Source organism: Carassius carassius, chromosome 27, assembly GCF_963082965.1.
Source record: "Carassius carassius chromosome 27, fCarCar2.1, whole genome shotgun sequence".
NCBI lineage: Eukaryota > Metazoa > Chordata > Actinopteri > Cypriniformes > Cyprinidae > Carassius > Carassius carassius.
Window position 1 is genome coordinate 17933888 of NC_081781.1, and position 144179 is coordinate 18078066.

At 39.2% G+C, this 144179-nt stretch overlaps 6 protein-coding genes across 8 annotated transcripts in view; 3 read left to right on the forward strand and 3 right to left on the reverse strand.

Annotated features, from left to right (window-relative positions):
* Positions 1-3480: 3480 nt before the first annotated feature.
* Positions 3481-58995, forward strand: LOC132106929 (XK-related protein 6). Its single transcript, XM_059513026.1, has 3 exons — positions 3481-4330; positions 55659-55855; positions 57101-58995. The coding sequence occupies exons 1-3, from the start codon at positions 3756-3758 to the stop codon at positions 58072-58074; spliced, it is 1746 nt and encodes a 581-aa protein (XP_059369009.1). The 5' UTR covers positions 3481-3755; the 3' UTR covers positions 58075-58995.
* A 4925-nt stretch (positions 58996-63920) lies between these two features.
* On the forward strand, positions 63921-75255 carry ccm2 (CCM2 scaffold protein). 2 transcript variants are annotated; one of them, XM_059513028.1, is made up of 10 exons: positions 63921-64227; positions 70726-70902; positions 71550-71633; positions 71709-71892; positions 72024-72154; positions 72315-72450; positions 72656-72710; positions 72797-72932; positions 73084-73222; positions 74583-75255. In XM_059513028.1, the coding sequence occupies exons 1-10, from the start codon at positions 64198-64200 to the stop codon at positions 74867-74869; spliced, it is 1359 nt and encodes a 452-aa protein (XP_059369011.1). In that variant the 5' UTR covers positions 63921-64197; the 3' UTR covers positions 74870-75255. The 2 variants fall into 2 exon arrangements, with proteins under 2 accessions (XP_059369011.1, XP_059369012.1); XM_059513029.1 differs by lacking the exon at positions 63921-64227 and adding an exon at positions 69915-70047.
* Positions 75256-79480: 4225 nt separating this feature from the next.
* On the reverse strand, positions 79481-86905 carry fam167ab (family with sequence similarity 167 member Ab). Of its 2 annotated transcripts, XM_059513032.1 has the most exons (3): positions 86596-86905; positions 83394-83881; positions 79481-81430 (listed from the first exon to the last, which is right to left on the reverse strand). In XM_059513032.1, exons 2-3 carry the CDS (start codon positions 83730-83732, stop codon positions 81167-81169), a joined length of 603 nt encoding a protein of 200 aa, XP_059369015.1. In that variant the 5' UTR covers positions 83733-83881; positions 86596-86905; the 3' UTR covers positions 79481-81166. The 2 variants fall into 2 exon arrangements, with proteins under 2 accessions (XP_059369015.1, XP_059369014.1); XM_059513031.1 differs by lacking the exon at positions 86596-86905 and having other exon boundaries at positions 83394-84205.
* A 750-nt stretch (positions 86906-87655) lies between these two features.
* Positions 87656-91521, forward strand: enpp5 (ectonucleotide pyrophosphatase/phosphodiesterase 5). The gene is made up of 4 exons (XM_059513030.1): positions 87656-87746; positions 89031-89878; positions 90455-90631; positions 90893-91521. Exons 2-4 carry the CDS (start codon positions 89044-89046, stop codon positions 91273-91275), a joined length of 1395 nt encoding a protein of 464 aa, XP_059369013.1. The 5' UTR covers positions 87656-87746; positions 89031-89043; the 3' UTR covers positions 91276-91521.
* A 2064-nt stretch (positions 91522-93585) lies between these two features.
* On the reverse strand, positions 93586-99838 carry eif5 (eukaryotic translation initiation factor 5). The gene is made up of 12 exons (XM_059513034.1): positions 99690-99838; positions 99232-99442; positions 98468-98747; positions 98134-98215; positions 97874-98046; positions 96003-96114; positions 95576-95697; positions 95331-95486; positions 95084-95245; positions 94559-94723; positions 94097-94237; positions 93586-93950 (listed from the first exon to the last, which is right to left on the reverse strand). The coding sequence occupies exons 3-12, from the start codon at positions 98537-98539 to the stop codon at positions 93852-93854; spliced, it is 1284 nt and encodes a 427-aa protein (XP_059369017.1). The 5' UTR covers positions 98540-98747; positions 99232-99442; positions 99690-99838; the 3' UTR covers positions 93586-93851.
* Positions 99839-133616: 33778 nt separating this feature from the next.
* The window catches only part of LOC132106935 (tumor necrosis factor alpha-induced protein 2-like), a 15271-nt gene continuing 4708 nt past the window's right edge, over positions 133617-144179 (reverse strand). The window contains exons 6-13 of the mRNA XM_059513035.1: positions 143963-144085; positions 143781-143875; positions 143607-143699; positions 143215-143341; positions 142562-142687; positions 142050-142205; positions 134138-134259; positions 133617-133926 (exon numbers count right to left, since the gene is read on the reverse strand). Of these exons, the coding sequence (XP_059369018.1) occupies positions 133767-133926; positions 134138-134259; positions 142050-142205; positions 142562-142687; positions 143215-143341; positions 143607-143699; positions 143781-143875; positions 143963-144085 (1002 nt within the window). The 3' untranslated portion in view covers positions 133617-133766. The remainder of the gene's footprint in view (positions 133927-134137; positions 134260-142049; positions 142206-142561; positions 142688-143214; positions 143342-143606; positions 143700-143780; positions 143876-143962; positions 144086-144179) is intronic.

The following is a 144179-nucleotide window of genomic DNA, read 5'->3' on the forward strand; positions in this document are numbered from 1 at the left end:
AACATGTCAAGGTTGATAATAGGATTTAGAAAGTATGGAGAGAGTTATTTGTACAGTAATCTAATTACACTGTTGAAGATATAATTAGTAACTAGTAATTAACTGCTTTTTTTAGAGTAACTTACCCAACACTGGTGCTGACTTATGTAAAGATGATTTTTCAGTGAAGTTTGTGTGTGTGTGTGTGTGTGTTTGCACACACGTGCATATGTGTACACCTGTATGAATTCACAACACGGCTCCTGCTGTAGTCTTAGCAGAATCCTGCTGGGAGCAGAGTGGCCTCCAGTTAAGGAGGAAGATAAGTGTCTGGCATCTCTTGAGCGCCGTGAGCGATTACAGTCACTGCATTATTTAGCTTGAGTTACATGTGTGCCATGAACCCCACACTTCCCCCCAAAAATATGCGGCTCCATTTGCTCTCATTAAAAATGTATGCCGTTTGTGGGGAAAAACACACTCCCCTGACTGAGAGCTGATATTTTTGCATATGTAACTTGAGCTGCGTGTATGAAGCCAGGCACTCGTAAGCATACATTTTCATCTCATGTTATAGCATATCAGTCTTCAACATAGCTACACGGCAGAGAAAAGATTTTTAAAATATCTTTGAGGATCTGCTTTCGTATGGCATATGAACTGTCTGTTTGTTAATATCACAGTGTGACACCAATTGAGATGACAAAGGACTTAATAGAAAATGCAAATTTGCTGAATTTGTGTGGACCCTCAGGCCATCCAAGATAGATGAGTTTGTTTCTTCATCAGAACAGATCTGGAGAAATTTAGCATTACATTCCTCACCCATGGATCCTCTGCAGTGAATGGGTGCCATTAGAATTAGTCCAAACAGCTGATGAAAACACATAAGTAATCCACACCACGTCCAGTCCATCAATTAATGTCTTGTGAAGTGAAACACTGTAAGAAAGCAATTCGTCATAAAGGCATGACACTGTTGCTTTCGGCTTAAATACAAGTCCTCTATCCACAATATTGCTTTTTCCAGTGGAAAAAGTCGTCTTGTCTCAATCAGGAGAGGAATGTGCACAGACCAAGCCCTGTTTACAGTTCCAAAACGGTTCTAAACAAATATGTCTGTGGACTTTGATGTAAGAGAGCCATAGGGGATGGACAAGGAAGCAGTCTCATGTTTCGTACAAACAAGCATCTTTTCATTTTCCAAGACATTAACTGATACACTGGAGTGATGAGGATAACTCATGGATTAATGCAATGTTTTCCTCCGCGGTTTGAGCACTCATTAGGATGGCACCCATTCATTGCAGAGGATTCATTGGTGAGCAAGTGATGCAATGCTAAATTTCTCCAAATCTGTTCCTTTGAAAGAACAAATTTATCTACATCTAGGATGACCTGAGGGCTAATACAAATTCAGCAAATTTGAATTTTTCTTTTACATGAAATAAAATAAAATGCCATTTTATTTAAAAAGTCTCTCATAATCCTGATGATATGGGTTGTTTTTCTTTCTGTGATGCACGCATAGAATATCAATCCTTAACATGTCCAATCCAATAATTGTCTGTTTGTTTTCATTGTGCCTGACACCAATTACATATGCACGACACTGAATCTCAGACTGTTTCCCTTTGCTTCAGGCCACATTGATAGTAGGTGTTTTTTTTTTTTTACATTATTAGCTGAGAAGCGCTATTCCATCTTATGCTGCTCATCAAACATTTCTGTGAAGTTTCCTCGGGCTCTGAACCCCAGAAGAGACTCTGACAGTGTGTGTTCATTTGAAGAACTTCATACAAGAGCAGCAGCACTGTGCAAATTCAAAGTCACTGCATTTATGAATGATTTCCAAACATTTCCTTAGGTACGGGAACCATTTATGAATGGTTATGAATGGGAATATTTTACTTTCATGTAAGTCACATCAAATGACCATTGCAATTGAAACTAAATGGGAAGTGTTGGCAGAGAAATGTCATTATCTCATACAGCTTTTCATTAATTAACAAGGATTGTAATAAAAATTATGATGTAATTATGTAATGCTGCCATGCATGTGCCATATGTTACGATCTAAGCCTATTGGCAACCAATGGGACTGTAGTGTGAGATCATCTAATTAATGTAACAGTGGCACTGTCCTAATCTTGGTTAATGCTTCCCTGGCGCTTCCACAGGTGTTGAGGATTTACGATGGCTTGTGGGAGGGTGAGACAGAGTCCAACAGAGGTGGCATTGGACGCCAAGACTGCATTGTTCACTGCTTTTCTGGCAGACAAAGCACACTTCGTTTTGTAATCAGAGCTCAAGTGCTATGTGTTAAGTTTTTTCTTAGGATAGCAGCAATGCTTTTGGCAAGGATCGAAGATTTCTTTCTCTATCGCTTGCACTTTTTTTTTTTTTTGATTGATACCTGGAGGAAACCCGAGTCAAGGCACTAAGAAATAGATCAGAGTGCAGATCTGAAGCTGATGCCATGGGTTTTCAAAGAATAAAGGCTGAATTTAGGAGTCTAATAAATGGTATGTTTCCAATGTGAATGTGGGCTGTTGGGGAAAACAGTTTGAGCCAGTAGGGAGATAGATGCAGAGAAGAAAAAAAGTGGCAACTGAGAGAGAATTGTAAATAATGAAATTGTATCCTCAAAAAAAAAATAAAAAAAAAATAAATCCCCAAATCCCTGCTGAAAAAAAGAAAAACAGCTTAAACTGGTTTGCTGGTCTTATAATGTGGTCAGGCTGGTCTGTATTGTGGAGAGGTTTTGGGGACCAAAACTGGGGAGCAGACTTGACCTAATTTCATTTAAATTATTTAAATAATTTAAAACACTAAAATGTTCTTAGCAGGTATTTGCAAAATCGATTTCATTATTAACATTAAAATGCAAGAATAATATTCAGTAAACTGCATAGACAGAACATGGAAGAGTTAGCTGGGTACAAATAGTGCGTTTTCTTTAGGACAGTTTTGTCTTGTCGCAACAATATTTTCCGCGCCTCATTTTACAGATGTAGCCTAGTCTAGCTTTATTGCTACTTCCATCCAGGGAGAGGCTGTTAAGTTTAAGTTTTCACAGAAGAGAGTTGTTTGTCACAAGCAGGACGTCAGCACAGATGCGCACCTGACCTCAAACACCTGTCGCTTGACGCTTACATTTATTTGCTCTCTCATTTCATGAGTGGATCTTGTTGAAATCTCATTTAAATGTGATTACTGCATTATAATCGTCATCTTGACGTCATGATGACACAGTGGAGAGGAGGAGAAGAGAGGAGAAGCATTCTGCATGTTAGGCTATGTACGCGAAAGTGTTGGTCCACTAGCAGATTTCTACGTGAGCAGCATCTTCTGATGTCCGAGAGGGTTAAGAGCGCGAGCGGCGTGCTCACTCCTACAGCATTACATCACTCAGCGGTCCCGAGGTGCGAACCGAGCACTAGGTGGCATCCTAGATGAGTAGCCTACGGATCTGCGTCTCTCTTCAGTCGAGACATCCAGTCAGCGGTGGCGGGTGTCTCAGGGAACAGTCCCGCGCTCGCTCCCAAACACAATGCGCAGGTGACAAGAAGCGGCTTCCAGGAGTTCGTCTCTGACCCGTGCCGGCTCGAGGACTAGATCAGCGCTGACTTCGCTGTCCGCAGCGTCGCAGGAAGATGCTCGGCCTCACCCCACAAGTCCATGGCTAAATCATTAGGGGTACTCTGGAGAAACAGGTGTCGGGGAAGTGACGTCACGAGCCTCGGAAACCGGAGGTGTGCGCTTCGGAGAGCAAGATGGCAGCGAAATCCGACGGTCGGGGGGTCGTCACCGGTTTCGCCCAGCTGCACAACCTGGACGAGACGGTGGGGGGCTGCGAGGACGACCCGCGGCAGGGCAGCTCCTTCCACATCTGCCACTGCTGCAACACCTCGTCGTGCTACTGGGGCTGCCGGAGCGCCTGTCTGCGTTACCTCCTGGGCAAGGGGAGAGACGCCAGGCGGCCACTTCACGTCAGGCGGCCACCTTACGAGAAGCGCCTGTGGTTGGACTGCCTGTGGATCGTCCTCGCGCTCCTCGTCTTCTTCTGGGACGTGGGGACTGACTTGTGGCTCGCGCTCGACTACTACGTCAAGCAGGACTACCTCTGGTTCGGACTCACACTGTTCTTCGTGCTGGTGCCGTCGGTGCTGGTCCAGATCCTGAGCTTCAGGTGGTTCGTGCAGGATTACACGGGTGGCGGCTTGGGCTCCGTGGAGGGTCTCAGCTGCAGCCTTGGCCCAGGGGTGCACGGCAGGGCCAGATGCTGTCGCTTGTCCGTGTGGATCTGGCAGACGCTCATACACATCCTTCAGATGGGACAAGTGTGGAGGTAAGCGTCCCGTAGCCCGGTGTAACCCGTGCAGAGCAGAGCGGATGCGAGTCTCGCTCAAAGCGCGCGCGTTCCGTGGCATCAGTGCGCGCTGAAAGTACAGTGCGTTACTGAGGTGAGTCTCACAGTGCATCTGAGGATTCATTCTGAGAGCGCTGGCGAGACGGGCATCGGGTTTCTCAGGCTCCCCGTGCCTCCCTCAGGAACGACATCCCTCCTTCCTGCGCTCGATATCATCGACACAATTCTTTGATCTTTCGCTCTTTATCATCACAGGTGCAGTGCGTTTTAACGCAGTCAGTACAGTGTGTGCTCTCTCAAGTGAGGAATATTTGTGACGCGTGCGGGGAATATCGTCCGTGACATATAGTACTTAATGTCTGATCCACTAGAAATGATGCGACAGTTTTTTTTTCTTTCTGCAGCAGACAGACGCAGTGGCCGCATTCACGTCTGTGTGGAGGCGTTCAGTTTAGCCGGACGATTTAGATTCCAATAATTATTCATGTCTGCTCGTGTTTTCTTTTCTTTACACGATGTGATTATTGCTTAAAGATCAGGGTCTCTGTCATCAGCGGCTCACAGTTGGCATGATGTCATCGCTTTAAAGGTGCTACAGCATCTCACGCGAGCGCGCGCACTCTCTCTACGCGTGTGTATAAAATAAATTCCTTCTCATCTTTCATATAGTAACAATGCGGCCGTCTGGATGCATTTACCAAAATAAATGTAGTTAAGTCTTTCTTAAAAGCCAAATTAAACGCCAGTTTTGTATATTACGATACGTTAAACAATACTCTGCATTGACTAAGGTTTTAAGTTGATTTATAGTTGATAAATATGTATTGTAATATTTATTATACAGTAGGCTACGAAGGTCTAGGGATAACTGAGATCTAGAACTGACCCCGTCGAATCCTGACGTTGATTTTCTGCCGTTGCTATGCAACCAGATACGAGTTAAAAGCTTTTCTTCTCACGCGTCCGTTTAGAAAATCAAGAATATTTGAATATTCAGGCGAACAACACCCGAGTGACTGGCACTGCTGAGATTGTGAAGTGTGCAACCGGTGGACCCTGAACTGTCCCATAATGCCACAGGAGCAAGTGTCAGATTCATAAAGGAAAAAAAAGGCAGAGAACTGTGAAATGTGCAGCTATTTTTTATTTATGTATTTATTTATTTATTATAGTGCTAACGGTACCAAGACATCTATTCATTGCGATTAACGTGTACTTTTTTTTATCATATAGGTCAAAGTATTACACAATTCCAATGTCAAGAATTAAGATCTTAAGTAAATTCAATACCAATATTTGTATAAGCTACAGCTAAAGTGAAAAAGGCCATGTTTAGCTATCTGGATGAAAGTTTTTTGCTGTATTTATTTATTTATTTTAATATCATTTGGGTCTTTAAAGATGTGACTGAGCAATCCTAGTAACACAAAACAGTTTCTGCTTCATTGTGCAATGAGTGCAAGACCTTAATATAATGGAAAGGCAGTTTAATGTTGAATGCTCAGCGTTGTATCATCTTAAAAAAGAGCAGCCTAGCTTTAAAGTGCTGGTGGAAATGGGTTAGAAGTCAACATCAAAGAAGTCTCTTTTGGCTCCTTTTATGACTGTGTGAATAAGGTACTCGTATTTAGATTTATACTTAGACATACATTGAACTACTGTGTACCTGTGTGCATATTCATATTTTAATGCTCATTTTATTGCATCCGTCAATTCTTATTGATTTGTACCCAGAAACTTCTGAGGCCACACTGACTTCACCTTTCAAACTGAACCAATGATGTTCACACCAAGTCACACAAAACACAATTTCTATGTGAAAACACACAAAAAATCTGTCTTTACAGAAGCTCCTGACTGTTGGGCAGATCCTTTTGCCAAAAACTTTAGAAATTGTGCATTTTAAGAAAGTGCATGAGACATTTCTCACTTGGTTGTTTATTTATTCATGCTTGGCACGAGAGCCTGATGATGTCTTTGTTGGCTTGGGTAAATAGTCTGACGCGGCAGCTCCACTGCCAAGACCTCGAGCCTTTCTCAATCGTCTTGACTTGAGAGTTAGTCAGTGCAAGCGTCTTGAAAGATAAATGAAAAATGATGGTCAATTAAGCAGCCTAGGGCACTGGTTGTGTACTTTGTTTAGCTCTTGGCATTAATATGGCTGTTTAGTTAGGGGAATTTTGTGAAAACGAGTACAGCTCAGAATTTTTACTCCCAGCACGATGCCATGTATCTCTACTGTTTAATTTGTAAAATTCAAAATCACTATATATTTTTTTAAATAAATATATCACAAATTACCATGTCCATAAAAGCACAACTGTTTCCATCGCTGATAATAATAAGAAATGTTTCCTAAGCAGCAGATCTGCATATTAGAATGATTTCTAAAGGAATCAATTGACACTGGAGACTGGAGTATGCTGAAAATCCAACTTTGCCTTTCCAGAATTACATTACATTATACATTTGAAAGTATATAAAAAAATAAAAAATAAAAGTTCTTTAAAATGTGATAATATTTCACAATATTACTGCTTTTTTTATCAAATAAGTGCAGCCTTGGTGAGACTTAGAGACTTATTTTAAAAATATACAAAAAAATGTTACTGACCCCAAATTTTTAAACAGTAGTTTTTTTTTTCCGTTTTTTTTGTTTTTTTTTGTAGCATGTTTATAGTCTTTAATGATAGATTCAATTAATTTAATAAATGAAGAATGATTTTAGAGCATGAGATAAAAAATAACATATTTATAGTTTGGTGTTGATGAAGATCTACTTGAGCTTTACAAAAATGCCTGGGCAATACTTTAATCCACTCCTTCCCTTCTGTTTTAAGGCACTTCCTATGTCTCATTAATTTTATGGTGCTGTCTGTGTAAAATCATTGCTTTGCTGCTCTGTCCTCCCCATCCACTAGTTAAAGTCATAATATGCACTTTCCTTTTCTCTCCCTCGCTGCCTGTTTTCCCTTTTACATAAATCTCGACTTGACCTCCATTTCTGTCAAGGAAACTGGAGCATCTGTCGGCCTTCCCATTATTGGAGATTTTCCCCCCTATGTGTGACGTTTAGAGCAGCAGCCCTCCCTCCATACTCCATCACCTCTAGGATGCTCACCGTCCCCATTCTCTCCTGTTTGCCCTCTCAGTGTCACACCTCTCACAGGGATCAGGTATATAGTCAGCTACTATACAGTATATATTAGATGTTTGAGACTGAGTGCTTGGAATGGCAGTTTAAATTGGGTTTAAAGTGCACCGACAACTTGTCTTGAGGAAATATCACACAGTAAATGACAAGAAAGCTATTCATTAAAACACAAGGGTCAAAGGCATGACACTCATTTTTGTCTCTGCTCTTTAAATGAATAATACATGGATACAATAATCCATGTATTATTCACAACACTAATCCAAAGAGTAGATTTCTAATATTTGCATTAAACTGAATTTCAAAGCGTTTTTTCCTCTTCTTTATCATGGACAAGCATTCTGTCATTGACCCACAAACACTCAAACAGATACAAATAACCTGGTTTTTAGTGCTGGGTAGTAAAAAGGGGTGCCTATTATTTTTAAGCACCTCTTAAGATGCCACTTTATTGTCCAACTTCCTCCTCAAGAGCTTTGTATGAGTAAACAGCCTCACAGTTTAGCGAGTACTGAAGACCCAGCAGCGAGTATGGGCTAATGAATGCGTTACACTGCTGATGTCTTCAGATGTGCTTACAGTAAACACTACTCGGCTGTTATTCACAGCGACCTTGCAAGCATTGTAGAACACTCTCAGTGAGAGTCTGGGCATCCTCTAAGACCAGCCACACTCCATGAATTCATTTACACACTTAAACACAGGCTAGCTAGAATATGCAATCGTTTCATATAGATCTGTTGTGGAGTTTGCATGCATGTAGGTTGTGTGTAATATAGGTAAGCAAGTGTGTTTGATAAATTGTCACAGCTTGTGTGTTAAGGACAGTTGGGTGGAGAGACTGACATGATGCAGTCATGCTGGAATCAGTCCAGCTGACAAAAGCCAAATGCACAATGTAATGTTATGACTAATTGGTGAGTGTTTTGGCTTGTTAGCGTGTTGGTGTGAAGACCACTGGGTAATTTATGTGTGTTTCTGTCATCTTGGCAGTAAATTGTAATGACTAATTTGTGAGTGTGTTAACAGATTGGACCACAGAGTGCTATGAATAATCTGAATGTGTTTGATCACACCAGCTGGGTTTACGATTATGATCTTGACCTACAGTATGTAGAATAGAGTATTTATTTGTGTGTGTTTTTAAATGTATACTACTGTTCCTCAACCAGAGCTTTCTGTCTTCTTGTGTTTAGCTTGTAGGGCTGTGCTCAATGTATTGATACGACAATGTATCGTCATAAAGCCTACTACTTCTTGATACATGTTGATTCTGCAGCATGTGCACAGTAAATGCATTAGTAGTTAAAGAAGAAGATTTCTATTTCAAATAAGTGCTGATATTTTGCTTTCTATTTATCAAAGAATCCTGAAAAAAAATCAGTTTCCATAAAAATATTACAACATTGAGAATAAGAAGAAATCTTTCTTGAGCAGAAAAATCAGCATATTATAATGATTTTTGAAGGACCATGTGACACTGAAAAATGGAGTAATGCTGCTAAAAAAATTCAGCTTTGAATCAAAAGAAAAATTCAAAATTTTAAATATATTAAAAAAGAAAACAGTTCTTTTAAATGTATTTTGATACAATACACTAAAACAATATTATTGTGAAATATAACTGTTTTTGCTGTAATTTTGATCAAATACATGCAGACTTGGTGAGCACGAGAGCACACACTTCTTAAAAAAAAGGATTTTTTTATATTTATATAAATTAACTTTATTTCAAATAGTTTGCTAGTGAAAGCTTAAATGTTGTTTTTCTCTCTGTGTGTACCTGGCAGTCAGTGGTAGCATCTATCTCTTATCTTATCACTCAATGTGTATGTGATGACAGACGGATGAGTCCCCTGAGGCCTGAGAAAGAGAGAGACAACCATCAGCTTGTGCGCCTACCAGTCAGCCATTAACCATTATCCATCACACGCTGACCCACAGCTGCCCCTCCACACACAAACACACAAACACACAAACACACACTCACTCACTCACTCACTCACTCACTCACACACATAGGCGTACACGTATAGGTATATGTAGACAATTTTCTTCAATGTACCAAATGTTTGGGAATCCACGATCCAGAAATAAAACCTTGAGGTTCCAGTAGCAAAAAGATCATCAGAAATTGTGTTTCTTCAACACAGCTTTCATCCGCTTATGTAACTATTCATACCATGCTTATAAGAGTCAGTGGAACAGAGGACGGTTTAGGACTGTCCTCACAGTCACCAGCTTATAAACATAAATCTACTCATTCGCTGTGAGATTGTTAAAATTAGAACATGCAAAGCAAGATTGAACTGTGAGCGGCTTACAACAGTATTAAATCGTATGATATGCTGAGAGCGAGCAGTTTTACATGTTCTATAAGCATTTGCCATTAAATCAGAAAAGAAAAAAATATTGAATATTTTCATAGCAATCCTGTTATTCAGATAATCATATCTATGACTGCTGGTATTTCTTCATTATGCAAAAAAAACAAAACAAAGACCTCACTCTCTTTGTGACCTGTCTGAGACGAGTGTCTGTAAAATGCACTCGATGGAGTGTGTTAAATGCTGATTTATTTAGCCACGATGAAAGAGTGCTATTTATACAGCCAGGAAGAAAGAAGCTCTGATTATAATTCAGATGAGAAGGAGTCTGCTGCAGGCTGTCAGCATAAAACGAGCAGTTGTGTTATTGCAGGATTTGTAACAGTTTTCTGTCTACATCTGAGCTTGAAACCTGCTGTGGAGAAGTCTTGATCCAGAGCAGTCACCTTTGACCTCAGGGCTGTGTCGATATGGGCTGGTTGTGGTTGCATGCATCATGCAAAAAATTATTGCTTTTTTATGTTTATCAAATCACTGTAGAATGAGTTTTTATTACAGGAGTTCAAACCATAAGCACTTAATATTGAGTAACTTTTTTTCATTTTAAGCTCATTACTGATGGTTTTGTCTTTTTTTTGCTCTACCAATGAAAATAGTGGAAGCCTCAAGAGAAGTAATCATTGCAGTAGTGGTGTTTCATTCCTAAATGAGTCATTGTTTTAAACAAATCGTTTAAGTGAACAATTCAATGACTGTCACCACTAGCGGCATAAAGTCACCAATGAAGTCCCTACCAGTAATGCACAGACAATAGTGATCACTGTTTCTTTTCTCGCTATGCACTTTTTGTTCCACAATAGAATGAAAAGTGATAGCAATATAATGTAATTGTTATTCTATTTACTGACATTTATACATATGCAAATGCAGGAGACTGGAAACCCAAGCTCATGTGAACTTTGTTCACTTTAGTTTAACTTTAATTTGTGTCACGTGAAAACCATATTGTAACTCTTCGGAATCTGGATTAGATTGCATAATTTTACATTTTAGATGTATCATACGATTCATTACTTTTCTAAAGAAGACGCTGCAGAGTGTGACATCATGTTACGCCATTGCAGTGTCTATTTCACTTAGTCAAAGTCTGCCCGTGTCTGTGGTTTCAACAGTTTCTACAGTAAGACACTTTTGAAAATACTTGACTAACATTATGACTGCAAAAAAGGTGCCATCTTCCATTGGGTTCTTCCAGTGAATGTATCATGTATCAACAACTCATGGACAGAACTTAGTCCAACCATACATTTGTATTTTTTTGATAATATATATATATATATATATATATATATATTGTGACGGGGTAAAGAAGCACACGACACGAGAGTCAAGGTAAGTTCGCCGAAGGGTGGATTTTATTAAGGTGGTGTAGGGAAAAATAGCCAACGTGAGGGGTTTCCGGTGCTCAGTGCTCAGCCTTCTCTTCCTCCTTTGGTGCGCAGTGCTGTGTGGGTCCGTGAGGTCCGTGTCCTTAGCGGGCTGGCGGTCACACGCTGCTGTCTGGAGGGGAAACACAGAGAATTGTTAGCTGAGTCATCTGGAGACATCTCTCACCCCTGTGTTCGATGACGCTGCTTATAAAGCCCGGTTCTGATGGGCTGCAGGTGTGACCGCTCAGCCTGTAATGAGCAGGTACAGGTGTGTCTGCTCTGTTTCCACGGCAACGCTGATGAGAGCTCGGGCCACGCGTCACAATATATATATATATATATATATATATATATATAAAGATCTGTCAATGCTTCTGTTACATTGTGACTTTAAGAGCTTTGACTTCTGAGTGGCCTCATATCACTGAAAGCTACTGAATCAAGAGACCTGTTTGAAATGCTCTCCTTCCCCCAGCAATGGAGTGGACTAACCCTTTTTGATAGTGCATTACATCTGGACAGTTCCCCTCAGAAGCAATGTCCTCCTGCTAAAACTGACCTAGTTTTAATGGAGAGCATTGCAGTGACCATTCAAGCTGATAGTGTTTAAATGCAATGCCCTCCAACCATACTCACTGCTCTCCACTCATGTGTATTAACTCATGCCAGAAGCGTCCACTTCCTCTCTTTCTTTTCTTGCCCAGATCTCACTGGATCACACAATTTTTTTTCTAGTGCATCTCTTTTGCGCTGTGTTTTTCTTACACTCTGTGCATGTGTTGGGGGAGATGTTTTTGGATGTAATCTCACACATTCCCAGATGTTGACATAATGCAGCAGCCAAGGCTGTCAGAGGAAGTCCTCATGCACCAGTGTGACAAGTTTTCATTCAGTCCTTATATGAATAGTAATACTTTATAAGGATAGTTCACCCAAAAAAGAGAGGTTTGTCATCATTTACTCAATGTTGTATGACCTTTTTCTTCTGTGGAACAGAAAATGAGAATGTCTGAGCTTCTTTTTTTCCTTAAAATGGAAATGAGTGTGGCTGTGTCAAGCTTAAAAAATGGACAAATAAGTAAATCAATCAAATAAAAGCATATTCTTGTCTCATTAAGCCTTATGATGTATTTGTAGGGGGAACAGACTTAAAAATTAAGGAGTTGTTCATTTTATTGATAGATGACAGTCACTATTAACATGCAGCTTTAAATATTTTCTTTTTGTTCCAGTGAAGAAAGAAAATTTCATACAGGTTCAGTGTTGTTAGCGTTAATTAAAACTTATTTTTTTTAAAAATCACTTCATTGATTTAAAGCTGAAATAAAATAAAAAGAAAATTAGAAAAGTTTAAGTAAATGTAAAAATAAAAATAAATTAAATCTAAATAGAAATCATTTAAAAATAAGCACTAATAAAACTGAAATAATACTAAAATAACACTGTCCAGGTTTAAGAAGTCATGTGAGTGAGTAGCATAATTATCATTTTTGGGTGAATTATGTAATAATCTTCATAAAATCTCAGTTTTACTCCACTTCTCACACAATACCGACTGAAAATCACTCATGAGAGTGAAGATTACCATCAGGAGACTATTTACTTAACCTTAATACTTGCTGCTATGACACCTCCTCCGCTTCCTCCACCTCCTCTTTCTTTCTCCCGTTTTGTTTTCCTGTCAAACGAGCATGCAGACGCGTACACCTACAAACTCTCATCCCGTGTTTTCTTCCTCACTGCCTTCACTCTCCCCCTCCCTGTGCTTGTTTCTAGCGGGTGCTGTGAGGCGATGACAGTTGTATTAGCAGTCGATTGTGAGGTCACTCTCACTCAGCTCCACCGAGACACAGCGGTACAGCAGAGAAGCAAAGCAGAAACAAGAGAGAAAGATATCCAACAACAGACAGCGTTTCCTCATTGCTTGCATTGTTTTTCATGACTTCTTGTTGACCAGTTTTAGCACACAGATCATTTCATTTGATAATTGGGACAGTGACAACAATATCATTGTTTTTTTTCCTGCTGATGAATTTATTCAAAAAGTCTATAACAAGCAGGTTTTAAATTTCGGAATAAAAAGAGGTAAAAAAAATGTCAGGATCCCGATATCTTTAGAAAAATCTTCATTAAAAGCATGAAATTTGTAAAATTCTTGAAACAAACTTTTCTACTGGGAATAATTATAAAAAAACAGGAAATGATGTCATTGAGAGGGCCCCGCAGCAGTCCACCTTGACTGTGTATGTTCATTAATCAGTCTCTTATTCTGTTCTCAGTTTAATGTTCAGTTTTAGCTAAAGTTTTAGTAATTTTGTTGTATGTTTTTGTATGTTTATGTAAGGAAAATATCTGACCTGGGAGTTTGTTGGTCAGTGAATATAATATATTCATGGAGAAATACTATATAATAATTGTCCATCCAGCATCGAGATTTTCAATTCAAATATGAAAGGGATCCAGCTTCCGGCTCTAATTCAACATTTATTTAAATGAACTGAAAGTGCAGATGGAGATACACAGTATTAGACCATTCCCTTGCTGCAAGCTATTTCATAAAACAATGAGGACAAAATCAGCTGTGACGAAGTCCCCACCGTGAATGACAGTTATGGTAGATGAACATCTGGGAGGTCTCCTGGCATATCTTTTGGGAATCCTGTAACTGCACACAAATACAACAGTTTTGGCTGAAGAAACAGCATGAAAATGAGATTCCAATCCAAGAAGACTGACCTGTCTGTGCTGCCCCATGTAAGGAAAGCTGTGTTAGGGATTCCCCTCATCACTAACACAGGCCTCTACTCAACGTGACTCACATCGAGGTGCCAATCATGGCATCAAAGACAGCGAGGCACCCAGAGCTCCCGACAGAGGAGGACACAGTCTGTTAATCCTACACTATGAATAGACTGATGAGAAGCCTCCTTTGGGAATGCTGGATCCTTTGGGGGAAAACTCTGGGCCTGAGTTTATGGGCTGTTGAATGTTTGCAATACATATTGAACAGATGGTGCAGTTTGGTTGACAGTGGGGCACTTCGTCCTAGTTGAGAATTTAAATTCCCACATATCGGTAAAAACTGCTGTTCCCAATTCACAATGCCTCTTTTATGGGTGCATTCACATCCTTATGACCTTTATACGTATAGCTAACGTGATGTTTTCCTCCTTGACAGGTTGGACATCATTGTGCACACATGTGTTATACCAGAGGCATCATGCACCAGTTTTACTGAGGCAGTTCTGGATCAATTGGTGCTGAAGTTCAGATAAAACATGAACACTAAAATAATAATATGCATTTTTGTTTAAAAAAAATCATTCAACATAATATTGTATAATGAATATTACAATATTTTGAATTAGATATTTTTTGTATTTTAACTTTATTTTGTTGTTATTTATACACACACACACAAATGAAAAATGTCTGTATAGTTTTTTTTAAATTAACTTTAGTTTGTTTGGTTTTAGTTCAATTCATTAGTAACCTATCATGCAAAATTCACTTTTAAATGTTGTTTGAACATAATTGTGTGTTGTTTGTACACAACCACCCTATAATGATAAAAATCCACAAATTATTGCTTTTTAATCCCCATGAATCTCAAGCAGTGTCTCAGAACAAGCCGTTCGCAGAATCTGTTAAGTGTGATGTCACATTTTACAGGCCCCACCCACAACTGTTGACGAACAGTACCTTATTAGCAGAGACCCCGCCCTGAGTAAGCCGCAAACAATCCGTCATGTCTATCTTCACACTAGAGTATTTAAAAGCAGCATTCAAGCAAGAATAATAGGTGCCCTTTAACATTATCATTAGTAACATATTTCCTATCAGACACTTACACATACACTTAATATTCACATAAAGGTTGGACCTGATTAGACATGCAAATGGATGGATTCTACTATACTTAATAAAGTCTTTTTAACCTCAAATAATTGTAATATGTAACTTAAACTCTCAGGAGACACGTGCCCCCTCAGTCTGAATGGGTATGAGGTGTGTACTGTACGTGCTTCACCTCTGCACTAAGAAGAGAGAGAAAAAGGCATGAAATCACCTTCTCCCACCGGGAATATTCTGGAACTGTCCTCATCACGGTTACTATACTTTGACACAAGGCCCCTGTGAGGCTGTGGAAGGCTGTTTGTATGGCCCCAGGCTGTGCGGGGAGCTGCTGTATCTCTTGAAACATCACACTCTGCACTCTAATGGAGACATACAGCGAGATTGAGAAGGAGAGGGAGGGAAAAATGGGGAGAGGAGAGAAACGGGGAGTTGACTCTAATGGAACTGAATTAAATTGAGGGCAATACAAAATGAAACTGAGTTACAGTAAACTGAATCAAGGCATAAACATGCACAAGCAACGAAGAGAAAATGAAGAAACTGTTTATTTTCTTCTCTTAATCATCTTTTGTTGGATGCTTTCTCCACTGTTTCTCTGTCATCAAATGTTTCTTCAAGAGCTACTCACTACTCAGTGGATTACAAAGCAACATCAGGATGTCTAGTAAAACATGGTGACTCTGTGGTAAAGCTCAATGAAATCAGCACGGCATCTTCCAAAACAAACTGGTCATTTGTCTAAACTGTCGTGTCGCATTTTTTGTCAATTGTTTTTACCAATTTCAATTCAGTTCAATTCAAAAACACCAGTTAATCATTAAAACTCCACATGATCCATCCAGTCTGAAAGGAGTGAAATTATTTCCTTATGAAATGAATACCTTGTGAAGTCAATAAAATCAGGAACTCACACAAAACAGATGCAATGCCGCATGCAAAACCATAAAACTGATCTGGAGAAGAAATCTTCAAAGAGAACAAACAACACCGATCTCCTTGATCATTTGCGACCCCCTCCCCTCCCCTCCCTGCCTCTGACTCTCACTCTTCTCCCCTAAAAGCAAGAATATCCATAAGCCATGCTATATCTTGTGAATATGTTGTTTTTTCCACTTCATGTTTGGTATCATTTTAAAGGTCTCTGTGTGATTGGTAAAATGGTCTCAATTTCACAGTAGTCACTTGAATTATGAAAACTTTTGTAGAATTGTGTTCTGCTGAGGAAGGGTTGTGTCCCACTCTAGGGTCTGTGAGAATGTTTTCCTTTCCTGGCCAGGTGCAATCCTAGGGTCACGAGAACCTACAACTGATCTGAAGATACATGTGCACATAGGTTAGTTAAGTTTATTCTTTAAAAACACATGATTACTTTGCTGTTAGTGTTTTGTGAACACGATTAGGTGCTTCAGATTTCTGAATGTCGCTGGCTTAACATGGTGTAGCTCTCCTGGTTATAGGAACAAATAAATTTTTGTTATGAGCATGCAGGGTGTAGCTAAGGTATTATAACCACTCTGCATCCTCGGAGTAAATTCGAAACTGACAAGTTTGTGTCCGTGGGTTCACTATCAGCTGAGAGCAATTCCTGTGCGATACCTGGTCTCTAATGAACGAATAATTGAAAGTATGGGATTTCCAGATTACTCAAATATCTAAATTAATAAAAAAAAATCTATATGTGTGATCAGCTTTTGATTAGAAATATTGTTATTTCTTTTGCATTGCATTATACCTTTGACCAGGCCACTGGATTCCACTTTGGATTCTTACAGGTTTATTAATTAACATCAATGTGAAGAGAAAAGCTGTTTTTTTTAAAGAAACAAATCCATAAAGGCGTTTTTACTTAAAACTGTCTCTTCTGAGCAAAAATACCAGTCCATAATCCATAATAACACTTCCTCTAATGATCCCCTGTTGTCCTCTCGCTTCAAAATCCATCAACATATGTGTTATACATTTGTAAACGGTGCTTGATCTGTTTATATTTCTCTCCTGATTCAGATCAGACAACTTTTTTTCACTGAAGAAAGCAATAATTTGGATAGAAGACTGGTTTGAAGTTGAAAACATCTTTATGATGGATCGTTTTCTTAAAAACACAGCTTTTTGCTGATATTAATTGATGTACTTTAGTTGTGTGGATTACTTGTGGATTATTGTAGATGTTTTTATGATGGCACCCATTCACTACAGAGTTCACTACAACATTACAACATTCACCATTGTTGAGTAAGTGACGTAATGCTAAATTTCTCCAGATCTGTGCTTGTGAAGAAACAAACACATCTTGGATGGCCTGAGGTCTGATTAATTTCTGGGTGAACTATTTCTTTAAATGTAATCTTTAGCAAATCTTATAATGAATATCCATCCAATATCATTCTGTTCCATTTTCTAATCTAGCCATGCTTTTGTACTTAATACTTGAGCAAACATTCTTGTGTCCAACTGTTAACAGCTAACAATGTAACACTGAGCCTTGTCAGTTTATGCAAGCATCTGTGATGAGGATCTCTCTCTCCCTGTCTCTCTTGTCTGTTTCTCTCCTTTTGTTGCTGCTTTAAACCCCCTCACACAAATGCACATCATATGGGAATGGGTGCAAACACACGTGCATGCAAATATACTGATATACACACCAAATACAGACCACGGACCAAAAAACAGACTACTGAGACTATGGCTACGTCTGCATTAAAGGGATAGTGCACCAAAAAATGAAAATTCTGTTATTAATTATTAAACCCTCACGTCATTCCAAACCAGTAAGACCTTCTTTCATCTTCAGACCACAAATGTTCGATTAATCATCCAGCCCTACTTCTGGGTTAGTCTCTGCCACCATTCATGAGAGAACTTACAGAACAAAATTATTAATGGCTGCACACGGTTTACATGCATCGTGGTACTCTCGTGAATGGCAGCGGAGACTGACCCAAATGAAATTTGTTGAACAAAGCCATTATTTTTGTTTTCTTTGCGTACAAAATGTATTCATGCAGCTTCATAAAATTAAGGTTGAACCAATGACGTCACATTAACTGTTTTAACAATGCCCTTATTACCTTTCTGGGCCTTGTGCATGGTAATTGAGTTGCTGTCTATGGAAGGTTTAGAAAGCTCTGGGATTTCATCAAAAATATCGTACTCGGTTACTAACGTAACCTCGGTTCCCTGAGATGAGGGAACGAGTACTGCGTAAGCTAGCTTACGCTATGGGAAAAGGTCCCCTTTTCTCGAGAATATGAAGCCAAAAATTATCCTTAATTTTTAAATAATGTAAAACGCAGTGCTGCAGCACAGCAGACCCAAGCGAAGCGGCTCGCGCGCTTATTGGCTGTGCTGCGGCAACTGCAGCAACCTATGGTGAGGCGGCGGAGAGTAACGAACCAATGGGGGCGCTTCGCGCCCATTGGACGTCAGAGCGCGCCAAAATAGGCGTGGCTGGAACTATATAAGCCACCGCTTCACCATAGGGATCAGGTTTTAAATCGACTGAAGCGATCACCCGGTCCGAGCACATAGCACGGCAGGTTACGCAGTACTCGTTCCCTCATCTCAGGGAACCGAGGTTACGTTAGTAACCGAGTACGTTCCCTTTCGAGAGTACTCTCGTACTGCGTAAGCTAGCTTACGCTATGGGAACACAATGTAAAACGCCGTGCGTGCTCGGGAACTTCGACCTGCCACAGCCCAAGGCGAGAGCTCGGGGCTTTATAGCAGGAGAAATCCCAGTCCCAACAGCCAACCTTAGTGAGCTTTATATAGGGAACGAAAAAAGGGGGACGTGATAAGGCTTAGCACGTCTATATAGAAAGTACCCTGGCCTGCAGGGCAGGGACTTGCAGATTATAGAATCTAATAAATGTGGACGGAGAGGCCCAGCCTGCCGCCGCACAGATATCATCCAGTGGTATCCCGCAGGACCACGCCCATGACGAGGCCATACCTCGGGTGGAATGGGCTCTGATGCCGAACGGGCAGTGAAGGCCCTTAGATTTGTAAGCCAGCGAGATAGTGTCTACTATCCATCGCGATAGGCTTTGCTTCGTGGTGGCGAGACCTCGGGTGCGCCCACCAAAGCATATGAAGAGCTGGTCCGACCTCCTGAATAAGGCGGAGCGCGCAATATAGGTTTTAAGAGCCCTGACGGGGCAGATGAAGCTCGCGTTGCTTTCGTCGCTTTGCGAGGAAAGGGCTGACAGCGAGATGACCTGCGCTCTGAACGGTGTTGAGAGCACCTTGGGGACATAACCGTGTCTTGGTCTGAGAATGACTCTGGAGTCATTAGGCCCAAACTCGAGACAGTCAGCGCTTACAGATAGCGCATGTAAATCCCCCACTCGCTTGACTGAGGCCAGAGCCAGTAGAAAAGCGGTTTTGAACGAAAGAAGCTTCATATCGACAGACTGAAGCGGTTCAAAAGGGGGGCCCTTTAAGGGCTCTAGGACCGTGGACAGGTCCCAGGAAGGGATTGAAGGGGGTCGGGGAGGGTTCATCCGACGAGCTCCCTTAAGGAAACGAATGACCAGTTCGTTTTTTCCCAGTGATAGGCCGGCCACCGGAGCATGAGAAGCTGCAATGGCTGCCACATACACTTTGAGCGTAGACGGGGATCTGCCCGCATCTAAACGCTCCTGTAGGAAGGAGAGTATCTCCGACACGTCACATAAGTGAGGGTCTAGGTTCCGTGTCCCGCACCAGGTGGAGAACACTGACCATTTCTGCGCGTATAGGCGCCTGGTTGAGGGCGCTCTGGCTTCCGTAATGGTCTTTAACACTCCCTCAGGGAGGTTCCCGGGTACCCGTTGAGGGGCCATACATGAAGGGCCCAAAGTTCGGGGTGGGGATGCCAGAGCGCGCCCTTCAGCTGCGTGAGGAGATCTTTCCGCAGCGGTATTGGCCATGGGGCTGTACTGGACAGCTGCATCAGCTCGGAGAACCAAGGTTGGGTCGTCCAGAGTGGGGCTACTAGCAGCATAGCACATCTGCTCTTCCTGACCGATCGATGACCTGCGGCAGCATCGCGACCGGTGGGAAGGCATAAAGCGGGCGTCTGGGCCAATCGAGGGCCAGCGCGTCCCTGCTCTTTGAAAAATATATTGGGCAATGAGCGTTGTCTTCTGAGGCGAAGAGGTCGACCTCTGCCCTGCCGAAGATGCTCCACATCAACTGAACCGTCTGTGGGTGAAGAGACCACTCCCCAGGGGGAACATTCGCCCTGGAAAGCATGTCCGGGCCCCGGTTCAGGATGCCAGGTACATGTGCTGCCTTTAGCGAGCGCAGATTGCAATGTGCCCATGTCAGAAGACGCTCGGTCAGGGTGTGCAAGGTTTCTGACCTGACACCACCCTGGCGATTTATGTAGGCCACCACTGACATGCTGTCTGATCTGACCAGAACGTGATGGCCCTTTAAAAATGGGAGGAAAGCTTTCAGGGATAGTTCGACCGCTATCATCTCCAGACAGTTTATGTGTAACAGTCGCTCCGGGCTCGACCAGAGGCCGGAGGCAGACCTGCCCTCGTACAGGGCGCCCCAACCGAGGTTGGATGCATCTGTCGAGACTACTTTCCATTTCGAGACAGCGCCCGTGCTTACGCCTAACTGATACCAGTTGGCTATTTTCCAAGGGGCCAGAGCTGCGATGCAGCCGTGGGTCACCCTGATGCGCGCGCGGCCGGAAATCCAGGCGCGCGCTGGAACACGGTCTCTCAGCCAGCGCTGTAGTGGGCGCATGCGCAGCAGGCCCAGTTTGAGAACCGCAGAGGCTGATGCCATCAGACCTAGCATTTCCTGAAATCGTTTGAGCGGGTAAAGAGACCCGGCTTTGAACGACACGGCTAAATGCTGAATAGTGAGAGCGCGCTGTGACGTCAGACGCGCTGTACATGTCACAGAGTCTATGTCTATCCCCAAAAAGGAAATCCTCTGGCTGGGAGACAGAGCGCTCTTGACAGTGTTGATCGTGAGACCCAGGCATTCTAAATGGCTGAGGATCCAGGATCTGTGTGTCGTCAGTAGTTCCTCGGAATGGGCTAAAACTAGCCAGTCGTCGAGGTAGTTCAATACTCGCACTCCCCGCATTCTCAGGGGTGCGAGAGCGGCATCCATGCACCGCGTAAACGTACGGGGCGCTACGGAGAGGCCGAATGGAAGAACCATGTACTGATAAGTCTGCCCCTCGAAGGCGAATCTCAAGAATGGCCTGTGATGGGGTGCTATTTGAATGTGAAAGTAAGCGTCTTTCAGATCCACTGAGAAAAACCAATCCCTCGGGCGAATTTGCGCGAGTATTTGTTTGGTAGTTAACATTTTGAACGATCGTGTCATAAGCGCTTTGTTCAAACGTCTGAGATCTAGGATGGGTCTGAGACCGCCATCCTTTTTTGGTACGAGGAAGTAGCGGCTGTAAAAGCCTGACTCGCGCTGCGCAGGGGGGACAGTTTCTATCGCACCTTTTGCAAGAAGGTTTATCAGTTCGGCGCGAAGGACGTGTGTCATTTCGCTTTTCACTTTCGTTTCGACCACGGCGCGAAAGCGCGGCGGTCTGCGAGCGAACTGGAGCGAGTAACCTCGTTTTATTATATTCAAAACCCAATCTGATATGCCGGGGATGGCCTGCCATGCAGCGGCTCGTGCGGCTATGGGTTGAATGTGCTTCGGGCACTGGCCGCCTGTTATGAGGGGACCAGTAGCTCGAGTATGCTGTGCTTGTGACACTGTGGTGACAGCGCTTATTTGTAGGGTTGCGCACTGAGAAGTGGGCACGCGCGCTACATTTAGAGCACCTCCGGCGCGAGCGGGAAGGTGGGCATGAAAGGAGACCCGAGTGAGTCTTTGTGACACTTGGGGGAGTGTGTATACATGTAGGGGTGCGTACTGTGTAGTGGGCACACTGCCTACATAGAAAAAGCTCTTTTTGTGCTTTATTGAGGTCGCCGTGAAAACGGCGTTTGTGTGCAGGCGTGCGTGCATTGTAACAGGCTCGTTTACTGCAGTATAGACATCTCCAACCGCCTTTAGTGAGGGGATTGGAGGAAGCATGTGAGGTTTCTTGTGTGGTGGTCCGGCCGCAGCGGGACTTAACCACGGTCTTTTCAGCCCGAAGGTCAGGAGGGCTTCGGAGGCTCGGGGTTCAGCACAATCCTGGGCCGAGGTCCCCGTCTCTCTGGCGGTTTGCGGCTCGTAGAGCGAGAGCGGTGCTGGGTTTTGGTCGCTGGGCGAGACTGTAAGTCTGGCTGCGATGGCTTCGAGGTCTGAGGGGGCGGCGCATTTCTACGGCGTCCCGCAGCAGAGCTAGAGCGTTTCGGCAGGAAGTGTCTCATTGCCTGCGACGTTTTCTGAGCCTCAGTGAAGCGTTCAGCGAAACCCTTAACCGACTGGCCGAAGAGGCCGGAAGGTGAGATAGGAGAGTCGAGAAAGGCGGATTTGTCGGCGTCTTTCATCTCCGTGAGCGTGAGCCAGAGGTGTCGCTCTAAAACAGCGAGGCTTGCCATGCTTCGGCCGATCGCTTGTGCTGTGGTCTTTGTCGCACGCAGGGCTAGATCAGTAGCGCTGCGGAGATCTTTAAAGTCATAGGTATCTGGGGCAGACTCGTCCAGGTTACGGAGAAGTCTGGCCTGAAAAACCTGCAGCACAGCCATGGTGTGTAGAGCCGAAGCGGCTTGACCAGCGGAGGTGTAAGCTCGGCCAGCGAGAGCTGAGGTGGTGCGGCACGGCTTGGATGGATGCACAGGCTTCGACCGCCATCCAGCGGCTGAGGGCGGGCAGAGGTGTGCAGCAATAGCCTCCTCGAGAGGGGGGAGGCTCTCGTAACCGTGGTCTCGGGCGCCGTCGACAGAGGAGAGCGCTGACGAGACAGAAGTCTTCAAGCGTGCGGAGAATGGGGCTTTCCACGACTTCGTGAGTTCATTGTGAACTTCCGGGAAGAAGGGGGCGTTTCTTTGCGGAGGGGCCGAAGGGCGCCCCTGCAGGAACCATTCATCCAGCCTGCTTTTAGCGGGCTCGTCTGGAGGAGACCAGTCGAGCTGAAGGTCGCTGACAGCCCTTGTAAGCACGCGAGTAAGCTCCGCGTCGATATCGGCGCGTTGTCCGGTGCAGCTGGGTGCTGTAGAGGGGGGGGGGTCCGCAATGGAGCCCGACCATTCCTCACTACTGGACGCGGCGAGAGAAAGGCTGTCGTGTCTGTCCTCTTCCGCCTCAGGCGCTCCGAAGGAGAAGGGGGCGCTGGTGAGCAGGGACTGGCGCTGCTCGTCCACGAAGAGGACAGGCGAAGGAGCGAGAGCGGGCGAGGCACGCGGGGAGTGTTCCGGCGTGAGCTCGCGTGTAACAGTATGCTCAGGCATTCTCTGATCGCGGCGTTTGAGAGAGAAGAGGCGGAGCGGGTGGAGCATCGTGGCTGGTTTAAGCTAATCGAGCCCGCAGGGTCGATATAGCCATGTCGTCGCACTCAGGGCAGCCGCCCTTGAAGAGTGCGCTCTCAGCATGCTCGCGGCCCAGGCAGGAGACACAGATGATGTGGCGGTCCTCGCTGGGCAGAGGGCCTCGGCAGGAAGCGCAGGCCCGAGGCATTTGAAACAACGCCTCGAATTCTGGAGGAAAAAAGTGTGATGCAGCGGCAAACACACTAGCTTTGAAAAGGATATAGTCACGCCGGATGGCGCAGCAGGAAGCGAGTGCTGAAGGCGGCGTCGAGATGAAGCACGAGCCGGCGTCCTCAGATCTGCGTTGCAGTGCTATCCCGCTGAGAGGCTTTTCGACGGCGTGTAGAGGCTTCTCCGGAGAAGACAGCGAAGTGCAGGTGAGATCGCTGAAGGAGATGAAATATTTCATCAAAAATATCTTAATTTGTATTGCAAAGATGAACAAAGGTTTTATGGATTTGAAAGGACATGAGGTTGAGTAATTAATGACAAAAACTTTGGGTGAACAATTCCTTTACCTGTAATCTGAATACATTTGAGTCTTTTTTTCTGTGTTTTTACCTTCGGTTAACACCGAGCAGTGGAGGTGACACAGGGACATCAGGGGAAAAAAAAATTACGTTTCTTATATATATGGCTTTCTCTGTAGCTCTGAGTTTTCCCCCCTCTCCCCTGCTCCAGAAAGGTCCCCATCCAGGTGTCCAGCAGAGATACCCCTCAGAAAGTGTTTGAGGGTGATTTTTTTTAGGGATGAGCGCTTAAGACTGTGTGGAGGAGGAGTACGTGGACTGTATTTTCTGCCCACTGTTGGCGTCAGCGACTTTTTCCTGCTCAAAGCTGAGGCGCTTGTTTTCCTGGACTTGTCTTCTTCAATTTGTTCTCAATGTGTCACTCTGAAGGTTTTTTTTTTTTTTTTTTCAGGGACTCTTCTGTTCACCAGAATGTGCAGAGCTTGAAGCAAGTTAGGAAGGATAGCAGTCTAACGTTTCCATCGAGGATCTCTTTATTTGAGAAAAGTGAGGAAAACCTCCCAGTCAAGGCTGTGACTCACTCAGCGTCTCTGGTGTGATAACACATCCGGATTTAATAAATTTAAAAAAAAAAAAAAACTAGGATAATTACATTTTCTGATCAAAGAAAAGGGTGTGTGTGTGTGTGTGTTTGTGTGTATGAGGGGCAATTTGGCTGCATAAGAAGCCTGATTTGATTGACATTTGAAGTTTTAGTAGTTTGTTAATAATATTCTTTCCCTCACATATCTGCCCTAGTTTCTCTCTTTGTTCATGCTTTAAAAGTCCTTCCTCCATTCTCTTCTACACTCCACTGTTGTCTCTATAATAAATGAGGCTGTGAATCGATTGAAGATTGTAATCAAATTAATTGTGATATTTCAGTTAATTATTAAAATTAACAATACATAGGAATATTTGCTGAGAAAAGACCTCACACAAAGAAAAAAACATTCTATTATTCCGGCAGATCAGTAATAGACAAAAAGTTGTTTTGTTTTATTTCCGTTTCATTGTACATAAGTTTTTCACTTGTGTACAGCATACAGTATATAAATCCATTCGTTGTGTTTGAGGTTGACTGAGAGGCTGCTCACATGCATGGACATTTAGGGTTAGGGGTTAGGGTTAATATTCTAATCCACAATTCTACATTTTTATCAGTTTAATGTTTTTCAGTGTCTCACGGCATGAGCACTGTGTTTTTATGAATGCTGCGTGTCAAGTTTAATACTGGCAAGTCAGTCCACTTCTGTTGCACTCTGTCTGTATAGCTGTTTTTCAACATAAGAATACATCACATGTCCTGTTTATTGGCCTGGTGCATTTATCCTTTTTTCTGTTCCTTGGGAAAAGTGGATTTCTTTTTGCTGTCGCATAACTCTTTAAGTAATAATGCAGAAACTTCTTAGGCTTCATGCAAAAGCAACACATTTTGGTGTATTTATTACTTCTATTTGTGTACAGTCAGTAAATATAACTATTTTAAGTTCAAAGCTACAGTTTAGTTTTGCTTGTAGATTTATTTTAATGTAAATGTGATTCACCTCGTAAATTAGATTTTATAATGAGTAACTTTGAAATAATTCACAGCCAGTGATCACTTTTATAATTTATGGCTATGATTAAAAGAAATTCTCAGTGTATTAACCTAGAAAAGAAAAAAAAACTTTTTCACTAGAGCCACAGCCGTTATGCAGCAGAAACTCTGTCAGTGTCAAAGCACAAAGGGAGCCTGCTACACTGCTCTTTTGCTGCCATGTGTGCAACGTGGGCTTATTGTGCATTTAGTGCATTGCATAACAAAAGGAATGAAATCAATAATGTGTTTTTAGCGTGGGACATGTACCTATATAAATACAATATATATTAAATTAAACTAAATTTATGCATTTAGCAGACGCTTTTATCCAAAGCGACTTACAGTGCATTCAGGCTATCAATTTTTACCTATTATATATACACTCACCTAAAGGATTATTATGAACACCTGTTCAATTTCTCATTAATGCAATTATCTAATCAACCAATCACATGGCAGTTGCTTCAATGCATTTAGGGGTGTGGTCCTGGTCAAGACGATCTCCTGAACTCCAAACTGAATGTCAGAATGGGAAAGAAAGGTGATTTAAGCAATTTTGAGCGTGGCATGGTTGTTGGTGCCGGACGGGCCGGTTTGAGTATTTCACAATCTGCTCAGTTACTGGGATTTTCACGCACAACCATTTCTAGGGTTAACAAACAATGGTGTGAAAAGGGAAAAACATCGAGTATGCGGCAGTCCTGTGGGCGAAAATGGCTTGTTGATGCTAGAGGTCAGAGGAGAATGGGCCGACTGATTCAAGCTGATAGAAGAGCAACTTTGACTGAAATAACCACTCGTTACAACCGAGGTATGCAGCAAAGCATTTGTGAAGCCACAACACGAACAACCATGAGGCGGATGGGCTACAACAGCAGAAGACCCCACCGGGTACCACTCATCTCCACTACAAATAGGAAAAAGAGGCTACAATTTGCACAAGCTCACCAAAATTGGACAGTTGAAGACTGGAAAAATGTTGCCTGGTCTGATGAGTCTCGATTTATGTTGAGACATTCAGATGGTAGAGTCAGAATTTGGCGTAAACAGAATGAGAACATGGATCCATCATGCCTTGTTACCACTGTGCAGGCTGCTGGTGGTGGTGTAATGGTGTGGGGGATGTTTTCTTGCCACACTTTAGGCCCATTAGTACCAATTGGGCATCGTTTAAATGCCACGGGCTACCTGAGCATTGTTTCTGACCATGTCCATCCCTTTATGACCACCATGTACCCATCCTCTGATGGCTACTTCCAGCAGGATAATGCACCATGTCACAAAGCTCGAATCATTTCAAATTGGTTTCTTGAACATGACAATGAGTTCACTGTACTAAAATGGCCCCCACATTCACCAGATCTCAACCATATAGAGCATTTTTTGGATGTGGTGGAACGGGAGCTTCGTGCCCTGGATGTGCATACCACAAATCTCCATCAACTGCAAGATGCTATCCTATCAATATGGGCCAACATTTCTAAAGAATGCTTTCAGCACCTTGTTGAATCAATGCCACGTAGAATTAAGGCAGTTCTGAAGGCGAAAGGGGGTCAAACACAGTATTAGTATGGTGTTCCTAATAATCCTTTAGGTGAGTGTATATATATATCAATAGCCACCCACTTTAGTCGGTCTGACCCCAGCATGACCCAACTTGTTTCCAAGTCATACACACAATGGCGTAAACACCAGACTGTGTTAAATAGACCCAGACAGATATGTATTTGTTTGTGTAGTGAAGTGAAATTGGCTGTCAATGCACGTTTGGATAGGCACACATACATAAAAGCTGCCGTTGTGACTCACTGTGAATCATAGGCCATCATGTAGGTGGACAAGCCAGCAGGAAATTATAATGTAATCCACCTTAAAATAGTGGGAGGCGGCCTACTACCTGCAGTATATATATACACAATATGATGATGTGTTAAAAACCTTTTCCTGCTGCCTCTCGGATCCTTTTTCTGGGGAGCAAGCAAAAATCCTCTGTGTATATTTGTATGAACACCTGACCCGTAACGTCTGTGTTCCAGCATTAGTAAGTGTTTCTGATATAATACATCTGTCTGTGTGACTCACACAGGGAACACTGAGATGGCCAGTCTGTGTGAGTGGAATCATAATGTTTTGACAGGGAGCATGTTTGGCGCACGCTCACTTCTTTTATGCTGGAACAGAACGTGGTTGACTAATGGAATTGGACGTGGGTGATTGATGATCCAGAAGGCTTTGTCAATGCTGTTTACTTGACCTTTTCCTCCTTCTCTCTTCTGTTTCTGTTTCTCTCTTTCCTCTTATCTGTATTGATGTTCATTAAACTGTGTTTTCTAGTCACTATAGCCCTTCAGCCTATAACCCCTATTTCTTCTTATTTTATGTCTTTTCCTTTCTCTCATTATTTGTTTCTTTCTAACTGTCTCATTTGCTTTGTCTTTGTAACTCCAGGATTTTTTTTTTTACACCTGTATTAAAGACCCAATTAAATAAATTTTTATGCCTTTCAAGTGTTTTAGCTTTATGCTGATCTGTATGCTAATGTACCTAATGATATTTAATAAATATACTAATTAAAAATGTTCTTATCCTACACTACACAAATTACCAGTACCTGCACTACTGACTAGCAGCTAGCAGGTAACAAATCATGTTCATGACTGTGCTAAAGGCACCCGAACGTCCTTTTTCAGTAGGGAAAAAGTCACCACAGGAAAGAAAATTGCACTTATGGGTGATGAAATATTTGTTTTTGTTCGCTTTTTGGTCATGCAATCACAGGTGGTCAAAACCTGATGATAGTTGGGAAACGTGAGATAAAATCATATTTGCTAAAGCAACCATGCCATTTTAGCTGAATTCTGAAGTCTTTGTGCTCTTCTTTTGTGATGTGTGTTTCACAGGACTCATACACATGAGCTCTACATCACAAGTGCAGTGCTGTACCGGGTTTACCTCATCAGAAAAGCCATAGATATGGAGCTGGTTAAATGATGCAAATGCCAAAATGTGTCAGTTTGCAAAACATGCACTATGGTAAAAGTCTCTCGAGGTCAAAACATATATTGTACAAGGAACCATCCAAAAAGTCCTAAAAACAACAAAGGATCCTGCTAGTACTCATAGATATAGAGTAAAAGGGAATCCACTGTGTTCATGTCTATTTCTGGAGGTATCCATCTCTGTCTCTGTGAGTGTCTATAAATATCTATCGTAAATATCTCTGTCTGTATGAGTGTTGAACACTAAAGGATCTTTTTATGAATTAAATGAAAACTCCACAAGTCCTTGGAACTCAGTCATTCAGGGGATGTGTTTGTGTATGTGTGTGTGTGAGAGAGAGAGAGAGAGAGAGTTAGAGCGCTTGTATGTCTGAATGTGTCACATTAGCTGTGAGATACTGTCAGATTATTAGTGATCCACGGGATACAACAATGCAAATGGTTCCAAATGACTCAACACTAGGTTGCCCCGCCCACTGTGAAATGTTCAGTTATGTAAAACTTGAGTTTAGCTAGAGAATGATTTTAGCTAGATGTTCACCCTTACATGTAAACACAAACATAAGCAAAATACAAGTGGCTTTTACCATTACCATACCATTACTATTGTGAAAATTTTTAGCACAAACACACATTTATACCAATATGGAGTGCCACAGGAATAATGTATTTTTGTAGGCCAACTCAGAAGTTAACATCACCTTGGCCATAGCAATAAGATATTTACATTGATTTTTGGATAATTGTGACCAACAAAAGTTTATTATTCTTATTCTAAGCTAAAAATGGTCTCTTTATTTAAAATCTACAGAATACCCTGTTTTAAAAAAAAGCATAGAGGTATGTTTCTAAGCATGGCAGCTGGTTTGAGCTGGTCTAAGCTAGTCTTTAGCTGGTCCGGGGCTGGTTATTAGCTGGAGCAGTTGATCAACCTGCTTAGGACCAGCACATGACCAGCGTAAACCAGCTCATCACCTGCTAAGGACCAACTAAGGACCAGCTTAAACCAGCTCAAACCAGCTTCCATGCTTCAAAACTACCTAACCAGCATGTGCTGTTTTTTTCAAAAGGGTAGTTTGCAAGAGCATGATTATAAACCCACCCGGGCTGTAAAAAGGGGACTAGTGAGTAGATAAGTTTTCCTGTTTGGTGTGATGAGGTTTAATGTTCCTGACAACCTCCGCCTTTTTCAAGATATGTAAAAGCTAAAAAAAGAAAATCACAAATGAGGTATTACTAATGTATATCATATCGTATAATTCAACTTGAAAACATCTTGAGCATGTGTTATAGACTTTAAGTTATTTGACCAAAAATTCATAAAACCAACTGACTTCAAGACGGTGGAACCCAAAGTATAAAAATGCTCATTTCTTGGGTTTAGGGCTCTCTTATTTTCACACACCTTTAAAAATACTACATGACTTGGGATCCTAGTCTTTGATATTTGGGTGATATATAAATTGGGAAGCAACCTTTAAGCGCAGCTCTGAAAATGGCGTGACACAGGGTCCACTGCAAGCTGATGACTTGTCTGTCACCGTCTGTCGTCATGGTCAGACTGACTCATAGGACATACGCTCTGTGTCAGGAGACGCTCTGCGGTCAGCGTTTCTCTCCTCAGCCACCTCTGAGCTCACGGTGTGACAGTACAAGTCCAGCAAAGTTTGAGCATCTGCCCAGCCCCAACGACAGGGAATAGATGATTTGAGACATGGCGATGGCTTGAACGCCCTCTCAAAGGCATAAGAAATCAAACATCCACATGAAGAACTGCAGCGTCTTCATTTGTGAGCAATATTTTCGAGAGGCATAAGTGATTCATTCTTTCCCAGGCTTGCTTCCCATGGGAAGCAATTCAAAATGGCATGTTTGTTCACCTTATTATCTCTCAGCTAAGCATGTCAGAAATGGGAAACGAGGCATTTCCATCCTGATTTGTGTGTTTTTGACAGAATAAACCTTTGAACGTTTGCATGAAAGCACCGTGCAGATGTTCTTGACGCAATCATCTATCATCATCATAAAGGCAGCGCTAAGCTGCGAGGTGTTGAGGGAGAGGGGGACACGATCAACGTGCCCTCAAACGTTACAGATGCACTATCAAACACTCTTTACATGCTCGCTCCTAAGAGACCTGCGTAGAGCAAATCAGCTGCCATTCTTTTGCACGATGGCTTTTTTGCTGCTTAAATACAGTCTACTATTATCCCGAGAGTGCACAAATCTCCCGCATTCCTCCCAGCATCCTGTTCCCCTTCTGATTTACCTCCACTCCCAAACTCCCCTACATGTGAAGGCAGGGTGGATGTGTCCGGTAGGGTTTGTCTGGGGGAGGGGGTGCTTGTGAAATGGTATAGTCTGATAGATGGAGTGGGCATGAGAACGTGTGTGTGAGCGGAATAGTAAAGGAGCCCTGGAGACGGAGAGGATGGAGGCACAGAGCCAGAAAATTGCATTGCATATTTGGTGATTAGTTTACCTCATGGGTCTCTTTCTTCCCATCGCTCTTTTAGTCTTCCTTGTCATCCTGGTCATTCCTCTATGGTGCATGTCATCCTTGTTTCTCACATTGCCTGTATCACAAGTTATTTCTGTATTGCCCATATCACCTTTTTCTATTTCCTTTACTGAACCCTGAGATTCCTTTTACAATACGTTTTCAGGGCTTTCTGTTTATTTGACATTTAAGAAATGATTCACGAGTTTAATTGAACTGAAATTGAGGCAGATTCCATAATGATTCTTCTGGACACATTTGTGAACTGGTTTAATCAATTCATTAAAACCGATTTGTCATTTGCTCTCTAGTATGACATCCTTGCAAGTTTTACTACAGACAAAATCAATATTTATCAGATTAGAACATAATTAGAAAATGTTTGTAATTTAATATTCACTATAGAAATTACCATGACTTTATAATAAATCATTTTTAATTAAATGTATTTTTTTAATAATTGTTCCAACCCTGGAGCACGTCATTTTATTATTTATTCATGTATTTATATATGAAAGAAAAACAATTAAGAGATTATTTAATACAAAACTAATATGATTACATATTACAAATTGTTGCCATCAGTGCTCGATATATAATTTCTTAAAGGGAGAGTTCACCCAAAAATGTAATTCTATCATCATTTACTCACTCATTCTCATGTTGTTCCAAACCTGTATGAGTTCCTTTTTCTGTTGAACACAAAAGAAGATAATTTGATGTAGGGCTGGGCGATATGGCTGAAGACTGTATCACGATATAAGTGTTTCATATTGGTCGATATAGATAATTATTGATATTTTTATGACCTATTTAAAATAAGGACCATGAGAAAAATATATTACATTTAAATATTTTTATTTTAAACTTAAAGGATTAGTTCACCTCAAAATTTAAATTTCCTAATAATTTACTCACCCCCAATGCCATCCAAGATATCCATGTCTTTCTTTCTTCAGTGGAAAAGAAATTAATTTTTTTTTGAGGAAACATAGCAACCAACTGCTTAAAGTCCATTATATGAAGAAAAAATCCTGAAATGTTTTCTCAAAAAACTTAATTTCTTTTCCACTGAAGAAAGAAAGACATGGATACCTTGGATGGCATTGGGGGTGAGTAAATGTTTAGGACTTCCTCTGATTCATAGGTGTGATTGGCAAAGGACAAAAAAAGCAGGAAGATATAAGGCGCACCTATCATAACGTGGCGACAAGATTTGTGTCAACACAGAAAACATTTCATCACTGGAAAGGTTTTGTTTGTTTATTTAAACTGTGGTTTATGTCAGCTGAATGTGCGGAACGCTTTTCAGAGAAGATAAGGCAACATTATTTTAGTACAATTCACACCCAACGGTAATTCAGGGAAAATTTCTGAATTGCTTCACGTGAAGCTTCAGTCTTCTGACCTATCATTGTGTCAGTTCTCAATTGATTTTGATGGTAATATCAATTTTGAGAGCAAGACTGAAGTTTGAAGACCGGAGGAGGGGCTCTCTCTCTCTCTCTCTGCTCATTCTCGTTCTTTCTCTCTCTCGTCTCAGGAGACAGAAATATTTGGTTACCAACATTCTTAAATATATTTTTTGTGCATTCCACAGAAGAAAGCCAGTCATACAGGTTTGAAACAACATGACAAAAACAAGTTTCTTAAAGGGGTCATATGATGCGATTTCAAATTGTCCTTTTGAGTGTTACAAGCTCTTGGTGCATGAAGAAGATCTGTAAAGTTGCAAAGACTAAAGTCTCAAATCCAAAGAGATATTATTGATCTAAGTAAAGACTCTGCCACGCCCCCTTAACCTTTTCGCACGTAAGTTCTAAAATAGTCAGACCAGCAGTCTGGCGTGAGTTTTTTTCTGCGACCGTTATTTTGCAATCAGTCGCGTTCTAATTTCCATGGAGACGCATGAACCTTGTCATGTGACATTTCAGTCAAAATGGCGCGCACACAATGGATAACCGTCTGCAGGTGAGTAACGTTAGCTTGGATATTTCGCTTTATTTAATTTTTTTATTCAAAACCTCTCAAATAATTTGTTAGCGTGTACCGACTATGGTTGAAATGGTTCTGTTTGCTGCCCCCCCCCCTCCCTCCACTGCTGTGAACTTCGCTTGCACATGGTACTTTGCATCTCCCCCAGAAACGCCGCGTGACAATTGTTGCATCTCCCCCAGAAACGCCGCGTGACAATCGGTGCATCTCCCCCAGAAACGCCGCGTGACAATCGGTGCATCTCCCCCAGAAACGCCGCGTGACAATCGGTGCATCTCCCCCAGAACAGCCGCGTGACAATCGGTGCATCTCCCCCAGAAATGCCGCGTGACAATCGGTGAGTATTAGTATTTAGTTGTTAATTTTATTCTGAAGCATCTAGAATTATTTACAAGCATGCAATAAATATGAATAAAGATTTTATGTCATAAAAATTATCTTGTAAAACGGACTGCTCAAAAATGTGGTCGTTCACGTCATTACGATTTGTTTGTCTATTTTGCATAAGTTATTGCAAAAATGTTCCATAATCCGTGCATTCAGGGGGTAAAGTCAGGGTTCAGTTGAATTGATACGTTATACATAACGTGAATATAACAAAGCACATATTTGACGTTAAATCAATTTTCTTGTTTGTTTTAGTATATTGCTCACCGAGTTTTATATCTCTCAATTGCAAAGCAAATCAAAAGATGCCATGTTAAAGCAGAGTAAAGCTACATGGCATGACATTGTTAAATGATATTTTCCTAGCCTACAAAACATTTGAGTAAGCTAATAAGTGAAGTGTGACCATATAGTCTATACAATTATTATATTAATATATGTTCACACACATTTTTTTTTTTGTTGTTGTTTAAAGCGCTATATAAATAAAGGTGACACCTCACTTATCAGCTTGCTCAAATGTTTGTATAGGGAAATATAATTTGATGATGTCATACCATGTAGATTTCATACCATGTAGTGAGAGATATGTATAGCATATGCACAGCTGCACTACTTCCTGAACTTCAGCTAGCTCCTTTGTTTTCTGTCTGCCATTATTGGACAAACTGATTAATCCAGGTGTGCCTGACCTAAGGAATCACAGCAACAATAATCCGACAAACCTGGATTAATCAGTTTGTCCAATAATGACAGACCGGAAACAAAGGAGCTGGCTGAAGTTCAGGAAGTAGTGCAGCTGTGCATATAGCCCAAAAAGAATGTATGTTTTGGGCTTCATGTATGTTTTATTAAAATGTAAGGTAAATGTTTAATACAAACTATTATACAAAAACGTTTATTATTACTATTACAAAACAGAAAACAAATATATTTACAATGACTAACAATTAAAATAGTATCATAAACAAACACAAAATCTGTAAATATACTCTGACTTTTGGTAAATGTTTTTGTTTAAAACAAACTATATTATACATACTGGTACCTTTTATATTTAATAATATAATTACAATAAATTATAAAGTATCATCATAAATTCATTAATATAGGCTACTCTGACTTTTTACAGGCTTAATAATGCTTCATGAAAACCAGTCATCATATCAGCTTTGTAAACAAATATAAAAACAAATATATGTACAATAAATATTAAACAAAAAACTATAAATATACTGACTTTTAATAAATGGTTTTGTTTAAAGCAAACTATTATACACAATAATATGATTACAATAAATAATAATTAACAATGTATCATCATGAATTAATATACTCGGACTTTTTACAGGCTTAATAATGCTTCAGTGTGTGGTACTCCTCAAAACACGGGACAGCACACAAGGGAGTGTTGCATGGCACACACATGTGCTTGGTGAGGCGCCTCTGCTTGCCCTTGCGTGTGCTGGAGAGGCAGACCTTGCAGTGCCGCCTGGTCTTGCTGCCCTGGGAAGTGGTCTGAGGGACTTCAGATGGGAAATGCCTGGCTGTAAGGCGCAGAGGAGTGTCCAAGGCAGGACGCCCGCCTTTGGTTGGACCTCGCAATGTGCTGTACTCCTCCAGCAGCCCTCTCATCAGGTTGGTCCTGAATTGTAAGGAGGTGATTTCCTTTCCTACTCATAGTAGAGCACATCAATAGGAAGTGAGGAGAAAATAATAGTATGTGACCGTGTGGTCTGTTTATTATTGTGAATTTGTTAACACTTTAAATTACATTAATTAAAAATGTTAGCACTTTTTATCTTGTTTATATTTATTTGTATCCATTTCTCACCAGTAATTTGCCGGTAGACGATGTGGCTGTTGAGTAAAACCGTGTCGAGTACATGAAAAAATACTTTCTTGTACCACTTGGTAGACTTTCTGGTGCATTCATGAAAACCAGTCATCATATCAGCTTTGTCCACTGCACCCATCTTTTTGTTGTACTCCAGCACACAGACTGGCTTCATCATTGGTTGCCCAGTGAGGTGATCCAGCTTGCCTGTGGCTGCCATACCAGTTGGATGGACTGTGGTAAGGACATGAACATCCCTCTTGTCATGCCATTTTACTGCCAACTGTGACCCATTCTCTTCGAATTCCACCTCACCTTTTTTCATCTTGCAGGTGAACTTTGGCATCCCTTTTCTGTTTCCGCGCACAGTCCCACAAGCTCCAGTGCCAAGTGACAAGAGGTGCTGGAAAAGTGTGGGACTACTGTACCAGTTGTCAACATATAGAACATGACATTTGCTTACGTAAGGTGCTAAGAGTGTCATCACAACGGACCCAGAAATCCCAAGTCCTGGGTAATGTTGGATGTCAGTGGAGGATCCGGTGTAAATGATCATGTCCTCCACATAACCAGTTAGCACATCACACAAAACAAAAAACTTGATCCCAAATCTGTGCCGTTTGGATGGAATGAACTGACGAAATGCCAGCCTGCCTTTCCACTTCATCAGAGACTCATCCACACACAGATCCCTGTATGGCACAAAAATGCGACGAAAAGAGGAGGTGAGCGCAGTGAATATGTGTCTAATTTTTTTCAGCGGGTCATTGGAAACTGCTGTCGCATTGTTTGCAAAGTGAAGACAGCGGAGGAGCAGAAGGAAGCGATCCTGTGAGAACAAAGACCCAAAAAATGGGGTCAAGAGCATGGGGTCTGTGCTCCAGTAATCACGAAGTGATGGTTTTTTGATCACACCCATTAAGAGAACTGACACTAAAAATGTGTACATTTCAGGGATATTTGTTGGAACCCATTTAACCAGCTTCCCTTTCATTTCCTTCTCTTGCAAGTCAGAGGCATAGCGGTTTGTTTCCTCCACAATTTCTCCCATGACATCTTCCATTAGAAACAATTTAAAACAATTTACCTCACTGGGTGATTCTGGTGGATTTTGCACACCACAGTGCTGGTTGTTAAAATTGCCTGGGCCAGGAGGATAAAAAAGGTTGGTTGCCTTCCACAACGAGTTTAACGTTATCTCTTCTGCCTCATTAGGAACTGGTGTCATCTCTTCATCTTCAAAGTTGTCCAGAGCTTCAAGATTTGGGGGAAGATCCTCATCACTGTCACTCTCTGCCTCGCTGTCAAAAATCTCCTCATCAGAATTAAAAAAAATGTCCTCAATTTCCTCATTTGTCAGTTTTCTTCTTTTAAATGTATTATCTGTCATTTTCTCTTATGTTGGTGAGCTGGATTAAAGTTGTGTCTTTAAATTACAACAAAGGCGATTGTGAGGTAACGGTGACGTCAGCTTTACTTCAGTTATCAGTGGGAAAAAAAGACTGCAATCCATGACAGTTAAAATATTTTTATTTTTTATACAAAATATTTACAAACTTGTAGTTATTAACATCGTTAAATATATTTAAGTTAACTCCTAATGTGGTATTAATACTTGGTGAAAAAAAACATCATGTTTGTTGATCGGTAAGTTATCACGTGACGGGCTATTGGCGCCGCCATTATTTGTTTACAACGCTGATGGAGAGTTGGACTTAGAGCCTGCTGGATTTACAACATGCAAGATCATCCATGTTTCCCGGAATAAATGACTGTAACCCCCGCTTCACTGCATCTCACGCGACGCTCCTGCTTGACGCTCACACGCTGCTCCTGGAGTGAATGCACTCATTGATTAACATGCACGCACGTCTGAAAAAATACCCGCTGTTCACGCGTTGCTGACACTTGCGGTGTGAAACAGCTGTTATCTACAAGGTATGTGTTTGACTTGAATAAATATTAATATTACATGTTTAAAATGTTCTTTTACTGTTATAAATATGAGTGTGCAATAACAACCTGTATTTCTGTTATTGTGTAGTGTAATTTAAAGTGAATGAAACATAAAATAAACATTAAAATACACTGAACAGTTGTGATAATAATTGTAGCTGAGCACGTCTGTCTCTGGCTCAGTGCCAGTCAAAGCGGGAAAGCAGTGAAAGCTAAAGTTTGAAATTTTGAATTTAGCAGTTGATCACGTGATTTACTGAACGTTCTAATCACACCGGTGTGATCGTACGCTCCAGGGACCAGCCAAGACTGATCACACCGGTGTGATCGTACGTGTCAAAGGGTTAAAAAGGTTCATTCAAACACGCCCCCACATGTCTATGTCACTATGTGGGAAGATTTGTGTAATGCCGCCCCAAATGTTCACGCAAATAAAGAAGGTGTGGTTTCAGTAACCGCAGTTAGTGTTCAAGCTGCCATGTCAGGGAGATGCTGTGTGTATGAAAGCAAAAACACTTTATTTGGTCTTCAGAAAGTAGCTGCATTTAGGAATCTTTAAGATTACTTACAACAGAACAGCAACACATCTTATGGAAGGCCGCTTCGTGAACCTAGGAGAGAAGGTAATTCTGACTTTGACAATCTGGCGCTTCTGAATCAGCTACTGTAAGTATGTTTTGTTATTATTATTTGCGCGTAGTGTGTGTGTATGTGAGAGAGAGAGATGGTCACTCATTGGAGTCAGCTGTCTTAACTGTCCATGGCTTGTGCACTGCAAACACATACAAGCTTCATCACTGTGTCTTGTCATGTGACTATGTTCCCATTTCGGGCTTGAACTCATGGTAAAAACTATGGACATTATTAACTGTCTTTACTTTTATTTTGAAAGATGATGCTCACGGTTATGGAAATTAGAGAGTTATATTTCCAACGAGTGCTCGTGGTGATCAGCCAATCACAATGCACTGGGTCAGTTGCAGACAGAGTCAGTTGCAATCAGAGCAGACTGCACTTGTCAGAAGTAGGGACTTTGTAGAAAAAGTCCCTCCTTCTGACAATACAAAAATAAAGTGTTTTTTGAACATTGAAGCATGTCAACATATTCTGTTACACCAAATACACAAAATAATGATCTTTAAAAAAGCATCATATGACCCGTTTAGTTTTTGAAGGCATCAGTAATTTCCTCATAAGGGGTCCTCATAATGTCATGGACGACATACATGTCTATTATGTGAAATGGCTTACTCAGGGTAGCACTAAAAAAAAAAACATAAAATTTTTATGATCCCTCTTTTTTTCCTACTAACTTTTTGTAGATTCTGCAAAATCTATGAAAACTTATAACCACAAGTATATATATTTATTTAGGAAACACCTTGCTCAGTATTCTTTTCACAAACACATGATTTCTTTCAGCCGTCTTCAAAGCTCTTCTCAAGATAAGTATAGGCAAATTTCAGTATCCTCAGCGATTCTGTGAGAGAAAATGTCCTTTTTGAGACCTTTTCGCTCAGCCTTTGTGCAAAGCAACACAATGAAACCGTACTGTTTAGAATGGCAAATTGCCTGCTCATAAATGCAGACACTAGCGTGTAAGTTAGCGTGCTCAGCTAGTGGGTGCTGCCACTGACTAAACTAGCAAGCAGAAATCTAAGACCTTCGGGAGATAGTATTGATAATTGATTCCAATTGATTCTGTGCTGTCGTGACTGTTCTCTGAAACTGTAAGCCACCTGCCGTAATTACAGTCCCAAATAGAATAAACCTGCACAACGTGTTTTTTTAATGAGTGAAAGGGAAAGACAGGCAGCCGCAGCGTTCTCCTGAAAAGCAAGTAGGTCAAGCGCTTTCTTTTAATCCTGGCTTAGTGTGGGCCCATGTCTAGTTGATGGGAGTTCTCAAAGCTCCAAAGGCGGCAGAGAAAATCCCGCTGTCTTCCATACCGCCAAAAATGTTCCATATTCTCTTTGTTTGCAATCAAAGGACACTCGGCTGTCATTACATCACTCAACTCCTGCATTCTATTTGGACTCAGGTCTCTCTGAAACTCAGGGATTGTTTTTGTTGTATTTGCACAAGCCCGGTGTTTGTTTAGTTATGAAACTCCACGGAAAGCATCGGAGATGAAACGATGAAAGTCTCAGCATGAAATAATTTACTGATTACATAAAGACATAAAGCCTAATGATCATCCAAAAAGCCAGCCAACAAAAATTAACTAAAACCCGCTTTGATTAGCTCACTGTTATTGCTTTTTCGCAGCATCGGAGGTGCATCACCGTGGGCATGAATATACATTTATATACGAGTGAAGAATCAGAACATCCCAGGCAAAGTCACGGTGGACTCTGATTGGCTGGTGCGCTGATTCAAAAGGCCACACTTTCTACACAATTAGCTGCTCTCATGGGTCCCCAGGGCAGAAACAAGAAATGCTTTCTGACCGAGAGGATGGACTTGTATCTAAGGCACTTTTTGTAACTGTGGATTTTGGCTGTGGAAGTGGGACAACAGGTATGAGATGTCAAACAGCAGTGGTGGATAAACGTTTGGAGTGAACATTAGCTAATACATTATCTTTTGGGAATATAATCTAATGATCTAAAACTTTGTGCTCTCATACTGTCAGAACACATCTTTTGTAGGGAATCAGGTATTATTGCTGGAAGGATAGTCAATAAATAGACATAAGTTTACTTGAGAACATAGGCGGAAAACGCGGGGGGGTCGGGCGGGTCCGGACCCCCCCTATCTGAGGGTTGTCCCCCTCTAAAATATAATTTAAATATGTGTATTGTAAATAATATAATGATATATAGTTAAACTAATTGTGTAAGTAGTAAAACAATACCAATGCAAACGGAGCAACAACAACAAAAAAAGTTTTAAACATCTCGAGTTCTCCCTGCTTTGCCTCACATTGCTTTGGTCCACTGCCTGCTCCCATTTTCATCTCACCTCACCACCGACATACACACAGTCTTGTACGTTAGATTAGATTAGCGCGGGTGCGCATTTAGATTTTCCCGCGTTCACTATGATTTAGTCGGTTTACTTCATTTAATATAGTCAATCTAATATAACATAACAATAAGAGTGCAGTTGTTCTCCAGATATTAGCATAACAAATGTGATTTAGATTTTTATAAAAATTGAATAAACAATAAGTTAATATTAAGTGCATTTTAGGCACCATATTGCCTGTTTTAGCTCTATTTCACCAACGAAAAAAGTTGAAAACTAATCTACAGCAGTAACAGCACTAATTTTGAGAAACACAATGAGGAGGTGTTTCCTTACTGAATGAATCCACTTTTTGAACAAATCAGTCATTGACGTAATAAATAATTATTTTTTGTTTTTTCCCCTCTTTCACGTCTATACCGATCTCATTATACAGTTGTTTGCGGATGTATGTCTAAGAGTGTGTATGCCTTCATTTTGCTAGGCATGGCAAATGTTTTTATATATGCATGTTTTAATTATAACTGTGAAGCAACAACATTGCTATTAAATGTGCTATACAAATAAATAAAAGTTGAAGTTAAGTTCAAATTCCATTGTATTTTGGTGGCTTAATTTTGTAAACAACTTCAAAAACATTGCAAAAAAAAAATATGTTTTGCAGAATGTTTTGGTCAATTTAGTCAGCTTTTTCATTGAACCAGAAAGAAACTTTGAGAAGAAGGATAATGGAACGTTCTCCATGCAATAGTAAGGCTTTCCTCTCTGTACACAAGTACAATCTTGCCTGTTTTATTGGTGTCCCCTTCAAAACTTGCTCGTGAGAAATGTTATGTTTATTGTCCCCCCCAACATTTAGATGAGATTTTCACCCCTGCTTGAGAAGCAAAATAACTATGCCTTGTTGTCAGAGATAAGAAATTAATACTTTCATTCAGCAATGAAACAATAATTTTTTTAAGTGACAGTGAAGACATTTGTTACAGAAGAGTTAAATCTCAATTTTTTTTTACTCTCTATACAACAAAGAATGCTGAAAAACGTTTTCACAAAACAGTCTCCACAAACATATTAAGCAGCACAACTTTTTTCAGCATTGGATTATAATAAGAAATGTTTTTTTTAAGTGTTGTTTTAATGTCGTTTTCAACAACGCTGAATCATCTTACCGACTCTTACTGAAACCTTTGAACGATTTTGTGTATATATATAGATTTTAATAAATCTGTAAATCTTTTGCATCAAGAGTAATATTGGTTGCCAAAGAAACATTGTGTGATGTCAGTGCACATAAAGAAACATAAAGTCGTATTGTGAGATATTAGCCCACAGTTATGAGAAATAGTCACAAGTGTGAGATATTGTGAGTTATTAAGTCATAATCATGAGGGAGTTACAATTCTGAGATATAAAGCCATGTTGGCAGATATTAACTCAAAATTATGAGAGTTACAATTCTGAGATATAAAGCCATATTGGGAAATATTAGCTATGCGAAGTAGTTGCATTTGGGAAGATATTAACTCATAACTATGAGGAATAGTTGCAATTTTATGATGTAGCTGCACATTGGCTTCCACACATTTTAAAACGAAATTATTTTTGTGTATATTTCTCATTAGTGCATAATTAGCTGATATTAACATTTTGTTGTAAATGTAAGCACACTCATTGACTTCTGCACGCTTCAGATTTCATCAGACTCCCAGACACTGTAAGTAAATCTGACAAATTGACTGTTTTTACCACAGAGAGAAGATGATGATTTCATCAGCCCCTCGTTTTGACAGACTGAGGTTCGAAGATCCTTTTGCATCGACCACATCCTTTTTTTTTCTCCCTCTCCTCAACATGAACTCATATGATTCAGACTCTAGCTTTGATATGAGCGGCGGTTGCTAATAGTGACAAAAGACCATGAAGAGAATCAGAGCGTGAGGGACTCACAGCTCCATTGACTATGAGCTGTGAGGCAGTGGAAGACATGCACACACATACACACACACACACACACTAAAACAAATAGACGAATGCTCTTTTTTTGCTCTCTCTGGAGGTAATTTCTATTCATGGATGATACTTAAGTTTTAATTTAGTGCCAGATGATTAGCATTGACTGCCAAATAAGCATATTAGAATGATTTCTGACGGATCATGTGACACTGAAGACTGGAGTAATAATGCTGAAAATTCAGCTGTGCCATCACAGGAATTAATTACATTTCAAAATATAGTAAAAGACAAAACAGTTATTTGAAATTGTAATAATATTTCACAATATTTATATTTTTACTGTATTTTTTATCAAATAAATGGAGCATTGGAGAGCATAAAAGACTTCTCTCAAAAACAAAACAAAATCTTACTGACCTGAAATTTTAGATGTGGGTATATATATATATATATATATATATATATATATATTATGATGTAGTATAGTTGTGCATGTCTTTTTGACTATTAAAGGTACAATTAATATGTTTTTGTTTATGTTGCATTGACTTTCTAAAATACAAAGCACATTTTTTAAAGGGGTCATGCATGGCAAAACATTTTTTGCACACACACAAAACAAATAAATATGTGGAAAAATGATTCTTTATAACCCTAATTCTGAACTTTTCTCTAAAATGAGCTGTTTTAAGGGGCTTGTCCTTTAAGGCTTCTCAGTAACCGGCCACTGTTATGATTGATATGAACGTCATTGTATGTTGGAAACAGTATCAACCCAACCTTGCTTCTGTATGTGAGTGTTTTAACAAAACTGTAATCAAAAAATAAAACACCTTTTCTACATTTCCAGACAAAGCATTATGAAATCATTTACTTACGGTTTTTGATGCAGCTGCAGTCAGACCTAGTACCGCTCATCTTTCAACAAATGAACTCTCCATAAAACTGTGCCTCATTTACAAAACAAAATGCTCCAATCAGTCCTTTAACATGATCCAGAATGCCATTAAAAATAAACTATCCATTGTTCCCTTTGCTGGGATCCCCTAACGTTAGCTTTTGGTTCCCGTTTGGTTATTTTTTTGTGATCCAAATACTAACGTTAGGGAAAGATTCTTTTTAGGTTATATTTTTTGTAACCATAAAATAATGTTCACATAACGTTGCATGGTGGTTATTTTTAAATAACCTTAAAATAACTTATAGCGAATGTTCCCTAATGGTTATTTTTTGCAACCATAATATAACGTTCCCAGACGTTGCTGGATGGTTGTTTTTAAAGGGGTGCCATTATGCTTTTTCACTATTTCAACTTTAGTTAGTCTGTAATGTTGCTGTTTGAGCATAAAAAGATCTGCAAAGTTACAAAGCTCAAAGTCCAATTAAAAAGGAGATATTTTATTTAACAGAAATTACTTTTCAAAAACTACAACGAAACGACTCGTTTGGACTACAGTGCATATTTTCTGGGATTTGTGATGTCACAAATATCGACGAATGGGATGAGACTTAGTTGAGCTGCACTAGAGAAGGCAACGAGTGTTATCACTATTTAGGAGACAGGCTAGCTTTCCCAAGACAGACGAGTTTAGAGTGGTTACAATCATTGGGTTTAAATCGTGCTCAAATTGATTTGATTTTGACACAATATTTATACTGAAGCTCGCAGCGGGGGACTAGGATAGGGGCATGACATATCCCAACCAGGCGCCGAGTGCTGTCAATCACAACACACACTGGCCCAGCTAACCAATCACAACACACACTGGCCCAGCTAACCAATCACAACACACATTGGCCCAGCTAACCAATCACAACACACACTGGCCCAGCTAACCAATCACAACACACACTGGCCCAGCTAACCAATCACAACACACACTGGCCCAGCTAACCAATCACAACACACATTGGCCCAGCTAACCAATCACAACACACACTGGCCCAGCTAACCAATCACAACACATTTTGTATTTCAGAAGGTGGTACTTCATTTGATACAGGTACGCATGTCCTGATTTTGCTGAGTTAGACGTGTTCCTAGGTCAACATATTTTGTTGATCCTGGAACAACATTTTACTCCAAAAATTTATTCTTGACCATATCCCTACACCTAAACCTAACCTTAACCATGAGTAATCCCTTAAATTTAGAGGAAATGATAGATGAATGACACTGATGTACAAGCACCAAACAGTGATTTTAAGCGTAAACTTCACAAAATCTATAAACTGGTTCTTCAAATCTGATTGGTTAATCACAATGTTGTTTCAGGGACAACAAAGATGTTGTCCCAGGAACATGTCTCACTTGGTAAAATCAGGTTCTGCGTTCGAGCCGTTCATGCCAGACTGGGGAGAGAGGTGTTGTAATAATGTCAAATATGTGAAAAATAATGTGTTTTTTCAAACAACCTAGTATGAGAGCCTGTTCAAGTACACCCCCAAAACAAAACAAGACCTTGTAAAAGAGCATAATATGGCCCCTTTAAAATAACCTAAAAATAACTGATACAGAACGTTCTGTTATTGTTATTCTCAGGTTATTTTTATAACCCTACAAAACTAGCTTTCCAACGTGTTCCAAGCCGATGTTAATGTGTAATGAACTATACAGAGCCCTGAAATTTGTTTAATGCAGCATTTATTAAAATACAGAAAATAGATCAATCAAAATGCTATTTAAATTATAATATTAAGTCAGGGTTAAGCGTAGACTGATAACAGAAATCATAAATTTGTGGGTTTGTTTAATCTCATTTACTGTACGCCTCTGATCTGCACACGCTTCTGGCTGACTGACTCGCTTGTTTATCAATCTACTTATTGAATGATTACATAATATTAATATATTTATGAGAGTAAATATGATTTCAGAGGGATTTAAAATGCCAAAAAACTGAAGAGAACATGATGTTAAGTGAAGGTTTTTGTGAATAAATGTCATATTTTATGAACCATACATATGCATACTGTATTCAGTGACAAGATAGCGGCAGTGATTGTAATTTCTGTTTGCTTTTGATGTGATGCGACACTTGCATTCTACGTAATCAAGTGTCAGCCGTTAGCATATAAAATGTTGATGTCTTGCTCTGGAGGCTTAGGGATGCACGATAAATATCGCCCGATATTTAATGCACATCTTGTCAGTAATGGCGGTTCTGCAATCAGCGGTAAATCTCTACACGTGCATCATTTCACTTGGAACAGCACTTACTACACAGAGCGGTTGTTCACTGACAGGCTGCGCAAAATATAAAATCGTGGTTTTGGCGCAGCTTGTCAGTGAACAATGGATCTGTGTAATAAGTGCTGCTCAACGTGAAAAGACGCACGTGTAGAGATTTACCGCTGATTGCAGAACCGACATTACTGACAAGATGCGCATCGGCAGATATTTATCGTGCATCCCTAGTGTTTATGCAAATGACTGGGGCTAGCTGACATCACCTTGTCCCTCGGATCCAAAACGAGCCGTTTTCTGAAGGTTATTACATAAATGCTTTTTTATTGATGATGAGGACATTTTCTCAGGCCTACTCAAGTTTTGTGATTCATTGTATCATCCATCATGAAAGACTTGTGTACTGTTTGATACATGGAAAGCTTTCTGTACCCCACTGGGAAGCATTTACACCCTCACTGTTGCCATCCCAGTGATGTAATGGGAGACACTTTCTGTCTTTCTCCAGAGACGGCCGGTCGGCTGTAAATCTGGCCCTGTCGCACTTTCATAAAAGCTCAAATTTAATTTGCAGTCATTTGTGTGTTTCTCCCTCACAGTGAATAGGACTGTGGCTATAAATACCTGAAATGCACAGGGACAGAGACACTGCGCATAATCAAAGAGAACCTCAGCAGAGACAAATAATCAGGAGAGAGGGAGAGGGAAAGAGCCAACGGAGAGCGGTAAATAATGATTAGAACCAGGAATAGAAGAAAAATGGAATCATAAATCAATAGGGAACAGATAGTAAAGGAAAGAAAGGGATGCTGGGTGACTGGAGGAGCGTTCAGCAGGTGGTGTGGAGGACCTGAAGAAAGTGTCCCCCTCACCTCAGCTCAATGACTCATTTAGTGACTCATCCATGTCCTGTCACACACACACACACACACACACAACCCACACATCTCTCCAACCAATTAGCTGTAGGTACTTCAAAAATATGCAAAACACCCAACATGGAGGCCATTTTAGCATACAGTAATATTCAAAAGTGCCGACAGTGCTTTTGTTAATACATGAAAGGCATGAAATGTGTCATTTCCAAGAGGCCTATAATACCTTTACTAGTGAGTGTCTTGAGAATGTCTTGAGAAGGGAAAAATGTAAGCCTATTTTATGCTTTTAATTAAGAGCCCTCCAAAAATTGGTCACTGGAAAAACATCTACTACAATGAAATATTTACTACTATTATAAAATTTCAGGCACTTGTAATTATTTTATTATTTTAGGGCAGTGGATTTTAGTCTTTTTGACCCCAAGACAATAATCAAAGGCCCTCCTATCAAAGTACCTTAGCTTATGCTGTAATAAAAATAAACAAAAAATATGATGTCAGTTTAATCTGGTACATTTTTATTTGAGAGTTTTTATTAGGATGAGCTATGTTAACAACTAAATTTAAATAATTTTAAGACTTCCTCCTAGAAGTGTGGTTAAGCACTATTGTTTTAAAGATACATTTTTATTGAAACTATTGAAACATATTTTCTTTTTGTAGAATGAAGGACACTTTAAAATATGGTTATGTGTGGGAAGCTTTTTGCCATGCCTTTTATATATAGATTTTATAGTTATATATAGTTGGATATTGTTATTATACTAAGTGTAGTTGTCTCTACACTTCAAACTGGGACATCTGAACTAGATGGGTAGAGTATAGCTGAAGGAAAGCTCATCAAAATTGCTGGTTGGAACAAGCTTGCATCTCTTGAAAACGCTTTCTTTCTATCAAAACAATGTTTGTTCTTAGTTAATTAGGCATGACCTGATGCACCACATGCCCCACTGAACCATTAGTCATTAGCACTGGCGCATGCGCATCAGGAAATGGTCTGTATCTGCGGTGCAGATGGGCAGACCCACAGAGCACTCGGACGTGACCTGGAACGGTTCAGGCCATGTAGGATAGCTAACGAGGCCTGAGCGAATGCAATGATCTCAGGCCCGATAACTCAAGGGGAGCCAGGTTTCAGACACAAGGTCTAAAATATCTCAACATGAGGCTCTTCAAGTGTAGCACATGCTGAGATTGTGTAAACTGTCAGGAAACGACTGTAATCGGATAAGGTTTTCTGTGTGAGTGAAAGTTAAGGTTTAGGTGCTCAAATATGCCACTTGACAAGTTCATCTTTCTTTCCTGAGTTTAAGTATTTCTTATTTAAATAGAAAGTTGGGGTGGGACATCAAAGGGCCCTTTTTATAAAAAACAAAACACATTTTGTTCACTTCACAGTCGTGAATGATATCCTGCTTGCTATTGCTAGTCAGAAGTAGATGATATTTGAAAGAGGGGATTTTCTTATTCCAGAGAGCATTTTATTGCACAAGAGTGCAAGAAATATTAAGACATATATATATATATTTGGTTCATTCTCCTAGAAGAGAGGCATATTTGTTTCTCTGGAAAACAATGCTACAGTCAGTTATCAACTTTGAAATGTGTGTTCCATGTCAGAATGTCTGTTTTTGTTTTGGTCTGTTAGATTCCTCCTACTGTCAATTTACCTAATAGTATTCAACACCTCTGGTTGCCAGTTGATGGAAAACACAGTATACTGCAGCCATGGAATCGAGCAAATGAACTGGGTCAGAGATCACAGATTGATTATCGACCCGACCTAAAGAGCCTCGGAATCCATCTAAAAGCTCAGTGACCAGAGGCATATTAAAGCATGGATATATTTAGATGCATACAGTACAGTTATGCATCTAAAATGTATTTTTTTCCTCTCACAATAAGTCATGGTAGTGGATATTGGTAGGTTTACGTATATCACAGCCACTGCAATAGCCACTATTTTATACTGAAGGAGACAAAAGCGTGTATCTTTAGTGAAGCAGTGTGGAGAGCGGCTTCTGGAACGCTTCTGAAACATGTCGCAGCCACTGAACTAAATGTATGAACACAAGCATTGCATAGTCAAGAGTGGTCGTGATCAGCTCCAGTGGCGCTTTCGTATGTGACCTGTAAATACAAAAAAAAAAACACAAAAAAAAACACCTGCTTCCTTTCATTTTTGCTAAATATTCTTTTTTTTTTATTGCCTGAAAAACCACCTCATGTGAGCGTAAAAGAAATTGTGATATGTTAGGAATTTAATTCAATTCAATTCAGTTTGCAATTTCAATTTGCACAATTTGAAGGGTAATGGAAACGCAGCTATTATTACATACAGCACCTTTAAATGTGTGTATTTTCTAAAGGATACATTTGTCAAATTTGGGAATTATTTGCTAAAACTCCCCAAAACTTTAAAGAGGTATAACTTTTCATAAGCCTGTTGGAACTCGCTCAGTAATAAAACTGTGTTTATTTATATCCTAGTTTAATTTTGTGTTATCTCTGAACTCTGAACTGTATCGACCTTATTTTAAGTGAATGGGTGGAGCTATTTGTCACTTGAATCTGTGAAGCTTACAGTGTCATAGTTTAGATGGACAAAAAATAACATAAAGTGTTATGCTACTTGATATCACAAACCTTTACTTTTTATCATATTATTTTAATTAATTATCATAATCACAAACAGTGAATTGTATTTACTGCACTTTATTCTTATACTGTAGTCTTGGAGGTCTTGCACATTCAAAGAAAATAGCTTACTTCCGCGTTGGAAAATATTAGCATGTAAATGAGCTCAAAGCTAACACACTTGAACTAAAAGCCCCAAAACTCTCATGCTGTCATCAGAAGCACTAAATTGCAGGAAAGGATGCTTACATGGCTGCCAGTGAACTCTTCATTTGCTCCTCCCATTCAAGTCAGGAATCAGGATACAGAGCGCAGGCCAACAGCACACAAGTGGGGTTTCATGGGTTCACATTGCTGCAACATTTGAGGGGCATGTGAGTGTGGGGGGCAAGGAGCATACTGGTGGGTTTGTTTGTTAGCACCCCTGACATTTACCAGGCTAACAGAAAATGTCAGTGAATGCCAGATGTTAGCTCTGGTTATGATGCAGCTCTTGAAAAGCTTGAGCTATTGATCCATAGCCTCCCTCCCCTCACCCAATTCACATCTCCTCTCACCCTGCCCCCTCACTTGCCTTTTTTCTCTCTCCTCCTCCTCTCTCTCTCTTCTCCTGCCCTGTGCGGAGCAACCGACACCTGTCAAAGGTCAGAAGTCATAGGTCTGAATAATGGATCTTATGCACATACTGGCTGAAACAGTCAACATTTGCTCACATTCATGGCTTCTGCTGGTATCGCTCAAGCTGTGTTCAGGCATGAGAAGTGCAGCCCTGTCTTTCATGAGTGGGCTACATTTCATACAATAATGCAAGATAAATTATGTATGTTAAGGGCTGGCACTTTGAGCCCCACCTGAATCAGACAAGCCTCTAATGGAAAATCGGAGTTGACCTTCCCAGCTTTGACACACCATCTCACATTTTTTCACCCCCAGAGGGACGTTTTATTGCTCAGAGGTTGCTCTTTTATAAATTTAATTATTTTTTCATCGGAACAGATTCAGATCAATTTAACATTACATCACTCGCTCACCAATGTATCCTCTGCAGTGAATGGGTGCCATCAGAATGAGAGTTCAAACATCTGATAAAAACATCACAATAATCCACATAATCCACACCACTCCAGTCCATCAGTTAATTTCCTGTTCATCACCTGTTGTCCTTTCACATCAACTGTTTTGTTCAGAACTGTTTCGGGCTGTTTTCATTTGTAAATGCTTGACCTGTGCATACTTCGCTCCTGATTCAGACGAGACAACATTTTCACTGGAGAAAGCAATATTATGGATAGACTCATTTTTATAAATCATTAATCATTAATGGGTGAAATGGGGTCGATTTCTTGTGGATTATTGTGGATTATTATTATTTCTTGTGTATATTTTTATCAGCTGTTTCATTCTGAAGGCACCCATTCACTGCAGAGGATTCATTAATGAGCAAGTGAAGTGCTAAATTTCTCCAAATCTGTTTGTAAGAAGAAACAAACTCAGCATCTTGGATGGTCTGAGTCGGAGTACAATTCAGCAAAATTTCATCTTTCAGGTGAACTGTTCCTTTAAGTAAATTTAAAATTGCTGTTCATACCTGCACTGGCTTGAATCTACCTCTTTACACCTTATATTTAAGAATTAATAAGCATGATATTTGTTAAGAGCTATTAAATAATGATGTTCATTAATATGTAGGAAAATTTTAAATGTATATATATATATATATATATATATATATAGTTTTATTATTACACCACATGACAATATCAGAGTTAAATTTAAATGTAAAATTTCAAACAAACAAAACAAACATAAAAAACTCCTTCTAAGGACTTCCCAAGATTTATGGTAGATGGTGTAACACTTTACAATAAGGTACTGTTTGTTGCATTAACTAACATAAACTAAGAATAAGCAATACATGTTACATTATTAATAAGCTTTGTTAATGTTAGTTAATAAAAATACAACTGTGTATTGTTAGTTCGTGTTAGCTCAGCTCCATTAAATAAAATTAACGTTTTATTAGCGTAAATGGGCTCTGTGCATGATGCATTCAGACATACAATGACAGCAGAGTGAAGCTCTTTTCAATAAATTGACAGCTTTTCACAAATACACATCATCTGTCTTCAGAGAAGTGCAAGCAAGCTCTCTCATGTGTATAAAACCTTTATATGTAGATCATTTTGCAAGTAGTTAAGATTAATTTCTGAACATAAAGTTATGTACTTAATCTTTATTCTTATTTTGCTGTTTCTTTGTGTCTTGTAAGATCTTGTTTTTATTGAATGCTCATCTTAAGACACCCATAGCTGGTTGCTCTTGGTCAGTTTACTTTAGTTTTTTGGATGTTTAGGCATTAGATATTGTTGGTTAGTCGTTGATTAGTTGTTTAGTTCTAAATTGTTGATCAGTTTTGTGTAATCAATGGCTAGTCTTGTTTACTCATTGGTTGTTGTTGATGAGTCTTGTTTAATCATAGTTTTTTGTTGGTTAGTCTTGTTTACTGAGTGGTTGTTGTTGTTATCAGTCATCCTTTTTTTATTTATGGATTGTTGTTTATTTTTGTTTAGTCATTGGTTGTTGTTTATCAGTCTTGTTTAGTCATAGATTGCTGTTTGTTATTCTTGTCTAGTCATTTATTGTTGTTGGTCAGTCTTGTTTAGTCAGATAGTCACATAAATTGTCTTTTACATTTATGTTTGGAGTCTTGTCGAGTTCTGCTTTTTTATGGTTTTTATTTACTACTTTCACATTCTCAGTAACACTGTATGTTGGTCTTCAGTTTCATCTTAACATCAGTTTGTTATACAAACACTGACTGTGTGGACACAGCTTGAGGGGATTTATAGGCATAAAATCCTCAGATAATGTTAAATAAAAAAGAGAAAAACACTTGCAACTTTTTGTGCTTAGATGTGTTGTAGCACAGGATGCTGTTTTGAAGAATTAACTTTCACAAAGAAACATAATGTGCTTTGCCGGTGCGCACAAGAATGTCTTTTTGTTGCTGTTGTTAGTGATGTTTGCCACCAAACGTTACTCCTACTTTTACATAATTACCGGCTCCTGTTGAAGCCATTAAGCTTTGCAACAAATGCAAAGATGATTATAGTTGTAATTAGCTTCATGAGAGCAGCGAGCAGCAGAGAGAGATTACGCTCCATTCAAAACACATTCCGGTGAACGATTCTAAATCTAAAGGCACACTTTAGCATGTGATTCCCAAAAGTCATTGAGACAAGCTGGCATTTTCTGAAGAACCTGCAAATGTGCAAGATATAGTTACAGTATTCAGTCCTCATAAGACAACTAGGCCATTAGAGAAAAAACTGATGGACAGTCTCGACAGGACGTTAAAATTTGTATTTTTCTTTTTAGTTTCTCAATATGTATTCCTGTTTTTCTTCAGAATCATTTTATTTTTGATTAGATGTATACAATATAACTTAAAGAACGTCACCAAAAATTAATTTGAAAAAAAAGAAAAAAAAAGGAAATGAACTTATAGCTTTAGGTTACTACGTAGCGACTGTGGCTAGTTTATAATGTTCACCAATACTCCAACAGATATACAGGCTAATTTATATTGCTCACTAGCTTTAGGGTAAATAGCTATTGTTGCTAGTTCAAGTTGACTTTCAATACATGAAATACCTGGTCACTACTTTTGTAAGGGGATGAACATGAAAATGAGTTTCACACCAATCTAGGTTTTAAGGAGCAGACAGCATCTGTGAAACTATTGTGTGTCTGTTGACTGTAGAGCAGCTGTAGCCATGTTCTGTGCTTAAAGTGATGTAGTTCAGTAGCTGGTATGTAAACAGAGCAGATGAGCTGCTCTCAGTGTACTGTATAAGTAGCTCCAAGCAGATGGCACCGTTATGGCAGCCAGAGAAGTGAAGTCACAGTAACTTCAAGCAGAAGCTGCCCCTTTCATGCTGATATAGGACCTACTGCTGAGTTTTTACATTCAAAATCCATACCTGAAACAGTAAAAAGGAGACTTTGTAGATTTCAGTGTAATGTACGCAGCTTTCACAGCTCGGTGGTCCAGAGCGAGGTAGAGAGGAGGGAGACGGGGTGCACTTTTACAGATGGTGTGGATGAGTAAACCATGAAGAACATATTGGGTGAACAGAATGGCAAAAGCAGACATGAAAGAAACATAGAGCTGAGATGGCAGGAGATTATGCTCGTCAACATTGTGATGGACTGGAGCCAAGGAGGTGGGACGGCATCTGTGACTAACTTTGAAGTTTGTGCATAAATGTGTGTGTTTCCCAATAGTCATTTCTGTGTACTGTGTGTAACACTGCTTTCTCTGTAACAAAGATTTGACGTGCACAAAAATGCATGTCATTTGGACCCATGATTGATTCCTTAAAGCTTATATTTTCAAACAAGATTGATTAGATGATGTGTTTTGTAAAGAAGCCGTTGCATCCTCAGAATGAAAAAATCAAAGGTTGGCTTTAACTTTTTTCAATTTTGAATTTAATTCTTGCAGCTTTATGCAGCTTTATTTCCAACTTGATCTTATGGGAAAATGAAACAATTTTATTAGTTTTATTAATTTTGTATGAATTTGTTTGAATATGCACTTTTTTATTTTTTGAGAAAATGCATGAACGGTTACCCTTAAATCTAACCCTCACTGGGGCGAAAGCAGATCATATTTAACACAAATTATGTTGTATTAATTCATAAGTCCCCACCTAATGTAAAATAGTTATGAGTTGACATAAGAGTGTGTTATTTCTTATAACTGCAGCTTTATATTTCTCAGTTGCAGCTTTATTTATTTATTTGTATATTTGTTCTTTATTCAGATGCCCATTATCTTCCACAGAGTGATTGCAAGTTGTTTTGCTTTCTACACAACAATTTAGAATACAAAAAAATAGAAATATATAATTTAAAAACAAGGATAAAACTACTATAATCAGATCAACAAACAATAGTATGACATTATTATATCTGAATAATTAACTATATATACAAATATATAGCATATAAATGTATTTATTTGGTATGTGTAGACTATCACAAAGACAAGTGTGTTTTCTCAGGACAGCTATTTAATGATATCTGGAAGGTAGTAGGGACATTTTATGTGTAGTATTGAGAAAAAACAGCTTGAAGCACCTTTATGTAACTGAATGTCTGCAGATTTTACAGATTGTGTTTTACAGCCTGTTTTACATAACAGTGAAGTGAACCCTCTAGTGGTGTAGTCATATCATTACACTTTTTTTTAGGAGGCAGTTTAATTTTCTCAGATACTGGGCCTGTGAGTCCCATTTACCTCCTGTTGGCCTCAAAGTCTCAGTCCTGACATTATGGCTGAATGTAATCAGCTCATATGTTCTTAAAGTATCTCAGCTTCTCTCATAAAAGCTTCATAAATGAGCTTTAGGTAAGAAATGAGAGAGAAATGTGTGCCTTCCAATAAATATAGTGTGAATCCATGGTGTTGAGCTCTAGAAGATCATCCAAGTTCAAGATCACAGATAATCAATCCCTGACTGTCTCCATCCCTGCCTAGACAGGCGCCCGTCGGCCACTGTCCCCAATGGTATATAGTGGTGTCTTTAACACAGGATGAGAAGAGATAGGACAAGATTAGCAGTCTGTATGTTTGCTGGAATAACCATCCACTTCCAGTTATCACACTCTACTGATTGCAAAACAAAACCACATAGAATATATCCTAATGAACATGTTAAGTGAATGTTTGGGAGCAAAAAGAATATTTATGTAGAATATTTGTTATTATTTTATTTATTTATTGCTCCACCAATGGAAATAGTTTCAAAAGAAGACAAAGCATAATCAACTGTCGTGTCTCTGAGCAACACACAGTAGTGGTATTTTGTTCCAGAATGAAGCCGTGTTGTTAAATGAATCAGTTGAGTGACTGATTCAAATGACTCAATAACAAAGACAGTGACTGTGCCTGAAAGCTTTAGGCTGCTGACTTGTTACCTCATTGCCCTATCAGGCAATGACTTTGCAGGCAGACATTGCGCATGACTGATTTCAGACAGACTTCTGATCATAATGGTTTAATGATCTCCAACAAAATAGAAAGAGCTTTGGTTATAAATGTGAATAAGTGTATATGCAATTATACTAATTTCTCCCTTAAATTACGGAAAAGGAAAAAGTTGGCTAAAAACATACATTTACACTAGTGCTGTCAAACGATTAATTGCGATTAATCATTTGACGGCTCTAATTAACACACAAGCTTTTATGAGCACTTCTTTTGTTTTGCTAGCCTTAGCTATCTCAGTCACAAAACTTTGTGCAACAATGTGAGAAAACAGCAAAGTGCATTTTCACACTACACCATTAGTGTAGTAGATTGTTACAAGAAAAGCTACACTACTAGGAGAACAGCTGAGATGCTGTCACACTTTAAAAAAAAATGTAAAAGTAGCACCATCACTACTTTTAATTCCTCCCCAACGCAACACTGGTTTGAAGAATACAAATATCCCACAAGGTCATAAACTCACAGAGGATGTATATCCATAATGGATTTGTGATATCAGTCTGATTATCTGATCCCTCCCCTTGTTTTGTGTTTGTCTGTTTCCCTTTTTCTTTACTGTCATTTTCTATATCTGAAATGTAATCTGTAAAATTCCTTCTCTGTATATTCCAGCTTTATACTATATCTTCTTTCCTTCTCTTCTGCATCTGCACCTCTGCAGGTACATCAGAACAATGTATCTTGGAATCCAGAGCCGCAGACAAAAGGAGAACCAGCGACGCTTCTACTGGGCCATGATGTACGAGTATGCCGATGTCAACATGCTCCGTCTATTGGAGACATTTCTGGAAAGTGCTCCACAGCTGGTTCTCCAGCTCTGCATCATGATCCAGAAAAACAGGGCAGAAACGCTGCAGTGTAAGGAGTGCCTCTAGGCTCTGTACTGAGACCACTGAAATTTCAAACAGAACTGCTTATGTGTGTCAATGATGAATGTTTTTGGATGTATCATTTTCACTGGGATTACTCTGAAACCTTGGCAAGAAGAATGTGACACAATTTATACCTTTCAGAAGATATATTTACTCATGATTTCATATTTTGTGATTTTGGTGTAGCACAATGCAATTATAGGTTAATAATTTCAGTAGTGAGAGTTGTTCCAAATTGATTGTTGGTGATTTGTCACATGCATTGCATGCTCTAGCAACATCCCCTGATTAGAAATGCTACTGGAAATGTACCTTTAATTTTTTATGAGTGCAACTCAAGGCTCTATAACAACATGATGCATTGCCAAAATTTGCAGTTAGGTTAGCTTTTTAAGTGACAATAGTATATGGCCAACTGGATCTCTCAGCTTTGTGTTGTATTAATTTATCAACACATCCAACAACCATCTTAATCTTTCAGAAAACCAGACACATCATGGAAAATTTATACTGTGCATCTGGAAAAAAAAAATGCTGAGTTGTGGATGAATCTGAGAATAAGGCCCTCCCTGACTGAGATTTTTGAAATGATCAACTGTGTTTGTGGGGAGCCTGTTTTTTCTGCTGTGCAGCAGATAATCTGAGTCGTAAGACCATTTCTTACGTTTGAGGTGACAGCACTGCCAGCCGTGCAGATGCCTTTATGAACATGAAGTCTGAGCTCAGCAGAATGAATGGTAAACGTCTTATATAGAACAAGAAAGAGGTGTGTTTTGGAAAATGGCTGAAACAAATGGTAGGCAGGTGTTGTAGAAATGATAAGACAATGATTGATACTGTTTGTATGTGTTAGCGTGCTTTTCATTAGCATTATTGGATGCAGACAGTTAATGTTATTCATCACAGTACATATATAATGCATTATGATTTTGTTCTTTTTTGACACACAGAAAATTTTCAAAGATTGCAGTGTGTTAGAATAACAGACAGATTAGAACCTGGAATTTGAAATACACTTTAATGTGTTCACTGTAGTCCTGATACTTGTCCATTTATCATGTAAAAAGACTTAAAGGGATATTTCACCCTAAAAATGAAAATTACACAATGATTTACTCACAATACAGTTACATTACAATTATTTTTTAAAGATATTCATATAAATTGCAACTATAAACAAGCAATGGTTGCATACTGAATAAGAATAATTGTATGTCTCTCTGTTGTCCAGGTGTGTCAGCGGTCGCTTCTCTCCTCTCTCTTTCCTGGGTTCTGGCCTCGTACCACAAGCTTCTGCGTGATTCCCGTGACGACCAAAAGAGCATGAGCTACCGGGGAGCGCTGGTGCATCTTCTGTGGCGTTTCTTCACCATTTCTTCTCGGGCGCTATCTTTCGCCCTCTTTGCCTCAGTTTTCCACATCTACTTTGGCATTTTTGTGGTGCTGCACTGGTGTGCCATGGCCTTCTGGGTAATCCACGGAGGCACCGACTTCTGTATGTCCAAGTGGGAAGAGGTGCTATTCAACATGGTGGTAGGCGTGGTCTATGTCTTCTGCTGGTTTAACGTCAAGGAGGGAAGGACCCGATTCCGCATGGTGGTTTATTATTCGCTGGTGCTGGTGGAAAATACCATCCTTACTGCTCTGTGGTACACCTACAGAGACCCGGTCACTACCGACTCCTACGCTGCATCCGCCCTCTGCGGCGTCTTCCTGTGCTTTGCCTCCGGAGTGGCCTGCATGGTCCTCTACTATGGTGTCCTGCATCCTATGGGGCCCCGGCTGAGGGTGCTGGCAAGTTCCTGCTGTGCTGAGCTGCTCTGGGGCCTCCCCTTACCACCCGAGGCTGAGCCCATGGCTCCCACTCCGGGGCCTCGGGGCTCCCAAGCCACCCCGACCAGGGGGATGGCTTCAGGGGACTACAGCGAGCAGGAGGAGGCCGCCACAGACACTTGTCTGCCGGTGTTCCAGGTGAGATCCACAGAGCCCACCGATGCGGCGGGTCGGCCCATCCCCCCCGAGGGGCCCCTCATCAAGATCGACATGCCCAGGAAGCGCTACCCAGCCTGGGATGCTCACTTTGTGGACCGACGTTTGCGGCGGACCATAAACATCCTCCAGTACATCAGCCCCAATGCGGTGGGCATCAGGTACAGGGATGGACCCCTCCTCTACGAGCTGCTCCAGTACGAGTCCTCCCTGTGAAGGTGTGCGATGCCGCTCTTTCTTTTCTATCATGCCCTCTCTGGTTCTCCACTTCCCTTGGTGCTTTTTCTTCAGAGTTTTTATTTAGCTGTGCTCTGAAGCTATAAGAGTGCATCTAAAAGAGTCTAAATGGAGAATATTCAACATATATTTTGACTAACACAGTATAGAGTTGGAGAACAAATAGTCCGAAATACAACATTCCCTAGTTTGGGTTACTATGGCATGAATGTTCGACTAATGTGTATGTTTGATGGTGTTTGTGGCCCTGTAGCCTCTGATGTGTATGATGGGAATGATGGAGGAACATAGTCTTTAACATCCTCATTCTGATTTTGCTTTTACCATTTTGTGCCTACGTTTTTCCCAGGCAGTTGTGGTGACAACTGATCTTAAAGATGGCAAATGAGTTAATATTAGCTAGACACTAAAAAGCACATTTGATTGTCAAAAATAGCACACGATGCCCCACTCCTTTTCTCCCTTGGTAAAGGGGGAGGAGGCTTGAAATTGTTGGGAAAGTGCACCAAAAAGGTACAATCACTTTTCAAATAAAATGCGATGATATCATGTAAAAATTGGTGTTAAATTTTGGTGACGGCCTACCATATTACACTGCCACCACTATTTTGATCATCAAGGGCCTTAATATTTTTCTTAACATGTCTTTTCATACTGAATCTCACTAGTGATGTGATAATCTTCAGCTCTGTAATCTGAGGGAGTTGAATATTAGAATTTTTAAAATATGGCCCACTATTTTTTTTAACCCATCTGTAGTATGTGAGAATGCACTTTATGAATGCTATGTCTAAATAAATGGGACATATTTTCTTATATACACTACCGTTCAAAAGTTTGGGCTTGGTAAGGATGCATTAAATTGATCAAAAGTGACAGTAAACAGTACAACTTTTCTATTCTGTTGAAAGAATAATGTAATTACTTTCTTTCTCAAATAAATGCTGTTCTTTGAACCTTTTATTTAATCAAAGAATCCTAAAAATGTATCATGGTTCCCACAAAAATATTAAGCAGCATGAATGTTTTCGATATTAATGACCAAGAAATGTTTCTTGAGCACCAAATTCATCATATTATTGATGATTTCTGAATATACAGTATACTCAAAACTTTTAAACGGTAGTGCGTATGATTATTATTTATATATATATATATATATATATATATATATATATATATATGGCACACTGATATATTTAACCCATTTATATTACATGTGAGCAACTGATGAACGCTAGAAAGAATAAATAGGAATTATTTCCTTAAATAAGTCCTTCCATAAATAAACAAAAAACACATAAAAAAAATAAACAACTATTTTGTCATATAATTTACAAAATATGTTTTATGTGAATTAACATGCAAATTCATTGGTTTTATTCAAGGAAAAATATTAAGTTATATGACTAAACAAACCATAATTAAAATAGACTAGATCGAAGTTATTTTTGAGGGTTAGAGAACTGATCTTAAAAGTAACAATTGCTTGTTACCATTTTTGCATTGTAATATTGAACAGAAATATTTGCAATGTGTGGTGCTCAACTCTAACCTTTAGCACTCCTCCATCATTCCCTGCACAAAACTGCATTTTTCTTTTCTTCAGAAAAAGGCTAATGGTTTCTTAAAAGGTGAAGAACCTTGACACATTTACATGTGTAAATGGTATACCATTCGCATTCAAAATGTACTATACTCATTTTTGATAAAAGAAAAAGGTTCTTTATTTGAATTGTGCAATATTTTTTTGAAAATGTACTTTGAAATGTTTGGAGAAAAAGGTGTTGCTTTTGCCTGGAATTAGCTAAGTTTATACACCACCATCGAATGCATGCCAAGGTTGCACATATTGAAGATCAACTAGGTTGCCAGGTGCCAACCAACGAATGAGGGGTTTCTAATGTGCAAGATTGAATTAAACTTCCCATTTTATGTTTTTCTTTTTTTCTGTATCCTATATACGGTGCACTTAGAACGAACCTGAGGGTTACCTCTGAAAAAGCCACTTGTTTACCTCCAATCCTGAGGTAATATTCCCCTGATTTCATCAATTCAGCTGAGAATGAATTGCTCTGTGAAGGCTGAGGTAATTTTTTTTTTCTATGCTTTGTTTAGCATCCAGGCGAGATAAATGCAGAAATTAACATGGGATGCCAAGTTTCACCGCATTGAATTTGGGCTGCTACAAACCCCATTTGTGCCTGCTGAAATATTCCAAGCAGACTTCAGATCGGTTGTAGTTGACGATGTGGAGGGTGTGTTTTGCCAGGGATGGAAAAGAACATGAGGATAGGAAATAGCTATCAGTGAGTGTGTGTATTCATGTGTGTGTGTGCATGTGACTTTGGTTTGTAGGTCTTACCTCATCAGCTCCATCCTTGGTTGCTGCTCTGACCCCTCCACCGCTCTCATGCGAGTGTTATCTAGGTTATTTGACTATGTTTCAAGATAACAACTTGGATTTACAGCCTGGCCAAAGGGAATAGGGGACGGGCAGGTGATTTCATGCAATTCTTATTCCAAACCATCAATATACCGTAACCCTCACAATATCAGGTTTTCAGTTTAAGCAAAAGAACGCAACAGCTCCATTTCCTGTTCCCTGTTCCCTTCCAGTGCCTAAAAAGCCACCAATATTCCACTCCTGTAGGTGCTTGGCACATTAATGCACTGTTGTTTGCTGGGATATCACCAACCCTGTTAACACTATGACGTGTGCAACGACTACTCATTTTTGCGGTTGCGTGACTCGGCTGCCTGGCATCCCATGATACGTTCATAGTCCAATTACAGAATTGGTAACCGCTAACGAATTTGAGGAAGGACAGTTCAGGTGATATTTTCAACTACACTGTGATATTTTCTTCTATTATTCCACTAGCATGATGTGTAGTGACCAACATTGCCACGTTTGATCAGTTATAGGGGCGGGATTTGCAACAAATCCAAACCTGTACAGCATGCATATAATTCCGAATTGGTTCGTTTTAGATTACTGCCTTACTAGTCAAACGAGTTACACATCAGATTAGTTGATATTAAAGTCATCCCGCCATTTGTAGACGTAGAGGGTGGGATGGGTAAGTGGGACCAGTCTCTAATATCTGATTCTTTGTGGTGCCTTGTCTTTTTGGGTGCTTCTGTGTAGCCATGGCAGCCAGTGCAGCAAACAACAATGCCAGTGTCTCTATCTCCATTAATATTTCACACTCAGTACTGTAACAAGCCAGTCAATTTTGTCCCATACCCACTCAGAAAGTGCTCCCTGGGTAAATCTTTGCAAAACGAAATGATCTGCTTATTAAATTAACTTAAAGGCAATACTTAACATCTACTTGATTGTTGGGTTCCACACTTTTCCTGAAGATGAAATACACAGACCGGTTCCATTCGACTATTCTCAAAGGTTTTGTTTCTGATCGGATGTGAAAAAGGAATGAGATTTGGCTTGTTTTGGTACTAAATGACAGTTATGATGAAGTTAGCAATTTATTTAATGATTGTTAATGTACCTCTGTCTATGCCTTCCTCTGTCTTGCGAAACAAATGAGCTGTAGTGCCAACAAGTTAATCTTTCTCTCTGTCGTTTGTCTTGTGAACAAAAATGTCTAGCCAAATGGATTTATGCCTGCAAAAAAAAAGAAGAAAAAAAAAAGAAAAAATGTGTGTAGACCAATAAGAATAGAAAAAATGGGGGTACGTAAATATGGTGCTGACTGGATTGAATATTTTAACTAAAACCTGGGATGGCATTAGACACATTTTTAAAGGCCTCTAGTGCTGAACCATCTTCAGACTGCTTCTACATCCTTTGGATTCTTAGCATGCCTCCAAAATGCATCCTATGGTGACCCCTCCAACACATGTGCATGTTTACTTCAATGAAACGCCCCACCCATCGCTCCTGGGTCCTCTACACGCTCATCCAGTCCAGTTCTGTACAGTGGTTCCGCAATGATCAGTATTGATATAGAGCCAAAAGTTCTGATGACGAAACAACCACAAAACGGTGCATTTTTGTTTCTTGACCTGGTGCTTATCAACAAATTCTAAAGGTGCTACCACAAATGTGGACCGCAGGACCCCTGTTGTGGCTCACTAAGCAAGGCCACCGTCCGATAGACCTGCCTCTTTAAGCTCACGGACTCTTTCCTCTCTGGAAGAACAAGCACCTCAACACAGTTTACAGCCAAACATCTCTCTTTGAAATATGGTGCCATTTATTATGTTTTAAGCTGTACAAAGAAGCATCGGTGCAGCAAATATGTTTCTTTTTTACTTCTTCCCCGAATTTTTGGTTTATTTTTATGTATAAAATGTTTTTAAAAAATATGTTTAGGCGTTTAGAATCTGCACTAGGATTTCTCGTAAGAGAAAAAAAGATGAAAATGCATCATTTTGACATTCATCTATACAGGCCTAAAAGTACTACTGGTAAAAAAGGGATCGCTAAACATATAGAAGGTGATTGCTGTGTTGTATATTCCTGTCATCTCTATGTCTTAAACTTATGTGTATTTCTTCTGTTATTGTAGATCTGGCTGTATATTTTGTTGGAAATGATCTTATTAATGATTATGGTTGTCAGATGAATTGCTGCTGATTTTAGAGTTGTTATCCATACTGTTGGACACGGGTAAATTACCTGTAAAACAGATTGTGTTAGATCGTCATTGTATTTCTCACATGGGCTGTTAAAGAAAGAGGGCACAAAGTTAAGCAAATTATTTGCTACTATCTGTAAAACATTTCTTTTTTTCATAACTGACTGTACTTATTATGTTGAGAAAAAAAGAGATTTATTTGATGTTGTCAAATACAAATGAAAGTGAATAGTTTTGTTTGGTTGCCATTATTTGAGAACAAAACTGATGTCTGGTAATGCATTAGACCTTATTTTTTTTGGGGGGGGGGGGGATATTACTAATACTGACAACATATGGTGCTATGGTTGATTTTGTAAACTTTGTTTTTTTAGGTGAAAAAGGGAATATCATACTAACAAAAAAGAATATTTTGAGCCTTACTGTAGATCTATATATAGACTGTTCATCACTAAAGAATGGAAAAATAAGTATAGTATTTGAAAGTGAGTACATATATACAAAACTGTATGCTTTATGTTTATGCAGAATTTGCCCAATGACAGATCAAAGTGGTTATATACTAATGTATATGTTCAGATGTGTATGTGAATGTATACTGATATGATAGAGATAGATTTCCCAGAGTAACAAATTGTTGTTTAATAAAGATATTACATTATTATAATTCATTTTTATCCTCAATCGAATTTATGAAACACTAATGTATTCACAGTTTATAACTTGTTCATATATCCAAGCATGTAACCACATTCAGGGCTGGGGGGATCTGATTAACAATAGTACCTATGTTACTTTGGTGGTGGTTACAACAGATGAAGTATCAATAGTCTAAAATAGCTAATTGAGTAAATCCATAAACAAAGACAAATGAAAACGAAGGAACAGATTTAAATTAGAAGTAGGCTATGTTAGCTACATTATATGTTCAAAATAAGCATTTTGAGATGTTTACGGTACTTAAATTCAGGTAAAGTGCTGTATGATTTAAGTCTTCTTGTAGTCTTTTTCGGAGTTTGCTGAGGCCCTCTAGTGGGCCCCAGTCTCCTATTTAAAGAGCCACTGTACTAGAACTTATAACTATTACTTACGATTAAATGCTAAATCTAAAACATTCTAAACTGACCTAAATCTTTCATTTTCAGGGGTTATGCATAAGACCATTTAGTTTGTAGTTTAATATGCACTTATGAGGTTTCTATTTGTCCCGCAAAGCACTGTGGGTAGACGTCCTACGCCCAAAATGGCGGCAGGATTGAAAAGTTTGTTGCTGTTTTTGTTTTATTTTATGACATCTTATCGGTCTCTGTCCCCCTCTGAATATATCCCTATTTTTTAATCACGGTTGAGAGGGTTAGTGGTTTGTCTGGAGCGGTGTTTTGTTTAGTTCGGATCGGTAACGCGCCTCCGTGGAAGTGTTTGAGGCAGATGGCACTGAACTCGTGCACATCACTGCGTCTAATACAATTAAAATGAAGAGCATTTCTACATAGAGATGGAGGATGACGTAAAGAAAGTCAAAAAGGTAAGTCAACATCGTAATATTTTGAAGGTTCACTCGCATGATCCACAAACTGGTTAGTACGTAAGATTTAATGTGGTGGCCTAACCACAGATAAACAGCTGTTATAGCTCTTTTCAGACTCATAAAACACCCTCATTTTAGTCTTAACACTATTTAGAGGAGTCTCTGTGTGTTTTGTCGTTACTTTAGTAACGTTAGGGGAATTGCTGGTGGTTTACGTAAGGCGCATCACCCAAAATAACCTGAGAATCTCAGCGTGTGACTCTTGTAATTGTTACATTTTTGTCTCTTGTCATTTTCTTCTGGACTTCTTTATGGCATTTAGTGTTTCAGAGATTTACAGAGTCCCCTATGGTCCCGTAGAAAAATAATTGAGATGCGATCATCTGTACCTGTGTTTTCTAATCTGTACTGTCCGTTTATAAAAAAAAATTTGTACAGTTTATACAATTAGTTGCAGAAGAACAATCAAAGATTCATAAACTACAGCCATAGTGTCGCAGCATGGTCCTCCAATTAATAAATGTATGTCTACACTGATGTTCTTCTAATAGATATGATCCTAAAATATTGGAATTTTACATTGTACTAAACAGAGGTGGAAAGAGTACAAAAATATTCTACTCAAGTAAAAGTACCATTACATTAATGAAATTTTACTTAAGTACAAGTAAAAGTACCAGTCTAAAAATCAACTCAAGTAAAAGTAAAAAGTAGCTCATTTAAAATTTACTCAGAGTAAAAATTACTTAGTTACATTTTAACAGTGGGAGGGAGTCAAAAATGGGACAGGCCAAGGGTGTCAAACTCAGTTCCTGGTGGGCCACAGTCCTGCACAGTTTAGATATAACCCTAATTAAACACACCTGATCCAGCTAATCTAATCATTTAGGTTTATTTGAAAACTACATGATATGTGTGCTGGAGCAGGGTTAGAACTAAACTTTGACACCCCTGGGATAGGCCTATTAATCTCAAACTAGTTGTTTTTAATTAAAGGAATCAGTTATTTAGAATAATAAAACATTTGGGCTGTTACCAGGCAAATCAGTATCAACAAACTCATCTTTTAATGCAGAGGAAATGCAGAAGATTCATTGGAAGTGGCATTTAGATGTATTACACTAGTGCAGGACAAGAATGCATTTAACCTGCAGTTACAAATGCATGAATAATGTTTTGATATACAAAACATAAAATGTTGAATACTCATTTGAAATTATAAGAAATTAATTATTTAAAAAAATCAAAATATACTTTAAATGTGATATTAAAATGGCCAGTATGTGTCAGCAAGTCACTGTTAATAAGTGAGTCATTGCGATTGAACCGAATCATTTAAACGGTTGATTCATTCAGGAACGAAACACTGTCACGTTGCTCAGAGACGCAAAACTGTGCTTTGGTGGCTGTGTTTGGAATTATTTTCTGTTTTAGAAATAGAGCTAAAAAAGGCAATATGGTGTCTAAAACGCAAGTCTCTTAATTAACTTGTTTACTGAACTGTTATATATATATGTATGTATGTATATATTCATGATGATTTTTGGAGGAAAAGACGGCATTCTTTGTGTGATTTTGATTTAATGTATGAAATTATATAAATATGTGAATTTTCTGCCCCTATATCTTCAATTTTGTGATCATTCTAAACATAGGCGCCGATTTATGTTTTTCTCCGTGGGTGCTCAAGGGCGCAAGCCATTTAAAAAATTAAAAAATAGACTAGGCTATTAAAAAAATATTGCATTTCAGAACCTTAGGCTAATGGACAGCGGCCGATACAAACACACACAACAGCGTCACTTCTCAAAAATACAAACAGGATTGGAGATGAAAAGTTTAACTGACACGTAACCGCTAATGCGTTCAGCTTCTTGGGAAATTAATGTTTTGTAAATATTGATTAAAAGACTATTGCGAAAGGACAGCGTTTCCATTAACCGATTGTTGCGACTAAAATAATGAGTTTCTGGGAATGTCTACCTCATTTATGTTTCGAGGTTTCTTTTGATAGTGGCATGGCTTTTCTTTGAGGTTTCGAATCCATTATTCATATAGGCTAAAAAAATATTTTTTTTATTTTATGTATTTAACAAAGAACTTGTATTCTGTCCAAAAGTAGGCTACTTTTGTGTCCATTAGTTTTTCCTCTTTTAAACCGTATATAGTCCTATACTTGAGCAGAAAAATGTTCCCATTTAAACCCTGTTACGAACTTTAAGGAGTCTAGGGAATGTACCGTAACATTTACATATTAACGTACTGCTGGGTATGAAATGAGGTGGAAGAACATGACAGACAAAACTTTGAAAGAGAAAAAATACTGGACGTTTATTCACAAAAAGCCAAAGCCACTAGATCCAGTAAAATAATGTCGATATATCAATATTAATAGGTTTGGCTTTTTTTATAACAAATCTGTCCATTTTAGTCTGATTAATGATTAGTGATTACGGAAAGCATTAAATGATTACATACTCGCACGGCACTGTATAGTGGGGGATGGGACGTTTTCAGAAACGCTGTGATTGGTGGATAGGATATGGAACATGCATGCGACTGGTTATGTCACTGTCACTGACAACAACATAACCAATCACAGTGTGGCAGACGCTTCATAGCGCCAACTGCAATGTTTAATTTTAAATAAATGTAGCCTACTGGCAGTCTGGCACTGGCACACGTGGGTGCTCATTTTCCGTGGGTGTTCGGTATTTTCCGTGGGTGCTCCACGGTATCGGCGCCTATGATTCTAAATGCATTTTAGGAGACTGAATCACACAGTGAAAGAACGCACTATAAGCGCGCACATCATTAAAACAAAAAATATGATATTATCGCAGATGATATATATAGCACACTCCTCACCACTGTCTTTTTGGCTAATTTGTGCAAAACCTCTTGCTAAAATGTCAAAGCTTCATTTTAACCACCAATGCAACGATGCAATTATTTAGCTTACCTCTACATTCTTGCGAAGGGTTGATGTCTTGTCGAGATTTTATAAGCTGCTAGTTTGGTCTTCCTAAGCAAGTACAGCTTACACTGCATAATAGAGCATACATATGGCCAGGGGTTCACTTCATTTCCTTCGAGTTCAACTTCAGAATATGACGGGGTTTCGTTTTCAGCGGTGTCTGCACCACTAACGCCTGTTTTGACCGTCTGAATCTCTCTTGTGATTTTAGCGCCAGTTTGCCCTCCTGCCCATTATTTACTGACGTAGTTTCCAGGGAGCGATTTTTTTTTTGTTTTTTTTTTTTTACTCAGTAATTAATGTGTTTTAAAATGTAGCGAAGTACAATACTTTAAACAAAATATACTTAAGTAAAAGTAAAATTACAGATTTAAAAAAATACTTTAAAAAGTATTAGTACACAAAAAAGCTACTCAATTACAGTAACGCGAGTAAATGTAATTCGTTACTTTCCACCTCTGGTACTAAATAATTAATAATAAATATCATATATATAAATATATATATATATATATATATATATAAGACCAATGTTGTGATCCTAAAATTTGAATGTAAAATATATCCAGGCTTGTCTTAAAAACTTTCTAGATACATTTAATAACTTTTGCTATATATATATATATATATATATATATATATATATATATATAAATATATATATATATATATAAATATATTATATAACAAAATTGTATACATGCATATATGTGTATCTACATAGTATGCATGTATACAATATTTTATATATAATATTAACAAAATAAATTTGCTAATAGAATGCTAATAATTTACAAAATTTGTTTGTATATATGTTTAAAATATAAAAATGTAAATTATTATTATTACTATTAATGATAACATCTACATTTTAGCTGTGAGCACGTTTCTAAATTGTGGGAATGGCTCTACAAATCTGTGTTTGTGATTTATTTATTAATTTATTTTTAAGTACAGCTTCAAAATTAAGCCAGGGTACACTTTGCACATTTTTGAGCATTAATTGCTCAAATCAAATGATCAGACCTTAAAAGTCTCCTCTTTGACCCTATATTGAGTCTATGTACTCCTCTGTCCGATGATGAAGTTAACAGGCCTGCAGGAACACATTATCTGATGTGAGGATTGGCAGGATCACAGACAGGGTTCTTCTGACGTGAGGTTTCCTGTCAGATCAGTGTTTTTGTAGGGGAGGTGTTTCTGTGCCAAGCTCAGACTTTCGAGGGCTGGGTTCTCCAAAGATTGAGACAGGAAGTGACGCCCCCTGTGTCTGCGTCTTAACCACCGCTGTGCTGCAGATGCTTTCTTTCCCTCAGTCAAAGCAAATGATGAGTAATAGACGAAGTAGAATGATGTGTAATCTTTTAACGGTCAGGCTTTCAGTCGTTATTAATGCAGCAATGTGTTAATGCATGTTTTGGTTGTTTGATTTAGCAGAGAGAATCAGTTTCCCCAAGTGACCACAGGTTGGAGGCATCGAGTCGTTTACTGTCAAAATCAGTGTGCAATTTGTTTTATATTAGTAATATTTTTATTGTGATTGCTTGTTAATGTAAACAGAGGCATTTGTAAAACCTGAAATAAATAACCTTGAACTTAAAGCAATAAAATCTTTTTATATAATCTACCATTCAAAAAGTTTAGTGTTGGTGAGATAGATAAGCCTTAAAAATGAAGATGCCAAAAGCAATGTTTTTAAGACCCAATATGTGAAAAGTCATTAAGATATATTTAATAATTATTGAGTTACAGGCATGTGAACTTTGCAGCAAAAACACCATTTTTGAAGGATCACCATTGGCACATAATGCAACAAATATTGCTGAAGTCAACAGATTTTACTAATAAACCAGACAATCTCTAAAAAATTATCATTCTACTCTGTAAATATACATTGACAACATTTAATAATTTATCTTTCATCATTGTACATGTTTATCTTCAGAAAAAACAATTGACGGATCAAAAATTTGAGTTTCTGAAATTTAAATTTTACATTTTAAGTGCCATGACTCAAATGTCTTTACTGTCACCTTTGATCAATTTAATATATCATTGCTGAATTGAATACAGTAATCATTTCTTTTAAATAATCTTACTGGCACCAAACCTTTAAAGGCTATTTCTGTTAAATCCAGGTGAGGATCACCTGTACACCTTGTTTTCTATAAGGCCAGGCCTATAATAAAATGTTATAGTACAATATTAATGAATAATTAATATTGTTAAAAAATATATATTTATTTATTATCTATAGATAATAACACATATATATGTGCATTATAATTTTACTAAATTCAATATAATGTGTGATTGGACTGATCTTGAACAACTTGAATAGACCTCTAGACTGTTTGTGTTGTTGTACTCTTAAGTGGTATAATTATTTTTGTTAAGCCAAGTTCATCTTTTAATTACATCCTACCTAGCCTTGTATTTAGCACCTACTAGTGTGACACACCGGAAGTCCTGTTAACTCAAAGCAGTTATTTAAACAGAATGAAATTATTGGAGATCATTTTATAGAAGGACTGCAGTTTCTACAACTTTTTTTATACTTTGTTTGGGTGTTTCATCACAGGAAATGGTGGTTTCTGTTCTTCCTGATTGCATGAACTATAGCTTAAGGCAGAACGTGAGTGTTTGTGTTTGAGGACGCGTGTGTGTCATGGGGTGTGGTTTCTCTTGCTGCTTTGAGGGAGTTAGCCCTCATTTGTCACAAGCCACATGCAACCTGTTTTGAGAGCAGCGCGCAACAGTAGTCAACGGTTGCATAGGACAACTGTTGTGCGCCACCAGTTTCCATTGTGCTGTCGAAGTGACTGATCATGGAGACAGAGGTAGGGCTCGCAGAACTCTTGCTTCTTTTCTTAAATGTAATTTTAAACTTTCAGTCCACCTCCAGGTTTCAGCCTTAACTACTTCAAAGAGCTTAGAGACTTTTATTTTGGATAGCAAGCTGACATTAGTGGTTAAGTTTACCACAGAGTAAGTAGCATTCTTTTTCCATGAATGTCGATCTCATTATGCTTCGCAAAGGTATAGGGTTTCATAAAAGCCCTCAAGCCAATGTACTGCTGAAACTAGTTGATTATGTTGTTGTTTTTAAGCCAGTGGTACATTTGAAGGGTAAGGACAGATTGTTAATGCGTCTATTTTGCTGATTTATGTTGAATGTTTTATAATAAACTGCTTTCTCGTTAAATTTGATTCAGAGTAACTTAATTCAGAATAAAATTGATTCAGTATAACCTGCACTTCCATGGAGGTTGATGTATTTACAGACTTGGGATTGTTCTAATAGTTGCCCCATCAGTCCAGAACACAGAATTCAAAGATGTCGTCAGTTTGAAGTGAATCAGAAAGACATCAGCAAGAAACATTTTGGTGCAGCTAGCCACTGACCAAACTCATGAAATTATGGTCTCACTGAAAAAGCTCTTGTGTTTTTTAATTCCTCTGGTTGAGATGTGATTTCCTCTCTCTCTCTCTCTCTCTCTCTCTCTCTCTCTCTTCAGCCAGGTATTGTGTCTCCGTTCAAGCGGGTGTTTCTGAAAGGAGAGAAGGTGAGAGATAAGAAGACTCTGGAGAAGTCCACTGAGCGTAGGGCCCTCCACACCTTCTCCCTCTCTCTCCCAGATCACCGTATCGACCCAGACATTCTGCTAAATGACTACATTGAGAAGGAAGTTAAGGTATTACTCACATTTTTTTACTCACAAATTTGTGCTATTGTATTATGTGCTAATTTTTCCATTTTGTTTGGGGGAAAAAGGCTTTAGGGGAGAAAACCCTTCCCAAAAAATGTTTTTGCTTTTGCCATCAGTGTGTCCAATCAAACTTAAAAGCATGTAAAAGAGTCAACCCTCAGTCACCATGATATTCTTTTATATTCAAGCTCTGCATTTGACAGTTTTTGCCACAAGCTCTTCACAGGATCCCATCTTGCAGCAAGTTATTTTTACAAAACCTTTACCTAATCAAACTATGGCATCCCTCAGGGTTCGATACTTGATCCGCTTCTATTTGCAGTTTATGCCTTTGTTTCTACAGATAATGAGGCACCATGGTTTCCACTGTTATGCTGAGGATACCAACATTTATATCAACTCCTTTGAATTCTACCCTCCCTCCCTTAGTTTCCTAGCTAGCTAGTTAAGGACTTCCATGGGTGGCAGGTTATTTAGCACTGCTGCTCCCAGATTCTAGAGCTCCTAAGACAAAAATAATAAAATAAAAGAACTGTGTAGTGCAGTCTCTGGTTGCATCCTTGTACCCTTATTTTTTCTTGCCATTTTTTTTATATAAATGTTTTTCATTATTTTTATTATTACTATTGTAGTATCTGGGACAGCTGACCTCAGTTCCTGGATATCTGAATCCCTCCAGCCGCACAGAGGTTTTGCAGCTTATTGACAATGCCAGGGTAAGAGTAATAGCCAATGACATTGTCTGTTCTGGAAGATAAATTCCTACATTGCTTCTCTAATGTGTTTTGCAGAAGTCTCACCATTTGGCAGGGCAGCTGACATCAGAGCAGGATGCTGTTGTCAGTTTGTCGGCATACAATGTGAAGCTCGTGTGGCGCGACGGAGAAGACATCATTCTCCGCGTACCCATTCATGACATCGCAGCTGTGTCCTACATCAGAGACGACTCACTCCACCTAGTGGTGCTAAAAACAGGTACGCAGTAATGTGGATGAACATTAACACCAAAAGTGCAGCAGAACACGGAAACTGAAAAAAGATTCTAAGGATAATGTTTGAAAATAATTTTAGGTTTTCTTACCATGGGGTATGATTTGCGTTTGTAGCTCAGGAGCCCGGAGGTTCTCCATGTCATAGTACAGAGATGTCAAAATCTCCCACTCTGAGCTCTCTTTCGGAGAGCGGCGCTGTGCTTGTGGAGGTCTGCTGCCTGCTTGTGCTGGCTGTCGACAATAAGGTTGGCTTTGGTCATTTAAAAGGACCTTATTTTGTCTGTTAAATTATGAAACAAGTGACGGACAAGTTTAGAAAAACTGCTGCTATTGTGCAATTTACTGTTACTTTTGATGTTTATAAAGGCAGCAGTGGTTTGATTTTCATGAGCTTTGGTTTTGCAGGCTGCAGCAGAGGAGCTGTGTCTTCTACTTAGTCAAGTCTTCCAGATCGTCTACACCGAGTCCACCATTGACTTCCTGGACAGGGCCATCTTTGATGGAGCCACAACACCCATCAGGCATCTCTCGATCTGCAGCGGTGAGTAGACAAGAGCTTCATCATTTTGGGATTTCCCAGTAAATTTGTACTTGCCCAAAACCACAGACCACAGTCGGTTTCACATCACTATTTCAACTGGGGCTGCTTTATTGGAACCATATTTATGCTTCCTGAAGCTTAGTCTGTTAATTTCACGCTGACCTGAAATATTTCTAAATACTTTACTTTTTTTTTCCAATAAAAGAGGACTCCTCGAGCAAAGATGTCAAAGAAGTGTTTGAGGCCGAGGCGAGCACATTGTGAGTATTGCTTCAACCGACCTCTGCAGTAATGTGGCATTTTATCTCTCGAATTGTGCGGTCATTGTGTTTTTGTCCAATCTCAGTACTTTCCAAAGCTCTCTAGAGGCGGGACACTCCTCTAGCCCCTCCCCCTCCCCAGCCTCACCACAAACCATAACAGCCAGTGAGAGTGAACTAAGCACAACAGCTGCTGAGCTTTTACAAGACTACATGACCACAGTGAGTGTTTGTGTGGTAGAGTGCAGTGTATAAAAATACATTTGAATGTCTGTTGTTAAAGTCTGTAATTCGTCTTTGCATATATAAATGATCCCATCATGCATTTCGGGTTTCAGTTTTTACACTGTTTTCCTGTCATCCTCTGCTATAGTTGAGGACCAAGCTGTCATCTCAGGAGATCCAGCAGTTTGCCACACTGTTACGTGAGTACAGAAACGGAGCCTCCATCCATGAGTTCTGCATCAACCTGCGTCAGCTTTACGGAGACAGCAGGAAGTTCCTCCTCCTGGGTTAGTCACATGTTGGGATGTTAAATTTGTTTAAACATAGCTGTTTTTTATGGACTACTCGTTGCTCAATGACTTTATATGCAAAACTTTAACATTGTTTGCATCATGTCTATGCAGAGTTGTTATTGTTAACTAAAGCTATTATTTGCTTTCATTAATTGAAATAAAAAATATTAATAACATACCTGCAAACTAGTAGCTTTTGTCGCAACGGTCATATTCCGAACTATGTCACCTTTTTGACCTCTTGTGAATTTGCAGGTATTTAATAAACAATTAAATAAAATTAAACCAAAATAAAAATATATTAAATATACATAGGAAAAAAAAACAATGAATATAAAAAAGTTACTTGCATTAAAATAAATGAAAATTGAAAAGCTAATTTAGTATAGCAAGTTAATAAACATTATAATCAAAATCAATAAATACACTAATAGTATTTATAATAAATTAACTCTCGTTAAAATGACTTTTACCATTTTTACTGATTACTTAGCGCAGCGGTTCTCAATTCCAGTCCTCGCGCCCCACTGCTCTGCACATTTTGTACATTTCTCTTATTGCTTCAGACGTTTGTGGACATCACAGGACATCTGCGAAGTGGACATCACAGGGCATTCCGCCATGATTCCAGTTCGAAGCGAACGTATATGTTCCATTCAAAGTGCATTGAAGTGTGCAAGACGTGAATTTAAATTGTATTGATTTACAGAGGTATATGATGTCACAGTTGTTCGTGTGTGCAGACAGACATTTGCAACGCTAATCCGTGAATGAATGTTTCGAAGTGACGTAAACATCAGATTTCCCCTGCTCAGGGAGTAGGGAGCGATGAACACTGTGTAGAGACCATGTCAATGGGAACACAGTTCATGCACGGAGCTCACTTCTAACGAGCTGATTATCTGAATCAGGTGTGTTGTTAAAGAGAGACTTACAATATGTGCAGAGCAGGGGGTCGCAAAGACTGGAATTGAGAACCGCTGACTTAGCTCTTCGTTTTTATTCCATATACATAATAATTACACTTTTTTTCTCTGGAGTCCACATATTAGAATAAAATAAATCTTAAATTATTATTATTATAATTTTTTTTTTATAAATTGTAACTTGATTTTTCCACCCTCTTGAGGACCCATAGAATAAAAAATAAATATATAAACATTTTGACAGGTTCAAACGAACTGTGCTGAAATTTGTGTCACAAATTGTTACGGTCAGACTTGTTGTCGTCAAGGAGCTACAACCCCCCCCCAAATAAACAGCTGCTTGCAGAATGTTTAAATAGTACATCAGACTTAACATTTGTTCATAGGTCAATATGTTGATACATTCCCTTCTGTTTTCTCCTCTCCAGGATTGCGGCCTTTCATTCCAGAGAAGGACAGCCAGCACTTTGAGAACTTTTTGGAAACCATCGGCGTGAAGGATGGCCGCGGCATCATAACGGACAGCTTTGGACGTTACAAACGCACAACAAGCTCTGCGTCAGACTCCACCACTAATGGAAACGGTGCCGCCGGTGGATCGGATGAAGGAACGCCCACCTCTGAGGGCGACGAATGGGACCGCATGATTTCAGACATAAGCAATGACATTGAAGCGCTAGGAAGCAGTATGGACCAGGACGGCGTGCCGTCTTGATGTCACAGTATTGGGTCAGTGACTCGCAGTGTGCTTTAGCCAATCACCACTTGAGATAATCACACGGGGCATTGGCCCTTATTGCTGTCCATCCAATCTGACAATGCTGGAGTTTGGATACCACTTCCTGGTCATCATCCTTATTTTTATATGTTGTGCCATATTAACACAACCAGATTTTACTGATTTGACGATTTAGATTTTTAAGACCTGTGACAGAAGGATTGTGTATTGCTGTGGACAGCAGTTGTGTTCTTCTGGGGTGTTTATTGGCAGTATCTGCTACCACTAATGAGAAACCTTGTTGCTGGTAGATATTGCTCTTTCACACTGATCTGCATGAAAGCTTATTTCTACCAAGAATAAATAATACCTTTTATTTTACAGTTCTGACTTTTTCCGTACATTTCTGAGAAATTCTCAGAATTGCGAGATATAAACTTGAAATTCTGAGAAAAAACATCAGAATTGAAATAAAATTCTAACTGCCAATTTTTAGAAAAAAAAAATCTAAATTGTGAGGTAAAATATTGTAGTCACTTTTTTATTCGAGAAATAAAGGTAATTGTGCCTTTTTATTCCATAGTTCAGACTTTGTCAGAATTGTGAAAAATCTAAATTGAATTTATATCTCACAGTTTTGAGTTTATATTTTGACTTCAGAATTGCAGGAAAGTCTAATTTGAGAAAGAAGTCAATTGCACGATGTTAACTTTCATAAACTTTGGTTTATAAGTCAATTGTGAGAAAGCTCAGAATTACAAGTTAAAAAGTTACCCTTTACAAAAAAAAAAAAAAATTCAGACTTTCCCTCAATTTTTCTCCGTTGTGTTTATATCTCACAATTCAGACTTTTTCTTAGAATTGCACATCTGGCAGTTGAGATTATATCTTGGAATTCTGACTTCCATGAAAAAAGTGAGCAAAGTACTTGGTTAACTCATTCTGACAAAAAAATTAATTGCGCATTTTTAAAAACTCAACTGTGAGAAAAAAGTCAGAATTATGACCGTTGCAATTACCTTTATTTATAAAAATAAAAATAAAGGTAATTGCAACTTTTTATCAGTATCATGTTTATATCTCTCAGTTTATATCTTGCAATTCTGACTTAAGAACTGAGGGAAAAGTCAAAATTCTGAGATATATATAATGCTTTATTATGAGTTTACAATGCTCAGTTGCAAGAAAAAAGGCTTGTGAAATGATCATTTGCAGGTAACCTCTTAAACTTAAAAAATATATATATTTTGCAGAAATAAGCTTCCAAAGATTGAGACCAGTGTGTGAAACCACTTGTGTCTCATTTAATGTGTCTTCTGATCAGTGTGAAGGTGTGAAGATGCGTGATCTGCATCTTATGTGTGTTGATGGACCTGATGGATGTGAGGTGCAGTATATTTCTCCTGCACTGAAGTGCTAATCAAAACTTGACCCTTTTACAGCCTCATATATTAACTGGTCATTGTTCTTGTGACACGTTTTTCCTCTAACATATATTTTTTACTTCTATTAAATTTGTTTCAGCCAGGTTTGATTATTGTTAACCAGTTATTAACATGTGGGTTTCTTCAGGTAGGAAATGTAGCATTATATATTTCTGGTTTTGACTGAAAACCTGAAAAAAAAATCTGGATAGTAGACAAAGTCAATTTTCTGGCTGATTGAGAATGCAATATTCAGTGCACTGCATTACACTCATGTCCCATCATTCATTGTATCTCCTCAGAGTTTTCAGTAATCTTAACATTGTGCCTTGCAGATTCACTGATTGTATCATCCAACATGGATGCAAGTAATGTTCTGTAATCTGTACAGAATGTGACTAAAGTATGAATTTATTAAAAAAGTGCAGCACTTAGGTCCTCATTTATTGCTATCTGTATAATTTGAGCACTTTATAGTGAAACTACAGGAGGGGTTATTTTACAAGAATGGACTTACCTGCACACTTTGATTTTATGATTTTTTGTTTATTAGTTAGCCGCCTTTTAAGTTTAACCCTGGTTTAAGCAACATTTCACTTTTTTATTCTGGAAGCAGGTTTTACTATTTTTAAACCTGCGTTATGAAGCATTGTTCCAGAACAGCTCCATGAACTGGTATATTGAAAAAAACACAATAAAGTGCTATATAAATGCATCATTCATTCATTAATATGGAGTAGGAAATCATTTACACTATAAAGAAACTTTTTTGAATTGTGATGGCATTATGGCAATATAACATTGCTGCCAGCAGGGGGCAGTTTAACTACAGCAGCAATCCAGATTGACCATTATTAGCATTAATTAATGATAGATAGATAGATAGATAGATAGATAGATAGATAGATAGATAGATAGATAGATAGATAGATAGATTTGCATCACAAGAATAAATGACATTTAAAAATTAGAATTAAAATATATTATGATATTGTAATAATATTTCACAATATTACTGTTTTAAACTGTATTTTAAGAGACTTGCTGTGGTTGAGCTGAAGGTCTATACATATGTTTTATTTAATAAAAATATATAAAGTGCATTCATTTATTTTTTCATTAGCACAAATGGGAACAGTGCTCCAAATCCCTCACATTTGATAAAAAGAACTACACCCACAACTAATGACCAGTAAAAACCTTGACAAAAATAGGCATTTAAGAAGAATCCCTAACATAGACATAAGCCTGCTCAATTTATCCAAGCATGTAGCTATCACGCAACGATAAGAAGGATTAAACGTATCCCACAGTGCAACAGTGCATTCCCTCTCCCTCATTCGTGGATGTTACCTCTGAAACAAGAGGCCTTTGCCCTGGATCGACTTCTTTTTGAGGTTAGCTAGAGGGTTAATTTTGAATAAGATAAACTTGTGCTAGAAATCTGCCCTTTTAATTATTTTGTGCTGGAGAGTCCTTGCCATCAAAGCAAGAGCTAAAGACCTCAAAGACATCGACTGGCATTATCACATGGCTACAAAACAAGCTTTGGCACCCGTACATATAAAACGAAAGTGCCAAATGTTTGTCCGAGCGGAAGACATTAAGTCGTTCATTAATAATACGCCTCTTGAAGACGAACATGGCACAGAATTTCGCTCACACAAGCACATACCTTTAATTCCAGTGTGCATGCATGCGTAAAACCCTCATTCCTCACTGAAGCCAAGAAGCACATCCTGACAAACTGAGCTGCTGTAGGGACGCACAAAGGGTTTCAAAGGACAGTACCCTCATCCTGAGCTAACAAGGAGCTTGGAGCTCATGTCATGTTAGATGTCATTTGACGAGACAGCTGCACTGGAGACAATGCTACAGAGACACCCAGTCTCTCATTAAAGGTAAAGTTGACTGAGGAATGGTGGCAGACAATAGCTCCAAAACAACAGGTGTCTTGATAGTTTATAAAAGCAGTTAAGAGTGCATTAGTGCCCACCCACTTTTTCAATAGCATTTGTTCCGGAAGTGTTTAACCAATTAATTTTTTTTCATAGGCATTTAAAAAAAGGTCTTTGTTAAAAAGTTAAAAGCCATGAACCAAGTCAAATAGCTATGAGGTGAAAAAAAAACTTTAGAAGTATTGAAAATCAGACAAGAACTACCATCCAGCAAAGCACTGCAAATGGCATAATTACATTAAAATCACTAATAAAAGGTACAATAATTAAAAAAAGGTACAAAGCTGTTTCTGGGGCAGTAAGGTATAAAAGCTAAATGGTACATTTTTGTACTTATATCTAAATGTTGCATATCAGTACACACATGTACTTCAGAAGTACATATTGGTATTTTTAAAAAGGAACAGCCCCGGTTTTGTACCCGAGAGATTTTTCTGAGAGTGTATGGAGAAAACGAATGGCATTTTTTACTTGAGATACTTTCATTTTAGACACAATATCACTAAAAGTAGTTCTAATACAAAACAGTGAAAGGTCACCATGCTATCAGCTGGTCGACCAATCAAATTCGAGGACCGGATTGCTATAAGAAAGTATTAAAACTGCTAATTGTGAGACAATATGTCAAGTCCCAGAATGCTTTTGGGAGTTTATCACTAATCAAGGATGGTTTGGCTGTACACAAAACCCAGTCATTGAAGGGATGTGAAACACAACCTTCCTGAAAAAGGGCTTTGAAACACACCCTTTCAGCTTTTGTTGAGAGCTGGTTTCACTCCATATTTTGAAGAGACGTGAATGAGAAACCAAGACATTTTCTCTGAGGTAGGCCTATTGTTATGACAGAGTTATCCAGCTATATTCCCACTCATTAGAAAAGTAAAAAAGCACTGCAGATGTTTAAGATCAGCAAGAAAACCAAGTAAAGCGAAATACTCCAGTTTTCAAACAAACAGGAAGTTCCTTAAACTTCCACAAATAAGGTAAATGAGTGTAGTAATGGCATATAGTCTTAGCCTTTGCACATATGTTGGGAGTTTTTGTTTATGAAAACATGCAATTTAAATGATGGAGATCTGTAGAGACGCTCCTCCCAAATTGGGAAAAATGGAATCACTTAAGAGTAAATGGCTCCGTAGAGATTGGCATCAGCTCAATGTACACCAAGTGGCAAAATGATGAGCCTTCTTGTTTCCTTTCATAGTAACATACTAACTCAGCAACAATGTACTGTAAAACATTTATTGCAGGATTATATGGATGAATTGTCAGAGGTTTCTGTAAACATGTTTCCACAGATGATCTGTAGACTGGGATGTTATTGTACAGTATAGCAAATACAATCTTCACTGTACATGCCAATCATAATTTTTTTTTAATGAATCTAACCACAACCGAGTTACGTTTATAAGATATTCTTCCATATAAAATACAAATGTGTATAGAAAAAATCACATGCAGAACTAATTGAGACATTTTATGTCATACATATAAGCAAAACTGAATTAAGGCTGTGGCTCTGTTCCAAAACCTAGTGAGCTGCTTCACTACGGCCTACATATTATAATCATGAACCTCACAAGAGTCCGATTTGAAGCGTTAATACAAAGGTAGCAAGTCTGTGTGCCACATAATTAAATTGATTCATTTTATTTGAAAACATTCTAGTTCCGGAAGTGAAATACCAATCATTTTCTCTTTTGGGGAATTGATTTTTAACAAAAACCATTAAAGAAAAGCCTTCTGTGAGCTTCAAGGTTGTTAATCGATGGTACACGCTTTTGTTGAAACCATCAGCCTGCATTACTCTGTTACTTATTTCTTTCTTTTTCATCATGTCTTTTTGTCTGATTTTCAGAAATGTTTTTGCTTCAAATCAAAGTTTATGTTGGGATTCATTTCATAGCTGGTTGGTATGGTTTACAGCTTATAACTCATTGATGAAAATGTTTTCAAATTCATAGGGTAAAAATGAATGGGGAAAAAAATTCTGGAATGAAGAAAAAATGAAAAAATGGCTGTGCACTGTTGATGTTAACATGTTGCTAAGCTAATGCACTAATAAAGCATTAAATAATACATAATACGCATTAAAATTAGTGCTGGGCAACAATTAATCGTGATTAATCGCATCCAAAATAAAAGGTTTTGTGTACAAAATATATGTGTGTGTACTATTTATAAAAAATATAAATATGAATATAAATATATACATGTAAATAAATTCTAAATATATACTGTATGTATGTGTCTTTATATACACATGAATTAGTACACACATATATTACATAAACAAAAACTTTTATTTTGGATGCAATTAATCACGATTAATTGCTGCCCAGCACTAAATAAAATTCACAGAACACAAAATGATTATAAAATAATTCATCTTAATTACATCCATCAATGCTTTTCAATATTAAATGATATGTACGTTTATTAATAATCAACATTTCTAATGCCTGGTCCGCAATCTTCACTGAGCTTATCGCAATGCATTATTGGATTGCTTTCACCGTGAATGCTGCCTTAGAATTTGGCAGAAAGTGTCTTGGAGGCACTAAAATTAAGATGCCTATATTGGAACAGTCTTCATGCATTTGATAGTTTCCAAGGTTTTGAAACAGAGCATGTGCATGGTAAGCAACATCATTTGATATCTCAGGACCACAGCAAGGACTGTTTTAGAGGCATAGAGCCATGGCTAGTGGATCATTTTTTTAGAAGTCATTGTCTATTGTTCATTTGATTAACTGAAAAGGTTTCACTGGCACAAGAATATAGAGCAAGAGGCACAGGATGTTCTGTGACAACAGTTCTCTCGGGTTCCAAAACAGTTCATTCACTTCAAGATCAATCACTTTTTGAGTCACTAATTCTTTTCTTTCGGAGTTGGGTCACACGTTAAATGGCTAGCAAAGGGAAAAGCGTCTGGAGTTGATGTTCATCTTGGTGACACCAATGAGGCGCAATGGTGAAGAGAGTCCAAACCCTGGAGTGACGGGTCCATCACACAGAAGATCTGACAGCTCGTCACGCTCCTCCAGGCCAAAGGTGGCGTCGTTGAGCATCCGGCGATGCAGGTGACACGTCTGCTCCACTTTGAGTTTGTTGATTTCACCGCGTAGTCGCATAAGTTGGCGGGCCAGCTGCTGGTCCTGGATGCGCATCTCCATCTATGAAAGAATAACAAATAGGAGGAACTTATTGAAGGGTTGGTTCACCCAAAAATTTAAATTCTGCCATTAATTACACGCCCTCATGTTGTGTCAAACCTGTAACACAAATGAAGATGAAATGAAATCTGATAAAACTTTCTGACCCTGCATAGACAGCAACACAACTACCATGTTCAAGGCCCAGAAAGGTAGTAAGGACATCGTTAAATTAGTCCATGACATCTTTATGAAGCTAGGAAAGCTTTTGTGCACAAAGAAAAAAAACTACTTTATTCAATGATTCTTCTCTTCCGTGTCAGTCTTCAACGTGCGACCGTCTATGCTGTCTGTGGAGGGTCAGATGGCTCTTGGATTTCATCAAAAATATCTTAATTTGTGTTCCAAAGATGAACGATGGTCTTACGGGTTTGAAACGACATGAGGGTGAATAATTAATGACAGAATATTCATTTTGGGGTGAATTAACCCTTGAAGGCTTAATTATATCACTTTGTGCCTCCTCAAATTTCCTAGAGAAAATTATGAAGCATTTACTTAGACATAAGGAGACAATATCTGCTTATTGTACACGGATTAGATGTTCAGATTCAGGGCTCTCAACTGGCCATCAAGGTACACTTTCCTGCAGAGAAATACTCCCTTTAAAAGTTTGAGACAAAACTATAGAAAAAGCTAAACTGATCTGGTGTCATTTCAAAATGATATTCTCCTCATGTCCCCTAGTATTTTAATTTAAAAAGCATTTTAAAGTTTTGAGAACATTTGAGTACTTTTTACAATAAAACATTATTTTAGTTATTCAACCTCATAATTTCACATTTAATTAAATGTTACTTGCCATTTCTTTGCAATTAACTGCAAAAATGACTAGCAATTTCTGAGTAAAATTGTTTCTACACTGTGATGACTTTTCAGCATCACTAGTCTTCATGATTCTTCAGAAATCATTTTAATCTGCTGATTTGGTGCTTATAAAACATTTGTTATTATGTGACATAAATATTTGTATTTTTTTTTTATATTTTTGAATATAAATCTTTTGTAACATTATAAATCTTTATTGTCACGTTAGATCAATTTAATGCATTCTTGTTGAATAAATTAAAATCTTACTGATCCTAAAATTGGAAAAGGTAGTGTAAGTCTCTCTACCTTTCAGGATCATGGCAAAATGTACCATGCATGGGCATGCAGATCCATCTTTGTTAGCAAACTCGCTTTTGTCAGTTTCACATAACAAGGGGCTCAAAATTATGGGAGGTGATATGGATCTCCAGAAGTCCCCTTGTACTGCAACTTGCCCTGTTTTTAAAAAAAAAATTATTTGTTTGTTATTGTGTCCAATTTTCTTTGTTTAAATGTTTATGGACACACACAGGGCAAAGGCAGTGGAAGAAAGGCTTCTGATGTGGCTAAAGGAGCCTCATTGCATGCCTTGGCTGTAATGGCCTGTGCATAAAAGTATGCCTTGAACCACATGGCTGAGTGGAAGAGAAGTGATTACACTTAGAGGAACAGAGAGCAATCTCTCATGCTCATCTGCTCACCATCTTTTCCACTCACTTTAACATGAATGGCAATCTCCCACGCAGTAATGTAGCAATGAAGGCCTGGCATTCAAATCCATTGTTTCATTCAAATTAGCTTACTAATGGGGATGCTGTTCGCTTTCTTCCCTTACAGAAAAAAAGCAGCAATTATTTTGAAAAATCACATTTTTGAGAACATGATAAAGACAATTTCATTGAAAATCCTCAGAAATCTATTTAATTATAAATTTTTGGGGAGTTGCACCACATGAAATTTTATCTAAAACTAATCTTGTCATAAAAGGTATTATTAAGAGATTATATTAATCTCTTAATTAAAGTTATTTTAAGAGATGATGACATGCATTTTTCAGAAAAAATTCCATATAACTTCAGTCAACAAATGAGGATTTTGAAACTTTTTGACTTACCAGTTCTTTTCTAAGCCAAACCAGAGCTTCATCGATATTATCAAATCCTCCAAGGCTTCTAGAAATCAGGGCATTTCCTGCAGTCACTTGGGAACTGTGAGGTGTGCCATCAGGCTTCAGTCCAGGACCTGTCTCCAGCTCTGATGAGACCTCTGACACTGCTAAGCCTTTGGAGCTTTGAGCTTCCACTTGTTCCTTCCACTCAAGATAGGACGGCCTTCTGGTCTCAAGCCTGAGCTTCTCAGTCAGTGCTTTCAGGTTTCTCAAATGATCATCTGGGGCAACCTCAAGGCCATCACAGCCCTCTATATTAATCTGAGGAATTGAACTGGCATCCATGGCCTTTTGAGGAAGTGGTTAGAGTAGCCAAAAATAAACAGTGAAAATCAATTTAAGTGGTCAGATGATCTCATTGCCTTGTTGGATCAATAAAGATACAGTAGACCTTCGGATTTGCTCGCAGTAACCAGGATGGTGTGTCTGTGGGGCTATAAAATAAATCAACAATGCAGATATTGAGCTTCCATTTTTCCAGCAGTAAAAGCTTTCCCTTCAAACAATTTAAACAAACTTGGTTACCTTTTCATAATTTAAAAGTTTAGGAATAATTTATGTATTTTAATAGCATATAAAATGTCCATACATCAAGTTGAACGTATTTACATAAACAAGTACACTTAATGTGATGCATACAGTATTTGTCAGCCAAATGTATTTCATCATAGTACCAATAAACTATAAAAGATACATAATATCCATTTTTTTATTTTATAATCTAATCTACCTATTTATTCATCTATATAAATAAATGTATAAATAAAATGTATTGATTATTTTAAATAATAACTATTTATAATTATTTGTTTAACTGTTCAATCACACATTTTACTTAAACTAATTGTTCATATACTTTTTAAGTGTTTCAGTTTAATTGTTTTCACAATTAACATATATATGCTGATTCAAATAATACATTTTGAATATATGATTACTTAAATCAAATTAAACACATTTTTCAAAGTTAATAAAAGATTAGCCTATTGGAGTGTTTTACAAGGAAATTGCTTTTTTTTATTCTCCTCCCAATTTCCTGCTTAATACAGTATGTTACTGTTTCTTTGTGAAATTGACTAGTAATTCCTGAGTTAAATTATTGTTGCTACAATATTTTTTTTTTAAAGTGTAGATGCCAAAACTTAATAAACTATACAATGACTGCATTATTTAAGTGTAAGTGAAAAAGTCTATAAAAGTAAGAATAAAGAGAAATAATGTTTTTGATTATTATTTATTAGGTTTTTATTTGTAAAACCACAAGCTATTTCTCTGAAGTAAGTCATGGTTAAAATGGGAAGTTTACTGATCACATGGACGCTTTCCATCCATGCCTCATATCTCACGGTGGATCTTAGAAAGCTGGCGGTTTCCATAGCAACTAAGCCCAGCCAATGAGTCAGCAGCACTGAAGACTGTCTGCTCTAAAGAACTAAATGTCACTCCTCACTAGAGCAGCCAGACCTGTGACAGTCACCAAAGAACATAATGCTGCTCAACTACAGCCTCTCATTACTCTTACACAGACAAGCAAAACTACTGCTGAGAACACAATCACATAAAGTTCTGGTACACAGTAATGCATCAACACTGTGCTTATAATCTAATTAGTCTTGGACAACCCACTTTTTTAATGCTTTCCCGCAAAGCTGTCTGTCCGATGTATTTGTGATATAGTGTTTGGTGCATTGCCTTGACGTCTTTCATCATTGCAGCTGCTCCAGGAATGCATTCTTCTCATAAGAGGAGTGTGTTGGTTGTTAACTGGCCTCACATTAACCCTCACACGGCTTCGGGACTAATCACACTCCTGAAGTCTCGGCTCATTTAGTGCTTCGCCCCACCTCCCACACTGTGTGTGGCAGCATTAACGTGACTCATCTCACAGGGGGATCCATTCATCCCAGACCAAAAATATGCTTCTCAAAATACTTACTGACTACATACCAAGACTTTAACATATGAAGCAAACTAATGATAATTCATGGTGAAATAAGGCCGGACACTCAACAAAGAGAATGAAAATACGGTATATGTAATATGTTTACGTAATATATAAATGCCTGTAGCATGAATATATCAAGACTAAACAAGATTAGCAGGTTTTGAACTTTATTTTACAGTCCTGTTCTGCATGCACATAATATTTTCTTATTATAGAAATTATAATAACTGGTTAATAACTAGGTACTGACACTGAATCTACCCATAAACCTCATGTGGTAGTACCATATATTACCCAGTACTTTCTCTGGTAAGTACTCTATAAGTATATATTAACACATACTGTAAAATAAACTGCACCCTATATAGTAATATAATAACCTGGAAAAAGTTCAAACTGTTTTATTCACTTTTCATGAATAATATTGGTTTTGACTGCTGTAGCCTATCTTTCCACACTCTCTAAAGTATTATGTTTAGAATGCAGATCTCAAGGGAAAATTGTTCCTTTTCCCAGACCCATTAAATGTTCTTCAGGCCAAACAGACAGTTTGAAAGACTGCATTTATTCATGTCTGATTAATGCGGTGAACCTTACTGTCGTATATCTGGAGTGCAAATCTTGGTTTCTCAGCATAAAATGATTCTCCGATCTGGAGTGAAAATTAACTAGCCAGAGTCTCACTTCACATTATGGTCATACATATTGCCTTGTTGTTGTCTAATAACTTTCCGTTGAAGCGGTTACAGCATGTAACAACATTACTTTGATTATTAACAAATAGTTTATTTATTACACATGTCATATAGCAATGATTAACTGAGCCCTGGTAAATACAGACCTAATGAAAACATGTCCGGGTATTGAATAACTCATGTCTAGAAAATTCATGAACATGAAATTTGTTTACTTTACTTTTTTTAAAGACAATAATAACTAACTTAAAATAGGCTACACCCGCTCAATCAACCTATTAGAATAAAACATCCTGCATAGAAAATCATTTAAAATAATTTAGGATGTTGAAAGTCATCATTAAAAAAAAAAAAAAAAAAAAAACTTACTGCACTCAGTGCATGCAAAGTAGCCTATTAGCCAGCTCAATGGTGGCTCTTAAAGAATGTTTGATATAGTTTATATGTGGTTTAGAGAGTGTGGACGCTCTCTTTATGAATACAGTATTAAGAAAATAATGATTCTTACCTTCACAGTAGTTTGTCAGGCACTTGTACCCCTCGCGTCCTGCTCTGTTACACTGCTCTTACTCCACACTTGTTTCTTGAATGAGATGAGAGGCTCGAATGGAGGAGGGGCGTAAGTTGCGTCAGGTTGTGGTTGTCGTGGAGACGCTCAAGAATCCGCACAAAGCCGCGAGACCAGCAGCATCTCCGAGGAGAGGACAGCTTACACTCCTCCAAAACTCTTATACTATTGCGTCATATTAAACTATTATATAAGAAATCTAAATTATCACTTCAAACATTTTTTAAGTCCCACCTTACATCTAATTCTGCATACATTTAATCCTAAATATTTATTTGTAGGACTTCACAGAGACTATCAGAGAATGCGTGTTATAGTGTGTATCTGAGTTCTTTAAAAAGCAGAAGGACCAGAAAAATAAAAAGAATTTGTCATGATATTTCTTTTTCCAAACACTTAGCTTATTGTTTAAGACCGAAATGCATAAATGGTTAATATTTAAACTTCCTATTGATGACCATGTAGGCTATTATAGGTTATGTTTGTGTGACCTCTGGTGGATAATGATGATAATATTAAAAAATGTATTAGTCATATGCTTTTAATATAAGTAAGCAGTTATTAAAAGGCTAGTATGTTTCAGTAACGTTCAAAAATTAGATTAGCCAAAATGTTTCCATATGACTAATAGAGACGCTCGCGGACAGACATCGGAAACCGTTCATGTGACGAGGCAGAGGCTGCTCGTGCGTTTTCGGACGGAGCATTGAAGTACAGAACATAAACACTTAATCATATAATATAGGCCTAAATCACAAGCACAGCATATTTCATGCGGCGACCATAAGGGACTCCAAAAAAGTTTGAATCAAAACTCTACATCCACTGGTTAAAACATAGGCTGCACAATAAAAAAAATAATTATTTAGAATAACAGATGGATATGTTGACATTTACAACCATCATTTAGACTTAAGCCCTAACAAATAGGTATTATTACAAACTAACAAATTATTCAATACTATTTTAATTAATAAAAGCCTCTTCCTTATCATAATGAGATTCTTTTTTGCTGAGAAATAGGCGGTACTTCCTGTGTTCGTCGCGTGTTTACTTTTTTTTCAGAGAGACAAATATTATCGTCCTCTGAGGTAAGTGGTACGTTTATTTGAATGCACACGGGTTAGTTTCTTTTAATTGCAAATGCACCCGTTTTCACCGCGAATGTGCTTGATATCGGAGACGTTTTCATAATGTATTGCAATGACATAAAGCGTTGTCGTAGATCATGCACTGCGCTAACTTGAACTATACGGTTTTTCGTTCGTTTACACCAGCTGCTGTTAAATGGAAAAGCGCACTGGTTAGTTGAGGATAATGTTACAGAATACTATTTAAGACCCAACAGGGTAGATTTATTCAAAAAGCAGGACATAAGTGAAGCGAGCACCGCTATGTGTCGCAGAAATACGCTGCATTGTGTGACGTCATAATCTTCCATTTGTACTGACGCACTATGCAATTGAATTATTTTGATACATTTGAGACCCGTTTCATCCTGTTAGAGCGTTTAGTCCGAAATCTATCCAGTTAGTTTTTTTACATTACGTACAAGAAAAATGCACCTGTTAACTGACCATGCGCGCTGAAAGTAGGCTGCACTGCCATGACCGAACATGACATATATATCAGTACATGCATACAGTGACAGTCATATATTACAGAACATTGCGCGACCGATTGCGTTTTGCCAAACATATATAAGGGGATTTTTTTAAACAATGTATCAGTTGTTCGTTCTTATTTAATGGAGAGTTGAGTCATTGTTGTGTAATGTTTTTTTTTGTTCCCATATTTATCTTTTTATTTTATTTTAATGTGAGAAAAATCGTTTGCAGAGCTGCATTCCACTGTGTGCAATTATTAACTGTATGTGTGCATGTGTGTTTTTTTATATTAATTATATTAATTAATTATGCATGGGAAGTATTAATTAAGATAATTATATATTCCGCAGAAATTGACACATTTATTGAATCAGATTAATCCAACATTCTGGTTTCTAGTAATCTGAATATATATAAACACTTTATTCGGAATATCCACTATAAGGAACATTGATTCATATCTGTACACGTCCAAACAAAAATATATCTGGATGATATTAGATACAAACATACATATTACAAACTTTACGTAACAAGATTATACTTTTATGGGATTGTGTTTATCTTAAATTAGAAATTCATGTGCATATCTTTCAATTTGCTTATTGTATGTACACAGGAATTCCAATAACTGATAAAGTTGTAATAACTCTGTTGACATTAATCACAAAAATATGTGCATGTAAATGTGGTCAGTGGTCAAAACGTTCTGTCATTCCTCATTCATGCCTACAATGAATTTGATTTTTATAGGTCTCCCATTCGCAGAAGGTCTTGCATCATGCCAGACCTCTTAGTGATTAAGAGATGCTTCCTGAGTTGCTTATTACTACTGCTTCAGACATCGAGCTCACAGCAGGACGAGCAAAGCCAGCTGCTACTGGTGTCCTTTGATGGCTTCCGCTGGGACTATGTGAATCGAGTACCCACACCCAATTTCCATGCCCTGATGGATGAGGGTGTGCAGGTGGAACGAGTGGAGAACACCTACATCACCAAGACCTACCCAAACCACTATACCTTAGTGACAGGATTACATGCCGAAACCCACGGCATTGTTGCTAACGAAATGTACGACCCCATTCACAACCATTCCTTTTCTATGGAGGGACCTGAGGTGTACGATGCATGGTGGTGGGAGGAGGCTGTGCCGTTGTGGGTCACCAATCAGAAGGCTGGACGGAAGAGCGGAGCTGCTATGTGGCCTGGATCAGATGTAGCGATTGGTGGAACGTATCCAACACATTATTTGAGATATAATGCGTCAATGCCGTTTGAGACCCGAGTCGAGAAACTCATTAACTGGTTCTCAGGGCCAGAGGCCATCAGTTTTGGTGTCTTGTACTGGGAGGAGCCAGATGAGAGTGGGCATAATTTAGGGCCAGAGAACCCACTAATGGACTTAATCATAGCAGACATCGATGAGAAGTTGGGATTCCTCAGGGGAAAGCTCAAAACCGCTGGTCTTTATGACAAAGTTAATCTCATTGTTACGAGTGATCATGGAATGACACAGTTATCACATGATAAGATTATTGAGCTGGACACCTACGTCAGCCGTGATCTTTACACATGGATAGACAAGAGCCCTGTAGTTGGCATTTTGCCGAAAGATGGTAAGAATGAATATAAAGCATTTGTTATTGCATATTATACTAGTCATTTAATTAGGTGTTTTTTCCCACTACCTTCTTTTATTTTGTTTAATGAAAGATTGCATTAATATAGGGGAGGGCAGATTGGCCAAAATCAAGATATGAGTCATTCTGTTTCATGGTAAAGATACAGAGTATTTCACAATACAGTTGTTTTTGCTGATGATATCAAAATGTTTAAAACCATAGACATTTCTTAATTCTTGTCACCAGTGTCGATATAAAAAAAAACTAATACTAGCCTTGAATAAAAATGCAAGCTCACTGAAGACAAGTAAACAATCAGCAATTAAATACAAACTACAGTAGAACAAATAAATAAGCAATTCTACACACATTGTATAAAGTAATCAAAGTTTTTTTTTTTTTCAAAGGCCTTTGGTATAGATTTGATAATTTTACTTATTTCTAAATGTGTGAAAATCCATCATAAAATACGTGCGTTTCTTGACCTTTAGGGATATTTTGCCATTTAAATGTATATGTTTGGTGACACATGCTTTATCACTTTTGAGTGTTATTCTCTTCTTAATCTAGGCAAACTTGAAGAGGTCTACAATTCGTTGAAGAACGCCAACCCTAACATGGTTGTGTATAAAAAGGAGGAGATCCCAGATCATTTCCACTACAGACACAATGTCAGGATCATGCCTCTGATCATTGAGGTCAAAGAGGGCTGGACGGTCATGCAGAACAGAAACGGATCTTTTATGTGTACGTATTAATATTTACACATAACTCAAGCAGAACATAGTACGATAACCTTGTTTACCCATAAATGAACATTTGCTGAAAATGTACTCACCCTCAGGCCATCCAAGAGTATATTTCTTCCTCAGAACAGATTTTGAGAAATTTAACATTACATTATTTGCTCACTAATGTATCCTCTGCAGTGAATGTCATTGATGTGCTTACTAATCAGTATCAGAAATATCTTTGCAGTTATCTAATGTTTACATGTTTGATTTGCAGTGGGAAACCATGGTTATGACAACAGACTTCCCAGCATGCACCCTGTGTTTGTCGCCCGTGGACCCACTTTCCGCCGCGACTACACCAAGGCCTCCATGCGCTCCGTCGATCTCTATCCTCTCATGTGCAGCATTCTTGATCTCAAGCCCTTACCTAACAATGGCTCTTTGTCAAGCGTGCAGGATCTTTTAGTGAATACATCAACACCAAAGCCAGTGGTCCCACCCGTGCCCAGAAAGCCTTCCTACGCGTGGGCCGTGGGATCCGTCCTCGGCGCTGCCCTCGTGATCGGGTTCCTCTTCATCTTTGTGCAGCAGGTGACACAGCGGCAGCATCTGCCACTGCATCTGTCCGACAGTGAGATGACACAGCCTTTACTGTAGGGTCAAACACAAGGGTTGTCGGGACTTTTTTCATTTGAGGTTCTCCGAGTATGTAGCACTGATTATTTCTCCAGTGCCAATTCTGATAACCCTTTTTAAGCAGCTAGCATGGTCGCTTGAATCCAAAAGCGATCGATATCCACGGTAACGTGCCAAAGCCCAATATACCAAAAGCAATATGGGGAAAGATGCTGCAGTGGAAAAAGTTTGTGCAATCATCAAAATCATAACTAAGCCAATAGTGCCCTCTTCCTTTATTCTATGTAGTCATCTAAAATCTAGTAGCCAATTTGAAGAAGAAAAAAAGTTAGCATTAACATGCTTTTCCTTTCCATTTGAATCTGATATTTATTTAATAAAAGAGATTTGACCTATTCTCTTGACTTTGCATTAAATTAATATTCCGGGTTCAAACTGATAGCATTTGCGGCATAATGTTAATTATCACAAAAATTAATTTCCTTGTCCCACCTTTTATTTTCAGAAAAAAATTAATAAAATCAAAAAAGCTCTGGGATACAGTAAGGCACTTAAAATAGAAAACTGGCCCAATTCATAAACATTAAAATACTCATTGTTTTTATAGTATAGACACAGGTGGCAAATAGTATGAATGTTAACATGGTTTTAGCGAGAGGAATTACTTTGTAATCTTTTCTGTGTATATTTATTTACAATTTTTATTTTTTTTCCCCATGACAACGCAATCCTGTAAACCTTAAAACCCCCAAAAGACTCTTAAAATGATTTAAACAGCTTTACAGCCCAAATAATATGCCAACTGTAATAGTAAAATTTAAAAAAATAAAAATGAAGTGATTTCATAATATGGTAAACATTACATTTCAGATTTAAATCCTCAAAAAAAGGCCTATTTTTTCAGGAGTCTAATTGAAAAGAACATCATTTATTTGAAATAGAAATCTTTTGTAACATAAATGTCTTTAATGTCACTTTTAAGCTCAAATAATTTTCACATCATTTATAAAATAGTAAGTTTGGCCTCATTTACTTCCATTGTAACCTCCATTTATTTTTTTTCAATAAGCAACTAAAGATATTTTTTATGGTGATTAACACAAATGCTGTTGATTGAGTTTAACTTGTGTTGAACCCAGAATATTCCTTTAACTGAATGTTATGGATATTTCAGATACTGAACAAAAAAATTAAGGGACGTTAGTAGCAGTTGGTTTTTGAATTTGTTGTTATTCTCATATCCATTGTAGTTCTGTTTGTTAATTAGTTAATGCAGTTGTTTAAGTTGGCAAATTAATGTTAATAAGTGTCCTTGAAAAGAAACTGGTATGGGTCAAACTACCTCCATGTTGCACTAAAATCAATGTAAGCTAATCAGGATAGAGAAGTATTAGACTAGTGGGGTGTTTTATCTTATCTGCATTTTGCACAATGTAATACCATCCAAAATTTATATATAAAAAAAGTGTGTATGCACCAAAATCATCAAAGATTGACAGAGTAGTAATAGTATAAAAGTCCTGCATTAATATATTTTATACTTTTTGAAAATAGCATTTAACAGAAAGCCCGGTGTAGGGCAAAACACTGTGATGCATCTTCTACTGGTGCAAAGACGACATGGAAAATAATATTTATGATCTTTGATATAAATGTTGCTGGAATAGTGGTAGTTAGCTTCTAGCAGAATTCTAGGATTGTTTGTTATCAAGAAGGACATTTTCTATATGGACGTGTGCAGAGACTACTGTGTTTTGTGTTAAGTATTTCTATGATTTACTGGATTTGTCTTACACACTTTGGACTTTATGGCCTTGTGTCTGATTTTGATGTAAAAAATCCCACAACTAAAACATTAATTTAAAGGTGTTACATTAAAATAGAAATAAATGCCGGATTTGGAAACACCCAAGTGTTTGATATCTCCCTACTGATATGAGTAGTCAGAACCTATTTTCCCTACAGTGATCCCTATCATCACAGAAAAGTTCAGGGTCGGTAAGAATTTTCAGCTATTTTTTTAAAAGTCTCTTTTGCTCACCAATCTGTGTTTATTTGATTAAAAATATGGGAAAACTAATTGTACAACATTACAATTTAAAATGACTATATTTCAAAATATAACTTATTTCTGTGATGCAACACTGAATTTTCAGCATCATTACTCCAGTTCTCAGTGTCACATGATCCTTCAGAAATCATTCTGATATGCTGCTCAAGAAACATGTCTTAACAGCTGTGCTGCGTAATACTATTGTGGAAGTACTGACCCCAGACTTTAACAGCCTTTAATATTAAATATTACTAGTGTCTAAACCAACTAGACAGACACATGGTGGAATTCATTTTTAATAGTTGCAAAAATACAAGGGGAACTCGTGTGCAGTTATGCTCTATAATCTAAGAAACTCGTGCATACAAACAACAGCAACAATTCAATAGAGCTGGTGAGAAAAGACTAAAATAAGAGGCTTTGAGCAGAGCGCTAACCCAGGCCTAGAGCTTAAGGAAGAGCCAAAAGAGGTGAAAGGCATGCGTCTGACAAAAAGAAGCGGAGCAGTATGTGAAGAGGCAACTGAAGCTTTTTGGTTTCATCTTTAAATGGCATCAATATCAATGTCCTCTTCCTCATGGTCCAACTTCTCAGGTTTTGTGGTCTCCATTTTCAACTCGCGGGCCGAGGAGGAATACACCACCTAGAGAAAAGGAAGATGAGAGTAAATTCTGTGCTAACAATGTTTATCAACTAACTAACATGTACTAGACTTACAATGATTTTATTATAAATCGAAAATCCTGGTTATGAAAACTGATGTAATAATGTGGCCTTTTTTTTTTTTACCTCAACGTTGTCATCGTCATCATCTTCCTCTTCCTCGCTGCCCTCACTCTCCTCCTCTGCCTCCTTGAGCCATTTAACAAAGGGCTCTGCCTTGGCATGAATCTCTTTAGCCAACTCTTTGGAGACATACTTCTTAGACACCTATAGCAGAAATGTCACCAACAGGCTTAAAATCCAGAACGCTATACTAGTCAAGTGTGCTTTCTGCTATTAGACCCTGGGCTCTCCAGCAGCATGCAGGTCACAGATGTTACCATATTACAACCCCCTCCGACACACAGGCTACAATGACAAGGTTTGCCTAGCAACAGGTAACTGACCGCATCATCCTTTCATCTGTGATACATCAAAGAGCTCATGCATCTAAACTACTTTTATCTGAGCCACGTTCAACTCTGACCTACATCGTTTCATCTGAGAGTCTAGGTGGTCAAGTCTACAGGCTGTGTGTTGGCAGGTTACCTTTTCAGCCCATGCGAGAATAACATCTTCCTCCAGCAGATCCGCGTCATACAGGTCTTTGAGTATAATGGGGACTCTGGGTAAGAGCTGCATCTGATGCAGCTTCACCAGACACTCAAAGCCACCCAGAAGATATTTCTGGGCTTTCTTATTGTTGTGGCAGAACTGTGGACAGAAATGTAAACTTCTTACACTTATTATAGTGCAGCATTAGTGCATTTTAACAAAAGGAGTAAGGTTTATACACATGGGAAGTCTTTGCGGTTGTAGTGCAGGTTTCCCAATCGGGTTTCTTAAAATGGCAGTCGAATCATTGATGTCATGTGGACTATTTTAATTATGCCCGTACTATCTTTCTGGCCCTTGAACATGACATGAAGGTGAGTAATTCATGACAGAGTTTTCATTTTCTGGTGATCTAACCCTTTAAATTGTGAACTCATCGGTCAGAGTGGGAACCTTGGAAAAATAAAATGTTGAGAATCACGAGAATGTTAAAATGTTAACAGCTATGAGGGGACGTACCCTGAGGAAGTGACGCTTGTACTTCTTAATCTGTTCACGGATGTTCTCATCAAAGAGCAGCTCGCTCAGGATCAGAGGACCCATGGCTTTCACATCCAGCCTTTCAGCCTCAGCCAAGATCTCTTTATCTGCCGAGTCAATCGCTCCACTGTCTTTCTTTTCCTGAAGGGTAGAAACAAAGAACGGAGCTGAATGAGGATATTGTCTCTATAGAGAGCAATTTTCAGTACAATTTGAAGACAAACACCTTCACAAAGTTGTAAAATATGTTGACCCTCTCCTCTAGGGATTTCTCTAAGTCATCAGTGAGTGTGAGACCCTTTGCGTGCTCGCTGATCTCCTCCATCCTGCGACGCTGGGCCTCTTCTGTGGTCTCCTCAGCCCAGTCTTCATCATCCCCTTCCTGTCATAAGATCACGTTCATCAGCAATGTTTCTCATCTCTTACGCTGGTAGGTGGTTTTTCAGGAGATGATCTCAAAGCAGCACTTACCACAGCATCAGGGGCATCTATGTCATTATGGTTTCCAGCTTCTCCACCACTTGAGCCGTTCTCTTTGTCCTTTTTTCGGTTCTTCTTTTCCTTTTCTTTTTTCACAGATCCACTGTCATTCTCTGCACCAACATGACAAAAGAGAGGAAGTCAACAAAAGAGCAATAGGGTTTAGTTCATGAACATCAAATCAGCATGGCAGAAAAACTGAGTTTTTGACTTCCATTACTGCAGATAGATACTTCTTACAAGCACATACTAAATCCAAAATAGATTAGTACCCAAATTTTCAAGCCTTCCTTCAGTTTTCTATGAAAGTAAAGGTTTGTGGAACATTAAAAGCACAATATGAAAGTGAAGATCATCATGCGTTTACCACTAGGGATTCAAAATATCAATTAGCTGTCCCTTTAAAGTCTGTATTTACCTGGTGGATTCTTGAGAATGAAGGTGCAGAGTTTGTGTCTAGTGTCCAGCATGCCTCGGTAACCACAAGCCTTGCAAGAGTTTCCAATGGTCTGCTTCTTGGGATTAATGTGCTACAATGAGGAGAACATTTGACTTTAATAAACTATATTGATCAACAGGCTGTGCGATGATGAATCCAGCTACAAACCTGTAGGGCAAATTGCTCACAATTGCTTCCACTTGAAATTATTTTACGAAAAAAAGGTGTATGCTTTGCCCTGTGTACAGGACTAGAGCTATGCCTTATATCTTATTTATAACCTTACAGAGAGGATATAAAGTCGACTGGAGCATGAAACCGAAACCAGGCTAGCTGAGACCCTGCAAAAAAATAAAAAAATAAAAATCTCAGGAGGTCTTCACTACTGCACTGCAGAGGAAAATCAGCAGGACCAAAAGAACATTGCTCTCAGGTATAAAAAACCAATCCCTCTTTATAAAACAAGACATTTCTTCCCCTCCACTGAAAGTCCACGCTCTGCCATACTTGCATGACACAATAGATACTGTGTGCTCTTTGAATGAATGTCTTATTGGAATAAGGGTGGAACGGTTCAACCTACTCACGGTTATCACAGATTTAGTGTCACGGTTTCAGTACCTGTTCAATAAAAAAAAAAAAAAAAAATCTAACTACAAATGAATACAAGAGAGTAAAGATACATCAAATAAACCATTATTTTCAGGGGTTTTTTTAGGGAGGTCTAACATTAGTTTCTAGGTACAGACATTGAATAAAGTAAACAAAATGTAAAATAGCATTGGATATTTTACTGTATCAATGAAAGAACAATCATTATTAAAGTTACAAAAGCAATTCAGTCGAGCAGTGAGTGATTTTCTTGTTCCTAAATGATTAATATTAAGAAAGTGCCGTCACTTTAAGAGAATGCACTGATCCACTACGTTCAGCCAGCTATGTCTATGGCTTTTTAGAAAATGACCTATTGTTTAACTAGATAAGACTCATTCCTCGTCTGGTATCACGTAGAGACTTTTGAAGCAGCACTGAAACTGTAATTTTGACCTTCAACCGTTTGGTAGCTGTTGAAGTCCACTATAAGGAGAATAATCCTGTTATGTTTTAATCAAAAACCTTAATTTCTTATCAACTGCAGAAAGACAAACATCTTGGATGACATGGGGGTGAGTAAAATATCAGGAAATTTTTATTTGAAAGTGAATTAATCCTTTAAATGAGTTTAGTGTAAACCGATTTCAATGTGTGCATGCGCGCTATCAGCACGAGGATGGAATAAATAATGTACCGGGAAGCCAGAATGCACATCAATCAACAGAAACATACATTAGCTGAACCCAGTTTGTTTCACGTGCATTTATAACAAACCACATTACAGATGCGTTGTCCGATTTAAGATGAACCGCAGTCTTAGTGCTTTTTTTTTTTTTTTAAACAGAGAACCATTCCACCCCTATTTTTGGAACGAGTAAATAATGACAGATCTTTCATTTTTGTGTGAACAATCCCATTATAAATGTAACCCCTCCTTGCCATTGGCTGATTTGCAACTGAAAACAAGAGACTGAAATGTAACCATGAGAAACTGAAAGTGGCTTGTATACAGTTAATGACACAGCTAATTTCCTCTTTACACCTGTAAAACAATCTTAACACGTGGAAGCTACATGCGTGACCCCACAGAGACCTGCATACTCAGCAACGTGCATTTAAACAAAGGGCACTCGGTTCAACAGGGCATCAAGGGCACCCAGTTCAACATCCACCAGAATGCACCGGCTCATCAATAGTCTCACTTCATGACCCTTCTACGCAAGTCTAAATGTATATGGCAAAATGGAAATATTTACCAAATCAGTTTCAGGATTGTCACACTCAGGACACAGCACGAACTTGCGAATGAATCCATCTAGCATGTCTTGCAGTTTGTTTGCCTCATGGGATCCATTGACGATGTAGCGGTCATTCTTGGCATCAAACTGGGTTTGGGCTCCCAACTCACAACCAAAGAATTTGGTGGGATCTAAACGGAGGTTACAATATAATGTCAAAAAAAAAAATCCATAGTAAAGGAAAATAAAGTTTAATAGCTTTTTAAAACAATGCTCACATGTCGGAGGCCTATTCAGAGCCTTAGCAACATCAACCATGTTGACTATGACTGTCTTAATTCCATTCCCCTTGCCTTCCACCTGTGAAAAACAAACATGGTTTAGTTTGCATCTGTAATGACTACATAATGGTCTAATTTCATCACAATGACCTTTGCATTGATTATATATTACATTTTAAGAATAATATAGAGAGAATGTATAGCATTCATTTGAATTTATTATTAAGAAACATAAACCATGCATTTACATACAATTTAGTTAATCTATATTAATATTTGTCATCAAGAAATAAATATTAACCCCAGCCATATATACATGTTTAAAACCCACCTTAGCAATGATACGGGGCATTTTATAGCGGTAGAACTGGTCTGACACGCTGCGATTGACATTGACGGACATTTTGGCTTCCCGCGTGGTTTATCAGCAAGACGAGAAGATCTTGAATTGGCAATTATTAGTATCTTCTGTTTGAAGAGGAGGGGATGACATAAACGACTGCAAGAGTACTCTGTCTCTGACATGAAAAGGGTACGGCCACTGAGGCTCCAGGCTTCCAGCGCGTTGACTAAGATCCCCCCAAACAGCTTCCAGCAGCTGCACTATAGCACTGCAAAGAGGACACGGGAATGAGGATTAGGAGCTGAAAACAAGTTTCACACGGTTCAGCATCATTACCACTGTGATATCAACTACAGCAGACATCTAAAATGAGGTGTGCCCATTCTCCATAAGCCTGGCTAGTTATCTACTAGGACCACCTGTCATGGTGATACTGGGGTCTGCATACAACTCAATACTGAAATGAATTCCTGTTTAGGATAGAAAAAAATGACATGCTCAGACTTAAACATTCTGGTGCTGCATTTACTCGCATGATGACGGGATGAAACCCCACACAGGCCTGTGTTGAGCAACCCCATGCTGCAGAGTGCGTCACACCAAAGGAGGACGCCATTTTATTCGGTGCAGTATGCAACACATTGAGATTGATGCGAACTCCTAGACCTGGTTTAACAAACCAAGTATCGCGAGAGTACTACGCGCAGTCACGAGAGAGAAAAATAAACTAGAAATAACTGAAATCGACGTACCTTTCCCATCCGTAGCTCCTGTCGTCCAGGTACTCAACGTTTTCGCAAAACAAAGACATAAACACACCGCTGGTCGCCCTGAGAAGAGGTGAACTACTGGTTTGAATTGGTGGGTTTAGTTAGCTGTTTAAGGGTCGGTGCTGGTTACACCTCGCGGAGCAGAGTGATAAACCCTGGGGAGAAAACTCACGACGCCCTCGATACAGGGGACCTGCAATAAAACAGCATTCATGAGCAAAACTTTACAATCAGTCACATAATGATGATGATGATGTGAACCAACATGACTGACGTATACGAGCTAACATATGGCATCATTAACAGTAACCTAACACGCAGTATCTCCTCAAGCCAAAGTGCGAATATATTTATCAAATGTGGCTGAAACAGAATAAATTATGTTCCAGAAGAATTCCCTAATGAGTAGGCCAATATGTTTTCGCGAAAAGTCTACTCACCTCTCGCACGCTTCTGCTCGTATGCTAAACCACAATGAATGAGCACATAAGACCTCGTGACTTCCAATGTTAACTCGGCTACAAACTAGTCCCGCCCCCATAACCTTAACGGATGTTTTGATTGGCTTGCGCCTCACTGGGTTCTATTTTATTTGTCAAATTTGGCTATCAATCATAAAGGACAAACCGATTTACTTGCTGATTGGGAAAGATCTTTTGTGGTAAATAACTTATTACTTTTTTATCATTTTTATACGTAAATTGAGATATTTAAAAACGTCCCTCAGGCTTTTATTAATATAGATATTTTTTTTCGTTGTTGTTATTTTAATGCGATGTCAGTCTGTTTTTAAAGTCAGCTAACGTTACCTATTTGTTCTTCAGAAATAATTGCTAGTGCAAATATGGGAAAATTTTAGCTGATTGGGCCATTCCTGTTAGGGTATGCATTACATTATTATGTCCCCATAATATTTGTCTTGATATATTCGATAAAATCACAATGTTATAAAGATGGGAGTCGTATTAGTTTCAAAATTATGTGAACATAAGGGTTGTAGAAAATGGCAGTGATTTGGCTTGATACGATTTTTTGACAACTTTTCTTTTATGTAATCAAAATATTTCAGATATTGCTTTCCATTATTTATGTTTTTGTTTTGTTTTGTTTTGAGAATTTCAGCATGTATGAAAATGATATATATATATATATATATATATATATATATATATATATATATATATATATATATATATATATATATATATATATATATATATATATATATATAGATGCCATTAAAAAATGGTCCACCTTATGATGTTTTTTTTTTTTTTTTTATTGCTTCTCCTTTAACATATTCATCTTTTGGAAGCATCACAAATTCCACATATAGCCTGGGACAGTGGATGAAACACAGATTTAATTCTCTGGATGTGTTTACAAACCACTGGAACAAAAGATTCCTGGCTGAGCACATCATGATGTAGGGCACTGGAGAGGAATGAAGAGGACAAAAAGCCAGTATGGGTTCACTGGATTACCTGTGGCATTTTCAGGGTTCAGAGGGTTTACTGATGTAAGCTACAGTGACAAAATCCTTTATCTTTACTGTACAAAAGAAAATATCCTATAACATTAGAGGAAACAAACACGTTTTCAGCATTCATTCCATAAGTAAATAAAGGGTTATGATATTGTTTTTTACAGCAACAAAACAGACTAATAGCTTAAGAGAACATTGCAACTCAGTCTACTTTTTCTGAAGTGAAAACATAAATGTGATTCCTCTGTTTGGTGAATTCATAAGGAATGGGACTCTTGTTGACAGTAATTAATGCATTATATATGCTTTTATCCAGCATATACATAAACATTTATACACAGTACAAGCATTCACTATGAATTAAACCAATGGCATTAGCACCATGCCTTATTTGGAACTTGAAATACAGGAACACTCAAAAATGAAAACCCTGTCATCATTTTCTCACCCTTATGGTGAAAATTAAACATGTAAGACTATCTGTTGTGTGGAAGACAAAATAAGAAATTCTGAAGAATGTTGAAAACTAAACAGTTTTGGTTCCTATTGACTTCCAAGTGTCCATTCAATGGTGTCAAAAGGAAGAACAACTGTTCAGTTATCAATATTCTTCCAAATATGTTCTTTTGTAAATATGTTCTTTTGTCTTTCACAGAAAAAAGTCATTTGGAATGACACGAGGGTGAGTAAATGATGACAGAATTCTCATTACTTAATGGACTATCCCTTTAATCTCATGTCAGTGTCAAAAGTGCCTGAATTTACCAATAAAGGGGACATTAATATGTGTGGTTGTATAATGAATGTTAAAATAAAGTCAGTTATATATAAAGTTACACAAACTTCTTCGTTTTAATAAACTAAACGGTAAACATAAGGTAGATGGACTTTATGGTATCATATATATTTGACCATTAACATTTCACCACATTGATTTTTCCTTTCTTTAATAGCATTAATAATTCAAATGTGAAATTCAAATGCTACATCTCTTATTCCTTTACTCAATTATGTTTATGACCTATTTGCACATTCTCCAGTGAATATTTGCTCCACCTCTGCCAAAACAGGTGGAGAACATCTGTGGGTATTCTTCAGCTCATATTACAGATTTCCCAATTGGATTGAAGTCATGGCTCTGATGGAGCTGTTCCAGAATAACAACCATTTTCTTGCTATTTATAGTTTTTCCCTCGTGTGCTTCTACCTGCTGATGAAATGAATGTTGCCCCTGATTACAGATCTCTGGCTGGCTGAAATAGGGAATGTATGTTGTTCTCATGTTGCTCTCCTGCTAAAAAGCAACCCCAGCTCCATGCATGACAATAGTGATGTTGTCACCTTTTGACTTGTTTTGTTCACATTGCCCTTGTTTCTCATTCCTAAGTGTAGGAGGTCAGCCTGATGTGCTTGGGATGTGCCATGTTTTCTCTGCCTTTCTGACACTAATGCTGCTGTTTTTAGTTGTGAAACACCGGAATGATACATTATAAATTAATATGTAAGTAAGTGTAACGCCACGCCAGCAGAGGGAGCCCTCACCAGAGTATTGACTGTTCACCACTCCCTCTGCTTCTACAGTCATTTCCTGTTTGGGACTATTTAACATGTGCTAGCATGTCACTTCACTGCGAAGTATTGCCAGTTAACCTGCCTTACCAACCGGTTTACTTGTGAGTATTCTGACTGCCTCTTTGATCACGATTCTGCCTGTTATCTCGTTAACGTCTCTTGGATTGCCCCTTTGGATATATTGCTTGATTGGACTGATGTTTGTGTTTGACCTGTTCGCCTGCCTACTCGTCTCTGCCTATTGGATAACCCCTGTGTATGTTGAAAGATCGGACTGCCCTTACGGTACTGACACATTGCCTGGTAACACGACTCTGTTTGTACGATCTTCCTTTAATAAAGTCCTGCAAATGGATTCACATTCTGCCTCAGCCTCTTCGTTACAGAATACTTCGCCTCAACTGAATCCAGCGGAAGTTTCTAACATGCAAGCGGCGTTCGCTTATCAAAGTGAAGTCTTAAAGGGGTACCAAGATCAGTTGAGTAAACTTCAAGCAGTCAACGAGCACTTGACGAACTACATCCAGTCGCTTCCATCAACCACGCCTAGAGCGGTGAGTTTTGCACTACCCAATAAATTTGATGGTTCAGCTGATAGATGTCGGGGCTTTGTTCGTCAGCTGAAGATTTATTTCGACAATCAGGAAGACAAATTTAATGCCGTCATGATGTCTTTATTGTCAGGGAAGGCGATCGACTGGACTGCAGCCGTTTGGGATACTGACATGAGATTCAGATGATCCTTTCACTATTTCCTGCAACAACTTCAATAAGTGTTTATATATCCCGCAGGGGGCAAGGATATATCAACTCAACTGCTGCAACTGTCGCAAGGAAACAGAAAAGCCGCAGAGTACGCCATCTTGTTTCGCACCCTAGCTGCTCAGAGTGGGTGGAATGATGTTTTGCTAAAAGCCATATTCCAGAGAAGCCTCAATACGGATCTCCAGGCAGAGCTCGTATGTAAAGGAGAAAATTCATTGTTTACTGACTTCGTCACGCTTGCAATCAAGATGGATAATTTGATTAGACAGACTCCGCGAGGAAGGTATGTGAAGGAGATACCGCCTGTTATCCCGACTGTAATTAAAACGCCTGAAGAACCCATGCAAGTCAACGATACTAAACTTTCGGAAAGTGAACGAGCACGGCGATGCCATCTCCATCTCTGTTTTTACTGCGGTGAACCAGGCCATTGTTGCCAGAGATGTCCACACAAGGCCCAGAAGCCCATTTTGGTAAATATGGAACACTTGTCGATCTCAAATAACCAATCCTTCAAACTTCCCCTTACCTTAAAAACTGAAGAACTGTCCATCTCATTGACAGCAATGATCGACTCCGGAGCAGCATTAAATCTCATTCATGAAGATATCATCAAGAAGTATAACTTACCCGTCCAACCATGTAACCCACCCATTAAAATCAAGGCCATCAACGACACAGCAATCAGAACTGGCATAATTAAAAAACTAAGACTCTTACATTACAAGTGGAGTTATTTCACCAGGAATCCATATCCTTCTATGTTGTTAACTCTCCTAAGCACGAAGTCATCCTCAGATTCCCATGGCTGTCCATTCACGACCCCGTCCTGTCCTGGCATCAGGGTGAGTTGACCAAGTGGTCAGCCTTCTGTGAAAATAACCATTTCTCGTCAGTGCCCCAGCCTTGCTGTATCACTAGTGTTGAAAGCCCTTCAAGCAACAAGACTGTCAATATTCCCCCCTGTTACGATGACCTAGCAGAGGTATTTAGCAAAACTAAGGCAACACAACTACCACCTCATCGTCCCTGGGACTGTAATATTGATTTACTCCCCAATGCCATGCCTCCCAAGAGTCGTGTATATCCCTTGTCTCGTACAGAATCCCAAGCCATGGAGGATTATATTGAGGAGGCACTAAGTTCAGGACTCATCCGACTTCTCCAGCTGCAGCAGGGTTCTTCTTTTGTGGAGAAAAAGGACGGAAGACTCAGGCCCTGTATTGATTATCGGGGATTAAACAACGTCATGATAAAATTCCGCTACCCTTTACCATTGGTCCCTTCAGCTCTGGAACAGCTCCGTGAAGCAAGGATTTACACCAAATTAGACTTACGAAGTGCATACAACCTCATTCGCATCAAGGAGGGCGACGAGTGGAAGACTGCCTTCCTCTTCACTAGAGGGCACTATGAGTATCAGGTCATGCCGTATGGACTTGCCAACGCACCTGCTGTCTTCCAGTCTTACATAAACGAGATCTTCCGGGACCTGCTTAACCAGTATGTATTTGCTTACATTGATGACATTCTCATCTACTCCAAGGCAGAACACGTTAACCATGTCAAGACCGTCCTCACTCGGCTTCTGAAAAATCACCTGTACGTCAAGACAGAGAAATGTGAGTTTCACGTCAAGCAGACATCATTCCTGGGTTATCACATTAGTCATCAGGGTGTTAAGATGGACGAGGCCAAAGTCAAGGCAGTAACGGAGTGGCCTCAACCTTCCACTATCAAGGAACTTCAGAGATTCCTGGGATTTGCTAACTTTTACCAAAGGTTCATTAGAAACTACAGCATGGTTGCAGCACCACTGACATCACTTCTCAAGGGGAAACCTTCCAAGCTCAGGTGGAGTGAGGAGGCTAGTCAAGCATTCAATGTCTTAAAAGTAAAATTTACCACAGCTCCTATCCTCAAGCATCCTGACCCCAACTTACCATTCATCGTGGAAGTAGATGCCTTGGACTCAGGCATTGGGGCCGTACTCTCTCAGCTCCATGGTAAACAGGGTAAACTGTATCCTTGTGCTTTCTTTTCCAGGAAGTTAACGGCAGCCGAACAAAACTATGATGTAGGGAATAAAGAACTCCTGTCTATGAAAGCAGCTATAGAGCAATGGAGGCACTGGCTCGAGGGAGCAGTCCACCCGTTCCAAGTGATTACTGGTCATAAAAAACCTAGAGTACATTAAAGGTGCAAAACGACTCAACCCTCGCCAAGCTCGATGGTCCCTCTTCTTCACTCACTTCCAATTCTCAGTGACTTATCGCCCAGGAAGTAAAAACAGTAAGGCAGATGCTCTATCCAGGCATATGATCTCCTCATTGACAACAAAACCCCAGAATACATTCTTCCCCCATCAGTAATCATTGCCCCAATTACTTGGGATATCATGGAGGAGATTCAACGGGAACAGATCCAAGATCCAGCTTACCCAGTTTACATCTCAAGTATGGAGAGCATTCTGTAAACAGCTGGATATCAACGTCAGTCTCACTTCTGGTTATCATCCCCAAGCCAATGGTCAGGTGGAACACTTGAATCAAGAACTAGGCCGATACCTACGGTCCTATTGCAGCAGAGAACAGCATTGTTGGTCAGAATTCCTACCATGGGCTGAGTATGCACAGAACTCACTGACTCATTCGTCAACAGGCCTAACCCCTTTCCAGTGTGTCCTCGGATACCAACCCCCTATGTTCCCGTGGTCTGGCGAACCATCATCAGTCCCCGCTGTGGATGACTGGATTCGTCGGAGCGAGAGGGTGTGGGACAGTGCTCACATCCGCCTACAACGAGCTGTCAGAGTACAGGAACTCCAGGCTAACAAGCGACGTCGACCACATCCATCCTACCAACCAGGACAATGGGTCTGGCTCTCAACAAGGGATCTCAAGTTGCGGCTACCGAGCAGGAAGCTCAGCCCAAGGTATGTTGGCCCTTTCAAAATTCTAAGAAGAATCAATGAAGTCACGTACAAATTAGAGCTTCCTGCTAACTACCGTATCTCTCCCTCCTTCCATGTCTCACTGCTGAAACCGGTCCACACGGATTCTGACCCCACCATGAGGCTCAAGAGCCACCACCGCCACTGGACATTGATGGAGCACCGGCTTACACGCTCAAGGAATTACTGGACTCGAGAAGGAGAGGGGGTCAGCTCCAATATTTTGTGGACTGGGGTGGCTATGGACCTGAGGAGAGGTCATGGGTAGCCGCCAGCGACATTTTGGATCCGTCTCTCACGGAGGACTTCCATCAAGCCAGACCCGATCGACCAGCGCCACGACCACGGTAGGGCTGTCAACGAATATTCTAAATTCTAATATATATTCGAATAGTTTTTAAAAAACGAATTTCGAAGGTGAAAATTAATATTCAAATAAAAAAAAAATGTGGAAAAAACGCCCGCGGTAGTAGAGGCGTGGCTGTCTGCTTTGCGAGTGGGCGCGCTAGCACGCCTGAGGGTTCAGGGACAGGTCACAGGAGTCGCACTGTCTGGCACAGCATCACTGCTGAAAGTTGACGCATCTTCATGGAAGATGACCGCAAGTGCAGAGCACAACTCGACTGCAGCAGAGAAAGCGAGGTAAAATTGTTGACCCGCGAGATAAAGTTGTATGCAAGCTATTCAAGATACAGTTAGCATACCATTCAACCATGAGGTCACATCTCAAAAATGTGCACCCAAATGAGCATGGCATAATGTGTGGAACTACAGCTAAACAGTCACGTCTTGACACTTAACATTACTTTGCATCGCCCACCACAAGCTCTTTGTCTGCAACACGACAAGAGGCCATAACGGATAAATTAATTTCGTTCATTTGTAAGGACATGAGACCGATCAGTGTCGTGGATGGGGCAGGCTTCGGGGATTTCTGTCTAGCAATGGAAGCGAGGTTTGATTATTTATCGTTTCATGTCAAGGAAAAGTTCCATGTTTACCACAGCACAGCTCGCTCGGAGCATTCAATGCCAGTTCTATATGCTGTAAAACTTCAATTAATATTAATAATATTTGTTTCAATCACTGAATGAAGCCTGCTATATTTGGGACAGAATTCGCGACCTTAAATTGCTTGCACAAAACTCTTGATTAGCACTGAAAAATTTGTTTGTTCATTTAAACCGTTATGTGCAGAGAGGGTGAGAGAGCGTGAGGTCTGCAGTCTTGGCCATTAGTTGATTTCCTAGTTTTTGTGTAGGTAATACGTTGTTTAAACTTAAATAGACTACCTATACAAGTAGTTATGTCTCTTTGTATTATTTTGTCCTGTTATTGACGTAATGCGCGTCATTGACAACATGCGCCACCAGATGTTCGAATAGTTCAAATATTCGTGTTTTTTTTTTGAGGGAATATTCGAACGTCATTTTTGAGCAATTTTGACAGCCCTAGACCACGGGGACGTCCGCGTCGAGTGCCAGGAGGCACTCCTAGGGAGGGGGATTCTTTAACGCCACGCCAGCAGAGGGAGCCTTCACCAGAGTATTGACTGTTCACCACTCCCTCTGCTTCTACAGTCATTTCCTGTTTGGGACTATTTAACATGTGCTAGCATGTCACATCACTGCGAAGTATTGCCAGTTAACCTGCCTTACCAAGCGTTTTCCTTGTGAGTATTCTGACTGCCTGTTTGATCACGATTCTGCCTGTTATCTCATTCGCGTCTCTTGGATTGCCCCTTTGGATATACTGCTTGATTGGACTGATGTTTGTGTTTGACCTGTTCGCCTGCCTACTCATCTCTGCCTACTGGATAACCCCTGTGTATGTTGAAAGATCGGACTGCCCTTACGGTACTGACACATTGCCTGGTAACACGACTCTGTTTGTACGATCTTCCTTTAATAAAGTCCTGCAAATGGATTCACATTCTGCCTCAGCCTCTTCGTTACAATAAGCCAATGGGAGAAGGGATATTTATGAAGTTATTTTGAGAATCATTGGAGATTAATACTTTCTTTACAATTTGTACCTAGTCAAGGTCAAACATTCAGTAGTTTGGGGTTAATTTAAAATGTTTTACACAATGTTTTTGTAAAAAATACTTAATGGTGTGCAACCACATTAGACAAAGACTGTACTTATAGTAGTTTCCTCTTAAAAGTATTTGCATAGAAATTTTGTATTTCTCCATGACGTGACCCAGCGTCTGAGAGAATCCCCACAGTCATTGGCCACGTAGTGTCGTTTGGTGCACCTAATACATTGGATGACAGCTGCAGTTAAAAACCATCAAAAAGAAGTGTAGTTTGGTAATAAGAAAATAATCAGTACCTGTATGGTCCAAGAAGCAGAATAGATCGGAAGCCAAAGACAGAAAAAAACACACACTTTAACACTGGTAATTAAGGCAAACACAAAGTGGAAAGATGGAGAAAATCCTAAGTAGTGATGCTCGGTTTGCTTCTTTTTTTGTCAGACATGTAAGGAAATTATAAATTACTCTCTAAGGATGTTTTTACACTTGGTCTTTTTCAGGGGTCTGAGCACGGTTCGCATGATTTTTGGCCTATATGTGAACACTCCAAACGATCTCCGTTCCCTCAGTTCCCTTTCGGCTAAAGGTACGATTCACTGAAAACGTGCATTGTGAACACAAATCGGCCCGGGTTCACTTGATTTTTTTCCATTTGCGAATGCCAATGTAGTTTGGCCATCAGATGTTTCCGTACCAATCAGCTGTTCTTAGTGGCTGCTTCTTCAGGCAGATCTATACAAACTGTTTGCTCACAACATACACTCGTTCATTTTAATTTCAAGCGCTTCCAAACTGTGTAAGAGTTTAAAATGTTTGATATAGGCTACGAGCATGAACATCCATGCAGGGGGCTAAACTACACTTTCTTCAGAGTTTATTGTTTCAACTAAAAAAACTGTCTCAGGTTACCTAAGTAAATAATTTTGATTACCTAAGGTTCCCTGAGTAGGAAATGAGACACTGCACCCTCCAGGGGTAGCTATGGGGAAAGCCTCGTCATGACCCGTGTATGAAGCATACATTGAAAACACCAACAACACGTTGGCCGGCAACAGCCCATGATGTCACTACCGGTGCGACTATAGCATAAATAGGCACTGGGAGAACACGTCATCCACTTCTTCATCTGCACTAAGTATCAATCAAAGGCCTAGGCTACATACCCAAACTTACCTGTTACGGCTAGACTCCTGGGCCCGAGGTAGAGCTCAAGGCTTGGAGTCAAGAATAGATTCCTTTTAAAGGGATACGACCAAGGGCCAAGCATCACATTAAGTCTTGGCCTGTCACACAGAGGCTATTGCTTTCTGTTGTATAAGTTTGCTAAAGGAACTGTCTCAACAGTTCCCTAGTAGCAACACCCTGTTTAAATGGGTATCCAGAGGATACATAGGTGAAGTGGCGCCGTAGATGATCGGGGCTTTTACCTGTCAAGCAAGGGCACAAAGCCCTGACCATATAGGATTTTAGAAAAGAATGCAGAGAACTAGCATGCAAACTTACCACATTGTGGATTTTAGAAAGTGCACAAAGACTTCACGTGCACACCTAACCATAACATGGATTTTAGGATACCGTTCTAAGGGGCTCTCGTGGCATATTGAAAGAGCAGCTCATAGAAAGAATGGTGCATCCCAAAGACAATAGGTTCAAGAGTCAACAACTCGATCTAAGGTATAAATGCTGGAGTGGCAACCAGTAAATATCTAGCTGAGGGGGCAAACACCCAGCTCTCAAACCAGAGGGGAGCTCGACCTACCGCTGCTCTGGGAAAACAGAGAACGCAACTCTCACATGAGAGGAGAACTCCGAATTCAACAAGGGAGTAGCGTGCTCTCAAGCACTGCTAAGAACAGCCCATTGAGCGAGGAATCAAACTTATTTACTTTCTTAGCCAGCTTCCACAACAAGTTCAGCCTGTGGTGCAATCCATAACCTCCAACAGCTAGTCATACGCAGAGCAGAAGGATTAGGAAGGCTCAGCCTCAGCTTCTTTGCCGTCCTCAGACATATCATGCTTAAACCCAGCAGAGCACTGGCCCCCGGATCAGATGATTAGAAAAATCTTCCTCGTCCACAGCCAACGAGCGCGAAAGGAAAAGTCACTCTTTAAACTCATCGGCAGATCCTCCTGCAATCCCCACGAGCTCATTCTCCTCCGTGCCTCAGTAGCAGCGGGTCCTGAACCGCAGGAAGCAGATGGCTGCCCCTCTTTCCTCAGAAATAGAGACAAGCGAGAGTGGAGCTTTTTCATCGGAAAACGCTCACAGTGTACACAAATTGCCCCCTCAAGGACATGGCGTGCGTGCCTTTCTCCCAAACAAAAACGCAGGGATCATGTGTGTCATCAGGTGTCAAATAACAACAACAAAATGCACACATCCTTTAAAGGTTTTGCTAGTGTTCGCCATGATGATACAATAAAGATTGCTCTTACCACGTTCAAAATGCATGCTTCAAACAAAACAGTCAGTGAAGACAAAGAAGTGGATGACGTGTTCTCCCAGCACCTATTTATACTATAGTCACAACGCTAGTGACATCATGGAGACAGGGGTAGCTGCAGCCTGGAGCAATGGGCGTGCCGAAAGGTAGGGGCGTGCTTAAAGGTTTCTCATTGGTGAAAGGAGTTTTACTGTGTTGGCCAATCAGCGGTGAATATACATTTACGTAACTTCCTTTAGACAAGAGAAGGTGATTATTCATAATACGTTTATCTATACTTTATATACCACAAATATGTATATTAAGATAAGTTTGTTACAATACAATCATATTTTTTCCTTTGAGTTATATCTTGCAGCTTTAGTAATTGGTTTATTGTAGTTGACAGACATATGTACAGTGAGACAAAACGATGACCGATGATCGACGGCGAATCCTTCAGAGTTGATTGTTTATATCTGCGTCCTTTTTGTGCAATACAGTACAGAATACATCCTGTAAGTGTAATAATTATTACCACCTCTGCTATTACAACTGTATGAAGATCAATTTCTGAAGACGATTAGACAAAATAAAAAAACTCTAATTTAGAGTTTGTTTCTACCTTTCTGCCAGGTGTCCAACTAATGCAGAGTATATTCAAGTTGACAACACATTGGTTGTGAAGAACCCTTTCCAGAGAAATCTAGAAAGACATGACCGTGTAAGTTACATTGTTTTTAATCCATTGATTTATCTCTATCAACATAATCACACACAATATTTTACTAACAATATATTGTAGTCTTTATTTGCTAGAAAATGACAAATGTGTATTTTAAGCACATCTGACACATCCCTAAACCGGAAATTTAAAGCAGAACATTCACCACTTGCAGGTTATTATAGCATATGTAAGCACACTGCCATATGCATAATTTATTTTTAAATATGCACTGTTAATCAATTTTACATTTTCACTTAGTGCAGGTCAATGTAAGAAAGATACTACAGATATTTAAATCTTTTTTGTATGTACTCCACTTTTTCACTGCCTGACCATCATCTTAATGTTTATGCAGTTCAATGTTTTTATTATTTTTTATATCTAAAGCACCTTGTTCAAGAAGTATTTAGATGTTTCTCATATCTGTCACAGTCTAAGCACGATCTGTTTCTGTTGTTCTGATGAAGGAAACTTGTGTTGGGGAGGATTCAATATCTGTTGAGGCCCATGTGAATGTGCTACAAAGTGAGTATCAGAAACACATCCAGACACCTCGACTGTCAAAGACCACACAGCACAAATATTCTCCTGGAGACGCTGAGAAAGCACGGAAGGAATATCTGTGGAGGATGTACTCAAAAAATACACATACTTGAGGACACCTGCTGGAGTGAGTATAGTAAAAAAAAAATCATTAACTGTAAAATATCTTGTTTCAAATCTTTTCAGGTAGTATATTATTCTTCTGTACCCTTTTAGCCCATCTGTTAAAAAATTAAAACAATAGTTTTAGAAAACAATGTCAGATTTATCAGTGTATACAAGAACATGAAATGATTGTATATTGTGACTCTTATACATTAGCTTCTGATTCTAATTGTCTGAGCCAAAGGGGATGGAACAGAATTTGATGAATTTGAAAAGTGTTTTCAAATCTTTTTTCCTCTTCATTATTTATTTATTTATGTATTTATTTATTTTAAATTTTTATGTAGGGGGACCCTGCTACACCCTTTCCTACCATACACCTGATGGATACAATCATAGGAGGAGGGTGTGGTGACAAAAGAAGGAATAGATGTGTGTCAGTGCCTTGTGGATGTATTTTGTGTTCAACATTGCATATCCAGCACACCTGAGAAAGACACTGACTTTCCTTCAGAGGCACATTGTCAACATTAGAAGATGGAGACAAGCACTGTCGGTAACTTTCCTCTGAATGATTAGCCTTTTGTATTATATCCTCATGCCTTGACTGTACCATTGCCCAAAGTGCACTCCAAGCACTCTTTTGAAGTTAATCCAACATGTTGGAGTTGTACATGCACATTAACTAAATATTAGTATAACCCGTGGTATAGATGAGTGCCAGTCAACTTTTTTGGGATTCCATTCTTTGAGAAAACATGCACAGGAAGCATATGTACTTTTGGTACTCAGTGAAGAGTCAGCAGCACAATTGTATTATAATATAATGAAGAAGGGTCTGGCTGCAGACTTGCACTCTCAGACTCTTGCGCTTCCACTAGTGACAACACTTGCAGTCTTTTTTTATTTGATATTTTATTCTACTTATTGGTTACTTTTTGTTTGATTCTCTCAACATTAGTTTTTTCTCTTGTGTAGGTATGGTTGACAGTCTGTCAGTCCAGATGATCTTTTTTTTTTACTTGTATTGGTGACTTAAACTGAAAGCTAAATAAAGGTTTTAGTGGATAAAAATGTGTCTGTTTGCTTAATTGGTTTAGGTCACTTAAAATAAGGTTACTAAACTCTTCTGAATAATTTAGTGGTTTTGTCAAATATATAAACCTAGTTTTCTAGGGTAACACTTTACAATAAGGTTTCATTTGCTGAAATTGATGTTATGTATTAACTAACATTAACTATGAGCAATACATTCGATACAGTATTTATTAAACTTTGCTAGTTAATAAAAATATAGCTGTTTGTTTGTTCTTGTTAGTTCACTTCACAATGCATTAACTAATGTTAACAAATACAACTTTTGACTTTAACTTAAGAACAGCTAGTGCGACTTACCGTGTTAAGAGACATATGTATTCTCGAAAAATAATTGTAATTTGTCTCTGATAATATATAATTAAAATTTGATTATTAATAAATCAAGACCTAAACATGTGGTGGTGATGACGTCAGTAACCCGCGCCATGAAATTTTGAAGGTACTTTCAAATGTCATGTAAAATAATATTCTTAATATCATTAACGCTGTTTTTACCTTGGAAGAATTACATTTGGTTTTATAGGATTATGTTGAATTTATGGCTTCCATTTAATCTGCGATTAAGAGTATATGGCTCGCTAAACTTTTTTTTTTTTAAAGGTACAGGTTGTTGGACCTGCCACGAGAGGGCGCACTACCAAAACAATAACAATCGCGTGGTTTCATGGCACTAAGAAGGAGTGTGGAATTATGGGATTTGTTGTCTTCAGCCCAACCGCTGACGGCCATCAATCAGATGGAAAGATAATTGGATTTAATGGATGCAAAGACGCGATCAGACTATGAATCAAATGCATCTTCGCGCAGGTCTAGAGACACGATGCCCCGCCTTTTTTGTTGGTATGCCCCATAATACTATTCTTGTTGATCGTTATAATAGCATACGTTTTCTGTAAAGATACGAATCAAAACAACTCACCTGTCAAGTAAAACACAAGTTTGTCGCGAAGCTCTCTCAATCTAGAAAATGCAACACCGACATTGATCCTCGCTCTTTATTCTCTCCTCTTGTCCCAAACTCTTCTTGGGTCGTTTGGTTGGCCCGTACGCTTACGTTTACGGGAGCTGTCCTTGTCAACAGAACCAGCAGCAGACGGTATTTATGTTCCATAAATAAGTAACACAATCCACCATAAAACGTGCAAGAAGAAGTAAATAAGGAACTGCTTGAAGCAAGCTAGTGGTTTGCTGGACGCTAGACACTATACTTCCGCATTTGTCCACGACACTGTTATCATGTGGTTTCTACGTCAGTAAAGGGTGATAACAAAGGGTAACTAACGTCATTGACAAGCGACTGCATTGCCCCGTGTCACTGTTTAGAATGGGAATTTTCTCATGATTTACAAGTAGTTGAAAACATTAGAGATATTGTTAGTATTCAGCTGGACAAAATATATAACACTAGCCTAGTGGTTTTTGGAAATTTTACTGCACATATCTTACAAATTGTACCTTTTAACAGCCAGCTTTCCCATTACCTTTTGCACACCCATTGCTCCAGGCTGCAGCTACCCCTACTTGACATCATGGGCTGTCGCCAGGCCAACATGTTGTTTGTGTTTTTCAGTGTATGCTTCAGACACGGGCAGTGTTGCCAGATTGGAAATGTCCAAGTATCGTACCAAAAGTTCAAAATGATCATATTTGGAAGAAAATTATCGTACACGAGTCAAAAGAGTTATTTATCTATTCTAAACCAACAACATTTTGACACGACCTGCAAATTACCACAATAGATAACAAGGCGTAGGCGGAAGCAGTGAGACAAAATACTATCCCATTATTTTCAGTGACTGTCTGCGTCGCGGCGCATATTAAAATATATTAAAATGATTTTTAACACTTGCTTTGTCGCGTCCAGTGAAGAAGGAATTTAGCTGTTGCTGCGTGGTGCAGTTAACATCTGAGCCACTGTCACCGGAAGACTACGTGTTGCCAGATGTTGAAGGGGTTCTTACTATCATGGACCGCAACTAGTGCTCGTTGGCTTTAAAGCAGGGCACTCTCCTGCATTCTTAACACACCCTGAGGTGCACACGAACGCATTTAGAGTGTCTGTAATGAGCCGATTTCGTGTATAAGTAAAGAAGCCCTATGACTGCAACTACCATCATTTAAATTTTCATAAAATTCTGAAATTATCGTACATTACGGGATTTTTTTCATTATTGATAATACATCGTACAGAGGTAAAAATTATCGTACAAATACGATAATTATCGTACGTCTGGAAACACTGGACACGGGTCATGATGAGGTGTTCCCCATAGTGACCCCTAGAGGATGCAGTTTGAAGTTCCCTTAAAAGGAAACCCATGGTTCACATAAACACAGCTGGTTTTGTCTCAATCGAATGTAAATATCTGTAAAGAAATCGCATGTGTAACTGATCTGTGCAGTATGTAGTTCTAGTACAGCAGCCTAATATCAGAATCAGTAGAATCTATTATTCATACGATTAATAATATGCATTTTATTTTATTTTTCATTTGATTAGTACATTTATTACTTAAATGCTGAATTTAAGGATACCTGTACTGTGCCAAAAAATATAAAGCATTTTATTATATTTTATTTAATTTGACCAATTTTTTTTTTTCTATCTCAGTGTCAGCATGTATTCCCCAGGTCTTTAAAACGTCATTAAAAAGTACAATGGGGACAGAAAGACAATTGTCATAGCTTAATATGATTAAAATGATTGATATTAAACCAGCCATTAAAACATTAATAAAATAATAGATACATTTGATTTGATCAGCTCTTTTCTTAAAAATGGTTTGAAATTTGATAGGCTCAAATTTGAAATTGTATTTCTTTTTTATTATTATTATATTTTTGGTGAAAACCTGTAAATGATGCATTTTACACTCATTGTCCCAGCCCACTCATATGGCATAAATTATATCTGTGCAGATCAGTCTTAAAAGTCTGCTATGAAATAAGCACGATCACATAGACAAGGAAAGCAATTCAAAATAAATATTACAAAGGTGTATGAAACTTATATTTTTGTGCAAAAGATAAAAAAAGAGGAAAAAGAGGAACTGCAATAGTGTGGACACAAAGAAAACTGGGTCCTTTTTCACTTGGTCCACCTCTTGGTCCACTTAAAGGGGTCTTGGTTCAGTTCTTTATAAAGAGGACTCAAGTGTGAAAACACCCTAAATCGCTTCATGAGAAGTGAATAGTCAACAGAAGAGAATGACGGCAGCAAGAGTGTTTTGGTTAATACTTGGGAGATCTGTCGTTTAAATTATTACTTGCTGCTAGGAAGGAAATATTTCGTTGTCTACCTATTTCTACTTTGGAAAAAAAAAACTTTGTCTTTCTCTTTATTTATTCCTTCCCTTTCCAGCTTGTAGTTATTTGAACAATTGCCTGAAACTTGGTATTACGAGCACTGTCTGTTTGCTTTATGTATTCCCAATTGTAAATCGCTTTGAACAAAAGTGTCTGCAAAATGACTAAAAGTAAGTGTAAAACACACTAGTGCCAGTGCCATTTACATAAATGACAAAAGACAATTAAACTGCATGCACCGTTAATGCTAACATGGAAATGAACAGCTTGTCAAATGGACTGCAGGTGGCAGTATAACATCTGCTAAATTGAAATGATCTGGCCACAACGCTCACAAGTGAACCATTCACCCCCTCACTGTGTTGGAAACCCCCCAGAAGACCAGAATAAGGTCAAAGCCCACTCTGAATGAAGGCTATTTTATATCCAGATGGCATCGAAACTAAGGGAAAAAGTGAAATTGAAACTGATGTACCCTTTTGTTCTGGGTGTTTCCACAAGCCTTTCCAGGGAATCTTTTACAGGCAGATCAGCGAAGCACCATGCCAACGGTGAAAACACTAACTATACCAAAAAGTGAAAGGATTTTTATTCATTCTCCTCAGGCATTTCCATTCATGTATTATTGGCCATGCTTTACATTGCTTTAACATATGATTTACTTCTTGTAAATTAATTAATGTCATGCAACAGCACATAATACACTGCAGTCAAAAGTCTGGGTGAGTTTAAGTTTTTTCATGATCTTAAAAACAATCATTTTTAAATTGGCTATAAAGGCAAATATAAGTTGTGCCTGCAACGCGGAAGTAAATACAATGACGTATTTCCTTATAATGTGTTGTTAAACTTCTGTTTCGCTAGCCGGTGGGTAAGGAGCGATGTGGTGGGAGCACACACAGAACAATATTTAAGGGGGCATAACACACACAGTTTCACCCAGAGGTGGGTAGTAACGAGTTACATTTACTTCGTTACATTTACTTGAGTAATTTTTTTGGGGTAAGTAATACTTTTTGGAGTATATTTAAAGATGGGTACTTTTACTCTTACTTGAGTAAATTCTTTGGAAAAAATCTGTACTTTTACTTCGTTACTGTGGGCGACGTTCCTCTCGTTACTTTATCTTAATACAATAAATGTTATAAATGCTTCAGTGTATTCCAAACGCGCCGTCTACTTTTCTCTGGACAATGAGCGATGCCCATTCGCGAATGATTCATTCTTTTGAGTCAATTCTGTTCAAAGGCTTGATCAAACCAATTGGCAAACGAGTGAATTGGTTCATGAATCAGTTTGAATGAGTCGTTCAGTTCCCTGTCGCACGCGCTGAGCGTCTGAAGTGGTTCACTCGGAGTTGTAACGTTTAAGAACATCAGCAGCGTTGAAAACGTGGCTATGGAACTGCACTGAATTGAAAGCAAATCTGCAAAGGCTATTATTTGCTAGCGATGGAGATCCTTATTAGAAGAAGGTGTGCTGTCTACTGTTCAATAGGTAATAACTTGGGCTACATTCGAATACAGTACACGATACCACTGTGACATTAGTTTGTTGTACGTGTGGCTTATAACAGAGCGGAGTCAAGTTGAATGCAGCTTCCAAAAGACAAAAAATAGCAGAATAAGATTTTATTAATTTTAATACAATCACACCTGCGTGAGTACGTTCAGCGAGTCATATCATCAGCTGCTAAATTCAGATCTGTGTTGGCTAGCTGGCTGGCACTGAGCCAGACGCGTTTTTACAGCGCTGCGCATTATAACCAATCACACAAGATTCTGTTGAGCTTTTGAATGCATTGGCCAATCAGAGGCGTTCAGATGAGTCATCGCTAAAATGCCGGTGCTTCCTTCACTCACTCGCTGACTGAATACCTCTTTCTGGCGAATTCTCTCGTCAGAAACAACAAAGTGCAGATGTGTGTACGAATCTATAATTAAGATATTGATTTCACAGTGTTAACAGTTTCAGTGATTTTAATGGGAGTTTCTGAGAGTGATTGAACTCTAGACTGTCAGTGAAAATGATCTTTAATAATGTAAATGTTATTTGCTCTCTTTCTGAACAATGAAAGATTAGTAGCAATTTTTATATCAAATTAACTTTCAATGTTAAATTCCTATTAATATAAAGTCAGTCGTATAAAAAATATGTTATGGCATGACACCTATATCTGTTACTTAAGTAAACAGAAGTAAACAGGGTTTTCTAATAAATTACATAAATTGGAGTAAAGGCTGATGAAATATATACATTTATACACACACACATACATTACATACATTTTATCTATATATCTAAATAAAAATAGGCTCAGTATATATGACCCAAAGTAACTAGTAACTAACTACTTGAGTAGATTTTTTTATCCGATACTCTTTTACTCTTACTAAAGTAACTATTCAGACTAGTACTTTTACTTTTACTTGAGTAAATATTTCTAGAAGTACTTTTGGGTACTCTACCCACCTCTGGTTTCACCCAATCGTGTAGTACTGCATCCTTCATATATCTTAAAAGTCTTTTGTTTTATTATATTTATAAAAGTAAGCTACAGCTTTACGATTCTTTCCAGAAAAAGCCGAGCTCCCGGAGGCACGCCTTGGGTGGAGCTAAAGAGTAACGACGAGCACTTGACCTTTGAATGCCAACAAAACAGACATTTGATGCCGTTTCACTTACTGTCTGCAGTTCTGAATCATGACTGGGATCTTTTATAGCTGGGACCGCTCAAGCTTAACATTGAAAATTAATGTGATATAAAAACGTTGTATGTTAGGCTACTAATCTTTCATTGTACAGATAGAGAGCAAAGAACATTTACATTATTAAAGAACATTTTCACTGAGTTTAGAGTTCATTCACTCAAAAGCCGTGTTTCCACTATCGAGCTTAAACCGGGCGTGCTAGTGCGTACCAGGGCCAGTCGCGTTTCCACGGTCACTTCCAGGGCTTGATCGGGGTTTTTTCAGGGTTTTTTGGCCCGACAGAAACCTTGGGCCAAAGCAGGCCAGCTGGGGCTAGAGGAGGAGTTATGAACAAAGGCGGAGTTTCTCCGCATCTGAAGAGCGTCAGCGCGGATCATTTCAGGAAGATAACAGCTTTAACACCAGTATTAAAGACTTTTTAAAATAAGCTGAGCTCAAAACTCACTCTTAGTTAGCACCAAGTGTTTGAAATAACTTGATCTGATGTGGATTGTAATCACCATACAAGGCAGAAATATTTATAAACGATGCAAAAGACTATGCACGCTGGGCATTAACATTGCCATAGTAAACATGGTAAATATTAATCGCTTGAAGAAATCAGACGTCAGCTTCTTATATTCTCTATCACAATCGTGTATTTATTTAGTAACTTATATTATCTGTCACAAGCCTCGTCTCTAGAGTTTAGCTCACGTTGCCTATCATAAAAAAATATAATAATGTTTTTGTTCGGGAGCTTTTATAAAAATAGAGATATTATCATTCATTCTAAATGTGACGGCAAATAAACAGAAACAGACTCGACTGAATAAGCAGGCTATTTTCATAAGCATTAAAAATAAATAAATGAAGTGTGTTTATGTATGATTAATTTTGAGTCCTGATAAATTAAATCAATATGATCAATGTATCACTTATTCTATAGTTAAAACATCAATGCTTTTGAATTTGAATATATAACAAAGCATGCAAACAAATGGCCGCTTTTATCATGTTCGTTTTGTAATCGCGCATGTTCCAGTGACTTATTTCTTAGTTTTCTGATAACTTCTCTTTGTTGGTGAAATGATGAGGTTGCATGACGTTGTTCTGAGAGGCGTGTAAAAGGCGTGTTTTAGTGACGCGCAGCCGAGCTTCAGGCTCCACTGTGGAAACCATGCGCTATTCTGGCCTCGGTGCTACTGGCCCGAGGCTATGAGCCCCGCCCGGCCCGCTTTAAGCCCTGGCTCGCACTGGCCCGACAGTGGAAATGCGGCTAAAGACTCCCATTAAAATCACTGAAACTGTTAACACTGTGAAACCAATATCTTATTCACAGATTTGTGCACAAATCTGCACGTTGTTGATTCTGACAAGCGAATTCTCCAGAAAGAGCTATTCAGTAAGCGAGCGAGTGAAGGAAGCACTGGCATTTTAGTGATGACTTATCTGAACACCCCTGATTGGCTAATGCATTCATAAGCTCAACAGAATCTTGTGTGATTGGTTATATTGTGCAGTGCTATAAAAACATGTCTGTCTGTGGCTCAGCGCCAGCCAGCGAACGCAGATCTGAATTTAGCAGCTGATGATACGATTCACTGAAAGTTCTCACACTGGTGTGATTGTATCAAATATAGAAAATATTAATCTGCAATTTCTTTGTCTTTTGGAAGCTGTATTCAAAATCCACTTGGCTCAAAAATCTGAGGAGGCACGTGCCTCTGAATGGGCATGATGTCTCTGATTCTTCCCGTGCAAGTCCAATGCAGTGCTGCAGCTGGATGAGGCTCATTGATGTGTGAATCTGATCTCGCTATGGTCACGGCAGGTGAGTTTTTCTGGGAGAAATGCAGGAGTTCCACCTGCATCTACGTCATGAAGAGCCACGATCGGAAAAAACTCTCAGAAATTTGTATGAACCCGGAAGTAAGATTTTTGGCACAAAGATACTCAGTCATACGTGCCGAATGCAAGATCAAGCAGTATTTGCAATGTGATCTTTGAAGGTCAGCTGGTCACCAAAGATTACACCAAGGTTTCTGACCGTCGATGAGGTAATTGTAGAAGAGCTTCGCTGGATGGGGAAATCATACTGTAGAGTTGGAGTGGCAGGTAAGACAAGAAGCTAATTCTTAGCCAGACTGAGCTGTAGGTGATGTTCTTTCATCCATGCCAAGATGTCCGCCAGGCAGCCTGAGATCTATGCAGCTACCGTTGGATCATCTGGTTGAAATGAGAGATAGAGCTGTGTGTCATCAGCATAGCAATGGTAGGAGATGCTATGTGCCTGTATGATGGGACCCAGTGATGTAGTGTATATGGAGAAGAGGAGGGGTCCAAGAACTGATCCCTGAGGAACCCCTGTGACCAGTTTATGTGCTATGAAGACTGCCCCTCCCCAGGCATCCCTGAAAGCCCTACCAGTGAGATAGGATTCAAACCAGTGATAGTTCACCAAAAAATGAACATTTTCATCATTTACTCAACCCTGAGTTGTTTTAAACCTGTAGAAATTTCTTTGTTCTACTGAACACAAAGGAGGATATTTGGAATAATGTTATTATACAAACTATTCTTGGATCCCATTCACTTCCATAATATTATTTCTTACTCGGCTTACTTCTCAGCATGGTAAGTAAGAGTATGGTAAATGTGAAAAGGATGCAAAGGTTAAATGCTAAAACTGTGGAGGAGAGCATAGCGGAGCATTTGGAGGATGTGAAGCACAGGGAGAAGCCAGAGAAGTCCAGAAGATTAGATTTTTAAATAAAGTATAAGATCCAGAAACACTAAAGAAAATAAGAGAAACAAGATCAAATAACAGAAACTTCAGTGGAATGGGCCAAAGAAACATAACACCACTTAATCAGACACAAATCCAGATTTCAGATCACATGCAGAATGGTTGTAAGCACAAATCTAAAGTTGATGAAGATACTTTAGTAGTGAAGAAAGTAAACTTTGTTGGTTTCATTTGTCACATCATCAATGTTGCATCACAGTTAAAAAAGAAAAGTGATGGAATGAAGGCTATTGACAGTAACTGAAAATGGAGAAAATACACTTAAAAAAAATTATGATTAGGACGCTAATCATGGTTCTTCACATACTACAATGGAACGTGAGAAGCTTTATAGCTAATGGTCAGGAATTTAAAATATACATTCATGAATTAGATGTTGTTCCAGATGTAGGACGTTTACTAGATTCTTGGTTACGAGCCCAACTAGATTTTGTGATACCAGGGTTTAGTACTTTAAGGTGTGATAGACCTGACAAACAATATGGTGAAGGGTGTATTACTTTTCTTAAGGATGGGTTAGGGAGGTTCCCTGTTCAGAAGATATGGAGTGTGTAATAGTTGAAACCCATAGTTCAAGGGAAAAAGGGAAATATTTAGTTGATTAATTTCTATAATCCATGCAAAAAAATAAATAAATAAGTAGATATTAACAAATTAAATGAAATGGCAGAGAATGTATGTAGAAAAGAAATATGGTGTGGAGATTTCAACACACATAATAGTCTATGGGGTAGCAATCACACAGACAAAAATGGGAACAGTTGAAGAAGTGATAGAAGAAAGATAATTGCTCTGCATTAATAATGGACAGGGTACTAGATTTGAAAAGGGGTATTACATTGTGTTAAATCTTACATTGTATCAGATAATTTGGTAAATCAATTTGATTGGTGTGTCAAGAATGTTTCTGCAATAGAAAGTGACCACTTTTTAGTTCTCACTATAGTTAATAATAAATACATGGTGTTTTGAGAAAGCAGACTGGGAAAAATTTCGGACATGCTGTGAAAAGTCAGTAAACCTGGTTACATTTGAAGAAGACAGAGGAATGCACAAAGCAAATTACAGAATACATTTTAAATGCAGCAATTGTACACCAAAAATAACAACAAAGGGAAGTCTGAGTGTCTCAGAGAAGAGAGGATGATAAGCAGTTAGCAGTGACTTTAGAGGTAAATTTGACACCAAGTCGAAAAAGTCCATAAGCAGACAGTTAACCCTGTAACAACCACATTGTTACGTTATTTACATCCGCAATACTTTGTTGTCTCATCTAATTTTTCTATGATCGTCAGGTCAGATAAGGGTCTAACATTAGTCTAGCTCTTTGTCTGTGTGTAGTGTAGAGAACAAAACACATTCAATGAAAACCGAAGCATTTTAAATTATGAATAATGTCCATGGCCCCCCTCCTGAAACCTCATGCCACCCCAGGAAAAAATCTCAGCTACTTTGGAAGAGAGAGAAAAACAGTTTAAGGCAAGTAAACTTCATAATTACATGTTATACATTTTTTTTTATCAATTTTATAATTATTTTTTGTTTGTTTCTAAGAGTAAAAGTTAGATTTTACTCTTTTTTTTGTTTTTTGTTTTTGTAGATATTGAAAGCCAGAGACATATGAGACCATCATTCTTTTGAGATTTATGTAAGTTATTTTTAGAAAATAAATGTTTCTTTTGTCTCCTGCATGTTTACTTCACATTTTAATTGCAATTGTACATTTGGTTGCAATTATTGTAATTATGTGCTCATATTTCATGAAAACCATTGACGTCTGTGTTTTTCCATTGCAGAACTCGTTGTCTGATTTGGAGATTTATCGTTCTTGGTCTTCCCTTTTAAAGGAATAGTTCACACAAAAAATAATTTACTTGCCCTCATGTCATTCCAAACCTATAAAACCTTTGCCTGTCTTTAGAACACAAATTAATATATTTTTTGTTAATCCACTGAGAGTCTAGATAATCTGTATTTTCAAGCCTCATAAATACAGCGTTATTGTTATTATATATTTATATATGAATAAATAAAAAATTGTGTGTTAAAAGTGATTTTAAAATGAACAAGATTTGTAGGTTTAATGCCTAGCTTGATGTGGGTTCATTTTAGCCTAGCAATGTACTTATTTGAAACCATAAAATATAATAACCCAGCACTGGGTTTGTCCCTTTTAGACCCAGCGCTGGGTTACAAAATAACCCAAATTGGGTCGTTTTCAACACAGCAGTTTTAAAAGTGTGGAAAACACATAAAACACTTAGAAACCAAATGGATCAAAAGTTATTTATCTACTGAGAGCTGTGACCGGATATGACTGGGGTGCAGGTAAACACTCACTAACTGACAGCATGTATATCAATAGATTATGGTTGTGTAGTTTATGGTGCAGCAGCAAAAATGTAATTGGAAAATTTTATAGATTACAGTAAAGAGCATTACGTGTATGCACTGGAGCTATTAAGTCAACTCCCATGGAATACTCATAGAAACAGGAGACACTCCTCTGAAGTTAAGAAGAGAAGAACTAGAACGTAGAACGTAGGAAGTGGGCATATTGGATTCGACTGAGAGGAAGTGGGAAAGGAAATCCTAAGTTAACAGTACCTGACTGATGAGAGGATTCCAAGTTTTAAAGGTCATGTGTTTGGACTGGATGGAGAAAACAGAGCGAGGAAATATGGAATGGAATATTTGGATTCCACCACACCCACCCCAGTTAAAAATATACCATATGTTGCTTTCCTGAGATAAATATTAATTATCCTTGAAAAGAAAACAGAATGTAGAACGTAGGAAGTGGGAATTAAAGGGGTCATATGATGCGATTTCAAGTTTCCCTTTATCTTTGAAGTGTTACAATCTGTTTGTGAACAGATAATATCTGTAAAGTTGCAAAGACTAAAGTCTCAAATACAAAGAAATATTTGTAATAAAATTTAAGACTCGTGAGTTTTGAGCAGTGTAGAGCAGCGCTTGTTGTTTGTCATTTCTCCGATCACAAATGCAGACATGGTTTTATGTTTACACGGCAAAATGCAATGCAATGCGTAAAAAGACAGTATAAGTCATTATCATCCATAAATATGTTCCCACTGGATGCAACTAATGGATTGTTTGTAATGGGTTTTATTGTTTTTGTCTTCGCCAGCTGAGGAACTTTACTGTGGGCCACGCTCCTCTCGTTACTTTATCTTAATGCAGAAAATGTTAGAAATGCTTCAGTTTGATCCAAACGCGCCGTCTACTTTTCTCTGGGCAATGAGCGATGCCCATTCGCGAATGATTCATTCTTTTGAGTCAATTCTGTTCAAAGGATTGTTCAAACCAGTTGGCAAACCATTGAATTGGTTCGTGAATCAGTTTGAATGATTTGTTCAGTATCCTGCCGCGCACGCTGAGCGTTTGAAACGGTTCACTCAGTGTTGTAACGTTTAAGAACAGAAAGAGCTTTGAAGATGTGGCTGGATCTGCACTGAATTGAAAGCAAATCTGCAAAGGCTATTATTTGCTTGCGATGAAGATCTGTATTGGATGAACACCACGTGCACTGTCTACGGTTCAACAGGTATAACTTGGGCTACACTCGATTACAGTACACGATACCACTGTGACATTAGTTTGTTGTAGGCCTACGTGTAACTTATAACAGAGGGGAACCAAGTTGAATGCAGCTTTCAAAAGACAAAAAATAGCCGATTAATATTTTCTGTATTTGATACAATCACACCGGCGTGAGAACTCTGTGAGTCATATTATCAGCTGCTAAATTCAGATCTACATTCGCTCGCTGGCGTTGTGTCAGAGACAGATGGGTTTTTACAACAGTGCGCATTATAACCAATCACACAAGATTCTGTTGAGCTTATTAAAGCATTGCCCAATCAGAGGCGTTCAGATGAGTCATCGCTGAAATCCCGGTGCTTCCTTCACTCGCTCGCTGACTGAATACCTCTTTCTGGCGAATTCTCTCATCAGAAACAACAAAGTGCAGATGTGTGTGTACGAATCTTTAATTAAGATATTGATTTCACAGTGTTAACAGTTTCAGTGATTTTAATGGGAGTTTCTGAAGGTGATTGATAGACTGTAAGTGAAAATCATCTTTGATAATGTAAATGTTATTTGCTCTCTTTCTGAACAATGAAAGATTAGTAGCAGTTTTTATATCACATTGACTTTCAATGTTAAATTCACATTAAATATAAAGTAAGTCGTATTAAAAATATGTTATGGCATGACACCTATACAGACAGGTTTTTATAATAAATTACATAATTAGGCTACTTTGACCAATTATTAATTATTTATGAAAAGTGAGAATCCAGATATTTCATTATATAGTTCATGCTTCTGGGAATGTTTCTAATAAAAATGAAAAACAAAAAATAAAAAAAATAATGCTTAATAATAATTTGCCAATATGCTGTGGCTGCTGTGTGTCACATGACGACCCCCCTATGCCTAGACACAATTAATAAAGATATTTCCACAATATTTACGCTTGCAAAAATATACATTTGTTTACATTTTGCAGAACAGATGAAAGAAGATCCGTCAATGTGCATTTGGTTCGTTATGTTCAGATGTTCAGTAACTTAGCGGTTATGTTAGGAGTTTTCACTCTTCTTTGTGTCAGAGGTTATTTATACATATATAATACATACTTATATAATTTATTTTGTGATGCAAATCCGAATTTTCATCAGCTGTTACTCCAGTTTTCAGAGTTATGATCCTTCAAAATATAAATCAAATATATATTGATTTATTACCATGCTGGAAACCGTTTTGCTGCTTAATATTTTTTTGGAACCTGTGAGATTTTGTTTAGGATTATTTGATGAATAGAAAGATAAAAAGAACATCATTGATAGTAAATCAACATATTGGAATGATTTCTAAAGGATTATGTGACATTGAAGACTGGAGTAAAGGCTGATGATATATATATATATATATTTATATATATTTATACACACGCACATACATTACATACATTTTATCTATATATCTTAATAAAAATAGACTCAGTATATATGACCCAAAGTAACTAGTAACTAACTACTTGAGTAGATTTTTTATCCGATACTTTTTTACTCTTACTCAACTATTCAGACTAGTACTTTTACTTTTACTTGAGTAAATATTTCTATAAGTTCTTTTACTTTTACTTGAGTACAGTTTTGGGGTACTCTACCCAGCTCTGTGCACCAGAACGGCCAGTCAAAGGTACAATTTCTTCCCTCAGGCATCTCATGAATACTTGACAATAACTGTGGAACACAAAACAGTATTTATACACTCATACACTTTTTTTATCTAACAATTAGTCTACACTTTAAATTTGCACATAATTTACCTGTACGTACAAAACTGTCTATTGTAATATACCTGCACATACACTTGTACATTTATATATTGTTATTCCTTATCTATTTGTTTTGTACAAATTGTATTGATAACTGTATCGATAAGCAGTATCAGTATCTATATAAGTATCGATAAAATGTAAACGATACCCATCCCTAATTATGTATATGCATTGTTTTCAATTAGCCTGCAGATGACCAGACAAATCACTAGGATTTTTGATTAATACAAAGTTAAAGGTATAGTTCACCCAAAAATGACAATTACCTGATTCAATCATGAGGGTGATGGCTCACCCTCAAGCCATCCTACGTACAGTAGGTGTATATGACATTCTTTTTTCCTGGTCCTGTCCTGGCTCTTCCAAGCTTTATAATTGCATTGAACGGGGTTTAAGAATTTGAAGTCCGTTAAAAATACATAATTCCATGATAAAAATGCTCCTCACAGTTTAGGGAAGGTAGGTCTTCTGAAGTGAATCGATGCATTTTTGTAAGAAAAAAAAACATATTTAAAACTTTATAAAACAATCTCTAGCTTCCACTAACTGTTGTATTTGTGTACAAGAGAGAGTGGTGTTCCAGTGGATGATTTAGGTCGTATGCGAATGTGGTGACGAACATGGAAGTGATGAACGCAGAAGCGCAGTGTACAGAAATAAAACAAAACACTGGTCACTGTAATAATAAAACTCCATAATCATCGGGAAGAAGGAGGCGGGAACCGGCGGACAATCAAAATGAAACTTTAATAATCAAAAAAAACACAAAACAGCGCATCAGCCCCTCGCGGACGACTGATGCGCACAAATAAAAACCAAAACATAAAATAAAGCCCAGGCCTGGTCCTCTCTTGTCCTTCACTGTCGTCGCTCCCGTTTTATATCCCTCCATCTCCTCTGTGGGACTCGAGACCGGCGGTGGGTCGCAGGTGTCGCTCATTTCCCAATCACTCCACCGGCCTCGCTCGCCCCACTCGTCACAGTCACAAATTAGAAGTACAAAACCAGGGTTTGCATAGAAAAATACAGGAATATTTCAAAATAAGGCAAAAGTATACTGATTTTCCATTGCTGTTGGCCTACGCAAAACTTGGTTCTCATTAGACTAACTGGAATGTCTAAAATGGTATTTGTCTACCATTATAATTTGTAGTTCTTACATGTGGAGAAAAAAAACCCCAAGACAACTGAGATAATTCAGATAAAAATAATCACTCTGTTCAGTCAGGCCATAGAGGGGTTTTGATTGTGGCCTGTAGCTGCCTTTTGGGTTAAACTACGGGCATCTTGCCAGCTGTTATTTAAAACAGACTCACTTAGTGTCAGGATGGTCTCTTGCCAGAGCTATCTCTATCTGTATCCCTAACTCTCCTGTAGATCTTGTAGTCTCAGAATCTCTGATAATCTGGGCAGTATTTAAACAAGCCATTCTTCTCTGGATCCCTAGAGAAAAGAATGGTACTTTATTATGAAAACCTGATTTTATTTTATTTTAGTCTTTTGTGATTTTTATCTTTATATTTGCAGTGGTTCTTTGCAACTCTTACGTTCTGCATTCCCACAATTCATTACGCTATTATAAAGACAATAATGTAAAAAGAATACATTGAAAAAGTCCATATTTAGTCTGTGACTCAATATCATATTGTGTCTACAACAATAATTCAAGACTACTGTATGTTATTGGCAGCATGTCAAGCATACACGTTTTTAGTTATTTAAACCATTGTAATTAATAACCCTTAAAAATAGCCTCTAAAATAACCTTAAATTGTTATTTAATTAAGCAGGGTTCAGATTCACCTATAGGGAGATTTGGGAACAGTGATTAAACACACTGGTGTCCTTTCTTTTTTGGTTTTCTACATGAGATACTTTATAAGTATTCAGAGAAACAGAAATAGACCAGAGAAACTGGAGGTTTCTGGGATTCCAAAACTTAATGACAACCATGTGTTACTACACGAGTCAAGAATTCCTGTGGTTTCCCAAAATGTTCCAGGAAGAAAGCTGGGAGAATATATGATTTGTATTTGTACTCTATTCAAATGCGAATGAAAACAGGCATGTGGAGTATTTTGCATCTTTTGTTCACATGGGAATGTATATTCATACTGTACATGTGTGGGTCTGGATGTGATCTCACCACTTTTGCAAACACAGAGCAGATTTTAATGCTGTCGTGGCAGATGAACTCAGCAGCTGCTTCCTGCTGCTCTTTGTATTTCAGTGTCAGATTTCTCTTCATCATTTGCCTCACATACAACCATTACTTCTACATGCAACTCAGCCAGTAGCTCCTATAAACATACAAACACTCTTCAAATATCTATAATTGTATCTTAAAACAATAAAAACACCATAAGACTACACATCTATGAATATCATATCACATAAAAAAATGCTGCAAATCAGTTCTGACTGCTCTTGAATGGTAAATGTTGATTCAGTAAATACTTGGATGAATCAAAGTTACATTTCTGACCTTGTATTTATCATATAAACTTCCTCATTTGGTCCTATTTCAAACAAAATGAGGTAGGAAAGGTTCAGGACAGTATAATCATTAAATAAGGTTCTGTTATTTACCTTGTTGGAAAGCCATCCAGCTGGTTTAGAAGACACCATGTGTTATATTGTGCTTTGACCTCACTTACAGTTATATCAACAAATATGCAACACAAATATTGAAACATTGAACACATAAGCGGGGGGGGGGGGGGATTATGGCAGTGAGAAGACAGTAAAATATCAAACCTACTGTACATTGACTTGTGTTGCAGTGCTATGTTTTTGAAAGTTATATTTTTGTTAAAGTAATACAATTCAGTTTATATCTGCAATAATGGATAATTTTTTGACAAATGTAAACATTTTATTCAGCTACTATAAGTAAATGAAAGACACCAACATTGACATAAAAGTCTTTATTTTCAGAGCTGTGAACATGGATTCAAATAAAGCCAAAACTGTCTTTATTTTAGAATAAATACATACACCTTTTTATATTTGATTTCACAGGTTTTCTCAACTGGTTTTACACAAATTCAGTGCCCTAAAAAAAACGTATGTTCTGCCATATATTAAAAAATGTCATTGATTAAATATAACTTTCAAAATACATTGATCTCTACCTTAATTTATAAATCAGTTGAGGAAAACCGTAACAATCATATGACTTGGGTTTTTGTAATAAAAATATTACGTAAAATAATACTGATTATACTGGGTGTCCCCCGATGGCATAGACTCCAACACTGACCATACAGAGTATGTGTATGTGTTATTTCTTCTCTTGTCATCATTGTTGTTTGAGTCTTGTCTGTTTTTTTGTAAATTCTCTGTCTGTTCTTGTCTTGTCTCCTGCTTTCTCCCTGGTCACTGGGTCTCCCCGCCTGGGGGTCTAACGTGCGTGGCTTTACGTCCCTAGCCCAGTGCCCTTGGTTCCTTGTGCTGTGGTCTGGTCTCTAGTGCTGCCTTCTCCCCTACAGTCTTGCACTTGGTTGTCACCCAGGGCCCTTCTCAGCGGTCACACCCCCCCCCCCCCACCTGCCTGCTCCACAATTGTGTGCCATGCCTTACCCTACTGTCTGGACAGTTCAAGCCATTCCTATTGTGCATTGTATAATTTGTCAAACTTCCCTTGTTCAGTCTGCATTTGGGTCCTCTCCCTCAGTAACCGTGACCGAACAAACCTGCCACTATTGGACCCAGCAGTATGAGCTTCTGTGTGGTTCCTCCTGCTACAGCTCAAGGGAGAAGGGCTCTCCAGCAAGCAGTGGCATCCCTCCATCAGCAAGGCAGGGAGGTGAAGGGCTTTGCCCAATCCTTCTGGACTATAGCCAGGGGCCTGGAATATGATGCTGATGATGCTGCCCTCAAGGAGGCCTTTAAAATCTGCCAGAATGACCCTCCGCCACAGTGGGAGATGGAGCAACTGAGGATACTGGACTTCTGGGGCTTCTCCAACTATTTTTTACCGCCGCAAGGATTGGCAAATACACCACCAGAGTCCACCTACAGTGATCACCCCACCCTCCCTCATCGAGTCAAGTTCTTAATCTTCTTCTGACTCCCACTGAGAAGAGAGAGAAGAATGAGGGCGGCCAGAGCTGCTGCATCTGCCATTGAGACCTCTGTGCTGGTTCCAGCCTCTGAATCGGCCCCAGTCACACCTGAGTCAACCAAGTGCTTTGAAGCAGTCAAGCTCAAGGAAGTGGCAAGAAAAGTTTCCCTGTTAGCCCCTGTTCCTGTGTCAGTCAAGCCTCCTCTAGTTCATTCAAAACCAGTCAAGTCCAGTCCTGAAAATTCTGTATCTGTTCAAGTCAGTCAAGGTCCGGGGGGCGAAGGGGTAGGAGGACTCACGCCAGGAGTGCTAGAGCCCTTAGGGCAGTCAATAATCAACTCCTGAGCCTGTTCCAGTAGCCCTGGAGGGCAGCTCAGCAGCCCCCAAGGGCAGTCAAGAATCTACTGCCGAGTTTGGTCCAGTAGCCCTGGAGGACAGTCCCGAACCAATTCTCGAGTCTGTTCTAGTGGCCCCGGAGGGCAGTTCTGCAGCTCCAGTGGAAAGTCAAGAGTCCACCCCTGAACCCGCTCCATTGTTGACTCAAGCTCCTGAGTCTGCTTCAGTCCAGAAAATGTCAAAGTCTGCTACAGATTCAACCCAAGAACCCTCAGAGCCAGTCCCAGCACCCATTCCAGATCCAGTCCAACTTCAGGAGGTGGTACCTTACCATGGTCCTATCTCCAAATCTCCAGAACTCTCCACTTCCACTATCACTCTCAAGTCATCACTTGTCAAGCCGGTCAGTACTTCTACTTATGCCACCACCTGTATCCCTATGGCCCCGTCTTCTCTGCGGCGAGGCTTTTACAGTACTCAAACTATGCCTGTTGCCTTCAGCTCTACCCTCTCAGGCTACACCCCTGGACTTACTCCCACCCCCTCATGTGCAGCCCGATTGCTTTGGTCCTGCTATGTCTGCACGCCCTGGACTTGTCTGGTTAGGATGCCAGGAGGCTTCTTTTGGGAGGGGGATACTGTCAGGGTTCTGCCCTGGCAGCGGTGTCTGTTTTGTCTTTATTTAGTGTTTCTTTGTTTTTCCTGTGTATAGCCCTATTCGGACAGGACTAATTTTACAGGGGTGCGTTAGAGAAATATGTGTTTCACAGACGTACTTGGTGATTTTAATCCCGTCCGAATCTGCCACGTCTGTGTTTTTCTCACACAACCTCTGTGATAATTCCAGAGCAAATTACCTACTGTTTTTCAGCAAACTCAGTGATCCTCTGAGAAAACTAATCCCGTCCGAATGCGAATGTCTGTGTTTGCCGGTGATATTTTATTTCACAAAGCGTTTCCTTGTGTGTTTTGGCCAACGTGAATTACCGTTGATCATTTGTCTCAAACTCAATTCCTGGAGGGCCACAGCTCTGCACAGTTTTGCTCCAACCCTAATCAAACACACCTGATCCAGCTAATCAAGGTCATCAGGATTACTAGAAACTTCCAAGCAGGTGTGATTTGAAGCTGGTTGGAGCTAAACTCTGCAGAGCTGTGGCCCTCCAGGAATTGAGTTTGAGACCACTGCCGTAGATGCTTTTTACCGCGTGCATGTTTGATATATTTGCTTACCGGCAAAGAAATAATAATAAAAAAATAATAAAAATAATAAAAATCAAGAGCAAGATCAAGTAAAATGTTAATACCGGCTATTGTAATATCAGCATCAGGTAAGATTACTCACGTTCATTTATGGACTCAGTTACATAATGTTTTAATTACATATGTACCTTTCTGAAATTTAAACATATGGTAGGTTTAGCCTACTACTAAAAAAAAAAAAAAGGAAAACAAGTTAAACTAAAGGAACCAGACATTAACATGGTTTTGCTATACTAGCCATTTAGTATTTTAGTATTTTTAATATTGTGTAATAATACTAATGGCAATCATTCTGAAACGCATACGCGCGTGATCTCTGTGACGCCCAGATGCACAAATCAGACCCTCCCACCTCTGTAATAAACACGGAGATGTTAGTCCCGTCCGAATTGGTACATGAAAATCGCAGACGTCAGGTGGTAAGAATCGAAACTCAAACGTAGTTTTGAAAACTAGTCCCGTCCGAATAGGGCTTATGACCACGACTTTTATTTATGTTGGCAATGTGCTCCTTTTGTCCTGCCTTCTCGTTTAGTCCTTGTTTGGTGCTCATTACTTGATTGTTCTATCCTTGTGTTTGTGTGCTTTCCTTCCTATTTATTGTGCTCATTTTACTCATGTGTTTTCTGGTTCGTTTTGAGTGTAAGTTCAGGTTTTCTTAGCTCTCTAAATGATTGTTACAAAATGATTGTTCCTGCCTCATCTACAGTCACAGATTCATAGTTGTATAACATTAGCAACTGATAATTACGGAATTCACATGACTTTCAATACGATGAGTACTTCTAGAGAAGAGTGAAGTAGAGGACTAAGTGTCCAGTAGACTTTAGTTTTGGAGAACTGTAACAGAATAACATGAGTTTCCTTAATAATAAAAATTATATTACATAACAATACTGATGATCTATTAGAGCGTGAATGACAGTTGTTTCACATTTGCTATAGATGTAACAGGGCATTCACATGATTTTCCGTTTGACGAGTACTTTAGAAAAGAAGGAAGTAGGGGACTCTGTGTCCAGTGTGCCTCTGTTTTCACGCAGACACTCTTTGATCTTGGACAGATCTGAGCTTGAAAGATTGGTCTTCAGGTTTAGGAGAGCAAGAACGTGCTGCTCACTAGTGAAGAATGACAACAAAGAACATTGATGAAACTAGGTGCGCGCACACACACTGCAAGATTGATTATCAAACACATCTTTCATCTGGCTGATGGCAAAACTGTAGATATTTGTTTAAAGAATGAGACTGAAAATAAGATATCTTACTATAGTTGCTTTCTCTAAGGTAAAATAACTGCATCTTGCCAGCTGCTATCTAATAGACTCACCTAATGTCAGGATAGTCTCTTGCCAGAGTAACTATCTCAATTTGCAAACTCCCAGGATCCTGCAGTCTCAGAATCTCTGATAAGTTTGGCAGTATTTGACCGAGCCATTTCTCTCTGGATCCCTAGGGAAGAGAATGGTACTCAGCTTTAATGTTACATAATTTCCCTCTGCTTTCCCACAATTCAAGCAAAGAGAACAATGTAAAGAATACACTGAATAGAGCCATATTTTGTCTTTGATATTGTGTTTAAAATATTAGTACCACACTACTGTATGTTTCTGTCAGCGTATCGAACACACAAATGTTTTCAATTTTCCAAACTATTTGAACTCTCTCTTAATTCACCCTACAACACTCTAAGCCTCTGGCGCTTTAATTATTCTTTTAAGTTTCCCAATGTGACCAGCTATGATAAAAACACATGCAACATAAACAAATTTACATTAAAGGTCCCATGACATGGATTATTTCCTTTTCTTTAAATGCTTTTTAATGTTTCCTTAGGTGTACTTATATTGTTAGTATGATTTTTACATTTAAAATTTAGAAATAAAAAGCATTTTTATATCCTGTTATTTGCCCTCTGGCTTGAATGCTCTGTTTGAAGGGACGTGTCTGCTGTGAGACGCCGAGTAAACGACAACTGTTGTGATTGGCTGACATCTTTGCATTTGAAATGCTTATTACATGTGGAACCCCTCTCAAATATAAATATATATATATATATATATATACAGCTGTCGAGATTAACGAATCGTGGATTTGTTGATTATATAATTATAATATATAATATACATATATAAGGCTGCAGTGATGAGCATTGAGTAGACAGAGTCTGTTTATCGCGTGAATGCAGTGATCTCGTCATTATTGCAACACGTTTTCTCTCACAAAATGCTTTCACCACAACTAACAGCAAACAAATGAATACACCACATGAATACAGTAAGAGCTTTGTTGTGCAGCATAACAGAGTCATTCATTGTAACGGCAGTTTGGGCAAGTGTGCAGATATACTCGGGATGTGTGAGAGCTCCGAAAAAAAGGGAGCGTTCTTTGATCGCTCTCTGTTGTTAAATCACAATTTAAATAACACATTTGTTTCATGCTACTAAGAGAAACAATGTGAAGTTGATCGTTTAGTCACTGGCTTGATTCACTGATGCATAAACAGTATTAAACGATTTAGAAAGAAAGTCTGTGTGAACTTGAATGATTAACTACACATCAGAAATCACTGATCACAGATCAGGCATTAATGAACAGGGTTACTCACTGTTTGTGCCGGTGCTGTCGAATCCATATCATAAAAGTCTGTTTGTAATGCCTTTGCTGACATTGGGACTGATTTATATGTAAATATTTGGGTGGGCAAAGCAGAGAAAGGGGAGGTAACAATTCTCCTTGCAACATCACAAAGAGGAGATTCAAGATCAGCCCGTTTGAGCTTCCATTTTCTCAAAGGCAGAGAAAGATAGCAAAATCTCAATTTACACCGATTAAAATTTCTAGAAACTTGTGGACCATATACAGGCTAGGGGAACTCTGTATATGGTCATATACAGATATGGAATAGGGAATATTAATGTTAAAAAACCTCAGAAAGTGAAAATTTCATGTCATAGGACCTTTAAAACTTTTGTTAAAATAAATATAGATAAAACAATGATCAAGGGAATAGTTCACCCAAAAATGAAAATGTAATGAAAATATTGCTCACCAATGAATCCTCTGCAGTGAGTGTAATTTTAAATAATTTATTCTGATCAAAATATGAGTCCATAATTCATAACGCTTCCTCCAGTGAAAGGTCCATCCCTTGTCATCCTCTCAAAGTCCATTGACATGTTTGTCTAGAACTGTTTAGGACTGTTTTCAGTGTGCTTGATCCGAGCATATTTCTCTCCTGATTCAGTTGAGAAAGCAATTGTCATAGACCGGTCTCTTCCTTCTGTTTGTTTTCCTCCTTTCACACACGTGCACACTCATACAGCTGATTACTATTATCTCAGCGCTCGCGCTGCGCACACACACTCTAATCATTCCCATTCATGTTTCTCCTCCTTACCTCTCTCGCAGCTGTTTCCTGTTAGAATTAACACTTACACTGATTATCTCTCACCTGATGCTTTTTTCTCTCTAATTCTCTCGGCTACTTCTAGTCACTGTTTGCTCTGTCTTTTGTCGCATTATTGTAGAACGTAGTGTTTTCGCTCCGGTTCTCGGTTACTATCTTTTCAGCAGTTTTTCTCTCGTGTATCCCCAAGTCTAATCTTGTCTTGTCCTGTCCCGTCCTGCTCTGTTGTTACGTGAGTAAGAGTTGGTCATTAACCTCTGTTCTCTGCCCAGTTCACCTCCTGTCAGTGGACCTTCACCCTCCTGCCGCCCGCGAGCGGTTAGCGCCGGACACGGGGACGGAGAACTGTTGTTGCTCTCTGATCTTCTGGCACTGGATTCCGGTCCCTTTCACCTGTCCATCAAGGATCCCCTTTTTGTTATTTCACAGACCTGCGTCTGTTGACGGCAGTCTCCTTGTTTGAAGTTTTGGACAATAAACTGTACTGCATAACCTCTGCTTTTGGGTCCTCTATTCTGAACTGTGACAGAATAATCCGACCAGAGATGGACCCAGCGGGGGAAGGACCGTTTCGTACGGCCATCGAGCTGCAGGGAGTCACGCTGGGCAGTCACGATGCAGAGATCTCTGAGACTCGCCGCTCCGTGGAGAGCCTGACCGCGCAGGTGGCTGACTTGACTGCACGTCTTCATCGCTATCAGCTTGAGGCATCCGCTCCTCGTGGGAGTTCTGCTTAACCCATTATTAACAATCCCCCCAGCTATGCCGGTGAGCCCACACAATGCCGTGCTTTTCTCACTCAATGCGAGGTTGTGTTCTCCTAGCAGCCAGCCACCTATGCCCAGGATCGAGCACGCATCGCCTACGTTATCTCGCTGCTGTCTGGCAGGGCACGTGAGTGGGGAACCGCCGTCTGGGAGTTGAATTCTGACCTGACTAATAGTTTCCAGCTGTTCAAGGAAGAGATGGTAATGGTGTTTGACCGCTCGGTCCATGGTCAAGAGGCGTCTCGCCAGCTCGTGGTGCTTCAGCAGGGAAGACGTTCGGTGGCTGATTATGTGATCGAGTTCCGTACTCTAGCAACCTCGTCAGGATGGAATGAACCTGCTCTTATTGCTCACTTTCTTGAGGGTCTCAATTCCAACTTTAAGGATGAGATTTATGCACGCGAGATTCCTGGGCAGTTTGATCAGCTAGTGGATTTGGCGATCCGTCTGGACAAGCGCTTTGGGATGCGCCATCATACTCGCGGTCTGGGGACCGAGTGACCAGTAACTCCGCCCACACCCTCTGTTCCTGCTCGGAGCGATCATGAAACGGAGCCTATGCAGCTGGGTGGCATTCGGATCTCGACGGCTGAGCGTCAGCGATGGATAATAAACCATCTCTGTCTCTACTGCGGCTCCGATGGCCACTTTGTGTCCTCCTGCTCTGTAAAAGCCAGAGCTCGCCAGTAGCTAGGGGAGTTCTGGCGAGCGCAACAAGTCTTCTCCCCTCGTCCAAGACACGCACTACCCTCCCGGTGGCTCTCCGCTGGTCCACCTCTTCTGCCTCCTGCCTGGCTCTCATCGACTCTGGTTTGGAAGCAAGTTTCGTTGATGAGAGATGGGCACGTGAACATGACATTCCTCTTACTGACCTTGATGATTCCACTACTGTGCCCGCGTTGGATGGTAGTATAATTTCTAAGGTTCATCGCACCACCCAACCGGTGAGTCTCACCATTTCTGGTAACCATCAAGAGACAATTTCTTTTTTTATTTTTCAGTCCCCCTTTCCTCCTATTGTTTTGGGCCACCCATGGCTAGCTAAACACAATCGCCATATTAATTGGACTAATGGTTCTATCTTGTCTTGGAGTCTTTTGTGTCATGTTGATTGTCTTGTGTCTGCCATTCCTCCTGTTTCCTCTGTTTCTGTGTTTCAGGAAGAGGCCGGGGATTTGTCTGGAGTGCCGGGGGAGTACATCGATCTGCGAGCGGTTTTCAGTCGTGCCCGGGCCACTTCTCTTCCTCCCCATCGACCATACGATTGCGCAATCGATCTTCTTCCTGGTACTACTCCTCCTCGTGGTCGGTTGTATTCGTTGTCTGCGCCCGAACGCGAGGCCTTAGAGAAGTATCTCTCCGAGTCTATTGCGGCTGGTACTATCGTTTCTTCCTCCTCTCCCGCTGGTGCTGGATTTTTTTTTGTGAAAAAGAAGGACGGTTCTTTATGTCCCTGCATTGACTATCGAGGGCTGAATGACATCACTATTAAGAACCGCTATCCCTTGCCTCTCATGTCTTCAGCCTTCGAGATCTTGCAGGGGGCGAAGTTTTTCACAAAACTAGATCTACGCAATGCGTACCATTTAGTTCGAATCAAAGAGGGAGATGAGTGGAAGACCGCGTTTAACACGCCCCTCGGTCACTTTGAATACCGGGTTCTTCCCTTCGGTTTGGTCAACGCTTCCGCTGTCTTTCAGGCTCTTATTAATGATGTCCTGAGAGATATGCTTAACGTCTTCGTGTTTGTATACCTAGATGACATACTTATTTTCTCACCCTCCCTCCAAGTGCACGTCCAGCATGTTTGTCGAGTCCTACAACGACTCTTAGAGAACCGCCTCTTTGTTAAAGCAGAGAAATGCATATTCCATTCTCCGTCAGTTACGTTTCTGGGATCTGTCGTTTCCACTGGGGGAATAAGTATGGACCCTTCCAAGGTTCAAGCCGTCATTGATTGGCCTATACCCGATTCCCGAGTCGCTCTTCAGCGCTTCTTAGGTTTTGCTAATTTTTATAGACGGTTTATTCTGAATTTTAGTCAGGTGGCTGCCCCACTTACTGCGCTCACCTCGGTCAAGTCCCATTTTACTTGGACCGAGGCGACCCAGTCTGCGTTCGACCTTTTGAAGACATTATTTACCTCCGCTCCTATTCTTATCAATCCTGACATCGAGAGACAATTCATCGTCGAGGTCGATGCGTCGGATGTGGGGGTGGGGGTGGGGGCGGTACTTTCACAGCGCTCACCTTAAGACGATAAGGTTCACCCGTGTGCATTCTATTCACATCGTCTCTCTTCTGCGGAGCGCAATTATGATGTAGGTAACCGCGAGTTATTGGCCATTCGTCTGGCATTAGGTGAGTGGCGCCATTGGTTAGAGGGCTCTTCGCAGCCATTCATTGTCTGGACAGATCACAGGAATCTTGAGTATATTCGATCCGCTAAGAGGCTCAATGCTCGTCAGGCTCGTTGGGCGCTTTTTTTCTGTTGATTCAATTTCACAATCTCCTATAGACCTGGTTCTAAGAACACCAAGCCTGATGCTTTATCTCGTCTGTTCAGCTCCTCAGAGGATGCCGCTACCAAGGAGAACATTCTCCCCCGGGGGTGTGTGATAGGGGCTGCCGTTTGGGGGGTTGAGCGGATAGTTAGACGGGCTTTAGACCGCGCTATTACTCCACGACAGTGTCCCAAGCAATTATTATTCGTTCCCGAACCTGTCCGCCCGGCAGTTCTCCGTTGGGGGCATTCGTCTAAAGTCTCAGTTCATCCTGGTGTCAGGGGTACGCTCGCCGTTATTCGTCAAAGATTTTGGTGGCCTACTAGAGAACATGATATTCGCCGTTACGTATCCGCGTGTCCTGTCTGCGCCCAGACTAAGTCTGGCAATTCACCCCCCGCTGGTTTACTCCGGCCACTTCCTACTCCGTCTCATCCGTGGTCGCATATCGCCTTAGATTTCGTCACGGGCCTCCCTCCATCCATGGGGAATACCGTCATCCTCACAGTGGTGGATCGATTTTCTAAGGCCGCCCACTTCGTTCCACTTCCCAAATTACCCTCTGCTAAAGAAACGGCTCAGGCGGTAGTAAATCATGTCTTCAAGCTCCACGGTCTCCCCACAGATGTTGTTTCTGATAGGGGTCCGCAATTTATCTCTCAATTTTGGAGGGAGTTCTGCCGACAGATCGGCACCACCGTCAGTTTATCGTCAGGTTATCACCCCCAAACTAACGCGCAGGCCGAACGGGCCAATCAGATTTTAGGTCGTATGCTCCGTAGTGTAGCATTCCAGGCTCCTTCCTCCTGGTGCGAACAGTTGCCGTGGGCTGAATATGCGCATAATTCATTACCGTCATCCGCCACAGGGCTTTCTCCATTTAACTGTAGCCTCGGTTATCAACCCCCGCTCTTCCCCTCTCAAGAGCTCGGGGTTTCCGTTCCGTCGGTTGAGGCATTCATTCAGAGATGCCATCGTACGTGGAGGAAGGTGAGAGCTGCTCTTTGTCGGACCAAGGCTCGCTCTCGCCGAGCAGCCAACCGTCGTCGCGTTAAGGCCCCTAGATATATTTGCGGTCAGCGAGTCTGGCTCTCCACCATTAATCTTCCTCTACAGTCCAGCTCCCGTAAGCTCTCGCCACGGTACATAGGAACTTTTTCCATTATTAAGGTTCTCAACCCCGTTACTGTCAAACTCAAACTTCCTCCCAGTCTTCGACGCATCCATCCCGTATTTCACGTGTCTTGTTTAAAATCCGTTATTCGTATGCCCGCCCGCCCTGTCCCTCCGCCCCATACCCTTGTTGAGGGTTCTCCGATCTATACTGTCCGCAGGCTTCTTGATGTTCGCCCTCGGGGTCGCGGTTTCCAGTATCTGGTCGATTGGGAGGGATTCGGTCCTGAGGAGAGAAGCTGGATTCCATCTCGGGACGTCCTGGAACGCTCGCTCATCGAGGATTTCCATCGCTCTCGCCAGACTTCAACTTTGGGAGCGCCAGGGGGCGCTCTTTGAAGGGGGGGTACTGTTATAGACCAGTCTCTTCCTTCTGTTTGTTTTCCTCCTTTCACACACGTGCACACTCACACAGCTGATTACTATTATCTCAGCGCTCGCGCTGCGCACACACACTCTAATCATTCCCATTCATGTTTCTCCTCCTTACCTCTCTCACAGCTGTTTCCCGTTAGAATTAACACTTAGACTGATTATCTCTCACCTGATGCTTTTTTCTCTCTAATTCTCTCGGCTACTTCTAGTCACTGTTTGCTCTGTCTTTTGTCGCATTATTGTAGAACGTAGTGTTTTCGCTCCGGTTCTCGGTTACTATCTTTTCAGCAGTTTTTCTCTCGTGTATCCCCAAGTCTAATCTTGTCTTGTCCTGTCCCGTCCTGCTCTGTTGTTACGTGAGTAAGAGTTGGTCATTAACCTCTGTTCTCTGCCCAGTTCACCTCCTGTCAGTGGACCTTCACCCTCCTGCCGCCTGCGAGCGGTTAGCGCCGGACACGGGGACGGAGAACTGTTGTTGCTCTCTGATCTTCTGGCACTGGATTCCGGTCCCTTTCACCTGTCCATCAAGGATCCCCTTTTTGTTATTTCACAGACCTGCGTCTGTTGACGGCAGTCTCCTTGTTTGAAGTTTTGGACAATAAACTGTACTGCATAACCTCTGCTTTTGGGTCCTCTATTCTGAACTGTGACAGAATAATCCGACCAGAGATGGACCCAGCGGGGGAAGGACCGTTTCGTACGGCCATCGAGCTGCAGGGACAGCAATATCATGGATAGAGGACTCTTATTTGAGCCTGGTTTGAAGTTAAAATGCCTTAATGATGAATTTGTTTATTATAAACATGCAGCCTTTTGCTTTACAAGACATTAATTGATGCTACTGGAGTCGTGTAGATTACTTATGAATTATTGTGATTTTTTGGACTTTCATTCTGACGGCACCCATCCACTGCAGAGGATCCATAAATGAATATGATATGTAATGCTAAATTTCTCAAAGAATCTATATGAATGTATGTTTACATGCATGTGTGGGTCTGGACGTGATCTCACCACTTTGTCAAACACAGAGCAGATTTTATTGCTGTCGTGGCAGATGAACTCAGCAGCTGCTTCTTGTTGCTGTTTGTCTTTCAGTTTCAGTTTTCTCTTCATCATTCGCCTCACATACTCAACCATTACTTCTACATGCAGCTCAGCCAGTAGCTCCTATAAACATACAAACACACACTTTTCATATATCTATAATGGTAAAATAATAAAAAAGCCACATTAGTAACCACTGTAAGATTATATATTTGTTTACAAGAGTGGTTCTCGACCTCTTCCAACGGCCCCAATAGAACAATATTCGAAGGCACAGCAAGTTATTTTTTCCAGCTTATTTGAATGTTTTTCTTTTCTTTTCTTCTTTTAATTTATTTATTTAAATATGTCATATTGAGACACCCTTGTAAGTTTGCTGAGGCCCTCCAGTGAGCCCTTGAATAGCCCTTGGTTGAGAACCACTGATTTACAATATGCTACAGTCAGAAAATGATATTTGCTGCAAAATTGGTCCTGACCTCTCTGCAGACGGGCTTTAGCTCTTGGAAATTGTCCATGATATTCTCAAGCGTCTTCACCAGCTCCTCCACAACCTCACAATGTCCAGCAAACCAGACTTTATTCCACAGATTACGGTACAGCGGCTGTGTAAATACACATTATCGTTATTTCCAAAAGGTAAGATTTAATTTAAGAAGTTAACTTGGAAGTTAAGCACATTATGTGGTTTATCCTAAGTGAGGACTTCTTTGTTGGTCCTGGAACAACAATCCTACAATAAAATCAAAAGCCAAGCCATTTCTTAACCCTTTCCACAACCTACCTCTAAAAATGATATCTGAAATTTTAAGTTAAAGGTTTGCAAAAAAAAGTGTATAATTTCTCATTGACCACCACTCTGCCACTGGTTGAGCCTGAACATGTCAGACCTTTTCAAGCTAACATTTTAACATAACCATTAATTGATCTGCTGTCCAACAAGATGTTGATAGAGTAACTACTTGGCTAAACCCAAGTTTGTTAAATTGATGAGGTATCTATCAAATGCTGACTTCTACATTCTGATACCTGGCTAAAGTACTAACATAAAAATGAGATGCAAAATGTTGATTGGGGCAGTATCTCCTGGTTAATAATTATTGTAACCACACATGATTTTTTTGTTCTTTACCTTTAGTTCTGAGTGAATTCGACTGAGGAAGTATTTGTGGCAAATGTTTTTGAGATCTGCTAATGTGGACAGGCAAGCTGTTCTGGTCTCCTCTGATAAAGGACGCTCTGGTTTTTGTACATAATCCCTGAAGATACAGAGTAAGAATGGTTAGAACAATTTTATTATAATAACGACAGTAGACTTGTTCACATGTTAACAGTTAAGAGAGAGCTGTAATTTTTTTTTATAATATAAAAGTATATTTGAATGATCTTAATTCAAATATGAGCAACAAAATACACTATTGTATTACATAATCATTTTTAAATAATTACATTATATTATAACAGCATATTTAAACAATTAAAAAACTTAGAAAACAGATATCTGAGTCAATCATTCAAACTCACCTAAATTGGTAAATATTATCCAGATTAGCACTGAGAGTTTTTTTAATGTTTTCTGGTTTTCTTTTGATAAGTTTCTCCATATCTGTCTTATAGCTGCAGTTGAAAAAAAGCAGAAAGAATGTCAATCTTATGATTTGACATAAGTGAGAATGTGACAATGAACTAGTTATTTACCACAGAAGAAAGCTGTCCAGCTGGTTCAGAAGACTCCAGGCTTTATATTCACTGCTCAAAAGTCTGTTGACATCTTTTACAGCCCCATCTAAAAGCTATAAAAAATGTTGACTCAGTTTAACGATCCCAACATGTATAATTAAAGTAAGATGATTTTAGTGTCATTAGAGCGCATAACTTACTGGTAAAACATCTACTGCAAAGTTACTGAAGTAGTATCCATCCATCAGCTCTGGTTCGATGTCATCACTCCATTTTTTTACTTCTTTCTCTAAAGCATTGGATAACCACTTTCTGATCTCATTCTGATGAGAGGAAATAAATAAAAACAGGAATTATAAACTAAAAAATGCATATTAACTGATATGAAAGAGAGAGAGGAACATTAACTAACACTAT

Bases quoted from the DNA above. Each gene is read 5' to 3' on its own strand.
- LOC132106929 (XM_059513026.1), top strand. From the start codon at position 3,756: ATGGCAGCGAAATCCGACGGTCGGGGGGTCGTCACCGGTTTCGCCCAG. The intron at 4,331-55,658 runs GTAAGCGTCCCG...GCACCTCTGCAG, and splicing joins CAGATGGGACAAGTGTGGAG to GTACATCAGAACAATGTATC. The intron at 55,856-57,100 runs GTAAGGAGTGCC...TCTGTTGTCCAG, and splicing joins CAGGGCAGAAACGCTGCAGT to GTGTGTCAGCGGTCGCTTCT.
- ccm2 (XM_059513028.1), top strand. From the start codon at position 64,198: ATGGAGGATGACGTAAAGAAAGTCAAAAAG. The intron at 64,228-70,725 runs GTAAGTCAACAT...CTCTCTCTTCAG, and splicing joins ACGTAAAGAAAGTCAAAAAG to CCAGGTATTGTGTCTCCGTT. The intron at 72,933-73,083 runs GTGAGTGTTTGT...CCTCTGCTATAG, and splicing joins TACAAGACTACATGACCACA to TTGAGGACCAAGCTGTCATC.
- fam167ab (XM_059513032.1), bottom strand. From the start codon at position 83,732: ATGGATGCCAGTTCAATTCCTCAGATTAATATAGAGGGCTGTGATGGC. The intron at 81,431-83,393 runs GTAAGTCAAAAA...ATTCTTTCATAG, and splicing joins TTTGGCTTAGAAAAGAACTG to ATGGAGATGCGCATCCAGGA.
- enpp5 (XM_059513030.1), top strand. From the start codon at position 89,044: ATGCCAGACCTCTTAGTGATTAAGAGATGCTTCCTGAGTTGCTTATTA. The intron at 89,879-90,454 runs GTAAGAATGAAT...TTCTTAATCTAG, and splicing joins TGGCATTTTGCCGAAAGATG to GCAAACTTGAAGAGGTCTAC. The intron at 90,632-90,892 runs GTACGTATTAAT...TTTGATTTGCAG, and splicing joins CAGAAACGGATCTTTTATGT to TGGGAAACCATGGTTATGAC.
- eif5 (XM_059513034.1), bottom strand. From the start codon at position 98,539: ATGTCCGTCAATGTCAATCGCAGCGTGTCAGACCAGTTCTACCGCTAT. The intron at 95,698-96,002 runs GTAAATACAGAC...ATGTTGGTGCAG, and splicing joins CATTCTCAAGAATCCACCAG to AGAATGACAGTGGATCTGTG. The intron at 94,724-95,083 runs GTACGTCCCCTC...TTCTGTCCACAG, and splicing joins ACAAGCGTCACTTCCTCAGG to TTCTGCCACAACAATAAGAA.